At 32.4% G+C, this 105894-nt stretch overlaps 11 protein-coding genes across 21 annotated transcripts; 6 read left to right on the top strand and 5 right to left on the bottom strand.

Moving 5' to 3' along the window:
* Positions 1–9974: 9974 nt before the first annotated feature.
* On the top strand, positions 9975–26739 carry LOC110650914 (developmentally-regulated G-protein 2-like). 8 transcript variants are annotated; one of them, XR_009150491.1, is made up of 8 exons: positions 9975–10137; positions 10351–10446; positions 10575–10642; positions 11315–11391; positions 11734–11914; positions 12108–12227; positions 24713–24835; positions 25638–25775. XR_009150491.1 is itself a non-coding variant. In XM_058150975.1 (7 exons), the coding sequence occupies exons 2-6, from the start codon at positions 10377–10379 to the stop codon at positions 12210–12212; spliced, it is 501 nt and encodes a 166-aa protein (XP_058006958.1). In that variant the 5' UTR covers positions 10022–10132; positions 10351–10376; the 3' UTR covers positions 12213–12227; positions 24713–24835. The 8 variants fall into 8 exon arrangements, 7 of the variants coding, with proteins under 7 accessions (XP_058006958.1, XP_058006940.1, XP_058006944.1 ...); XM_058150975.1 differs by lacking the exon at positions 25638–25775 and having other exon boundaries at positions 10022–10132; XM_058150957.1 differs by lacking the exons at positions 9975–10137; positions 10351–10446; positions 11315–11391 and adding exons at positions 26175–26231; positions 26353–26739 and having other exon boundaries at positions 10588–10642; positions 25760–26041.
* LOC131182214 (uncharacterized) lies at positions 21571–22660 on the top strand. Its single transcript, XM_058150987.1, has 3 exons — positions 21571–21996; positions 22106–22243; positions 22534–22660. The coding sequence occupies exons 1-3, from the start codon at positions 21862–21864 to the stop codon at positions 22588–22590; spliced, it is 330 nt and encodes a 109-aa protein (XP_058006970.1). The 5' UTR covers positions 21571–21861; the 3' UTR covers positions 22591–22660.
* Positions 26740–42665: 15926 nt separating the features above from the next.
* On the top strand, positions 42666–44146 carry LOC110641526 (telomere repeat-binding protein 6). Its single transcript, XM_058150942.1, has 3 exons — positions 42666–43615; positions 43749–43805; positions 43928–44146. The coding sequence occupies exons 1-3, from the start codon at positions 43511–43513 to the stop codon at positions 44084–44086; spliced, it is 321 nt and encodes a 106-aa protein (XP_058006925.1). The 5' UTR covers positions 42666–43510; the 3' UTR covers positions 44087–44146.
* A 1395-nt stretch (positions 44147–45541) lies between these two features.
* LOC110641544 (developmentally-regulated G-protein 2) lies at positions 45542–50306 on the top strand. The gene is made up of 12 exons (XM_021793323.2): positions 45542–45705; positions 45919–46014; positions 46141–46208; positions 46372–46448; positions 46806–46986; positions 47179–47235; positions 47702–47776; positions 48131–48250; positions 48864–49034; positions 49351–49464; positions 49587–49757; positions 49934–50306. Exons 2-12 carry the CDS (start codon positions 45945–45947, stop codon positions 50027–50029), a joined length of 1200 nt encoding a protein of 399 aa, XP_021649015.2. The 5' UTR covers positions 45542–45705; positions 45919–45944; the 3' UTR covers positions 50030–50306.
* Positions 50307–51314: 1008 nt separating this feature from the next.
* On the bottom strand, positions 51315–54469 carry LOC110641524 (F-box protein At5g49610-like). Its single transcript, XM_021793270.2, has 3 exons — positions 54353–54469; positions 51994–52595; positions 51315–51858 (listed from the first exon to the last, which is right to left on the bottom strand). Exons 1-3 carry the CDS (start codon positions 54467–54469, stop codon positions 51315–51317), a joined length of 1263 nt encoding a protein of 420 aa, XP_021648962.2.
* LOC131169281 (RING-H2 finger protein ATL63-like) lies at positions 54468–54917 on the top strand. Its single transcript, XM_058128434.1, has one exon. The coding sequence runs from the start codon at positions 54468–54470 to the stop codon at positions 54915–54917; it is 450 nt and encodes a 149-aa protein (XP_057984417.1).
* A 412-nt stretch (positions 54918–55329) lies between these two features.
* LOC110641522 (vacuolar protein sorting-associated protein 2 homolog 1) lies at positions 55330–57276 on the bottom strand. Its single transcript, XM_021793269.2, has 5 exons — positions 57101–57276; positions 56759–56889; positions 56326–56430; positions 55884–56144; positions 55330–55725 (listed from the first exon to the last, which is right to left on the bottom strand). Exons 1-5 carry the CDS (start codon positions 57135–57137, stop codon positions 55585–55587), a joined length of 675 nt encoding a protein of 224 aa, XP_021648961.2. The 5' UTR covers positions 57138–57276; the 3' UTR covers positions 55330–55584.
* An 8554-nt stretch (positions 57277–65830) lies between these two features.
* On the bottom strand, positions 65831–67625 carry LOC110641531 (protein BIG GRAIN 1-like A). Its single transcript, XM_021793294.2, has one exon. The coding sequence runs from the start codon at positions 67230–67232 to the stop codon at positions 65916–65918; it is 1317 nt and encodes a 438-aa protein (XP_021648986.2). The 5' UTR covers positions 67233–67625; the 3' UTR covers positions 65831–65915.
* A 4332-nt stretch (positions 67626–71957) lies between these two features.
* Positions 71958–80574, bottom strand: LOC110641536 (uncharacterized). Of its 4 annotated transcripts, none has more exons than XR_002492313.2 (11): positions 80148–80574; positions 78752–78795; positions 78155–78423; positions 76474–77069; positions 75667–76006; positions 74994–75264; positions 74720–74812; positions 73830–74282; positions 73127–73475; positions 72446–72600; positions 71958–72318 (listed from the first exon to the last, which is right to left on the bottom strand). XR_002492313.2 is itself a non-coding variant. In XM_021793311.2 (10 exons), exons 1-9 carry the CDS (start codon positions 80353–80355, stop codon positions 73131–73133), a joined length of 2619 nt encoding a protein of 872 aa, XP_021649003.2. In that variant the 5' UTR covers positions 80356–80574; the 3' UTR covers positions 71958–72318; positions 73127–73130. The 4 variants fall into 4 exon arrangements, 2 of the variants coding, with proteins under 2 accessions (XP_021649003.2, XP_021649002.2); XR_002492314.2 differs by having other exon boundaries at positions 72446–72550; XM_021793311.2 differs by lacking the exon at positions 72446–72600.
* Positions 80575–83831: 3257 nt separating this feature from the next.
* LOC110641521 (protein Brevis radix-like 2) lies at positions 83832–89115 on the bottom strand. Its single transcript, XM_021793268.2, has 5 exons — positions 88571–89115; positions 87553–87929; positions 85491–85626; positions 84866–85257; positions 83832–84243 (listed from the first exon to the last, which is right to left on the bottom strand). The coding sequence occupies exons 1-5, from the start codon at positions 88694–88696 to the stop codon at positions 84159–84161; spliced, it is 1116 nt and encodes a 371-aa protein (XP_021648960.2). The 5' UTR covers positions 88697–89115; the 3' UTR covers positions 83832–84158.
* An 8030-nt stretch (positions 89116–97145) lies between these two features.
* LOC110641537 (phospholipid:diacylglycerol acyltransferase 1) lies at positions 97146–103517 on the top strand. Its single transcript, XM_021793314.2, has 7 exons — positions 97146–98000; positions 98947–99169; positions 99303–99586; positions 100452–100779; positions 101102–101361; positions 102081–102571; positions 103155–103517. The coding sequence occupies exons 1-6, from the start codon at positions 97537–97539 to the stop codon at positions 102562–102564; spliced, it is 2043 nt and encodes a 680-aa protein (XP_021649006.2). The 5' UTR covers positions 97146–97536; the 3' UTR covers positions 102565–102571; positions 103155–103517.
* Positions 103518–105894: the final 2377 nt, after the last annotated feature.

Genomic DNA, 105894 nt, shown 5'->3' with positions numbered 1-105894 from the left:
CAATGGAGATGCTAACATGGAGAATCCTTCACAAATCGACGGTAGTATCCATTAACCCTTGAATCGTGAATCTCGTGACATTTCGGGTGACCTCCAATTGGGGCGACTTCAATCTTACTTGGATCTACCTTGATGCCCTCTTCGATACTACATGCCCCAAGAAAGATATTTCCTTCAGCCAAAATTCACACTTCGATAATTTGGCATATAGTCGTTTCTCCTCAAAGTATGCGATTACAATCCATGAGATGTCTATCATGCTCTTACGCATTCCTCGAATAGACCAATATATCATCTATGAATACCACAACAACCGGTCGAGGTATGGTGCGAAGATAGTGTTCATCGATCCATAAGCGGTAGGAGCATTAGTTAACCGAATGGCATAACCAAAAACTCATAATGGCCATAGCGGGTTCTAAAGCGATTTTAGAAATACTCGCTCTTGTACTTTCAGGTGATAATAACTCGATCTCGTGTCAATTTTGGAGAACATGTTGCACCCCTCAACCGATCAAACAAGTCATCAATGCGGGCAATGGATATCTATTCTTTATTGTCACCTTATTCAATCGATAATCAATACACAAACGGAGAGTGCCATCTTTCTTCTTTACAAACAACACTGGCGCTCCCCAAGGTGACACACTAGGGCGGATAAAGCCCTTGTCAAGCAGTTCTTGCAACTGCACTTTCAATTCTTTCAATTCTGCAGGTGCCATTCTGTATGGTGTTATGGAGATTGGGTCCACACCAGGCATAACATTAATTTCAAACTGCACTTCTTTTTCTGAAGGTAATCCTGGCAATTCTTCAGGAAATACATCCGGAAAGTCACATACAGTAGGAATGTCCTCCAATGTTGGACTCCCCACTTGGGTGTCTATCACATGTGCCAAGTACGCCTCACACCCTTTTCTAATCATTTTCCTGGCCAATGCAGCTGAAATGATGTTTGAAGGTAATAACTGTCTCTCCCCATGTATTACTACATCACCATACTGAGGGAGACCAAAAGTGACTGTCTTCAGTCTACAGTCAATCATAGCATGATGCCTGGCTAACCAATCCATGCCCAAGATAATGTCATAATCTCTGAAGGACATTTCAATTAAATCAGACAGAAAAGAGTGTCCTTGGATCACCAAAGGACAATCTCTATATAGCCTATTTACCCTGACCTCCTGGCCTAATGGACTAGTTACTAACACATCATAATCCATTGGTACACACGGAATAGCAGTAGAACACATCACACTAGCACTAACATACGAATGTGTGGATCCAGGATCAAATAACACATACACATCTTGGTCAAGGATGGAGAAAATACCAGCTACAACATCTGATGTTTCAGCCTCTTCCCTCTGACGCATGGTATACACTATGACTGGTGCGCCACTAGGTACTGGCTGGTTAATAGTGCTCTGACTTCCAGGGGTGTTACTAGGACCCCTACCTCTACCTCTGCCTCTAGCAGCTGACTGTGACCCTCTGGGTGCAGAGACTTGGGTTGATCCTTCAGATGTGGCAAAAGATCCAGACCGGCGCGGACTAGTGCAATCCTTAGCGAAATGTCCGCTTCCTCCACAATTAAAGCATGCACCAGTAGCCTTGAAACAAACCCCACCATGAGTTCTACCACACGTTTCACACTGCCGAACCGATAGAGCTCCTCGGGGTGCCTGCTGGGTCTGCTGACCAGACCGGGGTGGTCTTTGGCCAGAAAATCTGCCTCTGCCTCTACGGGAGCTAGATCCCCCAAACTGTTTCCTCTTCCCAGAACCACTTCCAGATGCTTGTTCAGTAGTCTTTTCAGTTTTCTCTTTCTCTTGTGAACCCTTCTTCACTGCCCCTTCGGATTCTATCATTTCTAATTCCAAAGCTTGTGAGATCAATTCAGCAAAATTCTGATGTCTGAAACCCACAACTTGCATTCTCAGACTCTGCCTTAGCCCGGACTCAAACCTCTTGCATCTGTCTCTGGGGGTGGAGACTAAGCTTCCAGATAGTGGCTTAGCCTTGAGAAATCTCTCTCATATTCTGCTACAGTTCGGTTCCCTTGTTTCAAACTCAAGAATTCTTGCAACTTCATGTCCACATATGCATCGGGAACCCATTTCTATCGAAACTCCCTCAAGAAGTCTGACCAGGTTAACACAGGTGGCTCCACCAGGCTGTGGGGGATGGTCTTCCACCATTCATAGGCATCCCCTTGTAATAAGGAAACAGAATATTCGAACTACATCTCTTCTGTGCACTGCAGCTTTCTAAAAACCCGTTCCATTCTTTCCAACCACTGTTCTGCCTCCAGTGGATCCACAGTACCTTTAAACTCGGTGGCCCCAAATTTCATCAGTTTTTCATATTGCCGAGCTGAGGGCTGTGGTTGTGCTCTGATCTTGGCATCCGAGCTTGGGGTGGCACATTACCGCCATTTCTTTGAAAGAAGCGACCATCTGTGCATAAATTGAGCAAGCGTAGTCTTTGGGCGGGAGCTGGAGTGGCTGACCCACTCACATTCTGGAGTGCTGGGGCTTCCCCTTGAACCTCAACCTCAATAGATTGTTCTTCGGAATGATCTCCTCCTTCCATTCCGTTTTCCCAAATTTTCTACTTCCTGAGATCAAACACAAGGAGGTTGACCTCCATTAGTGCATATTCATGATGTAAATATGTCATGTGTATCAATTAAAGACACTTGAGCAGTTGTACTTATCAAAGAAATATTCACATACATAGTCAAAATTTATTGCAAAATCATGCTCTGATACCACTAAAACATGTCACACCTTACCCCTCCGTAAGGCATAACATGATCCCGTAGAATACTTAATGAACTACCGAACTTCACCTACCGATAACTCATTAAGTACCCTACAAGGGATTTTAAAACAATTTTCTTACATTTTTGAAGTGGTGAGCATTTTGGTAGGAATTAAAAACCATTTATTCAAAGCTTAAGGACTAGTAAAAATTTTTTGTCCATTTAAATTTTACCGCAAATTTTATAAAAATTTTGACAGAGTTCCCTCTGTATTTTGAGAACCCAGTTCTTCAAAGACCTGTAAAAAGCACTTCCAAAATTTTTCCACAACTCCCAACCTCCAATAATTCATAATTCAACTCAAATCAATTCATTCCAAAACAAATCCACAATCCAAATCAAATTTGTCAACTCAGAATATTTAATAAATCTATTCACAAAACATAAAGCAAGAAATTCATATATACAAATATTAAATTTACAGAAGAAAATCTAAAATAATATTATTACAATTTATTTACAACTGCTCGACTTTATATTGATACATACAACATTTTCATATTTACATCAAATTTTATCTACAATGGCATAAAATAATACCCGTACAAAAGATCCAAGTAGTCCTCGATTTAACAGCAGCTCACTCTGCTGCTTTCTCCTTGCTCTTATCTGCGACAACAAAATAAGCTATCGCTGAATATAAAAATACTCAGTGGTGCACAATAAAAATTTAAAATGCAATAAATAAATCATTCATTGCCAAAAGCAATTCAAATGTTTCTCAATCACATTTCAATAATGATCGAAGTTCATAATAACACCCTTTTGTCAAATAATCTATTAAACACAGTTTAGTCAAACAATTTCATAAACACAGTATTGCCAAAGTCATACACAACTTAAGCAATGACACAAAATAGACAACTTAAGCAATGACACAAAATTTTCGATCAATGTCGTGTTGTACACCACGACAAAGCAATCTACAACCCCATTAATCGAAATCAATGAGGGAGGTGGCTAGATAGCTAATGAGTACTCATCCGATCTACAACCTCAACTGGTAAGCCAGAGAGGGAGGAAAATAATCGATCTCAACCCCATAAATGGAGGAGGAATAATAAGTAACTGTCATGCTAAGTGTGAATCAAAAATCCATTTCAAACATTTCATTCAAATATTGCATACAAAAAAAAATCAAATTAATTTCCAAAGTTACAATTTGATCACAAGGTGGCAACACAAAAGTTCATAAATTCATACTGCATGCTAAATCAATTTTTCAAGGGAAAAACGCTTAAATAGGATTTATTGTGCACAAACCTCAAACGAGTCGTCCCTTAGCCTCGACTCGGTTCCTCGGGTTCCTTCCCGATATTCTTTTCAACTGAAACACAAAATTTTACAATGTTTCAGTACTAGAACTTAACATAAATCCAAAATAAACTTAGCATGAATCCAAAAAAATAAATTTCACTTCATTTTAACTAGCTCTATTGCGTTAAATTCGACGTTCTCGAAGTTTTTGTGTTTCGGGTTACTATTCACTATACTATTCAAGTCAAATTGTTGACTTTTTAAGGCTTAATAGGTATGGGAATTCCAACTTCACCCACATACCACATTTTGGTTATTAAACTTGTTGGTTTCGATCATTTTCTTAAAGCGTAGGTCATTTTGGCAAAATTGCCAATTTTCGATTTTGGTGCTCCGAAGTTGCACTGTTCCATTAGTCGATCTACTGTTGAAATTTGGCAAAACTTCCTTCATAAAAAATGTTCCTTATTGTCTTAAGTGTATTCTCATTTTTGGATCACCTCAATCGGAGTTTTGTAGCTCAAGTTATGGCCAAAATAAGTTTCTTGCTCACGCAATCGCTCATACCGATATCTTGAGTTACGCGATTTTGATCCAACTTTGGTCAGTAATTTGATCAAGTTAAGTTCATAATTTGGTCTAACTTTCTTCAGATGAAATGTTCTACTATGTCTTAGGTTTCCATCGGTTCAAGAATCGCCTAAATCCGAGTTTCCTAGAAAGAGTTATAGCCATCCAAACATTACTGCTCAACTGAAAATCTACAGAGTTGCAGGTTTGGTAACTCAACTTTGCTCAATAATTTGAATGGGTTAACGGCATAATTTGGGGTGATGTTCTTCATGAAAGTTTTAGGTCTATATGCCCTCTAACCCCTGGCCAAATTTCAGGTCAATTTGACCTGTCTAACTCGAGTTATGACCAAATGAACAGTTACTATTCATTTGGTCAGTTTGGTGCAGTGGCAGCCTGCTCTCATTTCACTTTGGTCAATTGTTTCACCAAGTTTTGGTCAGTTTTTGGCCACGGTTCCTTAATGAAAATTGTGCTATTTTATGTCTATTTTCATCTCCAATTGGTGGCATATCAATTGGGCTTGTAAAATTTGAGTTTTGGTCCTTCAAAGTGGGTTTGGTCATCTTTGCCAAGAAGATGACCATTGACCTACGAATTTGGTTTAATTTCCTACCATTCCCACACAATTCATTTGGTCATAATTGACCATTATTTCACTTCACAATAGGTCCAACATTCCATTTATGGATTTCTCCAAATTTTGCCTCAAAACCCTAGGCCTCCAAACCCTAATCACACTAAATTGTTGCATCTAACTAATTTAAAACATTTAATCATGATCATTCAACACCAATAAGCTCACATACACCTTTAAATTCACCAAGTTCATGCATACACATCCTCAAACCCTAGTTGACTAAAATTTAGGTTTGGTCCTTCAACAATTTATTTCATTTCATTTTTCCACAATTTCTAGTGTAATTCAACTACTTAATTATGAATTTAAACATAATATTAAAAACTAACCACTAACCTCTTTTGTTGAACTTCTCCCTCTTCAAATCTTCTTTCTTTCCTCCTCTTTTTGTTGTCAAGATGCTTGTCAAGGTCCAAAAACAAGACTTACTTAAAGGAGTTAGGGAGTTTATAAAATAAAATCAAGCTTTTGAAAGCTTGAAATGTGTGTTAATGGTGGAAAGGAAATGAGAGAGAAGGAGTGACGGGAATGGAGAAGTAATCCAATTTTTTCTTTCTTTTCTTTTATCCATTTTGCTTATGGAAGACCACAAAAACTTAATTTAATAAATATTTAATTAATTCTTTTATGAATCATGCATGAGGTCATGCATGATGTCATCACCTTTTTACTTTTTGATTTTTCTCTTTTTTTTTTCTATTTATTTTTCTATTAGTTCTTTAATTTAATTCTCGATTCAGAAATTTTCTTTTCTCCGATTTTATTTGACAGTTAGGTCAGGAGTCAGCTCTCGGGGTCAATTGACCAAATCGGCCCTCGCCGGTTCATCCCGGTTTGTAAATAATCCAATATTTCTTTCAGCTCCCTGACCTAATTATTTGATTGGCATAACAGTTCTTTTTCGTGATTTTCTCTTTTCCACTGTGTTCATAAGGGTCCTAAGGACAGCAGCGTCACTTTTTACGGTTCGAAATTTGAGTTTAAAACGACTTCGCAGTGATTCGCGAGGAGGTCACTCATCACTGTGACTCTCGGCTCGTTTAACCTCTTATGTTCTATTTTTCTTATTTATAGTTAACTAATTAAACATTACTAATTATTTGTGTTTATGGCTTCTCAAATTGTCTTAAGTGTGGCCCTAATCCCATTAATTGTCCGAACCGACACCGGTCACCGGAACAGTGAAATATACCAGGCTATGCAACAGGGGTGTTACAGTTTGTCATTGAAATCAAATAGATAAAAATAAATCTTGCATGATGCATGTGACCCTAGGTGAAAATTTTTGAATTCAATGGTATAAACTTCTGTTTTTCACGCTTCCGTTCCTTCAAAATAGAGGTAACTTGTTTTGATTTTTCATGTATTTTATCACAATATTATAACAGTCCGTTTTCATTGTTGGCCAATAACATCCTTGACGCAATATCAACTTATGATTTTCCTAGCTTGTGCTCAGTTAAATGAGAGAATACTGCACTCATGGGATTATTTTTATTTTTGCTGAAAAATAATATTTTTGTTATTTCAGTGATCTCACGATTAAAACTTATTACATTTAATTTTAAATTATTTTAAATATTTTCTAACCAGTATATTTAAAAAAAGTGTTTTTCTCAACAGTTAAACAAGCCCTTTATAATTTTGACTATCTATATATATATGTAGAGGGGTCCATTCTTTTCTCCAAATAGATTCTGTATACATTGATTCATTCTGGAAGCAAAAGGAAGGAGGGAGTGTTGTGATGTGGGGGAGTAATGGTGGTAAAAATAGGTTCTTATCCTAGGTATGAGAGGATTCACCCTGATTCTTGGCAGCCAAACAATACAATTATATATGTGTGTTTGTTTTTTGAGATCCATCTGTGTTTTTGCCATATAAAAGGATTGGCAGATCAGGGCTTTTGGCTTTGTATTTTTAAATGGAATTCTCTTTTTTTTTTTTTGACAAATATTTTCTTTTATATGTGTGTGTGTGTGTATATATATATATATAATTCATTTTTATGTAAGTATTATGATTGGTACCCCCTAAACAATACGATTTGAGGTAGATGGGAATCTCAAATTTCTTTAATCTACATAACACATGGTTAGTTTACTCTTTCTGTGGCATAGTAGGCTAATCTTGCTTATTGTGTCCACTTTATTGTTATTATTATTAACCTAATGTAAGTCCCTTTTAAATTTGTGTCATTGTGTGCTTGTTAGGCCCTTTTACCTTGCTTTAAAAAGAATCTTGCGGTGTTCATTTTGAATACCATATTAGTGGATATATCCCCTTTTTTATGCATCAATGATTGTGATATCTCTTCCCTTGCTTCCCATGTATAATTCTACGTGAATCCTCATTGATGCTTACATGGAGTTTTTGAAGTCTGCAAGGCTTTCTGAACTGTTTCTTTAGGCACTTGGAGTTTACCAACTCCAACATCTGGACCATAAAGTTTTATTGAAGAGGTTTAAGACGAAAATTGTTGCATGCAATAATGAAAGTACTAAAGAGTTTTGGGTTTCATCTGAACACTTGGTTTTACTTGCTTGTTGCCCTGTTTATGGTTGACATTGTTAAATTTTATATTATAGGTATGGAAGCTTATATATCAATATTTTTCATTTTCACTTTTGATGCTTATCTATAGAATTTCTTCTGGATTTAATCTCATTAGGTTCTATCCATTATTTGCTGTCAATGTGGTGCAAGAGCAACAAACAGCAATAGCATGGGTTAATTTCAGGTCTTTTATCTTGGATTCATATAACTTGAAAATTCATGCTAGAATATGGTGCTCTCTTCTTGGTGTTTGGGTATGGTTCTCAAACAACCTTTAGTGCATTTCTCTGGTGAGGGATTCTGGTTAACGAATTGAGAGTTCCCACATTCAGTATTTTATTTTCTTTCTAATCCTAACCTGTTCACCCACACCAGTTCGTGTGCTTATGTTAGGATCTTTGAAGCCTCAGAATTATGCACCTCTTTTGCTAGCATTGATTATACTCCTCCCTTTCCCAACACTGATGGGCTAAGGTGGGTCCGTCAACAATGCTTACATTTAACATTTGGAGTTTGTTAGTCTCTCTGAACTCTTTTTGAGGTTCCTGGAGTTCGGAAGCTCCTACATTGCACTCAATCTAAGCCACTACTTCTGTGACCTAGTACTAATTGCTTGATGGATGTACTAACATAGATTACTTCCTCTCTGTTTTTCTATCAAGAGTATCTTGTGCTGGTCATCAATTAAGTGGTAGAGGAAGCCCTTTTGGTTGTTCTCTGGGTAATTAGGTGTGCCTTTATATGTATAATTCCAAATAATTATCTATAGGCTATTATTATCTATTTTTTTGGTCATTGTGGATAATTCATAATTAAAATGTAGGACCAGTTTCTACACCAGTGCTATGCAACACTAATCGCCTTGCTTTGGTTATTGCCTTTGATTGATGATTCTGAATCATCTGTTATTTATTTTCCTGTTCTTATAACATGCTATGGTGTCCTTAGATTGTTAGAGATTAGGGGCAAGGTATGTGAATAAGTACAAACCTTGTGTTACTAATTTTATTCAATTGGATTTTAATCCATCATGTACCTATGTGTGGCTATTGTTAATTGAATGCTAAGGGCTTGAGCCAACCTAGTCTATGAAGTTCATATAAACTTTGTTTCACTTTTTTAGTTTCTAATACAATTGGAGAAAACGTGGATTGAACACGATCTACTAGCATCGTATGCCCCTACCTCCTACAGTAGGGGCAAATGGCTTTGTTTTGCTAATTTACTTTTTAATCCATTTGGTTCAGTTTGGTTCGGTTCGGTTATCTTTAAGTAATCTATTTGGTTTGATTTACATTTTTAAGCGATTCGATTTTTTGATTTTTGATATTCAGTTCGGTTCGGAACCAAACCGACCGAATGCTCTCCCTACGTGCGATTGATGTTATGGGCTTAAGAGCTTATTTCTATTAGGATTGGAGTAATCTTTGAATCTTAAATTTTTATCCATTGACATTTAGGCCATATTTAATTTAATTTTATGATAAAATTTATTTTACTTGTAAATAATTTTTTTTATTTGATATATTTTATATTAAATGTAAAATTTACTTCAAATGAAATAAATTTTATATTTAAAATAAATAAAATAATATATAATAAGAGGATAATTTTATTATTTAAAATACATATAATTTTAAATTTATAATTCATTTACAATTCTATTAATTTTGATGAAATTTAATTTAACTATAATAAATTTTATTGAATTAATTAATAAAAATTTTAAATAAATTTTTATTTAAACTAAATATTAAAATTTTAGATTTATAAATAAGTTTCATAATATTTTGTAGAATTAATTTAAATCAAATACCATAATTTTAAATTAATTTTTTAAAAATTTACAATTATTATTTGTAAATGGAATTTTTATAAAAATTATTATCAGATGAACTTTTGAAAAATTGAATTTTATCAATAATATGCATTGCAATTATGATAATTTTGTATTCTAAAAAATGTTAATCATCAAATAAAATAAAATGAAAACGAAATCTTGATTCTTTTTTCTAGATTTCCAAAAACAATTCAATTGTAATTTATACAATTTAAACAACTTTTTTTTTGAAAAAAAAACGAAAAAAAAAAAAATTCAAAGGAATGATCTGGAACTTCATGTTCTACATAAGGTAAATCCTCAATTCAAAGCCCTAATTGCCTTCTCGTTTCTGTCCGTTAAATAATAACAGTCATCGCCATCTCCATCTCCATCTCCATTGTCCCTGCCACTCTCCTCTTCTCATCTCAGATCCTGGGATCGCCCTCACTCGCTTCCGGTGCGGTGAGTCGTTCTTAAAACGATTCTATCTCTCTCTGTTTTTTTATAAATAATTATTTCATTTGTTACGTTAAGAAACTGAATTGACTAATGCTTGTACATGTGGAATTACTATTTTGCTTGTTGATTATGGGCTTGAACTCGTTTAATTACTAATCCTGCTAGAATCGAGGCTTGTAAACCTGAAAAGTTTTGAACCTTTTGTTGTTTCTGTAGGCGGTGGCAGCTAAAATCAAGCGAGAATGGGGATAATCGAGAAGATTAAAGAAATCGAAGCCGAGATGGCTCGAACACAGAAAAATAAAGCTACAGGTTATTGAATTACATGTCTCACATTTTCATGTCCATGTTTAATTGATGCTGTTGAATTCGTAATCTCTTATTGAAGTGAAAGTTTTATTTTCTTGAGCTTATTTTTTTTGTGTGTAATTAATATTCAGAGTATCATCTTGGTCAGCCCAAGGCAAAGATAGCAAAGCTAAGGACACAATTGTTGGAGCCTCCTAAGGTATGCAACTCTTTTATTTCCTCTGCATTTGTTGATGTTTGAGATGGTAGTGGCATGTGAAAAATATGGTGGTTATGCTAGCATGCAGTGACTACCTTTTTGGTTGCTAAATTTTACCAAATCATTCTCTTTGTATGCATTTCAGACAGTAGCTACTAGAGATTCTATTTGTAATGGGACCTACCTCCATAATTTCTGATCTTAAACTTCATGCTTGTCTTACAGCTTTAGTGAGTATCAGTTGTTTAAGAATAACAAATTCTTCCTCAGTTATTGTTAGACAGCAACAGGGCTAGTGTAATTCTGTGATTCTTCAATAATTGTTACACGTTCTCAGTAGATTTAGTACAATTTAGGTTTATTGGTTGGAGTTGAGCCACCTGAGTTGGTGCTACTTGGCATTTAACATGTCTTTGTAAGTTCTTGTCTTGGTACACATACTATGATTGTGGTTGTCTGGGAAGTTCCAAAACTGCTCAAATTTGGTGCATTTCTGTTCCTTCCTATCTGTGGTTGAGTTGATTTTTCTAGCTGACGGTATATTGTGGATTGTATTAATTATATATTTTCACTGTACTTTGCTGCCCTTGTTATTATCTTGTTTTTTTAATGCTTATTTCCACTGCTTTTAGATTTTTCGAACATTTGGTTACTGTTGCCTTTTTGAATCAGGGTTCTAGCAGTGGAGGAGATGGTTTTGAAGTTACAAAATGTGGCCATGGACGTGTTGCATTGATAGGATTTCCAAGGTATCCAACTTTATGTTTTGCAAATTTTACATTTTCGTGTAAATACATATGCATACTCATGCAAGAAACACAAATAGACTGATTAGGAGCTATTGACACTTTGGAATGCAACTTTTACCTTCACAATACTAGTTAAGCTTGGTGACTTCTGTAGGATTATTATTCTCATACTGGGATTTCCAATGTAATAATGGAATCTTTATTGCTTTTTTTTTTTCTGCGATTTTTTTAGATATCCTTGAATTATAATAGAATACTGTTGATGCTAGCACTATTAGTTACCTGTGTGCAGATATGCTTGACAATGCTGACAATTAAAATTGTATTTCTATTCTGGTGCAGTGTTGGGAAGTCAACTCTCTTGACATTGTTAATTGGCACTCACTCAGAAGCTGCATCATATGAGTTCACAACACTTACCTGTATTCCTGGTATTATACACTATAATGATACTAAAATTCAGCTGCTTGACCTTCCTGGAATTATTGAAGGTGCTTCAGAAGGCAAGGGACGTGGAAGACAGGTACAATGCATCACCTGCTTATTTTCTCATCTTATGTTTTGCCATCCTGTTTCAAGGGATGATAGGTTCATAGAAGGATATGATGGTTGTTGAATTGACTATGGTTCTTGCTTTGCTTTAGTTTATCTATCCTTTTGCTCTTCTGGCTGTGTATCATAAGAACTTTAAAAACTTTGTTTTTTTTCCCTCTTAGGTTATTGCTGTTTCCAAGTCTTCAGACATAGTGTTGATGGTTCTTGATGCCTCAAAAGCAAGTGTTTATGTACCCTACATGGTGTTTGCTACCATTACAAGCTGACGAATGGATACAAAGGCTAGTCATTTTGTTGTCTCCTGTCATCTCAAATGTGACTGTTTATTGTTGACTTCTTGCATTGTTATATTTAGTTTGATTAATTTTCCCTTTAAAGAAGGTTAGCATTGTTCAGCAGCGAGTATTTGTCATGGTCAAACTACTCACTATCTGTTTCCATGCTCATTTTTAAAAATTATTTATTAAAATATGAGAATGTGCATCTTGATTTTACTTCAAATCCCTTGCTTGCTAGAAAAGAAATGCCATACACCCTTTGCTGTTTCATGCAATTTTTTTTTTTAATTCTAACTGCATAAACTGTTGTAATTTAATTTATTTCCTACTATAGCATTTCAAATATCCGATCATTGGCGGCTGAGAGCTGGGCCTTTGTAGCCGCTGCATCTTGGACCGCCTTGAGGATCTCTTTCCTTAAGACATGGGCTTTTTCTCTGATCACGTGCTGGTTCGCGATAGCCTCCAAGCCCAAACTCATTGTCTGAGTTAAAAGATCGTCGATACTATCCTGCGCCATCCTGTTCCAATTTTTGTGAAAGCAGAGGGTGGCGCCCAAGACTTTGGCCAGATCGGGATTGCCGTGAGACGAACGATTCTTCTCCAATGATCGGATGAGGATCTGAGCACCTCGGGAAAGCGTCCTAGTCCAGAAGAGCCCTCTCCTGCACTTGGGACCGGAGGTGGTGGGGGTTTGATCTGTCGAGGGGGAGAGGTAACAATCTCTACCTTCGAGGTCGGTTGCTCTTGAGGTTAACGCAGAGAGCTCGGTACTTCTACCAAGTCCCGACTTGGCGTCCGAGCAACAGCGGCAATAGCCTCTTTCATCGCTTGTACTTTTCAGGAGACCTCCTTCTTTCGCTTGCGACTTTCCTTTGCAGCGTCACCACCCGCTATACCTGCACAAAGAATAAGTCAGTGAGTTCGCTAAGATTGAGAGACTAGGGATCTGGATTACACCGATCACAGGACCGAGGTCAGAGAGTTGCAGCTCATAATCCTCACGGGCGATCAACCGCATCATCCATCACTTCAGTTCAGCTATGACTGCATCCAAACATGAATATTTGTGAATGATAGCTTGATTTTTCAATTCCTTCACCATGGCTTCATCTTTATTTAGGGCGATCTTCTTGGGCACTTGGGGGACCAAGTAATTCCAATTACGCGGGATCCCCTCAAAGCCATTTCGATCCTTGCTTCTAAGTATGAAAAATCGATCTTTCTAGTTCTTCAACGAAGAAGGGAGATCAGTGAAGAGCCCGCAGTTTGGCTTGGCCTGGAAAAATCAAAATTCATCATCTTTTCTCTGGGCAAGCCTATGCAGTTCGGCAAAAACTTTAACCGTAAGCTCTATCCTCTTAGTTTTGTAGAGACCTCTGAAGGCTACTAGAGTTCACCAAGAGTTCACCAAGAGTTCGGATGCACCTGAGCTACATTAACATGGAGGAATTTTAGAACTGCTTTGTAAAATCCATCTAGGGGAAAACGGAGTCCGGCTTTTAGCTGCTCCTCGTACACCATGATAATATCGCATTCGTCAAAGAAATGATCAGCTTGAAGATCGCCATGGCATCGGATGAGTTCATAAGAATCGATCAGAAGATTGTATTCTTGACTGATAAATTGGAGATCGGTCTCTTTAAGGATTGACGGTAGTTCATCAACGGGCAGGTTATCCTTCCTCGAAGACGATGCTCATTTCGGTCTATTAGCTTGACTAGCAATCGAAATAATGGCTGTGTTAGATCGCCCACTTGGCCCAACAGCATCACCTTCTTCCGATGTCCATGAAGTCTGAACGGAAGGTGGGCTTGCAACTCTCTGACCCTCGGTACCACTCATTTTCAGAAAATAAAAATGAAATTGATTGGAAGAAGATTAAAGCCCTTACAGGAGTATAAACCAGCACTGGAAAGCTCTAGAAAAAGGGAGATTGTCGAAATTGCCAAAAGAAGTATGAAAATGACATAAGGGAGCAAATGACTATCCCCCTCCCTATTTATATCCGCTGGGGGCATTAAATGCTTACGAAATCCCAAGTGACGCATCGAATAACGGGACCGGGCCGTTCCAATAACACTCTTAAAAGAAAATTCCAGAAACATAATAAAGAGATCGGACAAGTAAGATCGGTTATTGAGGATCATCAGATAGAATAGGGTTTCGAACCAACAGATCGGCAGAATGGCGATTCGGCTAGGGGTCAGATCGGGCACAGTTATCAGAGATCGGAATAATGACCAATGCAATAATAAAAGCAGAATAAGCATATTCAAATTTCAATAATAAATTTCATTTCCAAAAGGTCAAAACTACATCATTTGGGCGATCTCTCAAGATCAGATTATTTGGGCGATCTCTCAAGATCAGATTATTTGGGCGATCTCTCAAGATCAGATTATTTGGGCGATCTCTCAAGATCAGATTACATCATTTGGGCGATCTCTCAATATCAGCAATTACAAATGTCTCTACACTACATTCTACCTAACTCGGACTACTCCCAGAACCCAAAATGTCGCATAACAGGCCTATGTCAAAGTCTAGTTTTGTGGCTGAATCAAAAGATGTGTTTGATCAGAAAGTCTGCAGTAAATATTGGATAGATGTGTAGCTCAGATGGGTGACTATGACTTTCATGATATTGGGCGATGTCATCGACTATAACCGAACTGCAGTAAGAACCCCTGACATGGTTAGGAGCCAAGTGAACTTCAAGAGACGATTACCGACATCAAGATTGAAATTAGCAGTCCCCTTGCCAAGGATCGGTCCGCAGAACATATCAGTAAACCAATTGGAGATCGATATAGTAGTTAGTTTCGACCTTGGTCGGCAAATTAGTCCAGTTCTCTCACTGACGTTAGATAGTGTTTCCATGATTCTCCGATCGCTGTGATCATATATTTTCAGGCGATGGACAAAGAAAACAATCAAAAAAAGATCAAGGCGGTTATTATGACAAGAATTTTCGCCGGAGAAGTTAGGATTAGCCGAGTAACATATTGGAAATTCACTGAAAGGAGTGTTGAGTGTGAAAATGACGGGTTCCTCTCTCGTATGTATATATAGAGCCCTGGCATTTATTGTATGCAGAACTCGAAGCGGATTCATCAGTAACTGAGGAATTTATTGCTTTGACCGATATAGATCGGTTAAGAGGAGAGATCGGAAAATGAGAGAGATCGGGTAAAACAAGGAACAACTTATAGAGATCGGAAAATGAGAGATCGGGTACAACAAGGAACAATATATAGAGATTGGAAGTGATAGAGAAGTCTAACCGCTTCCAATCATGACATTTAATTCACAAGTTTAGCCCCTTGCCGTCGGATTGTAGGCAGTTAAAGCAGCCCAATATATCCCAATCTACACCGTTAATCACAATTGTAAGGACAAATTTGAAGCCCTTAGATCAAAAGTAAATGACAGATTCGGCGCTTTTTGTTTCCAGCCCTTGGATCCATTTTGTAAGGCAAAACCCTTGACCGTTGGATTAAGGGGTGAAAGGATAGAAATTCTGAACGGAATCCCCACTCTCAATTTTGATTCTCTTTAATTTCAAGATGTCGGATTTTGTCATTTTGAATATAGGCCGCCTTCCGTCTCCTCCTGCTGAGATCTTGACCCTCTATTCTGAGCACCCATTCCCTATAAATACCTGCATACAGTACTGTAGAAGGGAGAGGTGGTGATCATCGTGAAAAACCTTGAATTTTGATATAGCCTTATTGCTTGTCATTCGAAGCTCTCAGCTTTTAGAAATTTTAAAAACCAGTTTCTAAAGTATCTCATTTAGAGAGCTATAAACCCTGTGATTCTCATTTTCAGTATTTGTGCATTACCCTGCGATCTCAACTCCACTCCACTTCATTCTCATCACCTCGGGTCAGCTCAAGTTTTTCCACCTCCTCAGTCTTCAGCTCCCCAAGTTTTTTAGCCCCCTCAGCCTTCAGCCCCCTAAGAGGTGCATAATTCTGAAGCTTCAAAGATTCTACCATAAGCACACGACCTGGTGTGGGTAAACAGGTTAGGATTAGAAAGAAAATAAAATACTGAATGTGGGAACTCTCAATTCATTAACCAGAAGCCCTCACCAGAGAGATGCACTAAGGGTTGTTTGAGAACCATACCCAAACACCAAGAAGAGAGCACCATATTCTAGTATGAATTTTCAAGTCATATGAATCCAAGATAAAAGACTTGAAATTAACCCATGCTATTGCTGTTTGTTGCTCCTGCACCACGTTGACAGCAAATAAGGGATAGAACCTAGTGAGATTAAATCCAGAAGAAATTCTATAGATAAGCATCAAAAGTGAAAGTGAAAAATATTGATATCTAAGCTTCCATACCTACAATATAAAATTTAACAATGTCAGCCATAAACAGGGCAACAAGCAAGTAAAACCAAGTGTTCAAATGAAATCCAATACTCTTTAGTACTTTCATTATTGCATGCAACAATTTTCGTCTTAAACCTCTTCAATATAACTATGTGGTCCAGATGTTGGAGTTGGTAAACTCCAAGTGCCTAAGGAAACAGTTCAAAGATCCTTGCAGACTTCAAAAATTCCATGTAAGCATCATTGAGGATTCACTTAGAGAGCTAATTATACATGGGAAGCAAGGGAAGAGATATCACAATTATTGATGCGTAAAAAAGGGGATATATCCACCAATATGGTATTCAAAATGAACACTGCAAGATTATTTTTAAAGCGAGGTAAAAGGGCCTAACAAGCACACAATGACACAAATTTAAAAGAGACTTACATTAGCTTAATAATAATAATAATAAAGTGGACACAATAAGCAAGATTAGCCTACTATGCCACAGAAAGAGTAAACTAACCCTGTGTTCTATAGATTAAAGAAATTTGAGATTCCCATCTACCTCAGATCGTATTGTTTAGGGGGTACCAATCATAATACTTACATAAAAATGAATTTTATATATATATATATACACACACACACACACACACACACATAAAAGAAAATATTTGTCAAAAAAAAAAAGAGAATTCCATTTAAAAATACAAAGCCAAAAGCCCTGATCTGCCAATCCTTTTATATGGCAAAAACATAGATGGATCTCAAAAAATAGACACACATATATAATTGAATTGTTTGGCTGCCAAGAATCAGGGTGAATCCTCTCATACCTAGGATAAGAACCTATTTTTACCACCATTACTCCCCCACATCACAACACTCCCTCCTTCCTTTTGCTTCCAGAATGAATCAATGTATACAGAATCCATTTGGAGAAAAGAATGGACCCCTCTACATATATATATATATATATATATATATATATATATATATATATATATATATATGTAGTCAAAATTATAAAGGGCTTGTTTAACTGCTGAGAAAAACATTTTTTTTAAATATACTGGTTAGAAAATATTTAAAATAATTTAAAATTAAATGTAATAAGTTTTAATCGTAAGATCACTGAAATAACAAAAATATTATTTTTCAGCAAAAATAAAAATAATTCTCATGAGTGGAGTATTCTCTCATTTAACTGAGAACAAGCTAGGAATATCAGAAGTTGATATTGCGTCTAGGATGTTATTGGCCAACAATGAAAACAGACTGTTATAATGTTGTGATAAAATACATAAAAAATCAAAATAAGTTACCTCTATTTTTAGCCTGAAAAGCTCAACTTCAATGTCAAAACGGGTATGTGGCTAGCAAAAACCCTAGTTTGATAAGTTTTGACTACATCTGTAGTGGCGTTTCGAGCCTTGAAGGTTATGTAAAACTAACTAGGTGGATGCATATTTGCGTGTTCAATTCTCTCGAAGATAAGATTTGCACCCTATGTGATTGAAAAGAATGTCATCTACACTGAGTATTGCTTGAAATAGAAAAATAGAATTTAAAAAATTCTGTTGAGGGGCAAAATACAATTAAAAAGATGAAAACTGTATACTGATCTCACATAATCTGTGTTAACAATAAGAAGTAAACATTAATTTAGACCATAATTTCTAATCAATAGCAACCAATTGTTCAATTATATGTACATGATTTGGATTTTCCAATCATTATGGTATGAAATTTAAAATCTACAAACCACCTTTTTTATTCTCCTTCTTAATTGCATATTTAAGGGCCTCTTTGCACCCGTTAGAAAAGATATCATCACAATGGAGCTTCATGGGATAAGCAAGACCAAATATTTTGGGCAGTCCAGGCAGACGGTCGAAATCAAAACACTGAAGAGGGATTGCCAAAAAATTGTGAGAGAAAACTAATAAATCTACAAAAAGACTTAAAAATTGTGAGAGAAAAACTTATAAATCCATAAAAAGACTAGTGGATTACATCGCTTTCTTTAATCTGGCTGTCGTATTTGTCCAACAATTTCACATAGCCCTCGTTTTCCGAGTCATAAGACCACCACTGTGACTCGCAACCATCGGGGTCACTAACTTCCTCCTTTTGATACTCATCGTCGTAAGCCATGTTGTCGTCGATTTGTCCTTATCTTCAACCTGTTCAGCAACAGAGCTACCCACAATCTTTAGTTCGCTACCTGGCCCTTCGCCATGGAAGCTATCCTTAGTCTTGGATTTCTTCAACGGTGATTCATAAGTCAGATAATTATCATCGGAAGTCATGTTATAAAGAACGGGCGTAAAAGAAGAGAGTGGTTCACTTTTACAAAAATACCCCACTTATTTATGCTATATATATATATATATCAGCAGAGTGCAGCAGAGCGCTGAAAATTGGAGGAGAACTTATATACCCACAATCTTTAGTTCGCTACCTGGCCCTTCGCCATGGAAGCTATCCTTAGTCTTGGATTTCTTCAACGGTGATTCATAAGTCAGATAATCATCATCGGAAGTCATGTTATAAAGAACGGGCGTAAAAGAAGAGAGTGGTTCACTTTTACAAAAATACCCCACTTATATATATATATATATATATATATATATATATATATATATATATATATATATATCAGCAGAGTGCAGCAGAGCGCTGAAAATTGGAGGAGAACTTCTCCTTTTATTTATATATATTTTCAGCGCTATTCTCCTCCAATTTTCAGCGCTCTGCTGCACTCTGCTGATATATATATATATAATATATATAAATAAAAGGAAAACGAGAAGTTCTCCTCCAATTTTCAGCGCTATGCTGCACTCTGCTGAGTTCTCCTCCAATTTTCAGCGTATATATATATATATATATATATATATATATAAATAAAAGGAAAACGAGAAGTTCTCCTCCAATTTTCAGCGCTCTGCTGCACTCTGCTGAGTTCTCCTCCAATTTTCAGCGTATATATATATATATATAAGGAGAATATATATAAATAAAAGGAAAACGAGAAGTTCTCCTCCAATTTTCAGCGCTCTGCTGCACTCTGCTGAGTTCTCCTCCAATTTTCAGCGTATATATATATATATATATATATATATATAAGGAGATTTTCAGCGTATATATATATAATATATATAAATAAAAGGAAAACGAGAAGTTCTCCTCCAATTTTCAGCGTATATATATATATATATGTTCTCCTCCAATTTTCAGCGTATATATATATAATATATATAAATAAAAGGAAAACGAGAAGTTCTCCTCCAATTTTCAGCGCTCTGCTGCACTCTGCTGAGTTCTCCTCCAATTTTCAGCGTATATATATATATATATATATATATATATATATAAGAACTTCTATATATATATATATATATAAAATTTATATATATATATATATATACTGAAAATTGGAGGAGAACTCAAAAATTGGAGGAGAACTTCTCGTTTTCCTTTTATTTATATATATATATATATATATATATATATACGCTGAAAATTTGAGGAGAACTCAGCTGAGCGCTGAAAATTGGAGGAGAACTTCTCGTTTTCCTTTTATTTATATATATATATATATATATATATATATACGCTGAAAATTGGAGGAGAACTCAGCAGAGCGCTGAAAATTGGAGGAGAACTTCTCGTTTTCCTTTTATTTATATATATTCTCCTTATATATATATACACGCTGAAAATTGGAGGAGAACTCAGCAGAGTGCAGCAGAGCGCTGAAAATTGGAGGAGAACTTCTCGTTTTCCTTTTATTTATATATATTCTCCTCCAATTTTCAGCGCTCTGCTGCACTCTGCTGATATATATATATATATACGCTGAAAATTGGAGGAGAACTCAGCAGAGTGCAGCAGAGCGCTGAAAATTGGAGGAGAACTTCTCGTTTTTCTTTTATTTATATATATTCTCCTTATATATATATATATATATACACGCTGAAAATTGGAGGAGAACTCAGCAGAGTGCAACAGAGCGCTGAAAATTGGAGGAGAACTTCTCGTTTTCCTTTTATTTATATATTGGAGGAGAACTCAGCAGAGTGCAGCAGAGCGCTGAAAATTGGAGGAGAACTTCTCGTTTTCCTTTTATTTATATATATTCTCCTCCAATTTTCAGCGCTCTGCTGCACTCTGCTGATATATATATATATATACGCTGAAAATTGGAGGAGAACTTCAGAGTCTGTGAGCTGAAAATTGGAGGAGAACTCAGCAGCGCGCTGAAAATTGGAGGAGAACTTCTCGTTTTCCTTTTATTTATATATATTCTCCTCCAATTTTCAGCGCTCTGCTGCACTCTGCTGATATATATATATATAATATATATAAATAAAAGGAAAACGAGAAGTTCTCCTCCAATTTTCAGCGCTCTGTATAAGTTCTCCAATTTTCAGCGTTCTGCTGCACTCTGCTGATATATATATATATATATATATATATATAAAAGGAAAACGAGAATTTCTCCTGCAATTCTTAGCACTCTGCTGCACTCTGCTGCATAAACAGAAAAGTAGAGCACGAGACATTCGTCCCCCATGTCATATATATATATATATATATATATCGAGAATTTCTCCTGCAATTCTTAGCACTCTGCTGCACTCTGCTGCATAAACAGAAAAGTAGAGCACGAGACATTCGTCCTCCATGTCATATATATATATATATATATATATATATAAAAGAAAAACGAGAAGTTCTCCTCCAATTCTCAGCACTCTGCTGCACTCTGCTGCATAAACAGAAAAGTAGAGCACGAGACATTCGTCCCCCACGTCACAACACTCTCATTCTCAGCTCTCTGCTGCACTCTACTGCATAAACAAAAAATGCATAAACAGAAAAGTAAAGCAAAAGGCATTCCTCCCCCACATCACAGCACTCTCATTCTCAGCTCTCTGCTGCATAAACAGAAAAGTAGAGCACGAGACATTCCTCCCACATATCACAGCACTCTGAATAAACAGAAAAGTTATAACTTCTCATTTTCCTTTTATGCTATATATATATCTATATATAGCATAAATAAGCGGGGTATTTTTGTAAAAGTAAGTGAACCACTTTCTCTTCTTTTACGCCCGTTCTTTGTAACTTGGCTTTTGATGACGATTATCCGGCTTATGAATCACTGTTGAAGAAATCAAAGACTAAGGATAGTTTCCATGGCGAAGGGCCGGGTATCGAACTAAAGAATGCGGATAGCTCTGTTGCTGAACAGGTTGAAGATAAGGACAACAAAGAAGAAATCGACGGCAACATGGCTTTCGACGATGAGTATCAAGAGGAAGATAGTTACCCCGACGGTTGCGAGTCACAGTGGTCTTATGACTCGGAAAACAAGGGCTATGTGAAATTATTGGACAAATACGATAGCCAGATTAAAGAAAGCGATGTAATCCACTAGTCTTTTTATGGATTTATAAGTTTTTATCTCACAATTTTTAGGTCTTTTTGTGGATTTATTAGTTTTCTCTCACAATTTTTCGGCAATCCCTCTTCAGTGTTTTGATTTCGACCCTTTGCCTGGGCTGCCCAAAGTATTTGGTCTTGCTTATACTGTGAGGCTCCATCGTGATGATATCTTCTCTAACAGGTGCAAAGAGGCCCTTAAATATGCAATTGAGAAGGAGAATGAAAAGGTGGTTTGTAGATTTTAAATTTCATACCATAATGATTGGAAAATCTAAATCACGTACATATAATTGAACAATTGGTTGCTATTGATTAGAAATTATGGTCTAAATTAATGTTTATTTCTTATTGTCAACATAGATTATGTAAGATTAATATACAGTTTTTCATCTTTTTAATTGTATTTTGCCTCTCAACAGAATTTTTTAAATTCTATTTTTCTATTTTTCTATTTAATGTTTATTAAATTCTATTTTTAATATACTCAGTGTTGATGACATTCTTTTCAATCACATAGGGTGCAAATCTTATCTTCGAGATAATTGAACACGCAAATATGCATTTACCTGGTTAGTTTTACATAACCTTCAAGGCTCGAAACGCCACTACAAATGAAGTCAACTTATCAAACTAGGGTCTTTCGCTAGCCACCTACCCGTTCTGACGTTGAAGTTGAGCTTTTCAGGCTTAAAATAGAGGTACCTTGTTTTGATTTTTCATGTATTTTATCAGAACATTATAACAATCCATTTTCATTGTTGGCCAATAACATCCTTGACGCAATATCAACTTCTAATTTTCCTAGTTTGTGCTCAGTTAAATGAGAGAATATTGCACTCATGGGAATTATTTTTATTTTTGCTGAAAAACAATATTTTTGTTATTTCAGTGATCTTAGTGCATCTCTATGGAGAGGGATTATGGTTAACGAATTGAGAGTTCCCACATTCAGTATTTTATTTTCTTTCTAATCCTAACCTGCTTACCCACACTAGGTCGTGTGCTTATGGTAGGATCTTTGAAGCCTTAGAATTATGCACCTCTTTTGCTAGCATTGGTTATACTCCTTCCTTTCCCAACACTGATGGGCTAAGTTGGGTCTGTCAACAATGCTTACATTTAACATTTGGAGTTTGTTAGTCTCTCTGAACTCTTTTTGAGGTTCCTGGAGTTCGGAAGCTCCTACATTGCACTCAATCTAAGCCACTACTTCTGTGACCTAGTACTAATTGCTTGATGGATGTACTAACATAGATTACTTCCTCTCTGTTTTCCTATCAAGAGTATCTTGTGCTGGTCATCAATTAAGTGGTAGAGGAAGGCCTTTTGGTTGTTCTCTGGGTAATTAGGTGTGCCTTTATATGTATAATTCCAAATAATGATCTCTAGGCTATTATTATCTGTTTTTTCGGTGATTGTGGATAATTCATAATTAAAATGTAGGACCAGTTTCTACACCAGTGCCATGCAACACTAATCACCCTGCTTTGGTTATTGCCTTTGATTGATGATTCTGAATCATCTGTTATTTATTTTCCTGTTCTTATAACTTGCTATGGTGTCCTTAGATTGTTGGAGATTAGGGGCAAGGTATGTGAATAAGTACAAACCTTGTGTTACTAATTTTATTCAATTGGATTTTAATCCATCATGTACCTATGTGTGGCTATTGTTAATTGAATGCTAAGGGCTTGTGCCAACCTAGTCTATGAAGTTCATATAAACTTTGTTTCACTTTTTAAGTTTCTAATACAATTGGAGAAAACGTGGATTGAACATAATCTACTAGCATCCTATACCCTCTACCTCCTGCAGTAGGGGCAAATGGCTTTGTTTTGCTAATTTACTTTTTAACCCATTTTGTCGCCACGTGCAGTCACTATTAGTTGAAAGCAAAAGGCTTTATCTGCTGGACTAGCGTATGAAGCTTTGATGTCCCCAATTCAGCCTAAATAAATGTCATTATTCTGCTGTAAAACTTTTTTTTTTGGTGGTATTCAATTGGGACTGGTTAAAATTTGAGTTCGGTTATGTGCTCCTCCCCCCCTCCCCCCCTCCCCCCTCTTGAAGATTTTAATAATTCATCTATAGCTTCTTATTCATTGCTTTCTCTGGATTACAAAGAATTTCGTGCTCAAAGAGTTGTGATGCCTTGGTTCATGAATCTTAAGATACGAACTATCTTTTATGCTATTTCTCTATGGTAATAAACTCTATGCCTTGGAGTTGTGATTCTTGATCGCCTTTATTCTCTCCTTTTTTTGGGACTCTCTATGGTGTCCATCTTATTGGAGAGGAGGTTCAAGGAATGTGAGGTGAGCGGTAACTTTGATTTATTAATTAAATTCATTTATACTTAATCCACTTTGTTGTAGCGCGCAGGTCATAAGTAATTGAAAGCTGATAGCTATTAGTGCCTATCTAGCCTACGTGCTCGGGTTCGAGGAAGCCGTGCGCGGAAAAATTTCATGGCTCTTCTGGTGTGTTAATCTTCCCTTCTTGGGCAATAAGCGTGCGGTTCGCTAGATTTTGAGTTTTGATTTTGATATTTTGCCTTTTGGGTATGAAGCACATCTGTTTTGTGAAATCTTTGTTCACTATTTGTTGCATGTTGTTTGGAGATGTTTGTGTCTGTGTGGAGGTGGAGCCACTTTTCTTTCCCTTTGCTCATTGCATAATGTAAACTTTGTTTGCAGAAGTTCAATCCAAGTAGGATGGGCATGACAGTTACACTGGTAAAGGAGGCACTTGGTGCACATAATTTTCTACAAGATAATGATGAGAAAGTGCAATCTGCCCCTGCACAGGTTCAGCAAAGGGTAAGATTAACCGTATATCTGATATACAGATGCAAATATATGTTAAATTTTTTATTTAATATGATAGCTCCTCTTGTCCGTGGTTCTCCTCTCTCTCTCTCTCTCTCTCTCTCTCTCCCCTGCCCCCCTTCTCCTCCACGTTTCCTTTTCGTATCAAATGGAAACTGTTATAGTATGTATGGTAATATCATTGGATTGATCTGTAGTCCAGTTCATTACATTCTCTCCTTAAATTAGTTGAATTTTATATTTCCGTTTGGCAAAAGATTGAAGTTCCTAGCTTGGTGGGTTAAAGCTCAAGCAATAATTTGGACTTGTCCACGGTCCTTCATTTGATGTTTCTTGAGGCAATGATGTGGTATGCATGTGATGGAGATGTGCAACGATTTAAGTTGTGAAAATTGCTTCAAGTGTAAGACGAACAATTAAGAAAAATCGTCTTTAAATTTGGCTGGAAGTCCTTAGAAGTAATTGGGAATAGCACAACATAAGCTAGGAGTGGGTGACAGTGATAAATAGGTGTTGACTTGGTTTAACAATGCTCCTTAAAATCTTTCACTCAACTTAGTTTTGTTAACTGAGAGATGCTTTGTATTTCCTTTCATCAAGAGTTAAAAGGTGAATATGAGAGGGTTTGGACATTTACCCTGAGGAGAACGTTGAGGTTTCGAATCTAGAAGTAAAATTAGCATTTTACCAAAAGTAAGCTCAGAATATGGTTCTCATGGCATTGGAGTGTTATTTCTGAGCTTATGACAGCCAATTGCAGGATTGCTTGCTGATTAGCGTACTTTTGTTCCAGATATTCACATTCTTTGGCTGCATGACATAATGATTTGCCCTCTTTGTGAGGGCTTAATGCCTTCACACTGTATATTCACAAGCTGATGTATTCCTGATTGGAATACATTTTTCATTGCCCAGTTCCTAGGTGTACCAGACAAAGATATACAGTTCTCAGCAACAGGTGCAGTCAAGGGCCATAAGGTGCTGAAACAAGTAGATTCAACTGGGGATTCAGACGATAATGTAGTTTCTGTGCCCACATCCAAAGGTGGAATTAGAAGGAAACATCATCGAGCTTGGACTCTCTCTGAGGTTATGAAGCTAGTTCAGGGTGTATCTAGGTATGGGGCTGGAAGGTGGTCTGAGATCAAACGGCTTGCATTTGCATCCTATTCGTATCGCACCTCCGTTGATCTCAAGGTATATTTGTATTACCATCCCAAGGTATTTCATGAAGAAATACACATAAATGCAGGGAATTAGCTGCCCTTGCAACTAGTTCTTGTGTTAGATATGAATTAGATTTTTGGCTGATAACAAATTTATTTTTCAGGATAAATGGAGGAATCTACTGAAAGCTAGCCTTGCACAGATATCTTCAAATAAAGGGGTGAGCAACCACATCTATAATTTCCTTCATCCATCCAAGTCATGGCTCGAGGATAACTGTTTTCATAGATCCTCTACAGATTCACGCTGTTATTAATGTTTTTATTTTGTGGTTAATGCAGATAAATTCCCGAAAAAATGTCACTTCAATGCGGATTCCTGAACCCATTTTATTGAGAGTTAGAGAGCTTTGCTGAGATGCAGTCACAGGTTCCACCGAATCTAAGCTCAAGCAAGGTGGCTGGAAATAGTGTACATGAAAAACAATCAGGGTGCTTATAACATTGTAACTTGTAGATTTTAGTTGTATAATTTGCAAATAAACGCACATCAGTTTGTCCACATTTTGATGATTGTTCTTTTGCTGCTGCCTCTTATGGTGGCTGGTGGTGGTCCCAGTGAACAGTCGATATCTAAACAGACAGGACAACCACATAGTCTGTAACTAGAATTAAGCCAAGGAGAGTGAGTGGATCAGTAAGAAAAAGTTCATTAGTTTGAGTGCCTTATTTCCCCGCAGAGAGTGTCATTCGAATCCAGCATATGAAAAGGACTAGCTTCTCGTCACCATTGCCAAAGATAAGGAATTAAAGTTGAATTTTGTTGCGTGAATTTTAAGAAGCGACACAAGAACAGAAAATAAGAGAGACAACAGACTTGAGAAGAGAAAACTCTTTCATTCCTTTCTAGGAAAGATACAAATATGGAACTATCCTTTCATCTGCCATTTATTCAGCGTACGACAGAGTCCTAGCACTATGGGGAGCCAATCACACGAATAACGCATCAGCTGTCACACGATCAACTGCCTACCAAAATCAACTTCTTTAACGGCTTCTCAACAAGCTAACGATACTCTCCAGTGCACCGTTTCATCTCCATTCTATTTTCTTATAACAAACTTTGGGACCAGGCGATTTTTTTTTTTCGCAAGAGTGTGGCTTGGTGATTGAGCCTTTGCGTGCGATTAGGCCTGTGTAGTTTTTGGTGTAAATTAAAAAACCAAAATGAACCGATCCATTACGGTTCAATTAGTTTGATTTTTTAGTTATATCGATTTAGTTCGGTTTAAAATTTTTAATAAGTTCGGTTTTCGGTTCGGCTTGGGTTTTTATCTGTTAAAACCTATAAAACCAATTGCACCAAATAGTAAAACGGCCCAAATAATTTTTCAGCTCAAGATGCATAAGCCTCAAGGCTCAAGATGCATAAGTCCGACCCAAAGAATAAAAATTCTAATATTTTTCGTTTAATGCAACGGAACATAGACCATGGTTAACACCTAGCATAGCATGCCATGACCACCCAATTAGTAATAAGGCTTACCTTAAATGAACCTATAATCATATGTTACTATGTACTAGAATCTCTTTGTTATAAAATCTCAATTCGAGCTGGAGTCATGATTTATGTCAAACCTCATTTGCTATGAATATTATGTTTTATTTTAATTCCAGTTCTTGATTAAAAGATTTTTCTCATCAGAAACTCTTTTCTGATTAAATCTATCTGTCCTGGCTAGGAACTTGAAACATCAAGAACAATTAAATGAACATAGGATTTTATCTCTATTTAGTTAGAGGAACAAATTCCATCTTGATCAATACCTACCTCCATATATAACTAGTAGGAGCCAACACATGCCCATATACCTATACACAGTACAAGTATGAAAGTAGTATCAAACTCAAAACACCTATATACAAGATAACTGTGCTATCTCAGGTCTAAAGATTATATGCACTGATATGATTTATGACAATGCATTGACAAGAGTAAATTTCATGTGCTTGTCATAAGTGTCACTGGTTCGACCTACTTATCATGTATAAGTGTCTATCATGTTTACTATATGGCATGAGACTCACTATTCCATCTTATTTACATCTCATATAAATAACTTGGGAACAAACATGATTACAATCTTTCTGGATAAGTCATGTCCTTATTGTGATGTATCCTCGATTGTGAACCTATTTATGATACTTTGTACTAGAAATATAGTCACTCATATTCTTAACAACTTAAGAATAGAATTTCTAACAAAATATCAATGGACATTTTCTATTACACATAAATATATTATGTAAACGGAAAAGTGAAAATGCCTTTTATTAATAAAAGATGTATAAGATACATACTAAATGATATGCTATAGGGCATACTACTAACAAAAATCAGCACCATTGATCTAAAGACTGCATGGAAGCCAATAACCTAAAGTTACACTCCTAAGTTTGAGTTTGTCTTTTGTAATGCTCACAGTAGTGATACTGATGTTTCCATTTCTGATGTACTTGATGAAGATTTCAGGGAAAAAATTACTAATATGACTAGTCCTTTTGCTTATTTTTTTTATGTTTATTCTAATAGGCATATGCATGGCATCTATAATAATTTAGAATCAGTTTCTATTAATGCATCAAAATTGATCTCTATTAATTTGGGTACACCAAATAATCCTAAAGACATTAAGTTAGCTGAAAATTTAACCCAAGAAGAAAGAGATAAATTTATAGCCTTATTAACAAAGTACCAAGAAGTACATGCCTCAAGCTTAAAATTAGATGGCCGATTCCCAAGCCAAGCTAGTGTCCCCATAGGAAAAGAATGATCAAAAGTTGACTTAGCTAATTATCCTAATGAGGAGTAAAATTTCATGCTATCAAGGATTAATAGTAGCACATGTGGACCTAAAGGGAGAAGGAAAATGATATGAAGACATAAGGAGGTATCTGGAAGTGAGAGAATACTTGCAATAAACCTACAAAAGAGATAGAGCAATAATTCAAAGATTAGCCACTCAATTTGGTTTAGCTGGAGGGCAATTCTACAAACTCTTATGTGTGATAGAAAAATAGGCTGAGCAAATAATGAAAGAAGTACATGCAGAAATGTGTGGTCCCTATATGAATAGAAAGGTTCTAGTTGAAAAAAAAAATGTTCGAAACATATAAGGATTGGCCTGAAAGACTCATTTATGTTCTTTAAGGTTATCGTAGTACTACAAGGACATCCACGAGGGCAACCCCATTCTCTTTAGTGTATGGGACTAAAGTAGTGTTATCCATTAAGCAAGAGGTCAAATCCTTAAGAGTGATGTTAGAAGCTAAGATCCTAGAAAATAAGTGGGCCTAGAAGAGATATGAGGAACTAACTTTAATTGATGAAAAGAGGATATGAGCCTTGTATCATATGCAGGCTTATCAGAGGAAGATAACTAGAGCCTTTAATAGGAAGGTGAAGCCAAGAAAGATCAAAGAGGGAGACATGATTTTGAAACAAGCTTGGCCCATCCCTTTGATTTAAGAGGAAAGTTTACCCAAGCTAGGATGGTCCATACATAGTCAACAAGATCTTACCACAGTAAGAATATCAGACCTGGATGCGAATGAATTTCAAGAACCAGTCAATTTAGATAGGCTCAAATGGTACTTTCTATGAGATAGGCCCGCTAGGCTGAAAACCTACAAAAGTTGGTCTAGGCAAAAGTAAAGGTTAAAGGAAAAAAAAAAGAAAAGAAAAAAATGCTAGATTGAAAATCTGCAAAAGGTGGCCTAGGCAAAAGGAGAGATGAGAGAAGATCTGAATGAAAAACCTGAGAAGGCCATTCAGCAGGTTATAAAGCTTATTTCTAACTTTGGAAGGTTGAAAATTTGTTAAAACAAAATATAAGAGGGAGTAATGGTGTACCTAAATAAATAAAGAAGCTTTTGTTGCATTAACCAGGAATATGTTTTATTTAATTATGATTGTGAATGTTTGTGTCTTGAGGGATACATCAAATGATTAAGTAATTGAACTGCATTGTTTTGATTTGATCCATGTCTTCTGAGTATGACAAGATAGGTGCTTGATATGAATGCCTTGTCAATTGTCCAATTTCAAAAAAAAAAAAAGAAAAAAAAAAAGGAGCTTGCTAGGTAGAAAACCCAAAAGGGCCGCTTAGGCAAAAGTTAGAGCAAGCCCACTGAGATGAAAACCCAAAAGGTCATTTCAGGCAAAAGTTATGGCATAAAGAATTGAGTTCATGGAAGAGAAAGGAGTCAAGGTAGAACAAGATTTTGAAATGGCTTTAGAATAATGAACCATGGGGGGAGAGAAGAAAAAAAAAATCAGAGGAAAATTGTATCGTGACCTTAAGGAAGTATTTTTTGGTGAACAATTCTTCTAAAAAATTTTGAGGTTATAAGAAAGTTTTTGCAAAAAGAGGTCCCCCAGAGGACTAAGTTTTTTTAGAATCTGTAGTAAAATCAGCATGCCCATGATAGGAAGTAACATATAGGAAGCATAAAAATCAGAGAGAATTTTGAAACCCAGTCATCCCAATTTTTTCAAATCATAAATTAGATATTTTTTGGTAAATCCTTAGATGTTGTTTAGGGCTTACGACATAGTTGTGTAAGGCGTAGAAGAACATGTATCAACATGTCACCTATAGGTGTTTAAGGCGTAGAATAACATGCATCACCATAGTTTCAAGTGTCGAACTACGAGGGGGTCTGATTCTTCCTCAAGATAGCGAGGGGGATACGTAGGTAGTTTAGGATCGCGATCCTAAATACGAACCCACAACATTTCATGACAGATGTTTTTTGGTAAGTCCTTAGACATTGTTTAGGGCACATGGCATAGTTGTATAAGGCTTAGAAGAACATGCATCAACATGTCACCTGTAGGTGTGTAAGGTGAAGAAGAACATGCATCACCACAGTTTCAAGTGTCGAACTACGAGTGGGTCTGATTCTTCCTCAGGATAGCGAGGGGGATACGTAGGTAGTTTAGGACTACGGTCCTAAATATGAATCCACAACATTTCAAATCACACAGTTGCCATTGTCATAAGACCGTAGCTAGTCTCATGACACAGAGTGTATCGACAGAGCAAGATGCACTCAATTTTCACATGACACAGTTATCACTGTTATGAGACTGTAGCTAGTCTCATGACGCTGAGTGTATCGACAGAGCAAGATACACTCATTTTTCATATGACACAGTTATTAACATAGAGTATGTCGACGAAGCAAGATATACTTGATCCTCATAGCCAATGTTTCATAGTTATTAGAAATTTGAGTTTCACTTTGACGAAACTTGAGCAATGCTTTCGCATTGATTTCAACTTTCGCCAAAGTGGGGCGCAAACTGTAAACCCTTATTTTGTGATGAGTATGTGCATTGAGGCCGTGGGAAACCCGATGATGAAAAATTGTATGACTATAAGATATAATTGAAGGCATAGAACTGAATTATTAATTTCATGGCATGATCTTGAAAATAATAATAATAATATGTTTTTTGGGAAATTAATTTAATTTAAATAAAATTTTGTTTTGTTTAAATTTAATATGAGTATTTCTTAAATGGACCTAATTGAGTTTAATTGGGTGTCATGGGCCTAAAAAAAGCCTAGTTATGAATTTTAAATAGGACTCATTTAATTTATTTTTTAAAAATTAAAATAAGAAAATATCTTTTTCTCTATCCCTCTCCTACACAAACTCTCTCTCCCCCATTGGCTCCACTCTCTTCCCCACTTCCTATTGGTGCCACCTCCTTTTTCTCTCTTCCTATTTGTTGGAACACCTCACCCATATCCCAGTCTCACCCAATTTCCTCAATCCCAGTTGTTTAAGTTATCTGAACCTTATCACCCTAGGACTCCAAACCCTACCACACCTCTTCCTCACTTTCTATTGGTGCCTTTCCCTTCCTCTCTCTTCCTATTGGTTGAAACACCTCATCCATATCTCTGTCTCACCCAAATTCTGCAATCCTAGTTGTTTAAGTTATCTGAACTTTATGACTCCAAACCTTATCACACCTCTCTCCCAAAACCCTATAAATACCCTACTGATAAAAAATAAAAAAAAAAAAAGAAAAGGAGGAGGAAAAAAAGAAAAAAAAAAAGGAGGAGGAGAAGACAAAAAAAAAAAAAAAAGAGGACAAAAAAAATTAAAGAGAGGAATAGTCAAAATTCTTTTAATTCTTCTTTCTTTCTAGCGATATTTCTTAAATATTAGTTCTTTTTTTTTTTCAAGATCTATGCCATGTAATGTTTAATTCTATGTTCCTTATTTTTAATTTATTTTATATGTTCATATAGATCATGTAATCATATTTAATTTGAGGGGATACACAACTCTGCACATGTTCAGTTTTCTGTCTCTCATATTTTTATTATTTTTCGTTATTTTTTGAATCTGTAAAAAATTTGTAAAAATTATATTCATATTCTACATGAAATTCTATTAATTTTAGGCTCAAGAATCACTAAAAAAGTTTTAATATTTTATAAGTTATGGCTGTTTGAAGTTAGGGTTTCTATAAAATTCGATTTGCAGGATACTCGACTTGTGAAGCCCATATCTCCCTTTTTTCTTAATATTTTTGTGTAAATCTAATGTCTAAAATTAATTTCAGAATCTTATGAATCTTTTCCAATTGGTTTTGCATTTATATCTATTGTGGTTAATGAGTTATAAATTTTACAAACAAGTAGTACGATTCTATCACTTAGAAAAGTTACGATTTATGTAGACCATTCGGCTATGGTTTTGTTTGATTTATAAATTTTATGATCTTGTATGATATGTAGGCTATTTTCTATAATTTTTTTATGATTTTTAGGCATGTCTAACTATTTTTAAAAAATCGGATTTCTTGCTACCGTTAATCTGCTAGAATTTGAAAATTATATATTTATGCATGATCTTGTATTTTCTTGGGTTTTAATTGATATTTGATCTATTTTTCTGTGTTCTTTTAATTTAAGAAGTGTTATGAAGTGTTTGAATCATGTTAGAAGATTTAGACCATTAGGTAGTTGTAACTAATTAGGAATCTTAACCCTTTAGGAGACTAGAGTTAGAATCCAATGTAAATTGTTATTAATATTTTCTTTATTTCTTTTATTTTCTTTAGTTTCTTTATTTTTTTTATTACAAATAAAATTGGTAAGTAGCCCTAAGGTAAGTACCAAAGAGGACATTTGCGTGGAGCTTATGTGGAGCTAAACGGGAGTAAACCAGGGATATCATTGCTATACTAGAAGAGAAGACCCTTTTTTAAGGGTAGCTTACCCCAATGACAACTGCATTTACCAACAAGTAAATAGTTCTAAACTCCTTGAACAATCATTGGCATGAAATTGTAGTAATAATATAATTTTTATTTGGTAAATTAAAATTAACTTTGTTTTAATTTAACTGACTTTTGCATGTAATTAATTTAAATAAATACTTTGTAAATTAAACTAATATTGGCATGTAAAATAAATTTAATTTAATACTTGGTAATTGTAAAATAAATTTGCATGTTAGAAATCTTTATTAGGTTGTGATTCTTTGGGCCTTATGTGATATTAGAATAAATTACACATGTACATAATTAACTTAGTTCAATTATCCTTAGGATAACTTGGTGAAAATTAATTAATTAATTAGGTTAAATAGAAACATAGGGTTATTTGAAATTGAATTTGTTTGTAAATTAAATTCTCAATAATAAATTAATTTTAGTCATTTGATAAATATCATTTAAATAATTAGCAACCCCATAGATAAGAATTATTTGTGCATGAAAATTGTGTGTAAACAACAACCTTTTTGTGAATTACTTGCGTGTGTAAGATTAGAATTGCATTTTTTAAGATAAAGTTTAATAAAAGAATATTAAACAAGACTTATAGAAACATTAGTAGAGGACTGACACTCGAATCAACGAGGTTAGACCTGGCGTAAGGAGTGCCTAACACCTTCCCCTTACGTACCCAATATCTCGAACCTAGACATTAGGCTATGGTAACGACAGTTCTGAAAACTCTGCAAGGAGTAAGTTGCCATCCATGACCCTCGGAAGAAACACTGAATATGTCACAGTTATTACCCGGGTGGCGACTCTTGTCTATCTATGTCTTCGTGGTATAAATCCTTAGTACCGTGGTAGTGTTATGGGAAGACGGTACTTACCAGTGGTTTGATTCTATTGTATGAAGTGCATGTCTAGAAAATGTTGTCTAAGGAGGTGGTACTTAAGTGAGACCATTGTGACTCCACCATCTTTCCTGGGTATTACCAGTGCATTTTATATAATTTTAATAGATGATATTTTGCCTCACGCCCCCGCTCCTACATTAACATATATTTATTACATTATAATTTTATATAGTACATACATATAATTTATTGTCATTTTTTTTACTTTTACACTACCTCTATATTATATTTCTTTAATATATTAAGATGATATAAAAATTTTGACATTTTAAAATGATAAAAATGATTATATGATTTAACCAATCTCAAATTATTTTATATTTTTAATTAATATTTTTATTATATTGCTATATTTTTTTTTCTTTATTATGAAATCTTCATTAAAATTTTGATAAATAAAAAGTTTAATCTACATAAAAAGTAATAAAAATAAAATACAGAGTAATTAACAATAAATTTAAAATATTATTTTATTTTATATATTAAAATTAAAATATATATAAATTAAAAATAATCATATATTAAATTTATTAGTTTAGGTTTGAGGCTTATTTGTTATTATCGTTGTTTGAAATTTTGTATTAAAATTATTATTAGTCACGTGCAAAAGTAAGAGCAATTCCCTGATATATATATATATATATATATATATATATATATATATATATATATATATATATATATATATATATATATATATATATATATATATAAGGCAAATTGTCTTGGTTCTATTATGTGACACTGTACATAAAGATATTAGTCTATTAATTAATAGTAATTTTAATTAATAATTAATAGGTTTTTCCTATTAAAGTATAATTATTTCTATACAATTACTATTGCCTTATAAAGCATTATTAATACTATTATTATATATCAATTTTCATTTTTTAATAATTATTTTCATACTTTTAATTAGTGTTCAATAATTTCTTTTGAGCAAGTAATAATACTTTCAATTTCTAAATTCCAGTCAACACAACATATTACTTCTACCATATGTAAATTTTATCCCAAGAGTTTATAGGACTTAGGGTCTCATGAGAAAGGATCTAATCAAAGTTTAAAGTTTTATATATTGAAGTTATCTTAATTAAAATCATCAAATGCTGGCATCACATTTTTTATTTTAATATTTAAAAATTAACATTTTAAAAAATATATTATATATTTCATTAATTTTTATTTGATTTTTAAATTTTTTTAAGTTTTCTTTTCATTTTTTTAAATTTTAATATTTACTTTATTATATAAGATTTATATATGATATATTATGAAATTATTTTAAAAAATTAAAATTATATAAAAGTTATAAATAAATTGTGCAAATTTGGCTAGCCCTTTCTCATTCATGCTATCTTTTTATTATTCTCCAATAACGAAGTAAGGTCATAATATATATATATATATATATATAATTCATTTAAAAAACTAAAATTAAAATGCTTACTCCTTTCTTGATCTCGTAACGGAGATTTAATAAATGATCTCCAATTTACTTTATATTGAATCTGAAAAATAAATAATAACCTTATACTATTATCACTTAAAATTATAAATAGTAAAAAATAAACAAATGAAAGTAAAAGTTAACCTTGTTACTCTGATCTCCACTGCTACTGACCTTTGCTATGCCCACATTTTTCCTTTCTTTTTTGTGCCATATAAATCCTGTGAAAATATGTAAATGATTTTTAAAATTATTTAATCATCAATACAAATTGAAAAGATCTTAAACCAATAAGATAATGTCCTTCATGATCTACACCACACTGTATATACATTTGGCCCTAGGTATACAGGAATGCATATATTGGGCCCCTTGCCATTACCTAATAATCCTGCCATCTATTGATTATGTCATCTTTATTGCTTTAAAGCTATTATCCTTTATGATCTACATTAAAAATTAAATACATCCCTTCTTAACTCTTTATCACTTAAAAAGTTACATCCTATATAATCCATATCATATTATCTATGCATTCCCCACATAGCAAGAACCCCTAACCCTTTAGACAATATCCAAAAGACTTGATAGACTTCTAAGCACGAAAGCTAGGTTAACTAAAGAGAAATCGGGCAAGGAAAATGTAACTTAAGAAAGCAAGTAAATACCTTAAAAACACACTGAAGAAGCTAGGCTGCGAAACCGAAAAGGGGGAAATACTAAAAAAAAAAAAAAACCTGCAAAAAATTACATTGCACTTAACCATTTAGAGCATGCCCAAAACACGTAATAAATGCTCACAAACAACAGGCAAGCCTAAATTAACTAAAGGGAAATCAAAATAAGCTTTGAAGCAACTTATTAAATACACTAAAATTAACCAAGCAATCTAGCTAAAACATAAAATAATTCAACTATTTAACAATCCATCATAAAGAGCTTAGAATGTCATTGTTAAATGCAGATCCACAATTTGGATTATAGTCAAGATTTTTTAAAATGGACAGTCTAATTCATATAACCTCATAAAATTTAATCTGAAAAATTCAAACAGTAAATAGAGAAACTATTGGAGAAGCTTGTCTAGACATAGAATGAAATCTCAAGCATTTAATGGCTTCCCATAAATTAGATCCTGCTAAAACATAAAATAATTGAACTATTTGACACTCCATAAAAAACTTGGATTGTCATTGCTAAATGCAGATCCAGAATCTGCATTGTAATCCAGATCTTTCAAAATAGTCAGACTAATTCATATAATCTCATAAACTTTGATATGAAAATTCAAACAGTAACAGAGAAACTATTGGAGAACCTTGCCTACACATAGAATGGAATCTCAAGCATTTAGTGCCATCGTATAAACTAGACTTATGAACTGATTTACATTTAGAGAGAACTTATATAACTTGATTTATTTCAGATATTTTCCATAAACATGAAAGGTTCAATCGGATATCTTGTTTCTTTGGTCAATTGGTTTAGTTATTGGATTGTTTCCTACATTTTCAATTATTGGAGAAGAAAGAACAGTTTTGATCAAATTTATATAAATGAATGCATTTTACCAAATTTATACTTGCAGAAGAAAGAACAGTTTTGATCAAGGTATGCATGCATGCATGATATTTCATTATTTTCTATATTCTATCCAGCATCTTGTTAAAAAATACATGCTTTGCCAGAATAACATGCTTGATAGCCATCCATATCTATATTATAATGTTGATACATTCAAGTTAGCCATAATACCATGATAGACTCTGCAACGGGTTTAATTTGTAGGCAATAACATTTTGGCTTTTACTGATTCCTTAGTGATAAGATTTATCGTTTATGCCATTGATATCTAGTAATTAAATAATGTTGTAGCTAGGATTATCCCAAGCTTTGTTATACTAGACTACTCCCTGATTACCTATGAGAACCTTACTCTGGCTTTAGTTTTTAGTAAGAAGAATCAAGTTGTGATTTTTCTGTTATGATTTATGCTGCATATGTATATGTGAAAATGTATACACAGCTAAATTTTAAGAACAATGCTTGTTACTTGATTTATGCTTTAAGGTTTTGATTTTGTACTTATATTTACAAAATATATCATATTTATATTTTGATTTAGCAACTTTTAAAAAACTTAATTTGTTAAAAAAATATTGTCTTATTTTTTAATTCTAGATTTCAATTGATCATTAAATTCAATGATTTTCTTTTCTGGGTACTAACTATGGCAGCATATTCCATTTGCACATTCTCTAGCTTCTAATTTCTCTTTGACATTGTAAGGAAATTTAATATTATTGATTTATTTTTATTGAAATTGAAATATATTATTGTTTAATTACATACCAATCATGAATGTTGGTTGAATTGTGCTTTGTTTTTCCATTTTTGACAAACATGTTGATGTTGTAGATATACCACTTGAGTATTTATTCATGAAGTTTATCTTCTAGGAATGGCTTTTGAACAACTATTTGAAATATACATAATAATTAGATTACAGAACAATATATTTTACTATATTTTACTATATTAAGTTTTGGGACATTGTAGTTTGCATGATGATAGCAAACGGAGGTGCCACTGATGTATATGTACTATTTTTTGATGGTATTAATACATTTATATGTTTCTTCATTTTTAAAATGGTTTATACTATAATGTTTTATTTTTAATTATATAATTATCTATATTAAAGTTAATGGTATACCAATAAATATAAATCCAAATTTTTATTTATATATAAAATGAATTAGAAACAAAAAGATATGTTATTGATAATTAGTGATATAGAAAAATCAATATGTAAAGACAAAATAATTTATTTCAAAAAAAATATTATAGAGACATCAATTTGATTTTGAAAAGAGATTTAGTAACAGAATAAATAGTTAATATCAACTATTAAAAGCAATTTAATTTGTCTCTATATTAGATTTAGGAGCAAATAATATAGTTTATAAAAATGTATAGAGAGAGAATTTTTTGCCCCTACAAGTTATTAATACAGAAAAATATGTCTTTGAAAGTTATATCACTATCAAATATATGTATATTTTTTTTCCTTATATTTGTCACTAATTATATTTAGGGATAACAGTAAAAAGGATAAATAATTATTTATTTATAAAAAGATATAGAGATAAACAAATAACTTTTTGAAATAATTTTTAGTCTCAATATAATATTTTTAGTGTAGTTTTAATTTTATAATAAATAGCTATTATTTTTAGGTAATTTATAATATATTAACATATATTTATCCCTCACTCAACCAGAAAGAAAACGGATTAGGCTGAAAGGCAAGGTGGGCTGATATGCCTCGGAAGTCTTAGGCTTGAGACGATTGGGAATGCTTCTCCAACCTCCAAGATCAGTCCCTCCCTTCATCACACAAACTACTCAAGCAAAAGAAAAGTCAACTTTCTATACGGAACTGGAATCTCATAGACTGTATCCACGACACCAATTGATAGAGAGAAAAAGAGAGGTGAGATTTTAGCCTCTTTAGTTCATGCCCTGTAGCATTGATCAGTTTGAATCCAAGTGATTTTAGAATTTTAATTAAATAAGTGGTATGGAACATACCTATAATTTTATATCGTGCATACATATAATTTTATTTTTATTTTTTTCATTTGTACTACCTTTACATTATATATCTTTAATATATTATGAGGAGATAAAAAATTTTAATATTTTAAAATGATGAAAATGATAACATAATTTAACCAACCTCAAATTATTCTATATTTTTAATCAATATTTCTATTATATTGTCATATTTTTTTATTATTTTTATTATGAAATAAGTTTAGTCTCCATAAAAAGAAATAAAAATAAAATACAGAGTAATTAATAATAAATTTTAAAATATTATTTTATTTTCATATTTTATGATTAAAATTATATAAATTAAAATTAATTATACATTAAAATTATTAATTTGAGATTAAAGCTTAGTTATTATTATTTGTAATTTTGTATTAAAATTATTATTAGCTATGTATAAAAGTACAGATAATTCCCTAACTTATATATGTAAAGAAAGCAAATTTTTCTTCGTACTACTATGTTGCACTTTACATAAAGAAATTAAATTATTAATTAATTTTTTTAATTAATAATTAATAGTTATTTCCTATTAAAGTGCAATTATTTCTCTACAATTATTATTATTGCCTTATAAAGCATTGTTAATACCGTTATTATATATCAATTTTCATTTTTAATAATTATTTTCATATTTATTGAAAAAAAATTATTTTCATACTTTTATTTAGTGTTCAATAATTCTTTTAGCAAGCAACAGCCCTTTCAAACTCTAAATTCCAGTTAACACACCATATCACTCTTATTATACATAAATTTCATCCCAAAAATTTATATATAGGACTCAGAGTCCCATGAAAAAGGATCTCATCAAAATTTGAAGTTTTATATATTGAAGTTATCTTAAATTAAAATTATCAAAAAATTTTGCCATTTAAATCAAAGCCATTAAAATGCTGGCATCACTTTTTTTTTTTTAATTTTCATCATTTAACAGTTAACATTTTAATAAAAATATTATATATTTCATTAATTTTTATTATAATTTTAAAATTTTTCGAAATTTCCTTGTCAATTTTTTAAAATTTTAATATTTATTTTATTATAAAATTAATATATGATATATTATAAAATTATTTTAAACAATTAAATTTATATAAAAATTATAAATAAATTGTGCAAATTTGACTACACCCTATCTAATTTGCTATCTTCTTATTCTCCATATATAATATAAAAATCAAAGTTCATTTAGAAAACTAAATTATAATGCTTACTCCTCTTTTGCCTTCGCAACGGAGATCTAATGAATTGTCTCCAATTCACTTTATATCGAGGCTGAAAAATAAATAAATGACATTCTATTATTATTCTTTAAAATTGTAAATAATAAAAAAAAATTTACCTTGTTATTTTGACCTTCACTACTCTCACCTCTTTCCTTTTTCTTTAGCGACATATAAATCTTGAAAAAAATATGTAAATATTTTTAAAATTATTTAATCAATACCAAAGAAATGAGTGTTTAAAAATCTCATATTTTTAAAAATGATTATACTATAAATTATTATTATTATTATTATTATTGAACTGGGGAATAAGTTTAAAATGGTAGAAGTGGGCTTAATAAATGCAATTTCCGTGTGAATTGATTGTGGATTGAAATAAGTGATTTGATTTAATGGTTTGAAAAGATTGAGCTCAAAGTGTAAATTTTTTAGTTTTGATATTTGATTTAATTTTAATTTATTAAATTTAAAAAAAATAATTCAAATTTAAAATGATTAATTTAGTTCAATTTAAAATTAATTTTAATTAAATTAATTAAAAGTAAATTTAATTTTAAATTAAATTAATTTAATTTTTAATCCGAATCATATGTAACCCAACCAGATTGGACAGGCTTAACCGAATATTCAAGGCTCAAAAAATGTAAAACAATGCGGAATCCACGCGCTTGTATTAAATTTCAATCCACAGAAAGTTTCAAATCTGGAACTGTATTACAGTAAACACAGCGTACTGGAATAGCGAGCCAAAGGGCCACAACCAAATTTCTCTCACAAACACGTCTCTCTCTCTCTCCCTCCACTCTAACTCAAACTCAAAACTTCCATTTCTTGTCCCACAAGTCTCTCTCTCTCTCTCTCTCTCTCTAAATTCATTTGATTACTTAATCACTTAAGCTGCCGAAATTGATTACCTTAATGATTTCTTTAGTTGCATCGAACTGAGGTACCTCATTCTTCCTCATCACTCACATACTCCTATAGTGAGTCATCACTCGCTCTATGTTATTTCCTTACAAATTTTTAGTTGCATTTTTTGATGAATTTTTTTGGTTTTAAATTATGCATAAAATTGTCAAATTTTAAGTGTTTCTAGTGAGCTCAGTTTCAATTGAGCTTGAAATGTACTTTTGTGGGTTTGTTTTTCACAATTATGTAATCTTTATTTGCATACTGTGTCTCTGTTTCATGGTATAACTGTTTGAATTGAATTTAGCTTTGTACAGATATGTTTAAGTGTGAACTTCCATTTTTTGGGGTTAGTTTATGCGCATAGAAAATCTAGCTTCCTTGGGGAAGGGTGGTGGTTTGTTTTTATTGCCATATTATTGGAATTTAAGGTTGTTAACCAATTTGGTGTGTTTTTTTTTTTTTTTTTTTTTTTTTTGAGGTGTCAATTGTAATTTGTGATAGAATTTATAATTATCTATTGCATCTATGTAGTTTAGTGGCTTGCTAAGACTTTATGTAATTGTTTTAGATTTATTTTACTATTGTTATGTGTTCATGCAGATAGTTAAACACTTTAGGGTGACTTTAGCTTGGTTTTAGTTGAAAGCATTTGGAAATTGGGAACTTTAACTTGTGGAGTATGTGAATTAAAGTATGTTGTTTTCTTTTTTTTTTTTTAATTTTTTTGGGAAGTGATATAAATGAACTTCATAAAGTTAGTCATTATTTTAGTGAGCTTGGATCTATTTGCCATTTGCATGTGGTGCATAAAGTTTCAATATTGAAAAGGAAAAGAATTAACTTTTTATTGTGTCTTGTTCACTTTTGTTTGGGGTTTTCAGTTTGTGTATTTAAGTTGCATGTGCTGGATTTTCCACGGAAACAGAGGTTGGAGTTGAGGGTAATGACGAAGGGAAGTTTGAGGAAACTGGATTTGGGAAAACTTACTCTGCTCTGTCTTCATCCAAGCAGCTAATTGATCATGTTGTAGCTTGTTCAGCTAAATTCTCAAGTATCTCTAGTTTTAGTAATGGTTTTGTTAAATTTTATTTTGAGTTGCTGAGGAAGACAATTTGACTAAGGTTTTGGCATCGAACAATTGAGTGAGACTGTCCAAAATAGCAGTTATGTGTATAAAATAACTAAGAACATGGAATTTGAAAGAATATTTATTTAATTATTATTATTATTATTATTATTATTATTATTGTGGGAGATGTGCTCAAGCAATAATTTGGACTTGTCCACGGTCCTTCATTTGATTTTTCTGAGGCAATGATATGGTATGCATGTGATGGAGATGTGCAACGATTTAAGTTGTGAAAATTGCTTCAAGTGTTAAGACGAACAATTAAGAAAAATTGTCTTTAAATTTGGCTGGAAGTCTTTAGAAGTAATTGGGAATTGCACAACATAAGCTAGGAGTGGGTGTCATCAGTGATAAATAGGCGTTGACTTGGTTTAACAATGCTCCTTAAAATCTTTCACTCAACTTGGTTTTGTTAACCAAGAGATGCTTTGTATTTCCTTTCATTAAGAGTTAAAGGTGAATGTGAGAGGGTTTGGACATTTACCCTGAGGAGAACGTTGAGGTTTTGAATCTAGAAGTACAATTAGCATTTTACCAGAAGTAAACTCAGAATATGGTTCTCATGGCATTGGAGTGCTATTTCTGAGCTTATGGCAGCCAATTGCAGGATTGCTCGCTGATTAGCGTGCTTTTGTTCCAGATATTCACATTCTTTGGCCGCATGACATAATGATTTGCCCTTTTTGAGCGGGGTTAATGCCTTCACACTGTATATTCACAAGCTGATGTATTCCTGATTGGAATACATATTTCATTGCCCAGTTCCTAGGTGTACCAGACAAAGATATACAGTTCTCAGCAACAGGCGCAGTCAAGGGCCATAAGGTGCTGAAACAAGTAGATTCAACTGGGGATTCAGACAATAATGTAGTTACTGTGCTCACATCCAAAGGTGGAATTAGAAGGAAACATCATCGAGCCTGGACTCTCTCTAATGTTATGAAGCTAGTTGAGGGTGTATCCAGGCATGGGGCTGGAAGGTGGTCTGAGATCAAACGGCTTGCATTTGCATCCTATTCGTATCGCACCTCTGTTGATCTCAAGGTATGTCTGTATTACCTTCCCACGGTATTTCATAAAGAAATTCACGTAAATGTAGGGAATTAGCTGCCCTTGCAACTAGTTCTTGTGTTAGATATGAATTAGATTTTTGGCTGATAACAAATTTAATTTTCAGGGTAAATGGAGAAATCTACAGAAAGCTAGCCTTGCACAGATATCTTCAAATAAAGGGGTGAGCAACCACATCTATAATTTCCTTCATCCATCCAAGTCGTGGCTCAAGGATAACTGTTTTCATAGATCCTCTGCAGATTCACGCTGTTATTAATGTTTTTATTTTTGTGGTTAATGTAGATAAATTCCCGAAAAAATGTCACTTCAATGCCGATTCCTGAACCGATTTTATTGAGGGTTAGAGAGCTTGCTGAGATGCAGTCACCGGTTCCACCAAGTCTAAGCTCAAGCAAGGTGGCTGGAAATAGTGTACATGAAAAACAATCAGGTTACTTTTAACATTGTAACTTGTAGATTTTAGTTGTATAAATTGCAAATAAACGCACATCAGTTTGTCCACATTTGATGATTGTTCTTTTGCTGCTGCCTCTTATGGTGACTGATGGTGGTCACAGTGAACAGTCGATATCCAAACAGACAAGACAACCGTATAGTCTGTAACTAGAATTAAACCAAGGAGAGTGGATCAGTAAGAAAATTTCATTAGTTTCAGTACCTTATACCCCCTGAGAGAGTATCATTTGAATCCAGCTAATGAAAAGGATTAGCCTCTCGACACCATTGCCAAAGATGAGGAATTAAAGTTGAATTTTGTTACGTGAATTTTAAGAAGCGACACAAGAACAGAAAATAACAGAGAAGAGAGACTTGGAGAGGAGAAAACTCTTTCCTTCCATTCTAGAAAAGATACAAGTATAGAACCATCCTTTCATCTACTATTTATTCAGCTTACAATAGAGTCCCAGCATCATGGAGAGCCAATTACATGAATAACGCATCAGCTCCCACATATATCAACTGCCTAACAAACTCAACAACTTCTTTAACGGTTTCTCAACAAACTAACAATACTCTATATTCTTATAGTGTATATCAACTGCCTAACAATACTCTCCAATGCACCGTTTCATCTCCGCTCTATATTCTTATAACAAATTTACCTGAAGTGCTACTAGGTGATTTTTTTTTCAATAGTGTGGCTTAGTGATTGAGCCTTTATGTGCTATTGATGTTTTGGGTTCAAGAGCTTATTTCGGTTAGCAGTTGAAGTAATCTTTGTATTCTTAAATTTTTATCCGCTGAGATTTAAGTCTTATTTAATTCAATTTTATGATAAAATTTATTTATTTATAAATAAAATTCATTTAGAAATGAATTTATTTGTTTAGTATATTGAAATTCATTTTATTTAAAATGAATTTTATATTTAGAATAAATAAAATAAAATGAAATGAGGTATAATAAGAGAATAATTTTTCACTTGAAATATATATAATTTTAAATTTAAACTTCATTTGAAAATTCTATTAATTTTGATGAAATTAATTTAATTATAATAAATTCAATTGAATTAATTATTAAGAATTTTAAATAAATTTTCATTTAAACTAAATACTAAAAATTTTATAAAATTTTAAAAAATTTATTTATACTAAATGCTATAATTTTAAATTAATTTTTTTAAAAATTAACGGTTATTGATTTATAAATGAAATTTTTATAAAAATTATTATCAGATGTACTCTTGAAAATTTGAATGTTGTCAATAATATGCATTGTAAATATGATAATTATCTGTTCTAAAAAATGACAATCATCAAATAAAATAAAATGAAAACGAAATCTTGATTCTTTTTTCTAGATTTCCAAAAAGAATTCAACTGTAATTCATGCAATTTAAACTTTTTTTTTTAAAAGAAAAGAAAGAAATTCAAAGGAATGATCTGGATCCTCGTGTTCTACAAAATGGGCCTCAAGATAAATCCTCAATTCAAAGCCCTAATTGTCTTCTCCTTTCTGTCCGTTAAATGTTAACAATCATCACCATCTCTACTGTACCTGCCACTCTCCTCTTCTCATCTCAGCTCCTGGGATCGCCCTCGCTCACTTCCGGTGTGGTAAGTCGTTCTTCAGACGATTCTATATCTCTCTGTTTTTTTATAAATAATTATTTCATTTCTTACGTTAAGAAACTGAATTGGCTAAAGCTTATACATGTGGAATTACTATTTTGCTTGTTGATTATGGGCTTGAACTCGTTTAATTACTAATCCTGCTAGAATCGAGGCTTGTAAACCTGAAAATTTTTGAACCTTTTGTTGTTTCTGTAGACGGTGGCGGCTAAAATCAAGCGAGAATGGGGATAATCGAGAAGATTAAAGAAATCGAAGCCGAGATGGCTCGAACCCAGAAAAATAAAGCTACAGGTTATTGAATTACATGTCTCACATTTTCATGTCCATGTTTAATTGATGCTGTTGAATTCCTAATCTCTTATTGAAGTGAAAGTTTTATTTTCTTGAGCTTATTTTGTTAGTGTAATTAATATGCAGAGTATCATCTTGGTCAGCTCAAGGCAAAGATAGCAAAGCTAAGGACACAACTGTTGGAGCCTCCTAAGGTATGCAACTCTTTTATTTCCTCTGCATTGGTTGTTGTTTGAGATGGTAGTGGCATGTGAAATTTATGGTGGTTATGCTAGCATGCAGTAACTACCTTTTTGGCTTATTTCCATTGCTTTTAGATTTTTCAAAGATTTGGTTACTTTTGCCTTTTTGAATCAGGGTTCTAGCGGTGGTGGAGATGGTTTTGAAGTTACGAAATATGGCCATGGACGTGTTGCACTGATAGGATTTCCAAGGTATCCAACTTTATGGTTTGCAAATTTTACATTTTTGTGTGTATGTGGGTAACTAATACATAGCATACTCATGCAAGAAACACAAATAGACTGATTAGGAACTATTGACACTTTGGAATGCAACTTTTACTTCCCAATACCAGTTAAGCTTGGTGACTTCCGTAGGAATTTATTATTGTCATACTGGGATTTCCAATGTAATAATGTAATCTGTATTGCTTTTTTTTTTTCCTGCGATTTTTTTTAATATCGTTGAATTATAATAGAATAATGTTGATGCTATCATTATTAGTTGCCTGTGTGCAGATATGCTTGACAATGCTGACAATTAAAATCGTATTTCTATTCTGAATGCAGTGTTGGGAAGTCAACTCTCTTGACATTGTTAACTGGCACTCACTCTGAAGCTGCATCATATGAGTTCACAACACTTACCTGTATTCCTGGTATTATACACTATAATGATACTAAAATTCAGCTGCTTGACCTTCCTGGAATTATTGAAGGTGCTTCAGAAGGCAAGGGACGTGGAAGACAGGTACAATGCATCACCTGCTTGTTTTCTCATCTTATGTTTTGCCATCCTGTTTCAAGGGGTGATAGGTTCATAGAAGGATATGATGGTTGTTGAATTGAATATGGTTCTTGCTTTGCTTTAGTTTATCTATCCTTTTGCTCTTCTGGCTGTGTATCATAAGAACTTTAAAAACTTTGTTTTTTTCCCTCTTAGGTTATTGCTGTTTCCAAGTCTTCAGACATAGTGTTGATGGTTCTTGATGCCTCAAAAGTAAGTGTTTATGTACCCTAAATGGTTTTTTGCTACCATTGCAAGCTGATGAATGGATACAGTGGCTAGTCATTTTGTTGTCTCCTGTCATCTCAAATGTGACTGTTTATTGTTGACTTCTTGCATTGTTATCTTTAGTTTGATTAATTTTCCCTTTAAAGAGGGTTTGCTTTGTTCAGCAGTGAGTATTTGTCATGGTCAAACTACTTCCTATCTGTTTCCACCCTCATTTTTTAAAAATATTTAATAAAATATGAGAATTTGCTTCTTGATTTTACTCCAAATCCCTTGCTTGCTAAAAAAGAAATGTTGTCCGCCCTTTGCTGTTTCATGCAATTTTTTTTTTTTAATTCTAACTGCATAAACTGTTGTAATTTAATCTATTTCCTACTGCTGTACTTCACCATCTTCTGTTTTTTTACCTTCATTTTCTTACATCAGTTAACCTGTTTACAAATAAATGTAGAGTGAGGGCCATCGGCAAATATTGACGAGAGAACTGGAAGCTGTGGGTTTGCGTTTGAACAAGAGACCACCTCAAGTAAGTTTGTCTATTGGGGATGCAGATTTAAGTATCAATGACAACTTAAAGGGTAATCATTAATCAAAGAATTACTGTTTGATAAAGTATAGTGGGTTCTCATCGTTACAGAGTATCTCCTTCCCACCTCAAGCTTTTCACTTCTTCTCACCTTAAGATTGTAATTTTGTAAATTTTTATTCTTCAAAGAACTTCCCTGAGCTTGAAGTTGAACTTATTGAAATGGTATCTCACTTCCAGTTAGGCCTGATCTTATTTCATGGAGATCACTTTCAGTGTGGCTGATAATCATTTGTTAAATCTTTAAGGATCTGTGGTTATTGGTGTAATTTTGTTTTTCGATTTCTCTGTCAGATTTACTTCAAGAAGAAAAAAACTGGTGGCATCTCTTTCAACAGCACTATACCTTTAACTCATGTAGATGAGAAGCTCTGTTATCAAATTTTACATGAATACAAAATTCACAATGCAGAGGTACTTCCTCTTTGTGCTGATGTCATTTATACTTTCTGCATTGATGATAGTATAGCAAAATCATAGGAAAAATGATTCTATTGTCAAATCTGTTCAGTCTACTCAATGGTTGATTGTAAACAACTTATTCTAATCACAGTAGTGACATAGAGAAAACACAGATGGGGGCATTGGGACTATTATACTTTATTCTTTTTTCCTTTTTACATCTTTTGGCTTGTTTCAGCCTAATTAATTCTTCACTTTCATATGACACGTCTCCTTTAGACAAATAGACAAGTTAATTATATTTTCATGCCTAATTAAGTTTGGCTTTCTAACTAAAGCATGATTCTTCATATAATAATTTGTTATATTGCCAAATTGCAAAATCAATGTTAGTTTGATGATTTGAAATGTTCTTAAATCAATTGTTCCCCTGCCTATAAAAGCTTTTCATGTTTTGCAGGAGCCTATATATACTAATTTCTTCTCTTAGAATCTTGTTCATTTTTTCCTCTTGCCTTTTGGGGGGTAGATTTGTGGAATTATCAATGTTGAAATGCCTTCTCTCTATATATTTGTTTATTGCTTTTAGTTTTCCATATGATATTTGTTGATGAGTTGGATGTAGGTGCTATTTCGTGAGGATGCCACAGTTGATGATCTCATCGATGTCATTGAGGGTAACCGCAAATACATGAAATGTATATATGTTTACAACAAGATAGATGTTATTGGTATTGATGATGTGGACAAGTTAGCTCGCCAACCAAATTCTATTGTCATTAGCTGCAATTTGAAGGCACGTTCTGCATATCTTATTTCTGTTAAATTATGGTGCTAATATGTAACTTGGCAGCAACGGAACATAAAGAGGGAAGGCACACTTTTTTTGGTCACAAACACTGATTCTGGGTTTTCTCAAAAAAAAAAAAAAAAAAAAAAATTGATTCTTGGTTTCTTTATGTTGAAAAAACATGTTATCATTCTGTTAAATGCCCATTTGAAAGCTATTTGGAAGACAAAAAATGATTTAAACAAACTTTTGTGCTAAAATTTACAAAATGATGTGAATGGCTCAAGAAACCTTGACCCTTTTCTTCGTGTTTCTTAAACAGCTCAACTTAGACAGACTACTTGCAAAGATGTGGGAAGAAATGGGCCTAGTGAGAGTCTATACAAAACCGCAAGGCCAGCAACCTGATTTCACTGATCCTGTAGTACTTTCAGTTGTATGTTGCATGCTTTAGATCTCTTCTTTATTTAATATGCACATTATGTATGGGATCTATGCTTTATTTGTGAATTTCACCTGTTTCTTGCAATTTTAGTTATTTCTTGTTGTGTGTAATAGGATAGAGGTGGCTGCACAGTTGAAGACTTCTGTAATCACATACACAGGAGTTTAGTGAAGGATGTGAAGTATGTTCTTGTGTGGGGCTTGAGTGCACGACACTACCCTCAACACTGTGGCCTTAGTCATGTTCTCCAAGATGAGGATGTGGTTCAAATTGTCAAGAAAAAGGTGATGAGAACTTAATAATTTGATGTCTGAATGATTTCAGTAGCCATTTTAGCCACATTTCTTGATATTCAAGATTTCGGAAATATGCAAGCATTCAGTTTTTCCTAGACTTGGAGATTTCCTTTTTCTTCTTTATAATTGTTTTAATTCCTGTATCTGCTATTGCAATTTTCCAGGAAAAGGAAGATGGAGGTAGAGGTCGGTTCAAATCACATTCAACTGCTCCTGCTCGAATATCTGACAGAGAGAAGAAAGCTCCCTTAAAGACGTAACATTATGATTGGGCATTGGTCTGATCTTCTGGATATTGTGCTTCACTGGATGAAATACTAGTGGCAGAGTGTCGCCGCTATACTTAATGTTATAATTTTGATAAACCCTTTTGGTGGTCTTCTAATTATCCTCTTTTTTCTTTAATATATTTACATAGTTTGAAGGCTGTATTTTCGGAGATGTTCATGATTTTTAGAACTATAATGATATATGCATCATTTATATGATTCTTGCTCGAAGGAATGAAAGATAAAGAGAATCACCTTCTCTTTTGGATTTTGCAGCCAATGATTTTTTTCAATCTATGTACTGGCACTAAATTGTAACTTCATTATTTTCATGCACTTGCCATTAGAGATCACAATTTAAATAATGTAGCAATGTATGATAATGCTATCAGAAAATTTCAAATAAAAATTGAAATTAAGTTTTTTTATTTTTTTTGGTAGTGTATACAATTTTATTTTATTTTAAAAATCAATCGCAATTTTATGGTAATAATACATTATTATAATATGATAACACATTTAAGATTAATTTATTTTATTTAATTTGTGAAAATATAATTTATATTATATTTTACTTATAAACATAATTATCTAAGTAAAACTAAATAGATTTTAGTGAAGAAAATGGCCAATTGATTCAAGATAAATCGGTTCAGCTAAGGAGCTGCATGGCTCTAGTTCATTCTATTCGCAGGGTGATGGGATTGGGCAACTTTCAATTTACTCGTGTTCAGAGAATCCAATTTCTCGGCTGATTGGTTGTCGGGTTTGCTAGGAATTTTCCTCTGGGCGCTCACCTTTTGCTTTCTGCTCCTTCCGGTATTCTTCCACGGCTGCTGGATGATAGAGCTGGAGTTTGTTATAGCCATTAGTTGCTCTCTTTAGGCCTTTTCTGCCTCTTTATTCAAAAATAAATAAATAAAGATTTTTTTTCCCTGAGAATCATGGTTAAGAATTAAAGATGATTTAGAAGGCGACGAGGTTTAATTATAAGATTTATACTTTATATTATTTCATAATATATAAATGGGAATTTTAAGATAATTTTGTTTTTATTAAAATAAATTTCATTATTTTGCTTTTGTTAAAATAAATTTTATTTTGTAAATTATGAGACGAATTAGTATTAACTCATTTGCATATAATTGAGTAATGGCACTACACAAACATAAAATTTTTCAAAATTAAACTAAAGAACCTGTCCATATCTCTAACAAAATAGCATATATTTAATTACACAACAAATTTTCAAAAAGAAAAAAAAAATCAAATTGGTTTAACCAGACAGAAACACAGGCTCAAAATCTGAGTTGAAAGGAAAGACATTATGAGGATAAAAATACCTATGAACCTTACATTTAGTTGAATTTCCACCATGAAAATTGTACCATGTCACTGTATCATACCCTAAAACAAGGGCAACGTCATTTGCAAAGAGATCAATAACACTTCCATAACTGTTCACCACCACTTCTTCAATCTTCCAAGCCTCCCTAAAATAATTCTCCATCACCCAAATCTCCAATTTGACACCTTTCTCATATAAAATTGCTAGTTTTCCTTCATGTTGAACCAGTTTTTTGCTACAAGACTCATAATTATCATCAACTAGTTGTTTTGGCAAGGAAATTAGCTTCCATTTCTCACTTCTAACATCAAATGCTAGTATCTTCCCACAGTTTGTGAGCCAATGAATTGCTCCCTTTGCATAAACAGCCACTCCATCATTCAAGAAATCAGGCATGGCTAATTTTATGTCCTTTGCCCATTTCCAAACGCCACTAGCTGAATCAAAAATTTCACATAAGATAATGAAATATCTGCAATTAAAAAGAATTAATGTTCATTATATGAAAAAAAAATTATATAAACTTAATTTATTAATAAACTCTGTGAATAATTTTATGAAAAAAGAAATGATAAAGACGAAGAGAAGAAGATGATGAAATACATACCGCCTAGATTGGCGATATTGAGGCTCGGAGAATCTCACTATCTTGTAATGCAATGGTTTAGATTGAAGAAGAATCATGGCAGTTTTGTAAGTCAAAAATTTTGTTTTAGGGTTTGGCATTTTCACCCATTCCTTAGTAGTAGGCTTACAAACGTAATACCTTGGTTTTACACCATTATATCCAGAGCTTACACAATACACCAACCCTTCATTGGAGATTGCTTCAATCTTCACCCTCTCAGGTAAGAATCCCAAAGAAGGTGACTCGTGAACCAGAAGTGAACTATCTTGGCAAATAAAGACAGAATTCTTTCTGTACTTTTCAAAGGCTTGGATGAAATATCCATTCACCATGCCAGTTCTTTGGCAGTGCAGATGTATGAAGGTTGAACCATAGGTTAAATGGTTCCACCGTTTGCAAGTTAGCCTGCATTGCTTGAGAGTTTCATATGTGACCCTCGTAAGAACTTCAAAGATCATTTCTTCAGGTAAGGTAGGAGATTGGTTTTGGACTATCTCCATGGAGACGCACAAAAATGAGGGAACCTCCAGAAAAATAGGCTCTGTAAAATTATGTTTTTGTTTGTTTCTCTTTCTCAGGGACTATTTATATGCATATGATATGTGAGCAAAGGCAAACAGGAATTCATGTGAATCTAAACATGAATGCATGCACATATATAGATGCTTACCAAAAATCATAATCCTAAGGCTGGATTGCTTATAATTAGAAAAAAATATTAACGAATTCAATTTGTGGGAAAATTTATAGACATTTTTGTTTACAATAGATGATGCTGCATGCATTGGCAATGGCAAAAATACTGATAATTACTTATATAAAAAATTTAGTTGACATTACAAAAATACAACGAACAATGTTGCACTGACATTCTAAAAATAATGGCAAAATTATATATCATTAAATAAATTTGACATTTATTAGTCCAATTGATAAGAATAAGAGTGGTGCACTTCAAAATTATTTATGTACGATATACATGGTTGATATCACTTAGGATTGTTCAAGAAAAAAAATTTAAATTTGAGGCATAAAAATTAATAAAAGATGCCTTTAATTATAAATATAAAATAAAAATGAATTTAATGTAGAAAAATATGTATATATACGATGCATTGTTTCGCGTTGAATTTGAAGATTAATTTTTAATAATAAAAGAAATAAATTTAATTTCAAACCCTTTATTAATTATCAAGATAAATTAATTGATATAAAATTGAAAAATCATTGAAATTAACTCTTGAATTGAGTATTTCCAAAATAAAAATTTTAATGCAAACATTATATTACTTGATTTGCAAGTTTCGCAGCTGCAGAAAAATGTTTGTGAAATATGCCAATCTTGAGACTGATAACCCTCATTTAACGCCTGTTCTCATTCTTGCAAGCCAAGTATGAAAAAGAAGACGATCATGAAAGGGCTTTGATTGGGCAGATAGCAGAAAGGAGATGTTTTTGAAGAGAATTTAATAAGAATCACCAAATTCCAAAGAAGAAAAGAAACAAAGAAGGATGCATCTAGTCCACTACAGCTACTTAAAAACTGGCTTGTCAACTAATTAATTAATTACAGCCTCTACGTACGTATAGGGATGGGTGCATATATAACCAATTCTGTTGTTTTTGTCTTTATCAAATTGGTAATCTCTAGGGTACGATGATTGATTACAAAATACGTAGAAAGTGCGCACTGTTTTTGAGATTGTGAATTGAATTAAGTATAGTGTCGAATCCATGGTTTTGAAATAAATTTATTTTAATATTTTAGACTGATTCTAATTCTTTATTAAGAGTTAAGTTAAAAAAAAACCATTATAATTTTGTATAACATGACACTTATAGATTGATAAATTATTTCGAATGGAGATAAGACTTATTCAAAATTATATAATTATCTCATCGATACACAATAAATATGGACTAACTTAATCCCTATAGCATCACTCGTTAATTAATTATTCAATATATTATCATGACACAACGAAATCCATTAATTAGGAGGGAAGAAATCTGGAGTTCAATTTCTGTTATCCATCAAAAACAATGTTAACTTCATGGATAATTTGTTTTTTTACAGTCCGTGATTACCAAAGAAAATTCATCCAAGGAAAAGGAAATTTGTCCAAGTCGAAAATGCATGGATCATTTCCTTTTCAATTGATACCATTTAGGGTGAATGTGACTGTTGTCTTATTGGATTGGATGGATCCCAGAATATGAGCCTGCTAGCTCTATAGTCATAACGGTATCTTCCCCTTACTTTCCTGGGACTATAATTAATTGCAGAAATAAGTATATATATATATATTTTCTGCTACAAGGACTACAGCATCAAAACCAGGAATGGTGAATCATTTCCACCAGTCACAGCTTTAGCAAACCACATCCACCATACTGTAATCCCTTTAACAGCCTTCTGAAGTCGGTGTCGATCAGCGAGAAAGTCAGAAACCATGTCCATCCTCTGGTGTGGCCTTGTGCTGTTTGGAACGATTGCCATTGCATTTGCAGTGTACGCTCTAATAATGATAAGATGGCGCACATCCCATAATGGGTTTTCTCATCCAGGATTAACCATCCCTGCACAGCAGATGAGCAGTGTTTCACTGAACCTGAGTCCATATTCAGCGTCAACATTCAAGTATAAGAAAGGAATAGAGAATTCTGAAGCACCTGAAACCGAATCCATTTTATGCTTATCAGGTTATGAGGATGAGGAATACGATCGACAGCTTTCACATTGCAGGCACTTATTTCATGCTACTTGTATAGACATGTGGCTTTACTCTCATTCTGACTGTCCACTTTGCCGAACACCAATCCATCGACTGGATTCTGATGATGGTGTATTGACAACAGAGAACTCCACAGAGGGCCTGCTAGATATTAGAATTTCATCTTGAGCTTTCTCCTCCACCTGGTTTCTTACCCGACCAATAGATCATGAAAAACAAGTAATTGTGATATGTCTACTTGAGGATAACAAAAGATTACGGTTCTAGGTGGGTATAAAATTTTTTGTATTTCCACCTAACAATGAGTTCTTCCACGTTCAACAATTTTACTAGGAAAGATTATTAAAATATCATTAGCAATCATCATTCCATGTTCGCTGGGATACATGAAAGTTTAACACATTAGCAACAATTTTACATGAAAGCTTTATCCTCCACCTGGTTTCTTACCCCACCAATAGATCATGAAAAACAAGTAATTGTGATACGTCTGCTTGAGGATAACAAACGATTACGGTTCTAGGTGGGTATAAAATTTTTTGTATTTCCACCTAACAATGAGTTCTTCCACGTTCAACAATTTTACTTGGAAAGATTATTAAAATATCATTAACAATCATCATTCCACGTTCGCTGGGATACATGAAAGTTTAACACATCAGCAACAAACACCTCAGAAATGTACAAAAATTAATGGAAGCTCCAAACAAACTATATACAAAAGAAATCTAATTCTTTCACTATTACACCAACTGTGCAATTCAAAGAAGAGTGTTACGTAGTCCATGTTGTTCATATAGCGAAGCAAAGCTATTCTTTCTCATCATCTCCCAAATCACATCCTTCTTAAATTGTCTAATCTTGCCTGTAAATCATCATCTATGCCACTCTCTTCATGAGTCCCAGTTGACTCAGCTTGGGCAACCTTGTTCTTTGCAGCTGGTGCGGAGACAGCAGCTGAGGGTGCATTCACCAGCTTCACAAGAAAGGAAACATCACAATCATTTTAGGATGCCTTCAATTTTCCTCTTTGGATGGCACATTATTAGCACACACCGGGTAATGTTTTTCTTGCTTTAATAGCTAAATTTATTAGAATGAGAAGAAGGGAAAAATGAGAGGAAATGTATATACCTCATTATTGATGTCAATTCCAATCTCATCAAGCACCTGATTTACAAGCTCTTCTGTTTCTTCTTCTTCAGCATCTCCTTCCAAAGCATCATCAATAGCATCCCCCATCACCTCAGTAACCATTTCCATCTTTTCGTTCTGCCTCTCAAACTCTTGCATTATCTTCTGCAATGATGGCAAGTTCATCTGCCTATTCATCTGGCCCATTGCCTTTGTGACACCTTTCATGGCCTCCCCCATTGCTTGAGTTGACTTCAATGTCTGGAAAACAAATTCATTTTTGAACATCAAATAGCTGCCAATGCCAAAGCAATATTTGATAGGCAAAAGCATCCGTGCTTATTATGTTCACAATTTCAAAATCGAAAAAGAGCATAGGTCAGAAACATTACCTTCATGAATCACAAAATAATGAATGGATAACACCATTGCAAAAACACACCTGAATTCTTAAAGCCACGCCCTGGAGTTGTGATTTAAGCTTATAAAACTTTTCAATCTGATGTCTCGTTCTTATAAGGTCTTTTGCCATCACCCTCACAGCTCCCTGAAATGAAAGGACACAGCCACCAATCAATCATATGGTTAAAAGTTAGCTGGCAGCGATAAAATTTTGATATGTATTATGCCCTTATGAGTAAGCAACTGCCTAATGATAAGCAATACAACAAGACAACTATCAGGGGAAAGTCCCTAGATTTGATGTGACCAAAGTATTAGCAATTCAATATTGTTAGTTTTGAAAAGTAATAACATTTATCGACTGTGCAGGTGATAAACTTCATTGCACGAGGATACCCAGAAAGCACAAAAGGCAAAGGAAAACAACAAAAGCAACAATTCAATCCATAAAGAAAGTATAAGACGTATTTTACCATCTGCCCTTGTTTAGCATTCTTCTTTATCTCAACGATCAGCTTCTTTTCTTGAGCTTGAAGACCCTGTCTCTCCCTTTCTATTTCTCGAATCGACTTATCTATCATCCTCTTATTCTCCCTCAGAAGCTCTACACACAGAACCCCAAAAAATTAAAAAAAGAAACACAAAATCCTTACTTAAAACCCTAAATCTGGGTCATATAATCAATTGTTACATTGTTCAATTCAATTCAAACACCTATAGAAACTAAGAAGATCAATTAAAAATCGAATCAATAGATAAATAAACTACTAAATTCAGAGGTCGTAGAAGGGAGAAAGAACAAATGGAATCCAAACCTGCGGGCGTCTTCCTCTTGCCAAAGAGAAAACTCATTTTTTTATTCTTTGTAAACACGCTCTCTCTCCCTGTTTGTTGCCTTCTTCAATGGAAGATTGCTTTGTATTGTTTTATTTCCTTCTCGCTTCTGGTTTCAATTCAACGCGGTAGGATAGCTGGCAAGGGAGGTGAATTCTTGAGCTGTGCTGGGCTAGTCTGACAACTAAGGCCCAGCGCATTTAAATTGTCAAACTACAGCCCATTGGCCCGCTGGACTTACACAATAATTTTTTTTTTTTTTTAAGTACTAGGGATAAGGAGAATTGGGATTCAAATCTATATCCACCAGTAAATCATATGCCTTTAACTACTAAACTAAGTAAAGTTAGACGAATAAGAAGTTTTCTTGATGAAAAGTCTAAGTGCCAATTGAAAAAGAAAAAATAATAATTGGGTTAGTCATAATTGAATATAAAACAAGAATCCTAAAATGGGCATTATATATATATATATATATATATATATATATATATATGCATGCTAACGTAATCATTTAACCACTGCATTTGTTTTGAGCTAATAGTAATTAGCCTTGCTAAGGCGTATTACAATTTGCTTTGTCTTGTTAGTAACTTTAAAATTAATGGAGTAGGTCCAGCAATTTTTTACCTAAAATAGTCAATTAGTGGAGTAGGTGTAGCCATAAACTATGTCTGGCTGACCTGGCCCAATCCCAAATTTGGCACTTGTTAGTGCAAAATGGACCATAATTGAGCAAGAGCCTTTGCCCAATTCAATAGGGCTTGAACTTTCCAAATCACACATTGGGTCTTCTCAATTTTGTTTTTCCGACTATGCCTCTTGCTAGGCCCATAACTAACCTTCCACCATGGGATTTTTGGTCCAATTATTCCTAAGTTGTCCCTGTCAATTGAGACCCATTGATGGAAGCAGCAAAATCCACAGTGCAAACTTCATTTTCAGAAGGCATTCACGTTTGTATAGCAAATACCAAACTAATAATATTTAACAGCAAGTAATGGTTTACAAGAAATTAACTATTCTGGGGTCAATCACTTGAAGGCTCGTACCAAATTTCCTTCCCTTGTTAATTAATCCCATCAAATTAATGTTACTTGTAGCTTGCGCTTGATGTTATTACTATTTTCAAGCACATTTTTCAACCAGGGGTGGCGTGAGTTGATCAATCAAGGTAGTTATAGTTCCAATCAAGTCGCCATGAAATGACTAGTATGAAACATGTTCTTCAAACAAGAAACAAATCGTTTGTTTTAATTTTGCAAGAATACAACTACGCATTTCAACTTCAAATTTAGGTGTCGGTCCACATCTAATTTTTTATATTTTTTTAAATAAAAAATCATACTAGCCTTCGATGAGGACAATGCATTAACGAGATGGCAACTATATTTCTTTTTAAAAGAATCTCTGCCATTTCCCACTAGGGTTAAGCTCACATCAAATTTGATGAAACTCGGTGACTCTAGCTAGCTATTTGATTTCTGGCGGCTTTAGGAGATGAAATGTGGTTATATCATTCCCGTCGGTGGCTTTTTCCAATTAAATGTTCCATTTCTAGTACAGTCACTTTCCTTATGGCTCATAACCAGATTCGACAATCTATATTATATTATTGTTACCATTTTGCATATTTAGAGTTCTAGATTAAACTTTCTGCGTATATTTGCATATTTAACGTGTGTGCTGATAACATGCATGCCCATGAATCTAAACTGCATATATAATAAATCTATTAATCTATTAATATTTACTTTTCATTATCATTACAGATTAATTTATCACATTATTATAAAAAAAGAATTTCAGATTAATTTGTAAACAGGTTTTTTTGTATATTTTGAATCAAACTATTAATTTTTAAAATCATCCCAATTTGGATCATTTCAAAGTTATATGAATCATTTTAAATTGAATGAGTTGGAGTCGAATTTATAGATTGAATCAAAATTGAATGGTCATCACACTTTAAGAGCTCATATCCTTTGAGTCTTTGACTGGTATTCAAGAAAGCTCTACGCAGTCATGTCCTAATTAATTATAATCTATTGAGGCCATGACTGGGGCATATGATGCTTTAGTTCAACTATTCAAGCCATGTGAAGACACACCTATATTTTACCTATAAAAATGACTTCTTTTTTTCATTTCTTGAAAGCAATTTCTTTCTTTTCTTTTCTTTTCTTTTTTTTTTTTTAAATCAAAAGATAAAGTAGAAACTAGAATTTATATATACATTTCTGAAATATCCCTAGTGGAAAGGCTTTTTGGTTTGTAATCAATCTACGCAATCATTATCACTTGATGGTAGATCTTCTCAATCATATACATCAGAAACATAATGCCAAAAGTGTTTAAGAACATTAAAAAGCAAACAAAACATTAATTAAATAATCTTAATCTCCATATAACCTCTCCTAAAATTTTAACCTACCTATTCAATGTTCCAAATTAATTTTAATTTTATTTTTAATTATTTACCTCACTCTATGGCAACATGATAACGGACAAAAATAATAAATTTTCAATAATGCAAATCTGAATGATGATTTATATGACTTGACTTGCTTGAATTTTAATTTAAGATTTATTTTTTTCGGGAAAAAAATTAACATTTGATCTAAAATTTCACAATCCATAAATTAATATAAATTTTTTTATGTAAAATAATTCGATAATTATTAGCCTAAAATTACTCTATCCAAAATAATATGAATTTAATCCATTTGACAACTCTAATATGAATGGCTGAAATGATTACGATTGGTATTTGTTATTATTGCCAGCTCTAAAATTTTCTTCGCTAGTACCTTTCTAATAATTTCCATCAAATCAAGAAGAAAACTTTCTTCCTGAAAATACAGATATTTGTTTGGTTTCTATCTATAATGAAAAGAAGAGAAAGCCTTCTCTATCTCTATGTATGCATACATGTGCAGGATTCTTCCTTTTCATGCACACATTGCCAAAAATTTTGAAGCAAAGCCAAACTCATAGCTGGAAATTATATATAGCTGCCTGGTTTCATTGCATAAAAAAGCCTACTCATCAGGAAACTGTCATCATTCAACAAAGAAAAATTAGAAAACAGCAAAAGAAAGTATCAACTTTGGCTCTTTTTATTAGCAAGAATTTTGTTAAATCCTTTTCTCTCTTTTGTTTTTTTTTTTTTTTTTGAACTTAATGGATTCCCAAAAGAGAAATTTTAACATTGATCTACTGAAATCAAGAACTTTATTAATTATGTTATAAAAGCTTTTTTACATAATCAGCTTAATTAGTAGTCAACCATTGACTTCGGAAATCTGAAGATTTGAAATCATACTGTTATATTAAATATTATAATAATTTTTATTTTTAGCATTTAAATTTTATATAAAATTAAAGAAAATGAATGTATAATTTTATTTTTATAAAAATATATATTATTTCATTTTAAATTTAAGGATTGCTTCATAGCAGTTTATAATTACTTTTTTTATACATATAAGATAACAATTGTAAATTAATTAATAAATTATGTTAAAATTTTAATAAAATTACTATTAAAATTATTAAAGTAATTTTTATTCATTATAAAAATATAATTAAATAACTATTTTATATTATGACAACAAAAGTAGATGTAATGATTTTTAAATTGCTGCTATTGATTTATAATTACGATTAAAATATATAAAGAAATAATATTTAATTATTACATTAGATTAATTATGTAGTAGTGATACTGATAATTAACTAAATTATAATTTATTTCATTTAATTACTTATTATGAAAGATACCAAAAGCGTACACAAATTATTTTGATTAATTGGATTCAGATTAGTATTAAAATTAATTATTTTTTAATTACTTAAAATTATATTAAAACTATTCTTTTAAATTAATCATTAGACTAGCATCCCCTAAAGTAACCCAAATCCAACTGGTGGCCATGTCTAGTTCTAGTTCCTTCCTTCTCTATCTCTCAGTCTCTTTCCAGAGATGAAAAAAGGAAAAGCTGCAACTGCTAAAGAGTTGCCCACAATAATCTTCTTGGGATCACCAAAAAAAAAATTTCTCTTATTTCACTTTCTGTTTTCACTCCCCACACGTCCACAATTCCCATTCTTTCCTTGCTTTTGCTAAAGATGCCTTGTCTCGGTTACCCTAAAAATAAAATTGCCGCCTTGTCTCTCCCTCTAATTTTTCTCCTTTCCTGTAATGCCCATCCCAAAATATTAATTTTAATTTATATGCATGGCATTTTCGTCATTTCAACCATGCCTTAATGACCTGGCCACACGTGAAGCCAAGTACCAGTGTCGAGTGATGGATGGAGGTGATTCTTTTGCTAGGCAATAAGGTGGCAATGGTAATTATAGGAGAGGTCCCAATTTTGATATTTTCCCTTTCTTTCATATATATATATATATATATATATATATATATATATTATAAAATAAAATATATTAAATTAAACTTAAAATTAATTTTTATAATTTTAAATAATATATTTGAAATAATATTTTTTATTAATAATTTAAATTATAATGTTAAATTGATTCGACCATGCTCGAACGTTATGTTTATCTGCGGCCGGGCCCATATATTACCGTTGACCCACATTCATTTATCATTCTTTTTTTTTTATTTCTCTTTATTTTATCAAAATAATTTCAAATTATTTCAATCCTTATAAAATTGTTTTTAATATTCCAAATGATATAAAAATGTAATTCATAAGACTCTAACAGAATTCCAAATTGCTAAAATTGATCATGATATATGAAAAAAAAATTAAATTCAAACATTATTATATAGCATGGATAAGGAAATTAAAGAATTATTCTCAATATAAAAGTCGTTTAATATTTTAATTATTATATCAAAGTAATTTTAAAATTTTTATTATTCTAAATTATTTATAAAATTAATTATTTTATTATTTATAATTATAAATTTAAATTTTAATGCTACCCAAAACTCTTAGTAATCTCAGAAACTGAGACAGTTTAAGTCATGAAGTTATTTAATTTTATGTATATAAGGCTCTTATTTGATAGAAAATTCGAATTGATGGAATCTGAAATTTTCGATCAGAATTTAAATGAAGTATAAATTTTTCACATATCATGAGATGGATTGGAAGTTTTGTGATGCATGTTATCACAAACATTGTCATTTTTTTGTCTACCAGCTACGAATATAATTGAACAATAGAAGAGGCTCAACTCTTCAATCTCATGAGACAAAGGAAATGTTAACGCATGAATAATTGCTTTTACGTGACCCATCATGCACCCTTCTCCATGAACACTCATAAAGCCACTTGAACCAATCATCAACTGGTTTGTGGTGTGCACTAAAACCCTAATCCAAATTTGTCTGCAACACAAGGAGTAGCTATACCCACATAATTATAATCTGGTCATACGCCTACTAATTATACGAGATGAACTAGTTATATATATGCATGGTTGGTAAGTGGCAGTGCATGCCCCTCCATGGCTTGCCCACGAGAATTACAATAAAGTTTATGAGAGCTACGTCTTGTTTTAATTCCAGAGAATGCCTAATTTAATGATTAGCTTAATTAATTGTTCATTTACATTAATTAGTTTTAAATCAAGAATTGATCAAGACTAATCCAAGACAATAATACAGTGGAACTACATGTGACGGCAAAACCCAAAAGGAATTAAGGAAAAATAATTGTGTTAGATGATGATTATGGTCATGATCTTTGGATTATTGTCAAAGAAACACTTGTCAACGATCAAAGGTTGGTGGTCTCACACCCACTATCCCACTGTTCCCATCATTGTTTTCTAACTTCTAGTAGGAAATTAAATAAGCATGATTTTTGGTTAATTATTAATGAAGGGTAAATCTCAAATCTGAAGTAGTAGATTAATTTTTCAATTATCTTAATTATATATAGAAGTCAGTAATGTTGCAGTTAATTGCTTTTGCATGGAAAATTACAAAGACAATGTCACTTCTTGATTTCTTTTCAATTGAATTGACACAAATTAAACCTTATAGTACAATGGTCCCCCATACATTATTTTCTAAACCTATAGCCATTTTGCACCTATAACACTTTTGACTATAGGATAGCATTTTCTTTTCCTATATTCCAAGTCTCTGAGCTAACTCTTAGTTAAAATTAATTTGGTGTTTAAAAAAGAAGCCAGATGGGAATGTGCATTATGATAACTTAATTAGCAGATCACACTGTTATGATTTAGTGGTCCTTTTTAAGTCTTTGTTGAAGTCATTGCTAATTTATATTAAATATATATTATATTTTGAGATTTACATTAGCACCACTAACTGTTTTTTATAAGAATGCATGTGCTAAGAATGTTTAGTGAGATCATTTGAAGGGCCTAGTAAACAAGATTTGTATCTAATAATATGAGATTTTGTGTTATTCATAATTCCTTTCTTTGGTGATAAAATTCAGAAATCTTGTGATTGATCATCTAAATAATAGAGGGTTTGCTCATTTTCAAAAGCATGTTTTTCTTATTCAACCTTTGTCATAATGTTAACCATTTTTTTTTTCTGCATACACAAATCTGATTCATTTTCATTTAAAAGATTTAAAGACATTCTTTAAGTTGCATCAACATGTTCATAATGCATGGAAAAAAAATAATTATTGGGCTATTAGTTTAATAATCAAATTATTTTGTAATGCAAGATATCATTGGTTTAAAGAAAGTTCTCGTTCACGCCTAACTTGACTTTGTCTAGTGGTTGAAAGCATATCATCTATTTGGTAGACTTAGATTTCAAGTCTTCAAATCCTCACTCCTCCAATCCCCTACTCAAAAGAAAAAAAAGTTCTTATTCAATTAGTTATTTTATATTATTTAACCTTGTATTTGAATGGGAGGATTTAAAATATGAGATTTGAATTTAATAAAAGTATATATTTTACTCAATTGATCAAAATTATAGATATTTATTGACTCATAAATATGAAAATCATCTTATTTAAATGTAAATTTGAAACCATTCATAAGATGGTATTATTTCAATTTCACTTTAAAAATTTCTCATAAGCAAAATGATGCTATTTGAAATTCATAATTTATCAATAATTTATATTAAAATTAAATTCAAATATCTTATTTCAAATGTTGGTATCCAAAACATAGAGTAAAGAAAATTAATTCAGAAGTAAAATATATTAAATTGAATGCGCTAATCAATATTTTATTTTATTTTTATGTAGTTCAAACAAATTTTTGAGTTCACACAAAGTGTTTCCCTCTACTCCTTTGTGTATCAAAAGTGTTTATCCCCATTCTTTTCCAAATGGGATATGGAGGCATGGAACTCATTTGACCTAGAAGATTTTCTTTTCTTTTGAACCCATGTAACTTTGAAACCACAATTGCTAAAGTTCCGTTTTTTTGAGATTTATGCATTTGGAGATCCAAGGCACCAATGATCTTCTACTTTGGTCCTCTAAAGAGTACTATTCTTCCAAAGGGTTTGGTGAAGAAGGATCTACCAATATGAGAACCTATAGTTGAGACCACAACTGTGAACAGAGGCCTAAAAAAGTGAAAAAGAAAAAAAAAAGTGTAATTATATGTATTTATTGGGTTTGAATTCGGGACCTTATAATTTTGAAGACAGCTACGATAACACACTAAATTAAAGTTTATTTGCAATAAATTATATATATACATTTATATTTTATATAATTAATCCATGATTAATTTGATTAGATCCTTTTATTATTTCAAGTGCATGAGATGATGAGACAGGAATATTGGAGGCAATCAATCAAGAAAATGTCATAAAATAGGCTGGTAATGAAAATTAGATCATGGTAGGCATCCAGCCTTCTTTTGCAAATTGGAGAAGACACATGAAAAACTTTAAAACCCATGCTTATACCTTAGAAGCCAACCAAGTTTGACACCAAGGCTTAGAAGATCAAAGCTTAGATCCTTTTGTCTACATCTTTAGGGACCATGCAGATCTTTCTTCTTCTTTTCTTTCTACTAACATCATCAATTCACCTTCTTTTAACTAGATTTACCACCATCAAAACATTGCTGCCGCTGGAAAATTACATTCCGGCCGGCGGAGCAACTTTTATGAAAATTCAAATTAAAAAGCATTATATTTTTATTTAAAGAAAACCATACACATATAATTAAATAAATCAAGTAGAATTTTTTAATTAAAAATCTTATTATCACCTAGCTTAGCTTAGTTTAGTGGCTGAGAGTGTAACACTCACTTAACATAATCTGATTCGAATCCTACCTCCTCAATTCCCTTAAAAAAAATCCTTGATACCCATCGTGAGGCTGTGTTATTCTGAAGCAAATAAGGACCCACTAAAAAAAAAAAAAGCTAGCCCTTTCTCTCTTGCCATGGATGGTAGAAAATCTGCCTTTGCTTTAAACTCATTTTCTTCTTCACCATCTTTGCCCTTTCTTTTTCCTCTTTCGCGTGTGAACGCGAATTCAGAATCTTTCAGTTACTTGTTCTTTACTTTTTCTTCTCTTTCTTTATATATATATATATATATATATATACAACATGGTCACACTTTCTCATGCATATGTGCTAGCGATCAAGAATAAACGAGATTTCCCCTCTTCTTCTCTTTGAAGATCTGTCTATGTTTGATCATTTTCTTTATTTAAAATTAAAAAACACAAAGCTAAAGAATTAAAAGAAGATAAAGTATAAATAAAGAAAGATGAGAAATCTTATTCTCTGATGTAAACCCCCGCACAATTCATTAATAAAGATAATTAATTTTTTTTTTCTGGGAATTACAGAATTAAGCCATTTGCAATGGCTCGATTTTTATCAAGATGGGTTGTTTCATACACAGGCAATTCTTCACGATACCTTTCAATCCCAATAGCAGAAAGATTATCCAATTCAAACAAATCAGAACTTGCACAACTTGCTGCATCTTCTTCATCATCACTAGATTCTCCATTGCCATTGCAAAGATGATCTCCCGCAGAAAACTGCTCTTGCTTCTTCTTCTGATAATTCTTTAAGAGATCCGTTGCAGCTTCCTCAACTCTGCGACTTTCGTTCATGACATGGAACTTGAGCTCTTCATTTGTGAGATTTCTAGTAGCAGTGACTGCCACTAGAGTCTCTTCATGATTTCCATAGAGAATTTTCTGTCCACAAGGTCTAGAATCCTCATCCACAATCACACTAACTGGGTAAAACCTTACTGACCTTTTTGTTCCATTGCTCAATTTATTCACTCTAGAGGAAGGGGTCTTGCTTAAGCAAGACCTTGAAAATGAAGAAGCTGAAGAGCATGTCGATGTCTGCTCAGACTTTATCTTTCTTTCCTCATACCCCGACGACGAAGATGAAATCTTGGCTTTCTTAGCATTTCCCGAAGTGAAAAGAGAGTTGAGAAAGCTTGCAAGCCGACCTCCAGGTGAAATAGGCTGCTTTACCTTCTTGAGATCAGCATAAATTTTTAAGGCTCTGGATTTCGTCTTCACAAAGCTGCCTTCGTGTTTTGGCTTTTGTGTTGGCGCATAATTTGAATAATTTCTCTCATGATGATACATAGCAATTAATTCATCTGCAGGTCTTTCGTATCTCTCCGGCCGTGCAGAAACGCTGGTTCGAATAGGCTTAGGCCTTTGCATGGCGTAAGTTGATGATGATCTTGATGAGGTGAGACCATAAGTAGATTCAGATTCTGAGGAAGAAAACCCACCTCCACAGCTAGATTCTGAGGAACTAGAGCTGGAGTTGAGTAAAACAGGAGGTGGTTTAGGATTGAAATCTTTTCGAGTATTTTTGTCGAAATCTGCCATGGATTTTCTCCGAACTGCAACCTTTTCATAGCTTACTTTTTCCTCCATCCATTTGTCTATCATGCATGCTTTTTGCAGAGTTGCAATCCTTTCTTCTTTACCAACTTCTTTGAAACCATTTCCATGCTTCTTCCTCATAGTTTCTCTGTAGAAAATCAGCTCTTCCTCTCCTTTATCTTTGGATTCATCTATGGAACGGTAAATTGCATCAAGAAGAGTGGAAGAGAAAGAAGGTTCCCTATGGTTGCGTCGAAAGCGATCTTCTCTTACTGGTTTCTCCCATTTGTCCATATCTCTCTTTATAGAAATCACACACTTAGAAATAGACAAGAAGAATATCAAACAGTGAGTTTGGAATGATTTGTTGTCTGCTGCTTCAAAAACTGTACTTAAAAAGCTGGTTTAAAGAGAAAGAAAGTGGGATATTAACGGAAGAAAGAATGATTATGGTTATGAGGAAGAGAAACCAAGACAAAACAGACTGGATCTCTTGTCCTTTTGCTCTCACCATAAGCATATAAAAGAGAAGGAAAGAGATGAGCAGACATGTTCATTGATGGGTGTTTGATGCTGGCTGGGAAAGAGAGAGAGAGAGAAAGAGGTAATGAAAGCCAAAAGCCACGCCAAAGGAAGAGGGGAAGGGAAGATAGAGAGGGAGAGAGAGAGAGAGAGAGAGAGAGTTTTTCTGTGCGTCTTTCTTCCATATGCTCTTATAAGGCCGCTCACACACATACACTCGTGCAAGTAGGGTCAGTGCCAGGTTGGCAATAATAGTGATGTGGCATTCTCATCAATTATTATGTGTTTAATTTTTTTAATAAAATTAAATAAATTAAGTAATAATTAGTGAGTTATATTATTTTCTAATTATAAAAAAAAGATAAAATTTAAAATAAATAAATTCAACAATTAGGGTATTTGTCTTCACTTTGCCTCTTCCATATGAAGAAGTGACAAATTGTCCAAAAATGATAAAGAATTTATTTTTATTGTAAAAAAAATTTGAAAATGTGAATTAATATTATTATATAAATTGTGAAGCATTATTATTGCTTAAGCTAAGTAATTAATAATATTTCCCTTAATTATTTACCCAGTCAACTAATGCGGCTCCTTGGATGCTTTGACTTTGTACGTAATCAAATGAATAGCTTTCCCATTTCTATTGTATACAGTAAGAAGAGTTTTGTTGAAATTCGTTGACTAAATGGGAGCTGAAATATAGCCGTTAATTTGGTAATTCAAAAACCAATAAGACAGTTGGGATTCAAACTGTGTTAATGTAATATATCAAATATTAACTTAATTGGGAAATGATCCTTCTCATCTTTACCTTATTAATCAAGGTCTGAATTCTTGTGTAAGATCATTTGTCTTAGATTATAAATTGGTAAATTAATTTATAATCTCTAAAATTAAGTTTATTTTTTTATAATATTTATTTGCTTATAAATTAAAAAATTAAATAAATTAAAGAAAACTAACTTTTTCATTTTAGTATTTATAATCTAATTTGATTAAATATTTTATTATATTATCATTATTTAATTTTTAAAATTTTATAAAAGATATCATTTAATATTTTTTTTAGTTGCTTTTGTAATAAATATGCTTATAAATTATTTTTTACTAAATATATCAAATATTTATCAATTTTAATAAAACATATAACTATTTAAAATTTTGAATGCTGACAAGTTCAAATTTACTTATAAGTATTAAGCGTCTGTACACTAATTTTCATAAGTTAAACTAAATACCCTAAAAAAACTAAATAAATAAATTCTTCTATAGCAAATTTTATATTCCCAATATAAATAATTTTCCTTTTAAAATAAAATTAAATATGCGCAAAAATTTATTTGTGAAGATCATAAAAATTTATTATTTAAGATCATATACCTCAATGCAAAAATATATATTTTACACATCAAGTTGATTAGTGTTTAATTTATTTATAGAAACTTGACCTTGTTGCCCATTTCGATGGCAAATCAAATATAATCATGCACTTGATATGGTGAACAGAGAATGAACATGGAAGCAACATATATATATATATCTAATTTACCAAGATTATGATTGAGATTTTATGATTACCATTTTCAATATTACTAATTAAATAAGAAGCATGATTAATTGTGCAGTTAATATGGGTAACACTGCCTTTATATATATATATATAGAATCCAATTAATCCATAATTAATGGATGTGTTTATAAAGTGGTTTATGATAATTAAACAAGTTGACTCAAGGTAATCATTATTGGTGTTTAACCTTTAGTGGGGGTAGCACTCCAAGTCTTGTATGTTTATCTTTTAGCCAGTTTCTAATTAACACTGCTTACAGTAGCATATATAAAGTAATCATATGGTTGGTTTTGTACTCATTGTTGATTAGAGCTATCCAATTAAAGTAAATCTTATAGCATAATTCTTAAATATTGTACTTAATTTTACTAAATCTCCATCTAATATTCCTTGAAAAATCTTAAAATTTGTTAGTTTACGTGTGATCGATTAGGAAAGCAAGTGAAGGGAGGCATGTTGCGGGCAGTGCTTATTTGCACAATCATTGCACTCGCGGCTTCTAAACTTTTTGAAAAGAAGGAGGTAGCTCAGATTATGAATATGAGATTTTTATTAACAATAAAGAGAAATTGGACAAGGGAATTAATGGAAAAGCAATGAGATTAAGTTGATGTGATTTGATTAAATAGTATAAGAAAAGCATTAGGACAAGGGAATTTGTGTGCTAGAAACAATCAAAAGTGAGATTTGTTTAACCAAAGTTAGTACTAAAGAAAAAGCTTCATAAAAAGTAACATGTGTGTGGAAGCCAAGGTTGATCTTCTTAATTCTTCTTGCTCTCTCTCTCTCTCTCTCTCTCTCTCTCTCTCTCTCTCTCTCTCTCTCTCTCTCTTAATTTTCTTTTAAACACACAAAAATTCTTCATTATTATTTGATATATATATATATATATGACTGTAAATACAAAGTGTTTTAAATGAATAATAACCTTCTCTAAAGGGTAAGTTGGTATAGTAATCTAGGCAAGCTTACTTGTGTTTTTTATTTTCTTTATCAACGTACACAAAGAGTTGTATTGTTGCTTTTATGAGAAAGACAACAAATTAAGATGAGAGGAAATGAAAATTTTTATCATCTCCTAATTGGTACAAAGGTTTATATTACTCATAAAATGGATGAGATGAGAAATTCCTTTCAGATCATGGGAGGGTAGCATGGCTGGCAGATTCCATTCAGATCATGGAATGACCAATTTGGGGATCCAAAAGTGTACTTGTCTAAATTTTATCAATGAGTTTTAACTCAAACAGTATTTAGGTCATCTCTAAAACTGTGAACTTCCAAATTTAAATTTCAATCAAAATCAATTAGAAAAAAAAAAATATAGCCCAAATTTTACAAACACTAATCATGATAAAGTTCCTTACCCATTTCCCCACTACCATCATCCCATATAAGAAGGAATTAAAAGATACCCTTTGGTGGATTGTAGACTCCAACATCCACCACATTAGATTTGTCACATCACAAGCCATTGTTTGGTAGCACATTAGTAGAATTGTCCAAATGCATATAAAACTTCTAAGCTATATCCCTAGATAATAAGTGCTTGTAATGCCAATAAACCAAAATGTCTTCTTCCTTATACATAATTTTGTTTGCACATTATTAGACAAATTCTCCACATTTTGATAGCAATAGTGAAGTCATCTCAATAGATACACAGTTTAGAATGATACCCAAGTAAAACACACTATTCAACTATATCAAAACTTTTACCTATATAATTGTGTCATTAATGAGATATTATGTCTTTAATTCATTTAGATTTTTAAATATCATTTTTTTTTACTGGCCATAAATATAATGTAATTTTTAAGGATATAATTTTTGTTATTTAATAATTTTATAATCTTTTATTTTGAGTTCATGATAAATAGAGTTTAAGTAATAAAAAATCATTTCAAAAATATGAAAAGGATAAGAAAAGAAATGAAAGAAGTCAATATAAGCATACAAAGATATAATGAGTAAGTGCACTTGGAGGGAAACAAATTGTTGTGCATGATAAAGAATCCACAATTGAGAGTAGGTTGGACGAATGAAAGGTATAATCTTTCAATCGACTTGATGTATTTGGAATAAATAATTTTAAAATATTCTTTAAAAAAAATTAAATCTGATTAATAAGGATGAATTGGGTTAACCCAATTGGATAGAGTGTTGGGTGATTTGATTACTCATGAACCCTTATGGCTCACCAAACAGCCTATAATTCCCAATGCTTGTGTGGTGGCTTCCACAAACGGATTTAAATGTGACATCAATTTGAAATAAAAAGGTGCATGCATGCCTAGCCTACACCCTCCATACCATGCACTCTTTGCTTAGAAATCATGGTTATCAAGGACCATGCTTCCCATCATTTTTCTGCATCTCTATTTCTACAGTGGGTCACCCAACCCTAGCTCCAATCAAGACCCTAATTTTGCTTTGGCCCATGTTGATGCATTTATCACTAACTAATAAAGACAGGTGATATATCTCTCATTTCATGGTCGACAACTCATAGCACTTGACAAAATTTTCTTTTCCCACACCATTAGATCATGGTATGCAAGTTTTTTGTTTTCTTCCTTCCATAAATGCACTATGCACCTTTTTTTCTTTCTGATACTAATAATGGCTTGACTTCACAAGTTGTAAACTCATTAGTTACTGAATTTTAGGCAAAGGAAAAAATAAAGAAGATGGCTAAATCACTACCCACAATTGAAATCTTGCACGAGTGCCAACAATCATCTTCTTTGATTTAAAAAAAAAAAAAAAAAGCATGCTAGGAAACCATAAGAGGAGAGGACCACAGCCACCAGCACGTCAGGGACAGGCAAATCTGCCAAAGAAGAAAAACTGCACGTAGAAGAAAAACTGCACGTGTAAGAGTTGGTAGATTTGTCAGTGGTCCTTACTGGTTTTTCCCTCCATGCAGATGCAAAACAAATATCTATTACCAATTAATGAGACGTATCATCGAACATTCTTGCTCCCAGTTTAAGTTTCAGTAAAAACCAATTGAAAATAAATAAATAAATATCTTGCTTGGCTTCACACACGACAAGCACTTACATTTCTCATAAATCCAAAAAATATAATAATATTGGCTTGTTTGGTCATTTCGTTCTTCATGGCAACATATAGCCAGTGTCATGTGTAGTACGTATCTGTCTGTGAAAATGGCTCATAATGCTTGCAAATGAGTTGGGAGTTCTATTCACATTGAGATAATCATAATGAACTTTGACACGAGAACAGACGAGAGTTTCGTAGCAGGTAAAGGAAGGCGATCTGCAGCGCAATGATCGAGTACATATCTCATGATACAGGAGATTAAAGTTTAAATCGCAACAATTCCCCATCCCTTTACGAATTTCTGAGGTAAAATAAAATTAAAATAAAAGAAAAGAAAGGTGACCTGTCTGCTTTAGCCAAAGTAGGGGTGAGTTGTGCAGGTGTAAGAACATGAAACATGAAAAAGTGAATGCCTTGGTGATCCCGAGGAAGAAAGCACGTCCGATCTCTAAAGAGAGCAAAGACACAAAACAATGACTCCCCTTTCCCTTTTTCACTCTGATAAAGGAAACACCAACAACCAATCTTTAGAACAAAGAGACAAAAACAATGACTCCCCTTTCCCTTTCTACTCTGATAAAAGAGAACACTGACAACCAAAAGAACCCCCGTGTCTTTTCTTATATATCACATAAAGAGAAGAATAAAGCAAAGGTAAACAAGAAACTTACTAGACAGAATAAATTTCTGACAAGACAGAATTTGGTTTCACAACATTGACACTTTAGCTATCTATTTGTTTTCAGAAATGAGAAAAGAATACTGCTTTTGCATGTCAAGCTCCCCAACCAGAAAATTCAATAAACCTTGGAGCTTATTGTCAGGATTTGCAACCATGTAACCTCGTGGGGTGATTAGAATAATTAGTCAGTGCAACTAAAGAGAAATGAGAATAGTGAGAATCGAACATCGATATGCATTGAATAGAAAAAAGATTATGTGGGTTACTCATTTCATAAAAGAAAACTAAACTTTCTATAACTACTTCAATCCCTTACAAACGAGGGGTTAGATTGACATTTACTTTTTCAGAAGTTTGGTGTCCAGTTGAGATGACCCAGTTGAGGCTGCTGATATGCACCAACTTGCGCCCCAGGAGCGGCTGGGGCAACCCCAACTCCAACATTACCACCAATAACTGGACCCAAATGATGTGGATTTGCCATTGCGGCAGGTGTTGGAGGAGGGGGAGGATACAAGCCTGGGAATTGCATGTGAGAAGATTGTGCTGCAGCTGCATTGAAGGAGGCATGGCCAGTATGGGATGGCAAGTAAGCAGCATGAGGCGTTTGCCCAGGCATGTTATAGTATGGACCAGATTGCAAACCTGGAAGCTCTCTTGGATTTTGAACCCAAATCTCAGAAGTCTCGGCCTGTAAATTAGGTGCAATTTCAGATTTAGTCTTTTCATATTTAAAATGCAATCAACAAAGAGACGCTGTATCCTTATGCCAGTTTATCTCTCTGAACAGTTGATAGACATAAAAGCACAAAATTAACCAAAAGGCAAGAAAATGTAGACAGATATGCATGTACTGTCGTCGGTCGCCATGCGACAACCATTTTACAACAAAGAATCAGTTAGAAAAAATTGTTCAACCCATCAACTAACTAGGAAATGCATGATATTTGTAATATAGTTGTTCAGCAAACAACATATTGATAATTCATGCCATCAAGGTCTAACAGAAAGAATTAAACAATCAAATTTCTTATCAAAGCTGTACCTGTGGATTAGGAACATAGAGATTCCCATCTTTGTACTTGATTCGAGATGAATCTTCAAGCCCAGTTGCGCTTCCAACAACACCAGGAGCATTGATGGCATACCCAGTTGGACTAGTGAAATTTCCAAACCCAGTGGGACTGCTGCCAGGAACTGGCTTAAATTGCTGGATTCCATATTTGAGCCCATTTGCGCTGAGATGGGAACCACCTCCAGGCATTAGCAAGTAACTGCTGCCATTTGATGGATGTGGATATGCAGGGTTGCTAGAATAGCCAGGCATGGCCATCTGTGGAACATAAACTGGAGAAAGGAACTGACGATATGGCATAAGATTGGCAAAATGTGAAACATGAACTTGAGGGTACATCTGGGCCATTGGTGGCTGTTGCTGCTGCTGTACCATAGTTATAGTTGAAGTTGGCATGCTGTTGGCCATATGTGAGGTTAAGGCCTGTAGACACAAAAAAATAAAGGACATCAATCAAACCCATAATGCTTAAAATGTGGTTGGTGAATGGAATCTTGAGTTGAAAGCATCAGCGAAACAGATCTTGGAAGAGTTCTTTCACACAAGGATCTTCCAACCATCAAAAAGAACTTTTTGTCATGCAGAAGAATTAAAAAGGGTTTCTATTTAAAGGCAATATATAAAGCAGTCCCAATTTTCTTTTTCTCAAACGTAATATCATTGACAACAGGTAAAAAAATTGCCATCAACATAAAACTATAAATTTAAAGCAAAATAGAAAGAAACAGGCAAATACTCTTATGCATTCACAGTAATAAAAACATATCTATATGTGTTTCCACAGCATGGGAGACAAAGGAGGAGGGGCCATAAATTATATTATGAAAGTATAAAAATATTATTATGTCTTACAAATTTACCTCCTGTGGTGATGGTAGACCCTGTCCACGTACAGTTTCATCAATTGGGGGTCTGAAATATGATATATCATAACCAGTCTGGGGATCATATGCCTGCTTGCAAGCCAATAAACATCAGAGTGATCACAAAAGTAAGACCAGGTACACAACACAAAATATATATTTTATTTCAAATAGAAGTCACCAGCTACAAGAACCCTTTCAATACCAGTCCTGTGCAACTTAGCGAGGACCTAAATGGCACACGTATTTCATTAATAGAGGAATGACTCACCGAAAAGCTTGGTAATTCAGGAGGATCTTGCTGGCGCTGCTGCTGTGACTCTGAAGGTGTATAGGAAGGACTATTGTCTCGAACTAAACGAATATCAGTATAATTGTCCAAATTTGGTAGACTTGAAGACTTATCAGGTAATTGATGCTCAGACACTGCACCCGATGCTGGAGAATCAGATCCAGAGTTTCTAACTTGTTCATCTAGTAACTCTACCTGCTTGTTGCCTGAGGCATCATCACTTGAGGACTCTGGTACAGATACTGACAAGCTGCAATTATTGTTTCATATTTAGCTCAAATGAAATGAACAGTGACTCGATATTCTTATCCACCTATTGGTAATATTCAACTAACCATGTATGCATAACCACCCCTATTGCAGATAAATATTGCACAGGACTCGAATTAATTGGCATTTGAAAAATTTTATACCTTTCATTTTATCTTGTCCGTCTCTCAAACTCAAATCCTTTTGCATTACTACTTTTTTTATCCTGCAGATCATATTTCTGCCTCTTTGGATAACTCGTCTCAACTATTCCTTTTTGCTCTCGATTTAAATCAAATGTTACATATAATTTATAATACAGAATTCTTTGTTACCTTCACCTCAAATTCCTAAATTTGCAGAATAATTTTAGGTGAACAGTTACAGGAGACAAAACACAAACCTTGCAGCACATTCTGCATTAGATTCTTCTGTAACTCCAGCTGCTTGAAATCCAGGTGCGATATTCCTGGAAGAATCAAACTCTGTCCCAAAACTGCCAAAGGTCAGCCTGCACCTATCAGTTTCAGGGACTCGAATATGTTGTGCTATGATCACATTTTGATTTTCATAGACATTCACTCGCAAAAGCTTATCGTGAAAATCAGATACATCATATTCCAAATCCTTAGAATTGTCAGCAGGAGGTAAACTAGATTTTGTAGGTGTTCCAATCACTCCAGGGCTGCCAACACTTGATTTTTGGCTTGATTTTGGTTTCCACTCCTTATTATGCTGAGCAGCTGCATGAAAAGACCATGGTCAGTTACAACCCATCTCTTGTTATGCCCCACCCCTCCCTTAGAACCTGTTTGGGAAGAGGTGAAAGTGCAAGGAAAAGAGCGGGTAGAGAAAAAGGAAAGGAAAAAAAAAATTCCCACATTTTATTGTTTGTGAAGGAGGTAAAAATGGGGGGATGAGGAGAAAAAATGGAGAATTGGCCCACCAAACCCTTTCACCTCAATTTGTGGTGAAACTCAATGAATTTAAAAATTTTCCCTTATAGTTAAATTTTTTGATTGAGAAAAGTGAAGAATATTGCAGTAACTTTAATCAATTCAACTCAACTAAACTAAGCCTTTATCCCAAAAAAGTTATTACAGTAACTTTAATCAATGCAAAATTATTTCTTCCCCCACCCTTTTTCTCTTCCCTTTCCAAACAAGAGGAGAAATTTCTTTTTCCTCTTACTTTTTTCCTGAAGTATTACCTTTTTGATGACCCACAGCTGCTTGATGTGGCCTGCTATGCTGATTGCTTAATAGTGATCTGCTGACAGAAATACTTGGCATAATAGATTCAGCAGAAACAGTTTGACTAACTTGGTCAGTTTTAGAAATTGTGCGGAAAGGTCGAAATGATTCTGACATTGAACCATCCCTTCCCAAAACTGAATTTGAGAGAGAACTGCTAGACACAGATGAATTTTTTATTGCATTTTCAGAAGAATGTCTACGACCACCCACCACCCCAACCTCACGCTTAATAGCTCCAACAGCAGCAGACGATCTAGATTCAGGAGATGGCACATGAACAGGATCCGTTGAAGAGGAATACACCCCAATAACAGAATTGCTTGATGCCAGTGTTGCAGAATGATTTTGAGAATTGGGCTTTATTACTTGTACCCGTGAAGCTGAACTAGTAATCACAGTCCGCTTTTCCTCAAGTACTAATTTCCTGTCTGAGACATTTAAGGTAGTATCTCTGGTGTGTCTAGATTGAAAATCAGTAAGCCCATTGGAAGCTTGAGTCAAACTCCGCGTGCCAGAGGGCTTTATATTGCCTGAAGTTCCTGACAAGTTGCTGAAAGAAAACAAGGATCATATTCAATGTTGTAATCACACAGTCGGTACAATTTTTCCTACGCACAAGGAATAAAAATTAAGTATCAGACGGCAAAGTGTCAAAACCCAAAAACAGAGTTTCATTCTTTATCTTCATATTCCGAAAAACCCTAATTGCCCAGGGTTTTCTCAAAATGGTAAAAGAACTTTCCAAATGGAGTTGAAATATTTATAGCTACAACCAAAATATGGGTTATAAAATGTGAAAAAAAAAATCTCTAAATCCCATTGTTCAAGGCTTGGCTTCACTAAAACCAGAATGTTGACAATTGCAAAGATTCAATACATACTTTTAATCAATTGCCGCATAAACAATCATGACAAGAAGAAGCCAGATAATCATACTCAGCAAATTATTGCAGCAGAACTATTAAGGCAAGCATTCAATAGTGAAAACAGGGGAAGATAATCTTAGGCATGAGTGCTGATGAAAATTTTAGTAACGAAAAGCAGGCTTGGCAAAGGATTGAAATCTTCATCATCAACTGAGAAAGCTTTAATCTACTGATCTCCAAACTACCATACTAAGTTCATCTCAACTAAAAGCTACGCACAAGCCAGTACTTTGACACAATTGTAAGGTTTCAAGGTGCACCTTGGATCAGTATAAACATGCATAACATAAAGGTCACATCAAATATATTAATTCCACCTACATACTCTAATGAGCCAAGGTTTTCAAATTTCATTTCCTTTTTTTCAGAAATGCTATAAAAAGGAGGAATTATTACTTAGTACAAGTGGATAGCAAGTTAGCGACAGACTAATATATCAAATAAGAAAAGTTTACTTGTAGGAGCTGACACTTAGGACTAGATCCATGCGCTCATTTCACGTATCATTGCTAAAATTGCATGCAACCCCTCAACCAAAGGGGTTATGGTTACTAAGAGACATCCTACACATTCTAGTTCTACCTTAAGTCAGGAAATCTATAAGTTGATGCAACAAACATGAACAGAAATTTTAGTGTCAGCCACCAAGAAACAAATATAAATGATTAGGAGTAAACCAAAAATCAGGGAAAAGTCAAAATAACTGTACCCCTTTTCAGCAACAATTGCAATTCCTTGCTCACTGCGGGATGTTGAACCTTGCTGCAAGGCAGGCTTTGGCTCTCCAGTTGTATTTTGATTAACTCTGTTGTCTCTTACAACACGGAACTCTCTATTGACTCCTGCATTACCAGGTACAGCTGTTCGAGTGTACCCACCTTGTCGAACATTACGATCAGAAAATGTACGAAATTTTGTCCCTTGACTCAAATTCTCAGAATTTTTTCTTGAATCCACAGTATCCCTGTAACCCATACTCTGAAGCCATAAGCATGTAAATCCATAAGTGGAATGTTAGATCAGAGCAAGTGCTTGCATAAAAACTAACACAGTACCCTCAATATGCATAATTGAACTTCAACAGGAAACGTGAATCTTAAATTAAATTGCTAAGTACTAAGCACAATTGGATATCTCAGAAACCACCAAAACACATAATTTAGTTTAGATAAGCAAAAGCCAAGAGATCTGCACAGGGTCCACATAGCTAAACGAGAAGAGAGGAACCAAATTAAAAAAGAGGGGATTGGGGGGAAGCCAGTAGCAATTAAAGAGTAAAAAAACAAAGATATACACAAGATTATACCTCCTTCTTCTTGTCTCTTTTTCTCTTCACCTCGTGAAATGGATCTGATGAAAACCAAATAAGAATAATATGAGAATATAGTCGCAATAGATTAAAAGTTACCATCTGATAAAAGACGATAAAACAGAAGCAGTAAGCACTATTCCAAGAAGGGAAAAAACCACAGCACAAAAGCATCCAGAAACTGAGGTTTTTATTATCGAACGATTATAGAGCTCCCCAAGAAATTCACACAGTCAACAAAAGAATACAAAAAGGGAAAAGTGAGTAGAAACCCCAATTTTGGCACTCCACTACACCATTCTCACATTACACTATGACCCACTGAAGCCTGTAAGGAAAAAGGGTGACCTAACGCACAAAACATCACATATTGATGCCTATGTTCTCATAAAATTTCCTACAAAGCCTAACCCAATATTTTAATACCATTGATGGCACCCATAATGCTACTAAAATGTGCAATTATACTCAATTTCACAGATTGAAAAAAAATAAAGGAGAAAAAAATTAAAAAAGAGAACTTGTCCCTTGACACAACAAAAACTAAAACATACTCGAACAACATGAAAACTAATCTTCATTGAGAATGTGGATTTAAACCCACAAACCTTCATTATGCTATCCTAAAATGCCTGTTAACTTTAACTTCCAAATTCATAATTAGCACAAATGAACAGAAATGATTCACCAAAATCCACGAGAAACACTAAAAACTTTAAAAAATAACCCCAACACTCCCATTGACTTCTGACATCCATAGTCAGAATGAGCATATAACAACCACCACCCATTGCTCTCGATACAACAAAAATAACAAAAATAAGGCAAATACTAATAAAAGTATTGAGGATTTTTTTTTAAGGCTTTAAATTTACCTTGACATGTTCAGAACTATTCAGCTATTAAATATCAACCTTCCTTCTTAAATATCAGCACAAAGCACCTAATATGGATAACGAAAGCACAATCTAACATCTGAAGCATTGCAAATGGAATTTAAAAATAAATTCACCAAACAAAATGTGCTCCTAAAATTAAAACCCTTATAAATTAAATTAAAATAAAAAAAAACCCGGTACGCCAAATAATTCTCCATTCCCAAACGCACAATCAGCACAAAGCCACAAATGTGAAATGCCCATTACTCAAAAAGGCCCAGAAACAGCAAACCAAAGTCAAAAAAATACAACCATATGAAAACCCCAAAATGTGAACTCGTAGCTAATCCACTTCAACCCCAGACAAGACCCCATTAATCTTCTTCTTTAGAATCTTCAAAAGATTGGCACAAGAACACCAATTACCATCATTCAAAAGGTAATAAGGAAGCCAAATGCAAAGAAATAAAAGAAAAAATAAAACGCCAATAACCCAGAAAATAAAAAGCTGTGACCTTGATTAAGCAATCTTTGGGTGGTTTCATTAGGATCCATGTTGTTCTCTTTAAGGGCCGTGTAGATATACTCATCAGAGAAATTGCCCACGATTTCCTTGATTGATTGTATCAATTTCCTCTCTCTAGCAGAAAGAATATGCGTCTGTGATTGCGTCCCAGTAGTAGTAGTAGTAGCAGCAGTACTAGTACTAACAGGGGCGACCATTTCTCAATAACACACTCCACGATCAAAATCAACAATTGTGTTAATTGCCCACTAAAATAGACTGCTATATAAAATATGGGTTTAATCTGAACAGGTATTAGAGAAAGGCTCGGGTTTGCATTTGTGGGAAGAAAGAATAGGTAGACAGAGAGAACGGCTTTGGGCGGAGAAAGGGGTTTGAGCAAGCGAGGGTTTTGAAAACGTGTTTACCCCTCAACGACTTCGCTGATGAATTGGGGTTTTTAGGAGATTACCAATTTACCCTTCACTTTTACTTGTATTGTCTTACTGCCCTTCTCTTCGGAAAACTTTTGCAATTTGCCGCTTTTTTGCATTTCCTAAACTTTCTCTCGAATATATTTTTTATTAAAAATATAAATAAAATTAATACAATACTTATAGGTAATTTATTATTTTTATTTTTTAATTTAATTTTTAATTATATTTAAAATAAGATAAATTATTATTATTATTAAATTAATTTTAAATTAAACTTTTTTTTTCTTATTTAATTTAATTTGAATAAATTTTTATTTATTATAATAATAATTTTTTAATTAATTTATGAAAATTGATTAAAAAACTTATATAATTCTTTTTATACATATTAATATTAATAGTAGTTTTTATGATTATTATGTTTAAAATGTAATAAAAGTATTTTATTTAAAAAATAATTTAAATTGTATAAAATATTTACATTTTATTTCATAATTTCTAAAAATTAATTTTTTATTTTTTATAAATTACAGAAAATGCATTACATTAATAAAAAATAATATTATTTTAAAAATATATAAATATAATATTTTTTATTATTAATATAATAAAAAAATATTAAATTATTAATAATGAATTGAATTATTTAATTTTAATAATAATGAAAATATATAGCATTATTTTTTATAAAATAATTCTTTGATAAAAATATTATCAATTTACATAAATTTATAATATAAAATAAATATATTTCATAAATATTAAAATTTTAAAATATCATCATTTTTTAATAATATAATAAATATTAAAAATATATACTATTTTTTAAAATATATATTATTTTTTAAAATATAAATTTTATAATTTGAATACTGTAATTTTATGTTTTTAATTATTTTTCTTTATAGTTAAATTTTTTATGTAATCATATTCATAATTTATTTTTAAAATTTTATTTTTATATAAAAATATAATTGAGAAATAATTTATTTATAAAAATATAGGTATTTAATTAAAATTTAAAAATAATTCTGTTAAAAATTAATAATAATAAAATATACATAATTAAAATATTAGTTATAATTGCTTTCGATATAATAAAATATTTAAAAGTTTAAGAAATATTAAATAAGTATTTTATAAAAAATTAATAATTAATTAAATATTAAATAAATATATTTAAATAAATAAATTTTAAAAATGATAATTAATTATTTTTTAAATAAATAATAACAAAATAGTACAAATCAAAAAAAGATTTGAGAGCATTAAGTGTGGAATGAAAATTTTTTGTAAGAGAAAAGTTATTAATGTGTAATAAGTGCTTCATATAATATACTATATATATATATATAAATAAATAAAAATCATTTAAATAAAAAAATTAATTTATTATTAAATATTATTTAATTGAAAATGGTAACAAAAGTATTTAAATTCAATTTTTATAAGAGTAAAATATTTCTTATTTACTTAGCTATTTCAAATAATTTGCCATGAGATGACCATAATAATAATAATAATAATAATAATAATAATAATAATAATAATAATAATAAGTATTAATTAATTTTAGGAAAATGAAATTAAAAATATTAAATTATTAATATAAAAAATAATACATACTAATTATAAATAAATCAAATTTCTATATTTTATTTTTATAATTTTTACGTAAACTACACTTTTTGTCTCTCAAATTTTTTTAACAAATATTTTATAATAAAAATAATAAAAAATATAACAATATAATAAAATTATTTATTGAAGATATGAAATAATTTAATATTGATTAAATTATATAATAGTTGATTATGAGATCACAAATTAATAGTCAATTTTCTTTAAACTAATAGCCATCAATGATATTTTATTATTATTATTATTATTATTATTATTATTAATAAGGGTAACTATGACAAATAATATTTTGTATAAATAAATTTTATAAAAAAATAATATAAATAAATCTTAAATATTATATTTAATTACAAAATAATTTTTTTAAAATTAAATTTTAAAGAAAATAATAATTTAAATCATAAATATTAAGGTAGTATCGTAAATAATAATAAAAATTAAAAAAGAAATAAAATAATAAAATAATAATTAGTATAAATGAATATATTTATAAAAATGTGACGCGTGGTGAGTTAAAAAAAAAAAGTGTAAATATTGTACTCTACTTTACATATATATATATATATATATATATATATATATATATATATATATATATATCTCATATTTTATTCTTTCGGATTTTGATTATGAATTTTGTGGTGTTTAAGAAACAAGAATATAAATGTTATATTTACATATGAATTCATTTAATAATTTTATTTTATATTTATCATAAAGTGGATCGTTGCTTAAAATCATATTTTCCATTTTCGTTTATCAATTAAAAAAGTAAGATATAATTATAATAATAAAAGTTTATAAATTTCGATAAAAATATTTAATATAAATATTATTAATTTTATTTTTTTATAATATATATATCCAATTAATAGTTACATTAGAGGGAAGGACGGTATGGGCATTTTGCATTTGGTGGGCAGAAGCAGTCATAAGTAGATTGGGATTAAGCCCCTAATTTGTTTGCTATGATGAGATTAACACTTTCGCACTAAAATGTTAAATGATTGATCATTTGCCTAACTAAACAAATTTTACTTAATGGCGACTTGGTGGGTGAAATGGGCTCTTTCTAATTTCTTTATTTGATTTGGATATGATATGGTCCACTGAGCTATCAATTAGAATATCACAATTATGTGTAAAAACCATTTTTTTTTTAATTATTCTTGTTTCTTTTCTTTCACATTCTTTGTTTGAAAATTTTATATAATTATTTTAAAATTTTTATAATTAAAATCACTGTCTCTCAACTTTGAGTATTTGTTTCTTCATTATTCCTTAATTTTAATTTATACAAAAAAAAAAAAAAAAAACACAAATTTTAATTTAATATCACTAAAATTCCCTCTAGAGTACTCTGATCAGAAGCTAATCTGAACATGTCTATGGTGGATTAGACACAGTGATGAAACAACTTAAAGATAAGGGTTGGTTGGATGAAATTAAGCCATATATTAATGGTTAGTCAACGAATACATATCCTTGCCTTTTTCTTAAACAGGGGACAAAATGAAAGCCAATGAATTTGCACAAGTAATGAGCATGGCTACGAGCTTTAAACAGAAGCAAGAAAGGTGAAGGGGGAAAGAAAAATAAAAGAAATCGAGAGAGAGTAAATGAGAAGAGTCTTAAGAGGGAGTATTTTACTAAAAAAACATATGAAAATCGTAATTAACATTTTCCACCAGCTTTCTAACACTCACCCTTTTAGCCAAACTACAAAGCATCCAAACAATTGCATTGCACATCATTCACCTGAAATTTAAAGGAAAAGTAAACAAGGAAAAAGAATCAAGGAAGATATACTTTAAGTAGACTAAGTGGCCGGTGTGCAGTCGAGACTTAGCTTTGCCAATGTAGTCCCTATGCCCATAGAACATTTAAACTATATCAGTTGAAAGGAGTAACACAATTTCTGAACACCATCCCCCATCAATTTGCTAAAATGATAAGTACTGTTCTTGTATCCTGGCTCGATTCTCTTCCCACCACAACCTTGCGTGCATTTCTCCAAACCTTTCCCGGCTTCACCAAACACACAGGGAGAAAAAAGTCATAACCAAGACAATTCACTCACATAAGATTTTGATGTTATACTTATCCATAATAAACACTACATGTGTACTTCTGTGGGATGCATAGACCATGAAAAACCGAAAACAGTAATGAACTCTTATAGAAGATGAACCAGGCCCAGCCAATAACATGTTATCAGCCAGGGACAGCACCATCACAATATATAATAATACGAAGGCCTAGATTTCAAGACCATCCACCATGGGGGGTTTGCATGAGTCCATGACAATATTTTTAGGAAACACAAAGCAAACTATGGCATGAGAATAATTTAACAAGGATTTTCTCATTCCTTTACGAAACTTATGTGATCAAATTATATTTTAGAATCTTCTCAAAAGTCAAAACCAATTAAAATGTCATGTTTGCTAAAGAATCACCTATGTTAAGCAATTGTCAAGCAGTTTTTCAGGACATGTATATATACGCTCAGTAGTCCTACTTCCTAAGTAGCATGGTCTAACTAACCATCTTATTAGAACTTAAGAAGGCAAAAGGCAAAAAGAACAAGATAAATATCATGAGCAAGTTCAATCCTAATCATCTCTCTTAATTATGCAAGCCCACTGACCTGAACCTGACACGTCTAAGTTCTCGAGTGCCACCTGGCAATGCTCTAATTGTGATGTACACTCCTGGTTCATCCTGCTCAACCCATTCAGTCTCCATATCACTTGCATTACTGATGGAAAGCTCTCCTGAGTGATCTACCTCTCTTGACGAACTGGTCCTAGCAGAACCCCCTACTGATGATGCCTCAGTTTTGGCCCCACTGATGCTTGAGAGATTTGGAGTTGAAGCAAGAGCTGCCGAGTCAAAATATTGATGGGACTGCATTGGATGGTGGTCAAGTGAATCTGATGAAGAATATCCCATTCCTGTAGGGCGGTAAAAGTTGCGAGGGCGTTCTTTGCCTAGTGGTGGAGTCACAGGGCTGTCCTTGGCAGATTGAGGCTTTGAGCTCTGGACAAAATAAGAAAGAAAAGTAAAATTCAACAACAAAATTAGCTCCACCATGAAGTCTAATAAGTCACATAAGTCAGCATATAATGCATGAAATCCTCAAGGAAAAATAGAACCCAAAAGAAGCACAGTGCATAAAATTCAACTAAAATGCTATAATCTCAAAATCAATCATCAGCAGGCAACAAAAATCATGATAACATCATGGTGCAAAAAATACGGAGCATGCTTACGTCATCTTCAGATCGTGGTGGAGTAGGAAGTGGAACTGCTTGCTGATTGAACCGTCGAACATTATATAGTTCCATGACCTTGTCATAGTTCTCTGCCCACCATCTTTGAGCTTGCCATTTGTTGAACATTTCACGACTGATCAAAATATCAAAACAATGAATAAGGCTCTTAAACATCTACAACAAAAAATGTCTCTAACAGAATGCTAAGATCTTTTACAAATAATAAAATATGTTAAGTAAATAAATAAAGAGAGAGAGAGATGCTGGCACGTCCCAAGTAAAGAAGAAGTATACAAGAAAGCGTTAAGAAAACAGGGGCACCTTAATGTCTAAAGCCTACATACCATAGGCTCTAGAACGAAAAACCACACCAACCCCCAACCCCCCCCCCCCCCCCCCCCCTCTCTCCCCCCAACAGAAAACTAGCTCTTAAAGAAGGAGAAGAACCAGCAGAATGAACTCCTTAACGTGACAGTTTTTATAGTTTGTACAAAGTTTTCAATTATTAATATGTCTAGTATTTCTGTGTCCATACATGACAAAGAATGTAAAGCAGAATGAAACTCCATAAAGCAGAGTTCTCATAGCAGAGAGTGAAAATCTGCAATATTTCTTATTTCATTAAAATACTAAAAACCATCAAACCAATCCACATGTGAGCTTTAGATTGAGAATTTATAACTACCAGTAGTATTGCTGTCCTAAATTCCCCAAGCTTTTACAGGTAAGCATGCTTTGACTCTACCCTTGTTAAATCAAATGGTTTTGAGCATAGAGGTTCAGTAAAGCTTGCCCAAAGGCCGAGTGGTACGTATTAGGTCCATCAAATCAAACATAGGAATCAGTTATACCTAATGCTGTCCAATCAGGTAAGTTGACATTTTACTCGTCAAATGAAGGTGGAATAGATCTTCTTAAGTGCCAAAAGAATGGTAAGTCAACCAAATAGAGACCACCAAGAAGAGAAAAATCAAAGTTCTGTTTTTTAGGGTCCTTTTTGGGGCCATCATGGCCCCTAGGCGTCCACAGGCGTCAACAGTTATGAACAGTAATGTCATATTAGATCTTTATTTATTTCTAGGTGATCACCAAATTAATCTTATATTTTAATTAATCACCAAATTAATCCATTATGTCTTCTCAAAAGATTCCACATGTTAGAAAATAGAACATCATTCAGAATTTTCAAAGTTACTATTGTTTTCCCTTTTCCTTTTTCATTTCCCCTGGACCGGTAGGAGGGTGCTTCTAAGTGCAGACAAAATGGAATAGATGATACAATCTTTTGGTCCATAAAAGAACAAAAGCAGGTTGACGGTAAAATATGAAATGCTTGTACAACATAGTGAAGTCACTCCAAACAGCGGCCCATTTGGTTACTTTCAACAGGTAGTCTAATTCTTACGTGAAAATTGCATGCAGGAAGCAGAGGACAGTGGGTACCATATCCACATGCATATCAGATACATATAGTCTTCATGATTCGCTTCTGTCCTACATTTTACTGCCATCCAAAAGGTGACATACAAGTTTGCCTTTTGTACCATCGCAAATTTCTAGCAATTAAATTATGACATGCCTTAATATATTGAAGTCCTAAATTAAGTCCCTACTCCCAATACTTGGATGCCACTCCAATCAGTGTTAAATGTAATAGAGAGTCAACTTGAATTCAAATTTAGTGTAATAGACTCACCGACATAATGATAAGACAATGTGACAACGCTTAACTCCAATTAACATTAACACATCAAAGAAATGGGATCATGTTAAAACAAAAGAAAACTTCAACATCACAACACAAACAAGAGATTCCAATGTGCAACAGACGATCTCAAGATGAACCAATTCCAGTTCTCGCTTCAAAACCAAACAAAAATGAGTCATCACAATCAGACAAACTAAAGCCTTGACATCAAGAAAGAGACTAAACTCAATTGACAATCTCAACATGGCCAAATTCCAGTTAATTCTTCCACGAGGGAGAACAAGTGACCATGTTCAAACATATCAGGACCTTCACAAACAGATTAGCAACAAACAGAATTAGTATCATTACCTGAATCGAATCCGCTTGAGATCATTCCCACCCTGAGGCAAAGAAACAAAGGTGATAAGCACACCAGGTTCTACTTGTGCAACCCATTCCTTAGGTTCATCTTCCTCCATAAACACCATAGACTCTGTTCGCCCACTAACTGATGCAGGTGTTCCTTCACCACTCGACAGCCCTTTCAGTCTTGCCTCCATCTCTTTCCCCCACATTCTCGGTGTTGAATTAGAACTCCCTGTCCTACGATATGAGCAGTGAAACCTTGCTGACTCCGGAGCAGCATCGGAATCAACATAGTTCCCATTATGGTTATTGTTCGATGGTCCATAACAAGGCTTGCAGTTTCTATAAGCCCCTGAAGCCTTTAATGCCATGTCCTTTATCTGAAAAATAATAATAATAATAATAATTATCAATCATTTCGCAAGAAAGGGGATTAAAAAAAATAATAAAAATTAATTTCTTCAAAAATCTTAAAATTGAAAGAAAAGGAATCTTGTATTTTTTTGTTCCATATATTGAAAAGCTTAAGTCAATTAAAATGGTTCCTTCTCCCAGAAACAACTGAGAAAACAGTTGAGCCGTACAGTAGAATTGAACCTATCTTCCAATGGTTCAATTGTTATTCGAATATTTTCGTTTCCATAAATTGTCAATGTAACAGAAGGCAGCCCCTCAGCTTGATAGCTATTTGGGGGTTTGAGGATGTTGTTTTTGCATCCAAACTTTGAAATCACACCCTTGCCCTTCCTTTGGTTGCCCAGAGAAAAGGACAAATAGAAAAGAACAATCATGGATTTTGGGTTCCACCCAAAAATGAAAAAAACTCAAAACCATGAAGCAAGATTGTTAAATAAATGTTCATTACTATAGAACTACTTTTTTTTTTTTTCTATTTGTTCAGTTTCAGCTCCTTTAGAAAAGAACAAAAACTCAAAAATCCGATTCCTTGTCCTTTTACTTTATTTTCTCAGTAAACAAACAGAGACTAGAGCTGAAGGAGGTCGAAAAAATATGTAAACACCTGAGCAGTAATAGCCTTGATGGCCTGCTTAGTCCTGGGCGTCTCAATAGCATCATCCTCTTCGCTCTCCCTTTGGTGCAGAGATCCATTGTTAAGCTGCTTTGAACAAGCGATACACGTCAACATCCTCAACTCCCTAGCTACAATCTAAAGCCAATATCCAGATCAGAGTCGCCACAGGAACAACAGAATCAAGGAAAAAACAAGCTACGATTATATAAGTATAACATAAGCAACGAAATGCTTATATTAGAAAGAACTGTGAAAAGGGTTCAGCTCCTTTCAGCTTCAAAGCGTAGCTTCAATTTGAGATCCCAGCATAGGGAGAGGAGAGAGAGAGAGAGAGATTTTAAGAAGAAGTTGGGACCCTGTATATTTACATAGCTATAAATGTGTATGAGAGAGAGAGAGAGATGAAATGACCGTTAATGGAGGAATCAGGACATGGTTTGGGAAGATTTGTGAGGGTATTTTGGATTAAAAACTTGAGTGCCAGTTAGAATAGAGTAACAGCTAAGAAATGTATGTAATAAAACTCTACTCTTCTTCTCTCTTCTCTCCTCTCTCTCTCTAACGCAAGCACACTAAAAAAAGAGAGCACATTCCCCTCTCGTTGCTGAGAATCTTGAGGGAGACTGGAATGAGCAAGCAGCAGAGCTAAGGCTGCGTTTGGTTCACCGTACATACTTATCAACTCCATTAATCTCCAAATTAACGAAAAATTATTGTTTAATCTCCACATATTACAAAATTAATTATTATATTTAACCTCTTTTTAATTTTCTTGCTATTTGAAAATAATTTTTTTAATTTAATTATTTAATTTTATAATTTTAGATTCATTGATTATCCAATCGTTACTTATAACTACCTTCTCTCTTTTCAATTTTAATTAACTTAATTGACAGAAAAATTAATAGAATGAATTAAATAGAATTAAATAGTATAATTTTAAAATAAAATAATTAATTTAATTAAAATTTATAAATTAAATAGTAATTTTTTTAATAAATTAAGAAGAAAATAACCATTTTATTATTATTTATACCCATCTTATGAAATATTTATTACCTTTATATTATCATTGAGTGACGAAAAATTAAAACATTTTTAGATTAATTTATCAGAATATATTTGGAGTCAAAATGCAATTATGCAATATTATTTGTAATGGGTTGATTCGATCAACTAGTAATGGTCGGCTATGATTATGATTTCGAATTGCAATTTATAATATCTTTGTGGTAAAAACATGTAACATCAATTGCTATCAAATTTTACATTAATTTTCTATTTTAGTCATAAAATTGATGATGCAATTGAGAGCAATTTCCTGTATCATACCAATATTTTATTCTAACTATGCTTATTAATCTTAATATTTAAATTGACATTCCATGTGTCCAAATCACAAATCATATTGGTGCATGACTCGGTTGACAATGTTGTATTATTTTTTATCTAATGAATGAAATGAATTATAGTATACTATTTAGTGTATTTTTATTTGTCGCATTAGGGTTAAATTCGTTATAAATCCAAAACATAACTATGTAGATTTATATATTTAATAAATGACTCTAATTATATATCTTATGTATTGAATTTTAATCTATATAAAAAAAATAATGTCACATTTAGACTCTATATTATGATTAAAAAATTGATTGAATAATCTATTTTTTATAAAAATATATTATTAATTGATTAAATTCCATTTGTCTCACTTATAAAATTATATAAATATTTATTATATTATTTAATAGAGATAAAGAGCAAAATTAAAATAAAAAGTTTAATTTTAAAGAGTAAAATTTAAAAAAAAATTAATATTTCTTAATTTTTATTCTAACTATGCCTATTAATCTTAATATTTAAATTGATATTCAGTATGTCCAAATCATAGCTGAATGAAATAAATATGCTGTGCTCCTACATCTATATTTATTTTTATTTATCGCATTTAGACTTTACATTATAATTAAATAAATAATAAAATAATCTTATTTTTATAAAAAATATATAAGTAATTAATTAAACTACCCTTTATCTTGTTTAGAAAATTGTATAAATATTTATTATATTATTTAGTAAAGATCAAAGATAAAATTAAAAAAAAAATCAATACTTTTTAATTTTTTAAGCATGATAAATAATTAAAAAATATTAAACATAATAAATAAAAATAAACGAAAGTAATATCTAATAAATTTGATTTCATACGATAATGAATTTAATAATTATCATATTAAATAATTGTATGATATTCTCACAAAATAACATAAAATGTGTATAATAAATACACTAATTTAGATATAAATGTGAAATTTATGAAAAAAATATTTAGTATTTTCTTAAAAAAGAAAATATTATTTTTATGTATTGTTAGAATATTATATACATGATTTTTCTCTCGAGATTTATGAGCATGGCATCATGTTAAGTATTTGTATGATATTCTCACAAAATAACATAAAATGTGTATAATAAATACACTAATTTAGATATAAATGTGAAATTTATGAAAAAATATTTAGTATTTTCTTAAGAAAGAAAATATTATTTTTATGTATTGTTAGAATATTATATATATGATTTTTCTCGAGATTTATGAGCCTGATAAAATCACTTTTATATTTATTTATTTTTTAATGTGAAATTTAAAATGAAAGTTTATTTTTTTTTTAAAGGGAAAGTTGATGTTAAATTTAATATTTTTAATCATATATTTTATATTAAGAATGTGACCCAATACAAGTTCTAACACAAGTCCTGAGCTACTTGCTTTCGAGATACCATAAGCAATAAGATATAATAGGCTTTCAAGTCTAGTTAATGACTGTCACGAACAGATTGGGTTGGCAAATATAAGAGAAAAATATATTTAAAGAGAAAAAAAAACCTTAAATAAATAAAACATTAACGATTATTAGAAATTTAAAATTAATTTAATTTTTTAAAAATTAATATAAATAATATTAATTTAAAATCATAATCCACCGAATGGAACAACTTGTGGTGAGATGATCATGCGACGTGCTATTAGAGGAAATAGGCATGAAAATAAATTACTGTCCCCAAGAAAAGGCGCTCCCTATGATTTATTTGCTAACTTCAATGCATTGGTTAAGGTAAGATTTGAGTCTTTGAAACAATTAGAGGTGGTCCAAATGTGGCATTTCTATGTGATCGTATATCATAGTTTAGCCCACATAACTCTTTGGATTATCAAGTAACTATAATTAAAGTTTATAATTCGGAATATAAACTCAATTGAATCTCACAATATTCAATTTAGATCTTTGAATCTAAATATTAGAGACCTAAAATTTAAGTAATTGTAGCCAATCCTAATATAGTTGGTAATTAAATACAAGGATCCCCATCTAGCAGGACTACATATTAGACATGATTTTTAAGGATCTCTACCAATATATTGTTGAGACCCATGCATGGATATGCTTAGGCCATCTCCATTGATGGTGAGGTTGAATGTTATTTTCAGCCAAGAAAATGGCCACAACAAACCCCGTGGTCCCGCCATTATGTGAATAGCCCTAATGGATATGTTATTTTTTAATCAAATTTGAACGAATCAACATCAATATTCAATCAGATCAAAATCAAACCAAAACTGTAGGACCATCCGTCCGGCATAAGGGTCACTATACCCACGCACGCTATCTCTGGTGATTTATAGTTTTATATTCCTGCTGTGCTCGTGTTGGGCCCTCCCTGAATTCTTCCAATTGAATACCCAGCCAACACCATGCCCCGTCAATTTCCCAAGTAAATGGTTTGACTCAAATTTAACCTATTTAAATACTTGGAATTTTAATTTGAAATTTTGAGATTGATAATAGTAGATGGGCAGGGCACCCGGGCGTGGATAAGAGACAAGTAGCGGAAATTTTGATGAGGTAGGGGAGGGGCACAGAGCGCACGGTGATGGACTTAACCCATGTGCTGGGGACCACAAGCCGCTCTCAGCCTTTGGGTCCCCCGATATCCCCGTTAAAAGCAACACCTCGTCTCTCCCTCTACGCCCTCTAGCTCCCCCATCTGTCCGTTTCCTTCTTTACTCCCCACAGCTTAGGTCATGTTTGGCAACGAATTAATACCCGTGCAGTAGTTCAAGTTTTTTTCCTCTCTTTTGTTTATCAACAAAGGTGATCTCTTCTTCCTCCTTTACGTTCTATTGATATTTGTATTTTTAAATTACTAGAAACTACTTTAAATCATGTAATGCAATATCTACATTCAATAATAAAATTTAAGTTTCAATCTCAAATTAATCGGAATCGATTTCTATGTCATGAGGGATGAAAGCATAGCAAGCCAGGACTGGAGTTAAAGAAAGGCTATGATATGGGCATGCTTCTCTTTAAGATGACACTAATCCTCCAATTCCAACACATTAGCAGCTATAGGTAGCTTAATTCATCACCACTTTTCTGTTTAATATTGATATTAAAATCCCTGTTATTGTTATTATTTTTAAATATATTAATTAAAATATTTAAATTTAATTTAAAATAATATATTTTTAATTATAAAATTTTTAAAATTTGAAACTCGTGTAAAGATATGATCATTTGCTTGCAGCCTGTGATCTACATTATGTACAAACCTGGACTCTAAAGCCCTATTTATGGAGGAGACTGTGGCTCGGAGGAGACTGTAGATTAGGCTTTTAATGTAATTGATTAATACTGGCTCTGTGTGGTGGTGGTACTCATAGGACAGGAAAGCTGAATAATAATAATAATAATAATAATAATAATAATAATAATAATAATAATAATGTAAATTTGTCATTAATTTGTCCATTTATTAAGCTATGTTCAGTATTTCAAAATTTTATTTTATTTGTTTACTTTAATTTATTTTATTAATTTTTTTGAAATATTAAAAAAATTAATAAAATTGAATTCTATTTAATAAATTCTTATATTTATGAATTAAAGTTAATAGAATTTATTAAAAAAAAAACTATTTTGAACGAAAAATTTTATGTCAAGTGAGGCATAATTCTGCAAAAAAATCAATATGATTAATGAAATTTTCTATCCACAACTCAAAAATCCTATTATTTATATTTGTTTTTACAAAAAAGATAAAATAAAAAATAAATATATTTATTTTGGTTACCAACAGGTTACTCAAATTAATAATAATAGAATTATTTTTTTTCTCATCAATTAATAATTGATTTTATTATGAAGTAGATTAAAAATATTTTAAAATTTTAAATATATTAAACTGATACGAGAGAATGTAATTTTAAAATTGCTTAGAAAAAATATTTAGTATCATTGTAATATATTTATGTTTAATCGTTGATATTCAATAGTAGATGATTAAATCAATAATTAATATTATTAATTAAAAAGTGACAATTTAAAACCTTAATTTGTAGTGTATACTTATAATTTTAAGTTATTGACAATTAAATGAATAAAAAATATTTCAAATAAAAAATTATACAGTCTTAATTTAACTTAAGGATATATAATAATAATAATAATAATAAGATATCTAAAGTTTAATTTGTCACACAAAATCCTTAATATTTAATTTAAATAGCATAAAATTTTATATGACATTTAGTAGTCAAATTTTAAATTATTTTTATAACATGATACTTATTATATTAAAAAATTATATATATATTTTTTCTCTATTAAGTTAACACTTATTATAAATTATTATTATATATTTTTTAAAATGTATTTTTAATGAATTTTAATTAAAAATAATATTTAATTAAAAATAATTTAAAATAAAAATCACCTTCGAAAATTATTTTTTTTTAAATAATTTCAACCTAAATTTCAACAATGTTTTATTTTGCTAAACCTACATACCACGCAAGAAATTATACACCACCATGCTATTTTATAAGAATAATTTACGTAAAATGATAAACAAACAGAATATGAACATGTTTATAGAAGGTGACACCAAGCAAAATTAATTACTTAGTAATTTTCCTTTTTGTAACTAAGAGCTTATTTAGTTTAACTGTTGGATGTAACTGATAACTATTATCGTTAGCTAATAGCTAATTTATGTTAAATATTTGATAAAACTATATTTAGTTGTTGTCGTTAATATGTAAAATAATTAATAAAGTATCTATCATATAATTTATTTAATTATTAAAATAAATATAAATTTATGAATATATTATATTATTAAAATAAATATATAATTATTAATTCAATATATTATATCATTTATTATATTTGTACAATAAAAATATAATAATTGATTTATTATATCATATATTTATTTTATTATTAAAATAAGAAAATAATTGAATTCTTTAAAAAAATAATTAAATAAATTTGAAAATGTAGTTATAAAATAATAAAGTAATTTTATTATCAATAAAGAAAGAAAATCTTATAATTTTAAGTTTTTAGAAAAAAATGTATTTTTTTTAATAATAAACAAGCATTTTATATTTTGTATTATTAATAAAAAAAATATATTAACAAAATTACAATATGCTAATTAAGGATGCTAATGAAAAAAAAAAGCAAATAACATTAATAATATTAATTTTAGAGTTATATAAAAAAACATAATACAGTCTAAATAAAAAATAAAATCGAATCAGTTATTAGTTGATAGAAATATCTCTATTTATAGTTGATACAAATTATAACCGATTGATATCATATCAGTTACCTATCAGCCATTAGCTCTATCTTTTTCAAATTATCAAATATTTCAATTCAACTATTTAAGTATTTATCAACTATTAACTACACTAAAAAAATAATCAAATGTCCTTAAATTTATTTGCCTATCAATTAATTATTAACTTACCATTGAATATTAAATACGATCCACTACAAAATTACTCCATTCCATACTTTTCTTCCTTTAATATTTGGTAATTTATAGACCAGCTTGGTGAGCTTTTGACCAGCCAATTTGAAGGTTCTAATTTGGAGGATTGGGCTTTGAAGACATTGATGTAACCCCATATACGAAAATGGCCCAAAAAATTGTAAACTGTATATACATTTTTTAAGTTATATTTTGATTTTTTTTTTCCATGATTGCGCCCTTAATTTTTGACAACCGAAGAATGATTATCCTCTGCCATTATTCATACCACTAAAAATTAACGAAATTATTATCTCAGCAGTGTTTAATTTATTAAAAGTCTATTAAAATGTTACTATTAAATCGCAGTTGATGTGATAGTTTTATTAATTAATAAACAATATAAGCAACAGCATGATATAATTATATTATTATCAATAATTTAAAATGTAATTAAAAAAATTAAAAAAATAATAAAATTAGAGATTATTATTATTATTATTATTATTATTATTATTATTATTATTATTATCCAGATATATAATAAAATGATCACAACTCTACCATTGTTGTAAGATTCTGTAGACTGTTCATTAGTTTTTCCTTTCCCTGAAAGCTGACAAAATATATATTCTTTTTGGTACACTGGAAAAATAAGCAGAGAATATTAATTTCGACAACTTTCTTATTCTAAAGATAATTTTGTTTAGTAGATTACTGTCTTCATTTTGTATGTGAAGTTTAAACAAAATTATTTACTTTAGATAAATAAAAAAAAACTTTTTTTTATAAAAAATTTTATCATTTTAAATATGATTAAAAAAATAATTTATTTAATTATTTAAATATTTAAAATTAAAATATATTAAATTTAATTTTAAATTTTTTTTAATACATTTAAGACAGTATTTTTTAAAATTTATTTCAATAACAATATCAAGTAGATTTATACTTTCGATTAAATTAAATGAATATGAATTTTCATGCAGTAATCTTTAAATGGGTAAATTATGATAAATAATAAAATAAATTTTATTTTGATTTAATTAATTATGATAATCACATTTTTTATTGCTTTAATTTAATTTGAAATTAAATTAAATTAAATATTTTAATTTTAATAGTCCAAATTCTATCATGCCCGCGCTTACCGTGAGACTTCTCTAGATATCAAATTTTCAAAGAATTCGTAAAAATGAGACTTCTGGGCGCTCTCTTGAATATTTACTTCTAGATGGCTGAATGAATAATTAAAAATTATTTATTTATTTAATAATAATATATAAAACTCAACAATTACGCACGTGCCAGGAAGGATCCATTCCGCCTCATCGACCACTAATAATCCCAACTACGCTACGCACGTGCGTCATAAACCTGTCTTGCACTCTTGGGCAGGCAGCGTAGACACGGGGGGAGGTGGGAGCCTGCAACTCCAAGTCATAAAAACGGTGCGTCGTTTCAAAGTGTTCCTAATGCAGTCAATCGTCCTTCACGACTATTCCGGGCCATTCTTTAAGAACTAAGACAACACGTCGCTCACGTAACAAGCTGCTGACACAACAGCTCCCAATAAAATCCTGCCACGTTTGGAACTACAGTTTATTCCCATGTTGCGGGACCCATTATATTATTGTCTTTTCCCAATAATGGTCTGCCACGTCATACCTTTATTTGGCTCTATTCCTATGAATCGGATCCTAACACGAAACTGCCTCGCTGTCATCACCATCCCCAATTGTTAACCCCTGCAACGGATTTTTGATTTTTCTGTCCAGAAATCCAAAACCCAAATATTAATTAAATAAGTACTCCAATATATAAATACGAATCTCCCTTCGGTTTCCGAGTTTTGTTTTTGCAACCCTTTATTGTCAATCTTTGTGGGATATATTCTCTGGCTGTAGCTAGAAATTTTCTTTAAAAAAGCTGGCTTTTTTTTTTCTTCTACAGAAAAAGTTTCTAATTTGAATAAAAAATTTCTAAATTTTACTTTTTTTGTTGGGTTCTGTTTATCTTTTTCAAAAGCCATTGGAAGTTCATTGGAGTATATAATTTTGCTCCCTTTTATTAGCTCATTGCATTTAATCATTAATCATACACTTATCGGGTAATTGAACTCAGAAATGCCTCTAATTCGGCGCAAAAAACCCAATGAACCCAGCAAAACATCAGCATCGGATTCAAAAACACCAAGCGAGGAGGAGGAGGATAGTAACAATAAGGAACACCAAAAGAAACCCATCAGTGGAAGAGCGCAGGAAAAGCCCGGAAGCAAACCGAAATGGTCTTGCATAGACAGCTGCTGCTGGTTCGTGGGCTGCATATGCATAGCGTGGTGGGTTCTACTGTTTCTCTACAACGCAATGCCTGCATATGTGCCCCAGTATGTCACCGAGGCTATCACGGGTCCCTTGCCGGACCCGCCGGGTGTGAAGCTGAAGAAAGAGGGATTGAAGGTCAAGCATCCTGTGGTTTTTGTCCCTGGGATTGTCACGGCGGGACTTGAGTTGTGGGAAGGCCATCAGTGTGCTGATGGCTTGTTTCGGAAGCGGCTTTGGGGTGGAACTTTCGGAGAAGTATATAAGAGGTACGGATGATTGGGTGTATTCTGGGATTTTAATTGGTTTGTTAATTTTTTTTTTTGTACATTTGTTTGATGAATTGGAGATGCGAATTTGCTTGTTATGTGTAGAAGTTGTTTAGTCATTAACTAGCAATTTTTAAGCCCCTGCTAGGAAGTAGTGAATTTAGTTAACTTTTGCATATTGATTAGCTCTTCAGTAGTGTTGATTTGAATATTATGGACTTTTTGTTAAGGAAATATAGTTCCTTGTAGAGAAGACAATTTAGCTTGTTATTTTTATTGGATAAGATAAAGTTATGATTAATTAGTTTGCCCTCTTTGGTTAATTTGTTTCTTTTTCCAGATATATATGAGTTGTTCATTGTTATACAACTAGCCATTTTGGATAATTGTGTGTCAGATTAATGGTTGACGCTGAGCATGAGTACGAGTAAGATGTACTTTTTTTCTTGAACTTGACATATTCATTATGAACTTTGGTCTCCTGACCAGATGCAGTAAATGTTCTGCTTTTCAATTAGGAGTAGTATACACTCTGCACAGCACACTAAACTGAAAACAGAAAGCACTTAGCAATCTGGATCAAAAGCTCAAATTTATTAACATGGCTGATACAACATCCAATCACTTGTGTAAATGATTTGATTGGAAAAGTCAGTGCCTCAATGATGGAAACTTAGCATGGTTTCCATCTCCCTCCTCTCCTATTGCTAAAATGAAACAGAGAGGAATGTTGGCTTAATTTGCAACGCACACATACAGGAAAGGAATTTACTATTACTTTTTTTTTTTACAAGACAAAAAATCTGTTCCTTAAATTCACAGGGGCTTAGGAATTGCTGGTTCTAATTAGATACCATTGGCAATAGCAGCTTTCTTCCTATCAGATGTGAAATGCTATTGGTGATTGGTTGACCACCTTTTTATTGTTCTGTTGGATATTTTGCAGACCTCTCTGTTGGGTGGAGCATATGTCTCTACACAATGAAACTGGATTGGATCCTCCGGGCATAAGGGTTAGGCCTGTATCTGGACTTGTTGCTGCTGATTACTTTGCTCCAGGTTACTTTGTGTGGGCAGTTCTGATGGCTAACTTGGCACGCATTGGATACGAGGAGAAAACAATGTATATGGCCTCATATGACTGGAGACTTTCATTTCAGAACACTGAGGTTTTTCTTTGTTCTTTTTGTTCCCCATCTTGAATTTCTTGATGTTGTTATAGATGCCTGTGGAATGTATCTTCTAGCTTCTGTTCTTTTCATCATATAAGTGATCATATATCTGATAAACTCGATAAATCAGGTCCGTGATCAAACTTTAAGCCGCATGAAGACTAATATAGAATTGATGGTTGCTACCAATGGTGGGAATAAGGCCGTTATTATTCCACATTCTATGGGTGTTTTGTACTTTCTGCATTTCATGAAGTGGGTTGAGGAACCAGCTCCAATGGGTGGAGGGGGAGGACCAGATTGGTGTGCTAAGCATATCAAGGCAGTGATGAATATTGGTGGTCCATTTTTAGGTGTTCCAAAAGCAGTTGCAGGGCTTTTCTCTGCTGAAGCGAGGGATATTGCAGTTGCCAGGTTTTTTCAGTGTTCTGATAGATTGTTTAGAGTTGTATGTACAGTGGATTAAAGAAAAATAAAACTTGCAATAAAACAGTGCAATTTTTAAGAGTAACTTTTCTCATAGATTTGAACAATTGAACATAACTTTAGCCAATATCAATCCATTCACCTAATACTTCTCTTACAGATATGAACATAGCTTGGCCCTTTTTTAGCTGTCCTTCTGGGATGACATAAAAGGCTTGTTCGATTGTCTAATTTTTTAATGCAAAAAAATCTTCACTTCCTTCTTTTGATCCACAGGTTTTTCTTATAAAATAGAAAATGTACTTATATTTTGCAAGTATTGTCAGAATGTTTGTTACAAGCCATCTTGGTTTTCTCCTACCGACAACTGAAATTTTAGTTTTTCAAATTGATGTTTCCCTTATTTTAGTAATTAGTCAATTACTTTCAAGTGCAAATCATACCTAATTTAAATGTTGTCTTTTAATTATTAGAGGCTTAAAGTTAATTGTCACATTATTGATAACCTTCAGTTGGCAACCATCACGAGTCTAGTTCTGATGGAAAGCATATGCATCTCATATCATATGAGCTTGTGAGTTTTTTTAGCTGTTTATAGACTGCATATTTCTCCTCTACTTATCTGTCTTCATATATCATATTTAAAGCAAGTGGTTGAAGCCAGAATTTTTTATTTTTAATTTTTTTGGGGATAAGAAGTTTCTCTTCTATTGCTGATGGTCAATTACATATCTATTGTCTTCCCAGTGCACACTTCCTTCTCTAAATGTTCATGATTTTTGTTTTTATATGCATTTATTTTCTAGTCAGCTTGCTTGCAATGGATGTTCTAAATCATACTCCCAACTTGCAGGGCCATTGCACCAGGCTTTTTGGAAAATGATATATTTTCCCTTCAGACATTGCAACATGTAATGAGGATGTCTCGCACATGGGATTCAACCATGTCAATGATACCAAGAGGTGGGGACACTATTTGGGGTGGTCTTGATTGGGCACCTGAAGAAGGTTACATTCCTAGCACGAGAAGGCAAAGAAACAATGACACTAATAATGGTTGCCAAGATGGAATTGAAAATGAGGTTTCTCAAAGAGAGAGTGTTAAATATGGAAGAATTATATCATTTGGGAAAGACGTAGCAGAGGCACATTCATCTGATATTGAGAGGATTGAGTTTAGAGTAAGTGTGTTTATTAAGTTTGGTGAGAAGGACAGCATTTTTTTTTAATTTTAGCCTAGCTGTGCATGTTTATTCCATTTATTGCCAAGTTATGCAGATTTAGTTCCTTGTACATTTGTGCTCTTTTGCAGTTGCTTTTTCAGGGTGTTGCAATTTTTACTTTTTATTTATTTTCTTAATTTGTATGGCTGATTTTTTATGGCTCTGACAAATTAATACAATCCTCCCATTCTACATTCTTATTGCTTCTATGCATCAATATCAGCCTTTTCAGAATTTTTAACTGTTGCTGTAATATGTCCTTTGCTATCTCAATATGCAGGATGCTGTTAAAGGTCGTAGTGTTGCAAACAATACTTGTCGTGATGTGTGGACAGAGTACCATGAAATGGGATATGGAGGTATTAAAGCTGTTGCAGAATATAAGCTTTATACTGCTGGATCTATTCTAGATCTGCTTCATTTTGTTGCCCCAAAAATGATGGAGCGTGGTAGTGCTCATTTCTCTTATGGAATTGCTGACAATTTGGATGATCCAAAGTACAAACACTACAAATATTGGTCAAACCCCCTGGAGACAAGGTGAGAATATCATACTTTATCAATTATTCTTAGAAAATGCAATTTGAATTTTCTTCTTTGTAACAGCCTTGCGAAACATATTAGATGACAGCAATATCCCTTATTATACAAACCATCATTTCAGTAGCGTGCTTATCTACAGCTTTAAGTTGGTAAATATAAGTGGCTGCATTTCTGAAAGAAAGCTAAATCTTTGTTGCTTCAGTATATTATTATAGCGGCATGGCAATATATATAATAGGAATTGATTTGGAAAATTTGTATGGTCATAGTGATCCCAGAAAATGTAGGTTTTTATATCAAATTTAACTGCAGGAAACTCTGCAATGAAGAAAGATAGCTTTTTAGCTTTTTTCCCTTGTTTGTTGATAGTAATTCCATAAACAAATTCTGCCAATAAACCATCATAATAATTGACGTAATCTTGAATTTGATGTTTTGATACAGTGTATTTTTCTTAATTTCTTTAAATCTTATCATTGTGTGTGTGTGTGTGTGTGTGTGTGTGTGTATTCTCTCTGCTAATGTCTGTTTTCAACTATTTTCCCCATAGTTATCAGCCTCTTGCATAGCTCTCTCTCTCTGTCTCTCTCTCTCTCACACACACACACACATTAAATTCTTTTTATTTACCTGATTGGGCAACTAAGGCATGGCAATTTGAATCTGTACATGTTCCTCTTGTTGACTATGCTTGATCTGGCATGCTGGTTTTACAGGTTACCCAATGCCCCAGAAATGGAAATTTTTTCCATGTATGGAGTTGGCATACCAACTGAAAGAGCTTATGTTTATAAGTTATCTCCTGCGGCTGAATGCTACATTCCATTTCAGATTGACACATCAGCTGATGGGGAAGATGAAGACAGCTGTTTGAAAGATGGAGTCTACACTGTTGATGGGGATGAGACTGTTCCTGTTTTAAGTGCAGGCTTCATGTGTGCTAAAGCATGGCGGGGAAAAACTAGATTCAATCCTTCAGGAAGTCGGACATACATTAGGGAATATTATCATTCTCCTCCAGCAAACTTGTTGGAAGGCCGGGGCACCCAAAGTGGTGCTCATGTTGATATAATGGGAAATTTTGCTTTAATTGAGGACTTAATGAGGGTGGCAGCTGGGGCTACAGGAGAAGAGTTGGGAGGCGATCAAGTTTATTCAGATATCTTTAAGTGGTCTAAGAAGATCAATTTATCATTGTAATTGCAAGGTGGTGCCAAAATTTTTAACTTAAAACAGTGCATTTTTCTTATTAACATAGTTTTAGCAGTATACTATCTCAACAACCAGTGTAAAAATTTCGTCCCGCCTCATGACTCTCTCAACCGTAGCCACTGAAAAAATGACATCTTTGAGATTTTGTGGGACATTGTTTTTCTACTTTTATCTGAAAAATCTTTTTTGCGTCTATAGATCTTGCCCAAATAACCAGCTCCCTTAATTTACTTGTAAAAAGGCAGAACTAGTATACTTGTTTGGATGCTGTTACAGAATCCCAGTTAGGGTTCTGCCTCAGATAATAAGAAGAAAGGAAATGAGAGAATAGAAGAAATAGGGATAAGAAATAGAGAGAAAGAGAGAATTATAGAGAGAGAAGTAATTATTGTATTATTGAATTCTTGGCTGACCCTTTTAGTTATAATGCTACCTTATTTATACAATATTTTCCTCCCATACATTCTCACAGTTCCTATTCCCCTTATTATCATAACAGATGCTAATATTTATGCATGTAATTTGTTGTTTCTGTTAGAGGAAAATTTGCTGACTCTTGTTCATTCTTCTATTTGCAGGGATGTGGGACCTGAGGATGCAAGTGATTCCATGAAAACGGCCTTATTTTTTCTTGTGCTTGTCCTGAACATTATAATTCTGAAGCAAGGCAGCTAAGTTTTCTGGTCTCTTATCCAACCGTGATTTAGAAGAAAGCAGCAAATCTTGCTGCATCATGGCAGATTCGCTTTTCCTGTGATGTAAAATTGAACTGCAGCTATTGTTGTTGCTTTTATTAAGTTAACCATTCGATATACATCTTTTGTATTTTGTACTTGTTGTGCCTGGAACTTTTAAAACTGAAAATGATACACCTTCGTATGTCTTTGGAACTTGGAAGTTGGAACCGTATAATTTATCAAATTGATGTGCTTTTGCTGAAATCACCAAAATGAGTCCCAAACCTTTCCTGTTGACAATGGATTACTTTTTCTTGGAAGGTACTTCTGAAGGATTTACTTTGTCTTCTGTGCTGTGATTATCATTTCATTTACTTTAGGTGCATCAATTAGCTGAGGATGCACTGTTCTCATGATCCTCAATTGAAGTCTTCAACATTTCTCAAAATATTACTACAGTTAACAGAGTTGCTAGTTAATCTCAGATTATTCCCACTTTGGATGATTGAAATAGCTAGTAGAACCATTGAAATTAGAAATTTTGCCTGTTATGGGAATCAGAACCTCTTCTTTTTAGAGCATGACTGTTTTCTGAAAATCAACATGCTTGACCTTTTTTTATAATGTCATAGATTTTCCCTTTTCAGGACATCATAAGGAATCAAGAATGTTCTCACTTTTGGGAAAATGATGATGAATCTGTGTGTATGTGATCAGCGATCCCTTAAGCTTTCAGCTATTGGATCAACGGCTGAAAATTGAAAGAAGTTCACTCTTTGAGTACAGCATGTGCACTGAATCATTTATATTGGATTATTTTTCAAATTATAAGATTTTTAATTTAAGTTTTATTTATAATAAATGAAACACAAAACTTATGTTATTAATAGAACTTGTCAATGGATAACTCTAACTAGCTAATTTTGGATGAGGGAATATCATTGCCTGGGTTAACATAAATTTTCTTTGATGACCTAATATACATTGTTTTAATTATGGTAGGTATTATTCAGATATAATCTAATAATTGAACTGAATCAATAAAATTTAGTTATTTTGAGAAGAACACTTTTATTTAATTTTCTGTTAGTAATTTTAAAAATGATCAATATTTAATTATTGGTTCGATTACTTTTAATTTGATAATCAAATTTATATTAATTAATATTATAATTTCATTAATAATATATTTTTTATAATTATTATTTTTATAAATTTATTAACACCCATTTGTCTTTTTTATTGTGAAAGTTGGTAGAATCTTACCTTATTTGAATTAAGTGTAGTGTGATTAATGTAGTATAGTATTGTATTGTATGGTATGATTTTTATTGTTAATATGTTTGAAAAAATACATGATCATTTAATAACCTTTCTCTTGTTTTGTTAGATAGTATAGTATGAATAAAATAAATATAAAGATTGTTAAAATATTTAAATAAATAAATAATTTTAAAATATTTATTTAAAAAATATTAATTTATAAAAAATATTATTATAATAATAATTAAAGATACATTATATATATATATATATATAGAGAGAGAGAGAGAGAGAGAGAATAAACATATCTTCATTACTCAAAAAGGGACAGTACATCCAAAGTAGCAAAAGAAAGAACAGATAGAGAGCTAGTTAAATGAAGAGGGTCCTCTACACGTAAAGCCTGGAAAGGATTTTGTGCCATGGAACCTGTTAATGCTTTAACTGTAGTTAGACTACCACTTTAGCAGCATGATACATTCTTGAGAGTTCCGAATAACAACACCCAAGCCTGTAATCCCATCTCCGGAGCACGCAGCATCTGCGTTAAGTTTATATGTATTAGCTGGTGGTGGTTACCATCTACAAGGGTCTGGAGCATTGCATTTATCATCTTTCTGTTCAATTGCCTCTTTAAATTCAGACCACAAACCCACTCCTATGTTGACAGCTCTACTTAACTCCGGGTGTACATCTCTGAACACAAAATTATTTCGTTCCTGCCACACACTCCAAGCAAGCATAAGAAACAATTCTATAACATCCATATCATGAACTTTAAATAACCAATTAATAATGCTGCAACCGGAACGTTCAATATATCGTATTCTCAATGAGCAAGCATATAAAACCATAGAGGCAAAAGAGCAATCACAAAACAAATGATCTAAAGTTTCCTTGGCATCCCCACACATCAAACACATATCATCAAGCTCAATTCTCTTCTTTCTCAAGTTATCTTTAACGGGTAGAACACCATTAACCAATTTCCAAGCAAAAACTTTAACATTTTGTGGAATAGACGAAGACCAAAGGCTCGTTTAATGAGAAAAGGATTGTACCATATTAGAAGCACTTGGACAAAACTACCTCTGGAGTTGGCTGCTCTTATAATTGGGAAAGCCCTTTCTTTTAAATATATAATATTGAAGTTATATAACTAGAATTTTATATATTGTGCAGGGATAAAATAGAAAAATAAAAATTTTACATCATGTCAAATTATCATTTTACAATCTCAAATCATCATTTTTTTTAACAATAATCTTTTCAAATTATATCATATAATATGCAATCATCTCAAATCATGATTTAAATATAGTGTTAATTAGATGAATAAATAAAAATTAAATTGACATTAAAGAGTTTTTTTTTTTAA

Source organism: Hevea brasiliensis, chromosome 1 (assembly GCF_030052815.1).
Source record: "Hevea brasiliensis isolate MT/VB/25A 57/8 chromosome 1, ASM3005281v1, whole genome shotgun sequence".
Lineage (NCBI taxonomy): Eukaryota > Viridiplantae > Streptophyta > Magnoliopsida > Malpighiales > Euphorbiaceae > Hevea > Hevea brasiliensis.
The sequence above is the reverse complement of the archived record's forward strand: the minus strand, read 5'-3'. Positions and strand labels throughout refer to the sequence as shown.

Excerpts from the sequence above, each read along its gene's own strand:
- LOC110641524 (XM_021793270.2), bottom strand. The coding sequence starts at position 54,469 with ATGGTTTCTGACTTTCTCGCTGATCGACACCGACTTCAGAAGGCTGTT. Across the intron at positions 52,596-54,352 it reads GAAATGATTCACCATTCCTG|TCCCTGAGAAAGAGAAACAA; the intron begins GTTTTGATGCTG and ends GCATATAAATAG. Across the intron at positions 51,859-51,993 it reads CAATATCGCCAATCTAGGCG|ATATTTCATTATCTTATGTG; the intron begins GTATGTATTTCA and ends TTTTAATTGCAG.
- LOC110641531 (XM_021793294.2), bottom strand. The coding sequence starts at position 67,232 with ATGGACAAATGGGAGAAACCAGTAAGAGAAGATCGCTTTCGACGCAAC.
- LOC131169281 (XM_058128434.1), top strand. The coding sequence starts at position 54,468 with ATGTCCATCCTCTGGTGTGGCCTTGTGCTGTTTGGAACGATTGCCATT.
- LOC110641536 (XM_021793311.2), bottom strand. The coding sequence starts at position 80,355 with ATGGTCGCCCCTGTTAGTACTAGTACTGCTGCTACTACTACTACTACT. Across the intron at positions 75,265-75,666 it reads AATGCAGAATGTGCTGCAAG|CTTGTCAGTATCTGTACCAG; the intron begins GTTTGTGTTTTG and ends CAATAATTGCAG. Across the intron at positions 74,283-74,719 it reads GTCTACCATCACCACAGGAG|GCCTTAACCTCACATATGGC; the intron begins GTAAATTTGTAA and ends TTGTGTCTACAG.
- LOC110641522 (XM_021793269.2), bottom strand. The coding sequence starts at position 57,137 with ATGAGTTTTCTCTTTGGCAAGAGGAAGACGCCCGCAG. Across the intron at positions 56,890-57,100 it reads CAAGAGGAAGACGCCCGCAG|AGCTTCTGAGGGAGAATAAG; the intron begins GTTTGGATTCCA and ends TTCTGTGTGTAG. Across the intron at positions 56,431-56,758 it reads ATGCTAAACAAGGGCAGATG|GGAGCTGTGAGGGTGATGGC; the intron begins GTAAAATACGTC and ends CTTTCATTTCAG.
- LOC131182214 (XM_058150987.1), top strand. The coding sequence starts at position 21,862 with ATGGCTTTCGACGATGAGTATCAAGAGGAAGATAGTTACCCCGACGGT. Across the intron at positions 21,997-22,105 it reads GCCAGATTAAAGAAAGCGAT|TGTTTTGATTTCGACCCTTT; the intron begins GTAATCCACTAG and ends ATCCCTCTTCAG. Across the intron at positions 22,244-22,533 it reads TTGAGAAGGAGAATGAAAAG|GGTGCAAATCTTATCTTCGA; the intron begins GTGGTTTGTAGA and ends TCAATCACATAG.
- LOC110641537 (XM_021793314.2), top strand. The coding sequence starts at position 97,537 with ATGCCTCTAATTCGGCGCAAAAAACCCAATGAACCCAGCAAAACATCA. Across the intron at positions 99,170-99,302 it reads TTTCATTTCAGAACACTGAG|GTCCGTGATCAAACTTTAAG; the intron begins GTTTTTCTTTGT and ends TCGATAAATCAG. Across the intron at positions 99,587-100,451 it reads AGGGATATTGCAGTTGCCAG|GGCCATTGCACCAGGCTTTT; the intron begins GTTTTTTCAGTG and ends CCCAACTTGCAG.
- LOC110641544 (XM_021793323.2), top strand. The coding sequence starts at position 45,945 with ATGGGGATAATCGAGAAGATTAAAGAAATCGAAGCCGAGATGGCTCGA. Across the intron at positions 46,449-46,805 it reads GCACTGATAGGATTTCCAAG|TGTTGGGAAGTCAACTCTCT; the intron begins GTATCCAACTTT and ends TTCTGAATGCAG. Across the intron at positions 48,251-48,863 it reads ACAAAATTCACAATGCAGAG|GTGCTATTTCGTGAGGATGC; the intron begins GTACTTCCTCTT and ends AGTTGGATGTAG.
- LOC110641521 (XM_021793268.2), bottom strand. The coding sequence starts at position 88,696 with ATGTTGACGTGTATCGCTTGTTCAAAGCAGCTTAACAATGGATCTCTG. Across the intron at positions 87,930-88,570 it reads TCAAGGCTATTACTGCTCAG|ATAAAGGACATGGCATTAAA; the intron begins GTGTTTACATAT and ends ATTATTTTTCAG. Across the intron at positions 85,258-85,490 it reads CACCACGATCTGAAGATGAC|AGCTCAAAGCCTCAATCTGC; the intron begins GTAAGCATGCTC and ends TATTTTGTCCAG.
- LOC110650914 (XM_058150957.1), top strand. Across the intron at positions 26,042-26,174 it reads GCACCTCCGTTGATCTCAAG|GATAAATGGAGGAATCTACT; the intron begins GTATATTTGTAT and ends TTTATTTTTCAG. Across the intron at positions 26,232-26,352 it reads AGATATCTTCAAATAAAGGG|ATAAATTCCCGAAAAAATGT; the intron begins GTGAGCAACCAC and ends TGGTTAATGCAG.
- LOC110641526 (XM_058150942.1), top strand. The coding sequence starts at position 43,511 with ATGAAGCTAGTTGAGGGTGTATCCAGGCATGGGGCTGGAAGGTGGTCT. Across the intron at positions 43,616-43,748 it reads GCACCTCTGTTGATCTCAAG|GGTAAATGGAGAAATCTACA; the intron begins GTATGTCTGTAT and ends TTTAATTTTCAG. Across the intron at positions 43,806-43,927 it reads AGATATCTTCAAATAAAGGG|ATAAATTCCCGAAAAAATGT; the intron begins GTGAGCAACCAC and ends TGGTTAATGTAG.